Here is a 121,896-nt window from a genome sequence, read left to right as displayed (position 1 = left end):
TGGCCCTTAGACCCAAAAAGAACAATCTTACTCTCATGAGTCCACAAAATATTACGCCATTTCTTTTTAGGCCAGTCAATGTGTTCTTTGGCAAATTGTAACCACTTCAACACATTCCTTTAACAATGGGACTTTCTTGCTGGTAGCTTGGCTTCACATAGATGTCGTCTGATTGTTACAGTACTCACAGGCAATCTTAGATCTTCTTTGATCCTCCTGGAGCTGATCATTGGCTGAGCCTTTGTCATTTTGGTTATTCTCCGATCCATTTGAATAGTCGTTTTTCTTTTTCTTCCTCGCCTTTCTGGTTTTAGCTGCCATTTTAAAGCGTTTGATATCATTTTAGCTGAACAGCCTATCATTTTCTGCACTTCTTTATAGGTTTTCCCCTCTTTTATTAATTTCTTAATCAAAGAACACTCTTCTTCTGAACAGTGTCTTGAACGACCCATTTTACTCTGTTTTTCAAGGACAAATGCACAGCCAGGATATGCAGCGTCAGTTGCCTTGATCCTTAAATAAGGGCCACCTGTTTAACACCTATTTTTTTCACATAATCAATGACCTCACTAATTGAACTCGGCACTGCTATTTTTTTTAACACGCCCCTTTCAGTAAATGATTCAGTTTCACAGAATCAGCAGCATGCACGTCATGCCTGTTGGGTCTGTTGGTTTTCTATACCTTTACTAAACCTTCTAGAAACTTACTTGCAGTGTAGAAGTTGAAATTCTAACAAAAACAGTGATTTATTTTGCTAGTGATGTGGGACTGCTATTATTTTGAACACAACTGTATTTATAAGTGTGCATCACCTCAATGTCATTCAAATGTTGGCTGGCTGAATGGTGGGCCTAGACCTCCAAAAGTCGATGACCATCTCCTTGGTCTTGGAGGTGTTCAGAAAGAGGCAGTTCTTGTCGCTCCATTCACTGAAGGCCATCGTCACATCCCTGTACTCCTCTTCCTGCTCGTTCCTGAAATGCGCCACAATAGTTGTGCCATCCGCGTATTTCTGGATGTGGCAGGACTCAGAGTTGCCTTTCCAGGAATAAGTAATTAATTATTTAGATGTTTCTCTAACATTTTTATCCTTAAATTATGATCCCTAAATATTGACTTCATTCTCTACTGGGATATTATATATGTTAATTAGAGGGTGGTCATGAATAGCCAATAACTCACATTTTTTCCTATTTAAATGTAAACCAGAAGCTTTCGAGAACAGGGAGATCTCATTTAATACAGCTGGAATTTGTGCTGTGTTGTTTAAGAATAATGTGGTGTCATCTGCTAGCTGACTAATTACCAATAAACTTCCGCTGCTAAAAGCTCAGCCACAATAATAAATAATAAAGGTGAAGTTGGGGAACCTTCACGAATACCTCGCTTTATGTGAAAATGTTTTGATGTTCCAAACGGCCGAGAATCTGAACTGTTGATATTATAATTTAACAACTCAATTGTCTTGATAAACTTTCTGCCAAAACCAAAATATTCTAACACTTTTAAAATAGATGGATGTTCAACCACATCAAAGGCCTTGTAAAAGTCCAAAAATAAAATAACTCTTAACTAACTATAATCCAACAGATCTATTACCAATCTTAAATTATTATATATGGACCTGTCTCTAAGGAAACCAGATTGGGTGTCGTTTATAACCTGTGTCAGACCATCTCTTAACCTGTCAGCAATCACATGTGTAAACAGGTTTTAGTCAGTATTCAATAGAGTAATTGGGCGAAGACTATCAACATATCTCTTATCTTTACCTGGTTTAGGTATAAGAGCAATCAATCCCTGTTTCATTGTAGGTGCTAGCGTTTTATTCCTTATAATGTCAATTATAGCATCAAATAAAATCCTCCCAGAAGAATTCGTAAAAAATTGAAGTCAGTCCATCTTGTCCAGGAGCCTTGTTTGTCGCTGTTCTCTTTACCGCCTCATCTAATTCTGCCATTCTGATCTCAGTTTCACAATTTTCTTTGAATGCTAAATGTATCTTGGGAATATGTAACTTCACATTTTCTGTGAAGTTTAGTTTAGAGTATAGTTTAGAATAAAATCTAAAAAAAATTTCAGATATAATTTTATGATCTGTGCATTCAACATCATTGATTGCTTATGTGTTAATTGTCTTTCTTTCCTGTCTCCTTTTTTCTAATCCACTAAAATAGGATGTGTTTTTTTCCCCTTCCTCAATCCATTTAGCCCGAGATCTGATATAAGCACCTTGTGCTTTTTTGCGATACAGGTTATCTAACTTGGCCTGTAGGGTAATGAAATTACTTTTACCAATATCCAACATTAAAGTCTTATTACAGCAATCGTTTATGTCTTGAACAAATTGGATCTCATATTCCTTCTGTTGTCTACATTTACTATACGTTATTGATTACTCCCTCACCTTAAATTTAAAATACTCCCATCTACTGCTGCAACTAGTTATACTCATTTTGAACTTTTTGTATTAAATCCTTGACAGTCTTAACATAATTCTCATCTTTTAACAGGTCTGCATTAAATTTCCAATAATCTTTATTATATCTTGTCTTATTTTCAGGATTCATAATATGATGTATTACACAGTGATCTGTTAACGGGGCACTAGAGATGTGAAACATACTTTACAATATCAGGCATTGCTAACCACAAATCTATTCTGGATTTGCTACCACCATTTGGCTTGATCCATTAAAAAATTGACTAAGATCTGGATTCCTGTCCCTCCAAATATCAATGAAAGCGTTGGAGTTAATAAAATCAAATAAAATTAGATTCCACTGGTTGGTATTATATCTAAAAGGACATCTGTCCTGCTCTTCATTGGGCGTCAAATTTAGGTCCCCACCAATCAAAATAAATTCAGTATGACATACTTCTTTGTATTCAGAAATAACATCTGTCACTTTCAACAACAATTTGTTTTGGCTACTGTTACTATAACCATAGACACTGATTAATATAACATAATTTCCTTCAACATTTTAACACAACTGCCAGCCAATGACCAAGCTCATCAGCTTTGAAACTAACTACCTTCCCAGGACATCTATTAAAACATATGGCTACAGCACCAGAACGATTGGAGCCATGGCTGAATAATATTTTTTCTCCCCATGGTTTGACCAGAAAGTTGCATCAGCATCACATGATTGTATCTCTTGTATATAAAAAAAAAAAAAAAAAAAAAAAAAAAAAGTGCAGTGAGCTTTTTGCCCCTTGCAAAATCGCTTTCCTCTTCACATTGTCCCTGAGACCTCTTGCATTTAAAGAAATAAAAGATATACTCATTTTTAACATTACAAGTTACTGCTGATAAAAGCAAAACAATTCAGCAGCAACAACCATGGAAATATAAACAGTAGAAAAAGCTTTCTTAACTCTCCTTTAGAAGTAGAAATTAGAAATCCTCTTACATCAAAACCAAAAATAAATACCCCACTATTAAATTGCAGTTCCAGATTTATTTCCATATCTATACCTGTTGATCTCTCATTCTTCAGCATAAATTCGGCGACCATTTATGAAGCCGGAGGATCCGCGGTAATATGCTTTTTCACCAGCTTTCCTTGCTTGCTGAATCTGCGGCCAAAGTTTGTCCCTTTCCTTTTTGGTTAACCTCCATATGCCATTTCTGTGCTGCCATTTGGTAAAATGTACAATCACCTCACAGGTCCTGTTCTCCTCCTTCCTCCCAAGGCAATGCATTATCAACATACTCGTCCATCTTTTCTTACCATTCTGGAGTGATGTCCCCAAGTAACTGAACTACATCTTGCCTGATGTTTTCATCCATCATCTCCTTCATTACTCTAATCCTCAAATTCCACTGCTGTTTGTACCGATCCTGTTCTCTTGATCTCAACTTCTTTTTGTAAGATGGACACCTGAGCTTCCAGAACGGAGATCTTGTTCTTACACTCTTTCAACCCTGCAACGTTGTACTCAATGGACTTTTACATGGTTGAATTGTCCATTTTACTTATTTGGTAGGGGTAAAGAGATCAGAAAACCTAATTTGAGGATCTTCACGTGCTCTAACTATACACAGCTGCTCAGTCCGCCATCTTGCCGGAATGTCCTCATGACTATAGGTATTTGAAGTGGTTTTCTGTCGTGTAGTGGGTGTGTCTGAGCGTGTTACCCAATCAGCAGACGTGTGTATAAACCCACCGTATTAAAAAAGACAGTGCGCATGCGTAACACAACAGGGTGTTGAACGCACCATCGTGTGTCTAATTGAACGTTTTTCCACGTTTTACCGGAGCTGACCGAGCCTCCACTGTCACTAGCACACCGTCTGTCTGAGCTGCCTCCATGAGCCGCGCTGTTCATCGTGAACCGGTTGTTTAGGTGATTTTCACACGTACGTTTGATAATTTACGACACATTGTGTCTCCGCAGGGCATTACTGCCACTGTTAGACCAGCCAATGAGCGAGCGTTCACGGACGGTCTTCCAGGCCTTCCATTGGCTGAAGGCTACGTCAGTCTGCGCGGCTGACGGTAGGTTGTAGAGCAGGTGAAATGTTGACTGTGGTTCATAGGGCAACAAACAGCACCGTACGCAGCCCGGGGACACCAATGGTGGAGAGGGAGAGGTCTGAGAGACCGTGACTGGGGCTGGATGGAGAGCTGAAAGTGAATATGAGGCTTACGTCCTTAATGATGTTCATGTCTCCGCTGCTCTTACTTATTTTCTCTGTATGTGTCGGATTTTCTCAAGCTGCTCCTCGCATCAGCTCCTACGATGCGTCGCCAATTTCCAGGAAGCCCGGCTCAGCCTCCGACACCTGGGGGAGCCTCCACACCGACATGCCTCGTTCTTCAGGCGAGAGGAGCGTTTATCCTGGGCCTCTAACCGGTCTCACACCGCGGCCTGGCATTGTTTCTGCCGGCTCGACCGCCACCACAAGCCCCGTTTCTAAAACTGCGTCCACCTTCCAGCCTCCTACAACGGACCCGGCCGCCTCCACTGCTGTCGATACTGGAATAATTTCAGCCACTAAAGAACTAATAACGGCGCCCATCTTTAGCCTAACTGGCGCCCGCAAAAGATCCACCGATGCCCAGACATCCTTCTTCGCTCCGGAGAAAATGCAGCAGACACTGGTGTCCATGGTTTCACAGCGCTCCACCAACGACGCCTGGGCTGCAGATAATATCGGCTCATCTTTCACCTCAGTAGAGAACAGTCAAGGTGAGTAACCACCATCCAGCCTGTGGTTAAATGTTTAAACGGTAAATAATGCTCTACAGCTTACATCATGGGGTGGGGGTATACTGTTTGTTTAGCACATTCATGTTCATAGGAAAATAATAGACCTCGGTGTCTCTCAGGCTGCTGGATGGTCGCTATGAGCTTTTGACGCAGAATGCAACAATGGGCAGACCTTCCGTTTTCAATGTGTTTCTCACATCAAGGGGAATCACTGTATCTTTAAAATATGTTTAACAATAAGACTCTGAGATGATGTGGATGTAGGTGTGCGGCCTGCATCATGCTCGAGAGGCCTTTTATAATAGGATGAGTGTCAGAGAGGGTGGGGGTGGGGGGGGGGGGGCTGGAGAAGGGGGGTGTGAGGGTGAAGGTTGATCCTGTTGTTGTTCAGTGAATTTCTCCTTAATCCAGTCTGGATCCACTCAGATCCACGATGCTGGGGGCTCAGACCAGACTGTGTGTGATTGTTGGCAGGAAAATGCAAAGCAGCTGCTTAAACAGCAGCTCCGGCCTCTCTGTTGTTGTTGTTAGCATTGCATCAACTGAACAAGGCCGTCCAACCAAGATGGCCAGGCTGAGCCATGAATGAGCCATGACAGCGGAGCCCCTCCCCTCACACCTCACTGAGCCAGCATCCATGTGGATGTGCTGTTCTCCAGCCAGAAGCTCAGGCTCCTGTCCAAAATGGTTCTTTAGTGTGTGTGTGTGTGTGTGTGTGTGTGTGTGTGTGTGTGTGTGTGTGTGTGTGTGTGTGTGTGTTAGTACATTCATCCTGTTAAAGAGCATGAAGAAATGGCCTCACATGTTGTTTGTCTATTAAAAACCTCCTTATTGATCCCTGAACCAGAACCTGAACCCAGTCTGTTTTACTTCCTGTTCTGACTGATCTGGCCCCTCTCATCAGGGTCCAGTCCGGTCATGTTCTTTGTATTGACCCTTTTCCTCCACACTGTGTCCAACCCCCTGTTATACATTAATCTGAGTGGAGGATTAGGAAAGACAATGATGGTTGTAAACAGCTGATTGTAGTATCGCTGTGTCTCTGCATACTTTGACGACAGAAGCAGGAACCGGGTTCTGTTTTTTCCGATCACATAGACATACTAAGTTTAAACATCCATCGAGCGGTGCGTTAAAGATGTAACCCTGGACTGGTCATGAGTGACGGGGGTAGGCCACGACTTTTCTCATTGACCGTCAGTTATTTAAAAACTTTATTTAAAGAACATTGTATTACTTCTAATTATAGAGTACTGCATATTCATTCTGTGCATATAAAATAATCTATATATGTTGGTATGTATGTATGTGTGTGTGTGTGTGTGTGTGTGTATATATATATATATATATATATATATATATATATATATATATATATATAGAAAAGGAAGCATAAATACATAAACAAAACAAAGTATAGACATATTTTTCAGTTGATTTTACAGTTTGTATTTTTTGGAATTCAATGATGAAAACAACAACTGAAGATGTCTTCTTAATCCTCTTATTCACATTTGTTACTGAGGTTAGTAAATCTGATGTAAGAGTTTGAAAGATGACTGTTGTGAACATCTTCTGTTGTCTTTCTTTTGTTATTTGTAAATACAAAGAAGCCACACATCAGTGTAATGAGTTTTGTGTTTACATTAAAGTCATTCATTATTTATTCTGACTGTTAAAATGTACTCCATTGACAGAGTGATGGTGTTGTCAATAGTCCTAATAATCCTCCATTAACATCCACTTGATTTTCTTTATATGAAACTTTTTTCTTCATAGCTGAGAATTGAAGAATATTTGAACTGGCTCCAGACAAAAGAAAAACCCAATTAACAAGAGAGGGAACAAAGTTGGACCATGTCTCTGTCCACAGAGCACGATGGGTCACTGAGGGTCTGATCAGGATGAGAATGATTCAGGCCATTTCTGTGGCTGTTGCATCACAATCACTTGATAGCATGACACATTGTCTTAGACATATTTAGTGGTGTGAATGTCCACAGTGATTCTCTCAGGACCCCTTTCATCTGCTTTAATTTAATGGTAAAATTCAGATCCATCAAGTCCAGTATTTTCTGACCTTCACTGAAGACTTCCTGTTTCAGGTTTTACATTTACTTTTCAAAATAAAGTTAGTGTTATTGATAGGTTGTTCACTTTTTCTCATATTTTCAATATTGTCATTGATAAAAATGTTGAATGTTTTATACTTTCTAAACAGCCCTTTGATTCGATCCATTAAGGCTGAAAATGTCACATTTCTTTTTATTTAGATTTAAATGAGAAAAGGTTTGTATCATGAAATGCTCTCTATATGGGATCAGTGTTTGAAGAAACAGGACTGTGTTGTCACTCAGCTGGTGTCTGTTCTCTGATGCTATGTAGTGTGTACTAACAGCAGCTCTACAGGTGGGACACACTGATGTGTGCAGTGTGAGACTCGCAGGGGAAAAGAATGACAGCTACTTATTCTGAGACACAAGTGTTTAGGTCCAGGATAATTCTGACTTGCTGGTTCATGAATCCAGTTTGAGTCTCATTAATAATCTCACTTAAACCTTAAATCTTAATCACTTGATGATGATTAGCAGCATTGGCTTATTGTGCTAGCTCTGACATTCGGCCAACAAGCCCAGAGTTTCCTTCAGAGTTTTACTCACAGCTGCAACTGTCACTGTCAATCATCATCGGGGCTTGGTGACTGCTTGTTGTGACATCACAAAGTTGAAGAAGTCCTGACGTCTGGTTTTAAGGCTCAGTTTCTGAATACAGGCTGAGGACATTCCTCTGTGGACTGAGTGCTTTGTTACTTTCACGGTATTAATATAGAACCTAGACCTGCTTTACAGATAGATAGGTACTTTATTTATCACCTAGGGGAAATTTATGAATCAATTATTATCAAACAACACATGGACATCAATCTTTAGACTGTATGGATCTTTAATAAACCTTCCATAAAGGACTTCAGGTACTTGGCGACTGTTGCCGAGCGTATCGTGATGCGGCTTCTTGCTCTTTTACAATGATTTAGATCTGATATGATTTGAATCTGCAACTTTTCTGATAATTGATTAATCACCAAAGTTGTTTTGTGTTGTTAAACATTCATTGTCTTCAGCTTCTCTGTCTCATGTGATGGTGAAAGTGGTTGGGTTTCTCACTCTGTCACATTAAATATCACCTGGTGCTTCAGTCACTTTTTCTTACATGAACCCAAACAATTAATAGACAGTGAAAATAACTGATAGTTTACAGCCCTGTTCTCAGGCTCTGTGACAGTGTTGGAGATGAGGTGTGTGTGTGTGTGTGTGTGTGTTGTGTTCAGTTGATCAGATCTGTTATCTTTGTCTGGCTATGAGCTCAGAGATGCCACACCTAACCTGAGATCGCATGAATAATAGATCAGCTCTCTTTGCTCCACAGGGTCATCCTCATGCCTGTCATTACATCCTCTGCTTTCTGGCATCAGTCTGAACACACCTCTGTCATGCCTCTGAAAATTACAATGAACACTGTTGATACATGACAGAGGAGGGTTTAAAGGAGGCATGTTTCCACTTCCTGGTTTGGTGGAGAAACCTGAAAGTGTGAGAGCAGCTCTTGCTCCATTAGCTTCCAGAGGAGGACAAGGAGGCGTTATTTGAGTGATGTGGAGGGCTGATCGTAATGGATCGCTCCCAGTGTTACTATTTGTTGCTACGGTTACGTTAGCCCTGAAAAAGAAAGTGATGTCACAGCTGCAGCCTACAGTCTGTTAGATTAATGTTTTATTGATGGATAATGATATAACTAGAAAATTCCTGGAGAAATTTTTTATGTGCCTGCTGCTTGGTGCGTGTATTTCACTTTTTATGTTTCAATTTGTACAAAGGATGTTATTTTCAGTTTCTTTCATTTTGTAGAGACTTATCCTACACTGACCTCAGTTGCTCCAGGTGTCCCTCAAAAAGCCCTTTGAAGCTGTTACAACGGGCCAAAATTACCTCACACTGATGGTTTCAAACACAAGTTTGTCCACACAACAATGGCATGTATAGACACATGTACATGCCCTAATAGAAGTTGATCCGCAATAAAGCTATACCACTCTACGCCCATATAGAAGATAGCTTCTGAGATTGAACTTTTATCTAATATCTTACCTCTTACCTTTTTGAGACTCTTATTTTGAAAGTGTCTGTGCTTCTGTGTTTGGCGGTATAAATTGCATAAGGTTTTGTACAACAGAGCCAATAATTTGCTCTTACCATGTTGAGACACTTATTTTGAAGGTTAATCAAAATTGTGTTTGTGTTTTGTCTATATATATATATACACACACACACACACACACACACACACACACACACACACACACACACACACACACACAGTGTGTGTGTTTTTGAGTGTAGCTGTAGAGCTGCCCAACAGAACCTCCAGTAAGTTCTTTTTACCTGGTTGAAACTCTTATTTTGAAGGTGAATATCAAAAAAGTAAGATGGTGTTTGTGTGTGTCTGTCAATGTGCGTGTGTGTATTGTTGTGTGTGGCAGTGGAGCTGTCTACCATAGAGCCTCCAAAAAGCTTGTGTTACCAGGTTGAGACACATCCAGTTAACATCCATATAGTGGTGATGGTGTTTGTGTGTCTTTCAATGAATGTGTGTCTGTGCGTGGTGTTAGGAACTGCTTAAGCTTAACCTCCAAACAGCCCTTTCAAGTTGTCAGGAGGGCCAAAATGAACTCACAATAATGATTTTTGATGAAAATTGTCCTCACAATTATAGAGAGACATGTACACACGCAAAGAACGCCACATCAAGCACACGTAAGTACACCATGTTGATTTACCTTAGAGTTGCTCTCAAACATGAGTTAAAAGGCTAAGAAGTAATGAGCTATTAGCCTATCAGAATCAGCTTTGCCCATTTCTGCCCGGTAATACCTGCTGAGACACTGGCAACTACTAGTGACTGTGGCCACCAGGGGGAGGAGGGAAACACCATAGACTGTATATAGAAATGGGCATATGCTGCGGGGCTGAGAAGTGAAGCCAATGCAGAAGTGACTTAAAGTGCAACACCACTGAAGGTTGCTAGGGACTGGCTCCAAAAAACTGACTCCAATACACACCCATTCAAAAAACACCAGCTTCTCTAATGAAATACTCAGTCAATAAATTGTTTCCACAACTCATTGCTATGTCCTCGCTCATTCACACCTCTTGTTCAGTGTTCTTGTGGTCCATCTGAAAATAATTCTCAAATTAATTCGATTTTAGCCCTTAAAATAGGTATTTTTGGTGTGCGATTTATAAGCTGACGAGTCAGGCCGGGAGGTCGGAAACCGGAGGATCAGTCACTGGAGGAGATCTTGTGTCGTATGCACGCTGTTTAGAATCAGTTGTGTTAAATTTCCGTTATGTTCTCCATATTTGTCAGGGGAGGAGGAATTTTTCACTGACAGTTTTGCTCTTAGCTATTTAGTTTTAATGATTTTTCTGTTCACTGGAATTATGGCCCGTTCTTCGGCACTAACAGACTGGAAGGATGCTGATATACAGTTTTGTTTTTCGGTAAGTAAATGTTTATTTCTGAACGTCCTACATTTTAATGTGTATGATGCTCCCTAAAAGCTAGTGTGTTTTTTCCTACATGTTCGGACCGGAGAACGGGAGACAGTTAACATCCAAATTAATATTAGAGTTAATGTGAATTATGGATGCTCTGTACTAACCTCGTTAGCTAGCTGATAACTTAGTGTTCGCAATGCTAACTGTACCTGCTCCCAAACATGACAAGGGCAGGAATGAATATAGTTTAACAATTAACTCAGTATGTTATTGAGTGTTATTAGAAAGAATCAGTCACCGATAGAATTTTCCTACAAGCAGAAAAATATTCAGGTTTATCTCAACCTATTTTCTGTCTCCTCATCTCACTGGTTTCGTATTGTATCGAGTACAATACACAATGTATAGAAGAACATGTCAGGGTTTGTCATTTAATACTGTAAATTCATACACAGCAGTGTTCAACTGAAGCAGACATTCATGCACCTATCCTAAGTGCTGGTAAAAGTATGTGATTAACTGTGATCTACCATGTCTTAACTAAAGTGTTTGTTTTTTACTGTCATTCAAAGGTATCCACACAGAAAACTGAATGACTGGTGCCTACAGAATGAGGGACTCGTGTATGGACGAAGGAAACTGCATGGACATCCTTAGTTCTGAAATGGGCTGTGATGAGAAGACAGACGAGCTGTTTAGACATTTGTTTTATTTATTGTTCTCTGTCCTCAGTATTCACAGGTTCAGTTTCTTGCCTTTTACCTAATTTCTGCTGTTGTTGATAGACGATAATCATTACATTTTTAAAAACAGAATTTATTAATATTAACTTGGAATTAGTAACAGTCATCTACTTCACAGGTGAACAACATCAAGACGGTGTTCAGTAGGAAACGGCTAGAATGGACCAACCAGAAGTGCAACCTGGATCAAAACGAGATGATTAATAGTGTGCTGCTGTTACCTCATAGACATATGTACGTTACACTCATTAGTGTGAACTGAAAATTAACAGTTAAGATTTTGAAGCAGTTGTCAGTATATAACAGCTCATGTAGATTAGTTTAATTCATAACTTTGTTATTGCCATTGAAAGGGTTTTTAAGAAAATAAACCTACTGTGTTTTCAAAATTTACCATATGCGTGATTATGAATCTAACAGGTCACTTTGGTGAATTAATGTTATTAAAATTGGTAAGTACAAAAGACATCTCAGAAAAGCATAAACTCTAATATTTATCTCTAGATCCGTTATTGTCAGTGTAGCGTTAAGCCATATTTTAGGATTTACTCTCATTGAAATGGGGCACCAGTCCTCTAGGAGGACAACAATGAATTACTTCATTGCCAAATTTATCAATCTCATATCGGAAGCCATGACTTCTCGATTCAATGGATCTCCAGTCTCTCTGTCAAAAGAATACAACAGGACAACAACTGGGTGTAAATAAAGGAGTTTATTTAACTAAACTACTATGTACAGAGTAAATGCAAGGTGTAATAATCATAAAGATGAAAATAATAATGAAATGAGCAGTGTGATGAGTTGGCAATGGCGGGAGAGAATATGTTATGGCTATACACTATGGCTATACAGCTAATGACACTACATCTACGAATTAGGTTTGATGATTAAATATTGCTATATTTCGACATCAACCCAGTCATGAGCAGAGTGTTAAGACCGGCCTACTGTGAGTTGCGCTGTAGCTGGAGATCTTCGGCTGGAACCCAGGTGGCTGTGGTTGCCGTGGTAACCCTGGAGACGCGGGATCTAGGTGGATTCTCTTGGAGGCCGTGTCCCGTTATCACGATGAGGGATTCTGCTGGTGTCTCAGCGGTTCAGCTCTGGTTTGCCAGGAAACTTTCTGTCTCGGGCTCTCTTGATTCCTGCTCGGCTTCTCTGCAGGCGGTCGTTCAGAGGTGTTATCTGTTGGTGTCTCTTGTGGGTTGATGCGAAATAAACTCTAATGCTCTTCACTTTGGTTGGATAACTTTAGAGGAGACTGGCGTTGACCAGATGACTCTAAAGTTGTCAGAGGCAAAGTTTGCACCCAGGCTCATCTCTCTCTCCTGCACCTTCACCCAGCTCTCTGCTCTGCTCTCCTCCACTTTGTTTAACAACTCCTCCCTGTCTAATGTTACTTGTCTAACAAGATTACATTAAAAGTGTGAGTAACGCTAACAGCGTTATATAATTTACACTCGCATCACATCTGATTACAAGTGTGAACATTAAAATACTATTTTTTACCTAACCATCATCATTTACGAGTCAGTAAAAGGCTTATGATGCTACCTGACTAGCGTCTTCTTCATCTGTTGTCTTTCTGTTCTTAGAGAAGTATCTTAACAAGCTCATCTGAAAATGCAGTCAGCAGTTCATACATAATGACGTGTAGATATTAGCTTAATGCTATCAATTAGTTTACCCAAGTTAGCGTCACTGAGTTGGATAATAAATCTACCTTTTCTCCGGTAATTCGCTGCCTTATTCCTCACGACTTCACTTCTCTGACTCTCACCTGGTGCCTGACGTGACGTCACTTTCAAGGCCGCGCTCTCGCGAGTAATTAACTCCCTCCCTCCCCTCTCCTCCCCTCCACCCGCTGTTGCGCTCATCATCACACAGGCTGTGAAGGTGGAGAGATGTGGCGGTGGTGCATTTGCGACAATAAAAAAAAAAAAAAAAAAAGAAATTTGAAGGCGTGGCGGCTATGATTTAGCAGTGGCGGGCCGCCAATGCTAAATGAATGTAGAGGAAACACTGATGGATTACACAGCAGTTCTTCGACTGTAATAATAATATTATGGACATTCTGGATGTCATGTGGTGTGTGTTACCTTGTGTAAAGGATACTGACAGTATGGTCACATGAAGGACATTGTCTTAAAATCTACATGTTACATTTCAAACATTCTATGGGATAGAAGTTTGGGGTTAAACTATTGCATGGGAAAATCTCATGAGTTAGGGAACAGTTACATATTTAATTTTACATTCTTCCTCAGATCTGTGTCTGTGAAGAGTGTTCTGCTGGTCACTACCCAGGATTGGAATGTGGGTTGTAGTTCATGACTCTTATCTAGAGAGGGACAGAGGAAGAGAGGTTGGTGTGTGTGTTCATGCATGGCACACACAGGACAGGATTCACACCTTAGTGTTAATCAGTCCTTTTGTTGTTACTAGTCCTATACAAGAAACAATCAAATATCAATAGACAAAGTCTTATTGTTACAAACTGGAGATCTTGCCTATATTCTCCAGTTGTTTGGTGTCCATTGGTTGATCCTCTGGAGCTGACCCTTTGACCTTTGGTCTGGTTCTGTGTCGTTCGGACATGCTGAAAGCATGGTCTGTTTGTGAGATAAGGGTCTCTGTTTCCTATCAATTTGATAGTTTGATGGTGGGAAGAGTCGCAAAGTGTCAATTGTGGGTCCGTAACTCTGCATGTCCTTATAATGAACTTCCTTAATGGCTTGTGACTGATGCCAGGCCACGTATGTACGCTACATCAGGACATCATTATATCATAACATTTTTATTATTTATGTCATTGATTAAATCAAACTTAGAAATAGTCTTCAGGGGGAAACTTTCATCAATGTGTTATTGAAGCAGGTTATTCCCAGAGCATGGCGTAGGGCAGGAGGTGTTTTTATTCCAAAGGAGAAGGAATCCTCAGACCTGAGTCAGTTTCGAATGATCTCTCTCCTAAGTGTAGAGGGGAAGATCTTCTTTAGCATAATCGCACGGAGATTAGCTAGTTATTTAGAAAGGAATAGCTTAATAGATACTGCAGTACAGAAGGCAGGAATACCAGGTTTCGCAGGATGTTTAGAGCACACTAGCATGATTTGGCATCAAATTCAGGCAGCCAAGACAAAGAAAAGAGACTTGCAAGTCATATTTTTGGATTTAGCAAATGCGTTTGGTTCAGTGCCACATAGCCTTATTTGGGAGGCATTTGATTATTTTAGAGTGCCTGGAGTAGTGGTTAATTTAGTAAGGTCGTATTTCCAAGACATTAGACTATGCTTAAGTACAGCAGGCTTTACAAAAGGGTGGCAGAGGCTAGAAATAGGCATTATGGCAGGGTGTACGATTTCTCCATTGGCATTCACAATGGCGATGGAGGTAATCATTAGAGCTTCTAAGTGGGTTGTAGGTGGAGAGAGGCGGCAGGATGGGATGCGCCTTACACCAATTAGGGCCTACATGGATGACATGACGTTGATAACTACAACGGTGCCATGTATGAAAAGAGTACTTGAGAGACTTAATAAAAACTTAAAGTGGGCTAGTATGAAACTCAAGCCTAGTAAGTCTAGAATAACTCAATAAGTAGAGGGAAGGTAAGTGATAGGAAGTTTGTAATGGACGAAGAGGAAATTCCAATAATTAGGGAAAAATCAGTTAAGAGTCTAGGTAGGTGGTACAAGGCAGACTTGAATGACGGAGAACAGGTAGTGCAGTTTCAGAAAGATGTTGCTGAGGGACTGGATAGAATACATAAGTCAGGGCTTCCAGGAAAGTTGAAGTTGTGGTGTCTGCAGTTCGGGTTATTTCCCAGGTTGATGTGGCCACTGTCTGTATATGAGATTCCATTATCTGCTGCAGAAAAAATGGAAAGATTAGTTAGCTTTTACATTAGGAAGTGGCTAGGTGTTCCTAGATGTTTAAGTACGGTGGCACTGTATGGGAAAGGCATACTTCAGCTCCCAGTAACTAGTCTAGTGGACGAGTTTAAATGTACCAAGGTTAGGACAGAGCTCCTGTTATCTGGGAGCAAAGATGCGGTAGTTATTAAGTTGGTTCCAAAACCCAATCAAGGGGAGAAAATGGAATCCAAGAATGGCGGTGCAGGAGGCGGAAGCAACGCTCAGGCATACAGAGATTGTGGGTAATGTCCAAATAGGCCGGGGAGGCTTGGGGCTTGTGATTGATTGTGCTCCACCACATCTTAACCCAAGGGTTTGTCTTTTATTGTCATTTGAAAGGTTTCCATACTGTGAAAAACTTAGTTACCGGTGCCAACAGAAGGAGGACCTCATGTATGAGGCAGCACTTGTTTCCATTCATCTGGTCGTGGAGAAGGGAGACTGCATGGACATCCTTAGTTCTCTAATGTGCTGTGATGATGATGCTAGAAAACCACTCCCAGATGAAATGACAGACTAGCTGTTGATTAGTTTGTTTATTATTCTCTGTCTTTAGTATTCACAGGTTCAGTTTCTTACCTGCAACTTAATTTCTGCTGTTGTTGACAAGTGATGGTAACAAAATTCATAAATATTAAACTGTGATTAAGTGATGGATCAATTCTAGCACTGTCACCACCTCCATAGGTGGAAGTATTTACCAAATGACATCAGCATGTTTTTTGATCCTTCATTGTCAGTGTTGTTGGACAGCAACATTTAAACATTTCTAGTATTTATGTTGTTCATTAAAGCTAACATAGAAATACCTACACAACTCTTTATGTGTTACTATTGTGAAAATTCAGACCAGATGTGTTGTATAAAAACCATCAAAAAAGTTAAAGCAAGAGCTTCATCAATAACTTTATTGGACATTATAAATTACATTAATTTAAACAATTTACAATACTGGAAACGTATAAAATAATGTAATAAATGGATCAATTAAATACTGTAGTGTACAATTTAGTCAATTGTAACTATTTAAAATAAAAAAATACAGTTGTGGATGAAGTTAAAGCTGAATTTCACTGTCATATGTAAGTTTGCATAGTAAAAAGAGGTAGTTGAATCAACAGTGCAACAGAATTTTTAGTAACCTGTATAATCATTATTCATCATGAGTGCTAATGTGTGAGACAGTTAATATTTATTTTCTCCTGTAACAATCTCCTAAATAAGTGATGCTGTTGGAACAGCACACTGATATTAGTCCAAAAGTCATCTGATTTATGTCTGACATTGGGCAGAGTGTAATAAGACAGTGAGGGTGTAGGGAACAAGTAAGAGCATAGCTGATAAGACTGAACAATGTTATGGCCACAAGTGTTACATTAAAAAATTACTATATTTACACATAAGGCTGTGTCTTTGTTTGGGAAGAGAAGATCTCCATGTGTGGACACTGCAGGGGGAGGTGGTGCAGGGCCTCCATCATTGTTGCAAGAGGTTGGAGATGTCCCCAAAGATCCAGAAAAAAACATTATAATAGAGAGAAATCATATCAATATCATATTGTAGAGTATAGAGATGGTAAGGTAGACACATCATATGAAATAGAAAAATTTGTCTACTAATGAGGAAGCTATGATGTGTGAAGACTGAAATATGTGGCCATGAGGACAAGTTTAACACAATTTCTACGCTTCTCCCACTCTAGTGAGGATGTCATCCACTCTAGACATCATTGCATAGAGAGTGAATGGGGAGACGTCTTCAAAACTACCAACTTTGGAGCTCTACTGCTGCGTCATACTTCAACATAGGAAGCTCACACACACACACCACCTTCACCACACCTAACACCCCATTTTTTTAGGCTAAGTAAGAGAATCACCTCTGCATAATGTAATATACAATATATCCTCCACAGTGATCAATTGAATAAACAACTGTCTAAAACTGTTTTAATAATTAATTGCCAACTGAGTATATTAGTAATTATCAGGTGTATCAGGCTCCAAAGTGCGTAACTGCAATTAATTGGTTGAAGTCTTTGCTGTTTTCACCTTGGAAATGATATATGTAGTAACCTAAAGATGTTATTTAATTTTATAGTTTAATCATATAGTATTATTATCAACTTATAACATGTTTTACCCCTCCCTCTCCATTTTCAAATGTAACGCAGTAACACATTTACTCAGAAACATTTTAACTGACTGACTTTGTTCTTTTATGTGAGAACATTTTTAAACAGTGATTTACTTCTACTAATTTCACTAATAGTAGTGACGCCATTCACGTGTTGATGTGCTGACGGCTATGTGGTGTCCCATCTCCAGTCAGTTTCTGTTACTGTTTCTGTTATAGTTTATTGCTGCTCTGTCTGAACGCAGTTAATGTTGCTGTTTTCTTCCTCACAGTGTATAACTACCAGTTGTACATTTAAACTTAAACTAGTTATGCTGCAGCACTCAGAGCTCTCTGCTCTTTTTAGCGACTTTCACTAACTCAGAAATTGTTTACATGCTGTTCAGATCTGCTAGTTACTTTAGCTTTAGCAGTTAGCACTAGTGTCTCTCTCTCTTCCTCTCTCTCGCTCAGTTGTTGTGGTGTTGTAACTTCATTGTAGAGGATTGTGATGTTGATAACATATTCATCAATGTCTGCTCTTACTTTTGGCACAGCTCCACTCGCTAACCAGAGCTAACTGTGCACTCTAACTGCCATCCCTGAAAATATCCTCAAAAATAATCAGACAATATCTTTCAAATACCACAATTTCCAACCTTCAATTTTTTCTATCAAAATTGTAGAGATTTTTGTCATCTATCACCCAGTTTTGATATTTTCAGATATCTTTTACTGTTCTTGAGGAAATCACCCCAAAGTGCAGAGAGGGCTATCCAAAGCTCTCATCGACGCCCTTGTTAAACTGAGTTCTGAAGCTCTTGCTCTCAAAAGAGTTAAGGGGAGTTCAAAACTGCAATAAAACCTCAACCATAAACTGTAGATACACATAAGATATCAATCTATTTATTGAAGACTTGGGGTAGCTGTGGTAAGGTGATCTTTTCAGTAGGACGTGTTGTTTTCCCTCTGTTCTAATTTGTGTTAACTTCTGTGTTGATGTGGGGTTCTTTGTAGGGCTGCTGCAATTAGTCGCTATAATCGACATAGATGATGAATATGCGCCAACATCAACGTTTTACGTCGAGGAATCGTTTTTCATACATACATTGATTTATTTCTGGAGGCAAGTCAGTATTAACCGCCATATACAGTTGAAACCAGAAGTTTCGAAACACTGTATAAAAAGACACAACTTTTTTTTCTCACAGTCTGACATTAAATCAAACTAAACATTTCCTGTTTTAGGTCAGTTAGGATTACCAAAATTATTTATATTTGCTAAATGCCAGAATAATGAGAGAGAGAATTTTTTAGAAAATGTTTTATTACTTTCTTCAAAGTCAGAAGTTTACATACATTTCATTAGTATTTGATAGCATTGCCTTTAAACTGTATGAATTGGGTCAAACGTTTTGGTTATCCTTCCACAAGCTTCTTACAATAGTTTGCTGGAATTTTGGCCCATTCCTCCTGACAACTGGTGTAACTGAGTCAGGTTTGTAGGCCGCCTTGCTCGATCAGGGCTTTGTGATGGCCACTCCAAAACATTGACTGTGTTGTCCTTAAGCCACTGTGTAACTAATTTGGCGGTATGCTTAAGGGCATTGTCCATTTGGAAGACCCATTTGCACCTAAGCTTTAACTTCCTGGCTGATGTCTTGAGATGTTGCTTCAATATTTCTACATAATGTTCTTTCCTCATGATGCCATCTATTTTGTGAAGTGCACCAGTCCCTCCTGCAGCAAAACACCCCCACAACATGAAGCTGCCACCTCCTTACTTCACAGTTGGGATGGTGTTCTCAGGCTTGCAAGCTTCCCCCTTTTTCATCCAAATGTAACGATTGTCATTATGGCCAAACAGTTAAATTTTAGTTTCATCAGACCACAGAACATGTCTCCAAAAATCAAGGTATTTGTCCCTGTGTGCATTTGCAAACTGTAATCTGGCTTTTTTATGTTGCTTTTGGAGTAATGGCTTCCTCCTCGCTGAGTGGCCTTTCAGCCCATGTCGGTACAGGACTTGTTTCACTGTGGATAATGACACTCCCCTGCCAGCTTCAGCCAGCATCTTCACAAGGGCCCTCATTTATCAAACGAACGTACGGCAGAAAACCATGCGTACGACCATTTCCACGCAAGCTTCGACATTTATCAATTTGGACGTGAGCGGGAGCTACGATCAGATCTCACGTCAGGTCTGAGCTCGCGTACGCAAATCTGAGTCTGGATTTGCGGTGCAGCAGCAAAATCTGTCTGAGTCTGAAAATAATTATTAAACAAACCTCAGCTGTCATTAGCATAAACAGTCACATATTTAGAACAGATCAAAACGGATTCTTAAAACGAATGAAACAAGATTAAAAAAAAATTTGAATTATAAAAAAGCACACATTTTTCACTGATACCACTTTTTTGTACAATAAAACAATATAATAGGCTAAATAGCCTAACATGACATCTAATTATTAGTGCCACGGGTGCTCAGCTCCGAGGCACTCCTCTACAGCTAGAATAGCTGAGAGGAATGCTGCTTACTGCTTCCTTCGTTGCTTTTTTTTGTTTTGTTAAAAGAGTGAATGAAGTTGTGACGGTCTCCGCTGAGACAGAGGAGAGGAGAAGCTACTAGCCCTCTCTCGCTGTCACTTCTAGTCGCGTTGCTCTCCTCCCCAGTAATGTTAAATTTAGCACAGAAAAAAACATAATAGTGGTAATTTAAATAGCGGTTCATGGGATTTATTAACCCTCAGGGGTCCCTCTGTCCTTTTTTGGACATTTTCTTCACTTTTCTTTTTTGATTTGCTGATCATTTTGGCTGTGTTACAGCTGAAGGTTTGGATTTCTGCAAGAAAGTGTCTTTTTTGACATATTTTTTAAATCTAATGTCAGTTACTGTTACAGGTCTATTATACACTGGTAACACATTTTGTACCCTCTGGGGTTCCTCGCGTCCAAAAAAGGACACACAAAGAAAATGCTATAAAATTATCATATATCAATATTTTTTTCTGCTTTTTTTGCATAAATCTCTTAAACCACTGCTCAACTTTTAAATATCATAAAATATGACCTAAAAGCTGCTGCATACATGTTGGGATAAAACAGAACGTTTGGGAAAAAATAAAATGGTTTCTATGAAGACAGCACAATGGAATGCATTCCAACCAAATGTTTATTAGTTTTCAGGATTTTAACCCTTTAAATGCCAGTTTGAAGACATGTTGCCTCTTGTTTTATTAAAAAGACCAACACAGAATATGAGATATTTCCCACATAATACATGATGGAGGGATGTGACATTGTTTTATATCAGAGTCTTTTATATCAAGACATTTCTCAAAACCAGAATATGATCAGGGTGACTTTTGAACACTGGAAATAAATCATGTACTCATCCCGGCAGTAGCCCCCGTGGCACTCAAAATTTCCCTGGAATTTTCTAGTTGCACATTAAAATTTGAAATAATAATAAATACAAGCAGAAATGTGTGTTTGCAAATTAACTCATGGCAAAATTGTGTAATTGTTTTTTGTTTTTTCCGATGGGTATGACACAACTGGAACAACAATTAAAAGCATCTGGTGAGATTATCATTGTTGCACTGTGGTTGGTCAGATGTTAACTCACTCCCCTATTTAAACAGATGCTTTGACAGTTATCAAATCATAACGATGGCAGATTTACTCGTTTTGGAGGAACAATACGCGCGTGTCAGACGTGAGAGCGTTTTCAGAGACCGCAGGGATCTCCAGATTGCTGGGTTTCCAAATTTGGTTGGAGCAATTGATTTCACTCGTGCGTCTGAAGGCACCATCCATGAATGATTACGCATTCATCAATCGCAAAAACTACCACTCTATAAATGTACAGGTGATTTGTGATGCCAAGCTATCACTTTTAAACGTGGTGGCCAGGTGACCAGGACACACACGATTCTTTTATTTTTCAAAACAGCTGTGTTGGCGCGCGGCTGCAGGAGGCGGTACTGCAGAGCCAAACTCATCTCCGTCACCCTCTTCCACACACCGGTTTTATGAGCTCCTGTGATCCCACTCTTCAGACTGACAAAAAGCACATCCTTATTTTGCGCCACCTCGGATGTCAGGATGTCGATCTCCATCTCTGAAAAGTTTCGTTTTTTGCCAGTAACTCTTCTCTCCATGTTTGACCTTAGTGGGCGAGGCCTCCGAACCAGGAATATTTAAGGGCGTAACATGTAAATGACGATCGAATTCAGACGCCGCATTTATCAAGACCCGATCATTCGTACGCTGGGATTGCTCAGATACGAATGTTTCATGAATCACACGTGGATCTTATCGTACGACCAATTCTGCGCTCAGATCTGCGCCTGTTTTCACGCAAGATTGATAAATGAGGGCCCTGGTCTTTTGCTTTCGTTCTTGGGTTGATAGGCACATTTCGCGCCAAAGCATGTTCATCTCTAGGACACAGAACCCGTCTCCTTCCTGAGCGATATGATGGCTGGGCATTCCCATGGTGTTTATACTTGCGTATAATTGTTTGAACAGATGAACGTGGCACCTTCAGGCATCTGGAAATTGTACCACAGGATGAACCAGACTTGTGGAAGTCCACAATTCTCTTCCTGATATCTTGGCTGATCTCTTTTGATTTTCCCATGATGTCACACAAGGAAGCAGTGTGTTTGAGGTGTGCCTTAAAATACATCCACAAGTGTGCCTGTAATTAACTCAAATGTTGTCAGTTAACCTATCAGAAGCTTCCAAAGCCATGACATCATCATCTGGGTTTTCCCAAATTGTTTAAAGGCATAGTAATCTTAGTGTAAACTTCTGACTGTGAAGAAAGTAATGAAAAATTGTCTAAAAAAATTCTCTCTCTCATTATTCTGGCATTTAGCAAATATAAATGATTTTGGTAATCCTAACTGACCTAAACAGGAAAAGTTGAGAAAAAGGGAGAAAAAAAAGGTTATGTGTCTTTTTATACAGTGTATGTAAACTTCTGGTTTCAGCTGTATTTATTCTCTATTTGTCTTTTATGGTCACACTGTTTCTCTGTCCTCTGGCCTGCTCTCTCTGCTCTCCAGGAGAGACGGGCCTGCAGATGTGTATCTGCAGGTGTGCATACACAGACACAGAGTGCAGAGCTGGACACAAAGCCAGATGTAAAGATAATTGAAGATTACTGGAGTTGTTCAACTATCATTGAACTTTAATGCAAGTGCAATAAAACGTAAAAGGCCAAAAAGAACTTTATCCAACCACCTGTTCAACCAACAACATACAGAAAAGAGATATTTTCATCTATCTGTGCCGACTCCCGGTGTCTTTTACACAACAGCATTGCGCTGGTTAAGCTAATAACGAACAGTTAGGAAACACTATCGCAAAAGCTGTCTGTAACGGATTATCATACTTCATCATGAATCTAAAACCGTGGCAGATTGTTGTAAAATGAGCGACTGGCTGAAACAAACCAGAACAATCAATTCAAATCCTGTTCAGAATTTATTCTTTAATAAAAAACCCCCCAAAAAACAGTCATAGTCTGAGCTAAATCAATTAGGATATGGATAAGATAAAGATACAATCCTAACTATACCATCCCTACAGCTGGTTAATGTCTGACTTTGGGAGGATGAGCACATCACAGTTCAAATCACTTCACACTAAGTCTTGTTTAACCACTGTTATTTTGTGATTATTATTTTTTATGGCGCGTAGTGAGATCAGTCACAAACATGAAGAATTACTTCATGTAAGTGTTGTCTGTTCATTAGTAGACAGAGCTTTTGTCCTTGTAGCTGATAAATGCTCTCATAAAGTCGTCTACTGCTGCCTGAAAATTTACACTGAATAAGTGTTTGAGAAAATGTTTAGGCCTGAATCTGGGATTATTGGTCATGCCAGCATGTCATTTAGATTTTCTGGAGAAAAATTCATTTTTTTGATAAATAGACTATTCGACTAAATAATCGATAGATTAATTGTTAGAAAAATAGTCGTTAGTGGCAGTCCTAGTTCTTTACATGTGTGTATATGTCTTTCTATAATTGTGAGGACAAATTTAGATAAAAATTATTATTGTGAGGTAATTTCGGCCGGTCCTGACAACTTCAAAGTGCTTTTTTAATGTTAAGCTCAGGGAGTTTCTAGCAACACACAGACACATACATTGACAGACACAAAAACCATCTCCACCTTTGTATATTAACTGTAAAAGTGTCTCAACGTAGTAACACAAGCTTTTTGGCGGCTCTTTGTAGACACCCCTACTGCCACACACAACAATACAAACACACAGATTGACAGACACACACAAGTGCACAAGTGCAGTTGCTGCCCAAACCTTCACACAACTGACTGTAATTGGCTAATTTGACTGATTAACTCAAGGTACTTTTTTACTGTTGTCCATGTTGTTTTATTCTAGCAGGAGAAATCTAACTTTATTGCAGATCAACTTCTGTTAGGGCATGTGTGTGTACATGTGTGTATACATGTGTTGCTATGGTTGTGGGGACAAATTTAGTTTAAAAACCATCATTGTGTTTGGCCAGTCCTTGCAATTTCAAAGAGCCTTTTGGGGGATACCTGCAGTGACTGAGGTCAGAGTTAGGCACCTTGGTTACACACCAAGCAGCAGGCAACATTCTAAACTTCTTCAGGAATTTTCTAGTTGTAATTAATGTCACAATAATGTAATGTAATATTCACACATGTAGGTCTACAGTTGTATCACTGTCAGTGCGTCTCATGCAGTATGTCTTCCTGTCTTTCTTCCCCCCCCCCCCCCCCCCAACCTCAGAGAGCTTTTGTAACTGCAGCAGTGGCGGCGAGGGGATTATGGATCCAGACGAGTGTGACAAGGTCACCGGCCAGTGCTCGTGTGTGTCGGGTTACGCAGGTCTGCAGTGCGAGGACTGTGAAGAGGGACACTTCACCAACGGCACAAGCGGCTGCCTGCCCTGCGCTTGTGACTCCTTCGGCGCAGTTAACCACCTCTGTGACAGGTGAGGCTGCTTCCTCTTCCTCTTCCTCTGGCCTATGGCTAACCATATTATATTTGTATTCAGAGGTTCCAGAGGACATTATTATATTTACACTGGATCAGGTGACTTTGTGGATTGTACATTGTTTTGTTTGTATGGCTGTAAATGAGTTTGCCCTACCTGCCCAGCTCCACATCTCACACAGAGCCTGTCAGAGAGCAGCTGGTGAACATGTGTCAGGGGAGTTGGTGGAGACCAAACACCTCTTATGATACATATATAATATATATAATATGTAGATGGTGTATTTACAGCCAGTTCTGCTGCTGCGACGTAGCTTAAACAATCACTTTTAATTTTTCTGGACCAGCATCAGAAACTGGTGAAACCAGATCATCTGATCATCTAGTTGCCATTGGATATGGCCCCGCCACTCAGCTGTCTGCTCTTTGACTCAAAGGTGCAAATGGCTTCCATACAGATTCACTCAGAAACCATGTGATGAGATGAATATCACCAAGCTGTTGCCATGGCAGCCACACTGTGGGTTCACTCAGTAACACACCTGACACAATCCTTCTTAGACAGTCTGATCCTGACTGCTGCTGACCCTGTTAGCCTAGCTCCTCCCCAGGAGCTTATCACTGTAAACTGCACAGATTTTTACTGTCTTAGTCTAGCATGCTAACGTATAGTGCAAATTAGCACAAAATGCAGTTGAAGCTGACGGAAAGATCTTTAGTTCATCAGCTATTTGGTCATAAACCTACTGTATGTACCAAAGACCTGATGGTTGAAAGGTCAGGGTCAATAAAGTGATTATTGTTAAACTTTCTCTCCAGACATGTTTTAAACTCTGTAAAAATCCTCTGCTGTGATTCATATTTAGTTGAACATGTTTTCACACATTAAACTTGGTCTGCAGCTCATCTCCTCTTACTTCCTGTTTGAGAAATGTGGATCAGGCCTTGTGCCCTGCTGACTACCTGCTGACTACCTGCTGACTACCTGCTGACTACCTGCTTCCTCCAGGTTGACAGCTGAAAGAGCAGAGAGTATCAAGATGGTCAGAGGAGGAAACATCAGAGAGCCTCAGTCAGACCCATACTCAAATGAGGAGTCTGTTGAGACCAGAACTGGAGACTAGCGGACAGATCAGAACGGTTAGCGTAGTTAGCATAGTTTATTTGTTTATATTGTTTGTTAGCTTGTAACTGGCAATGGCTGACACAGTGTTAGCGGTTGTGCTAATGCTAATGCTCGCCCTCTGTACTGACAAGGTTTAAGGTTTATTTAGCTCCCTCCCCCATCCCCACAAGTTGACAGGATGGTTCCTTAGGTTTGTGATGTATGAAACCCTGGCTCTCTGAATCTGCTTTTATGAGACTTTGGTTCACTGCAGTTCAAGGTGGAAACACTCAGTCATGATGTTGATGATTATTTCACTCATCATATGTCTTTTATAAAAACATCATATGGACGTTAACAAGGTTTAACACTTGATTTTCATCAGAGGATCTTTAATGCTGAGAGGTGTGTGTGTGTGTGTGTGTGTGTGTGTGCATATTTGTCAAGATGCTTCTTTAAAAGCCACAAATGAACCTTGTGGTACGAGGAGAGACGGCAGATTCATCCTCTGACGACTATGAACGATCCATCTGTTAGTTGCTGACATGTTTGAGACCAAAGTGGTGAACTGAGGGCTACAAACAGATGCATGCTGGGTAGAGAAGGCCATCTGTTGGCCTCAGGTATCGAATCATAACATCTCATCACACCTGGCAAAATTTCCATGTGATTTAATTTGTCCATTACCTCAATAATAAACTGTAGCAAGAACTAATGAAGTCAGGTCATGACGCACCTGCAACTGTGCACATGGACGCATGGACATTTCACCTGTATGTGTTGAAGTGGTTGAATAAAACTATTGGACTGAATCTTGTCTACTCCTGTGGTTTCAGGCGTCAGGAGCATAAAGGCTCAAAAACAAACCAGTTCATATGACGTGTTGTTGACCTCAGCAGAAACAGAGTTTCAGAGTCTCAGAACCTGCTGATGTGTTCACCTCAACCTGGCTGCAGTCAGGTGGTCCTGTTCTGTCAGAGCATACTGAAACCTGTAGTACAGTCGGCCTTTTACCTGTGGTGAGGTCTGGCTCAGGGTATGTCTTTCATCTCATCCTAAAGGCGTTGGATGGGATTGAGGTCTGGACTCTGGACTCCTCCACAACAAACCATTTTATCATAGACATGACTTTGCACACAGTTGAAAAACAAAAAACTGTTGACACAAGGATGGAGAAACATTATAGTCTAAAGAGTTCTTGTAAGATTCTCCTACATTGGAACGAGCCCCAGAACAAAAGTAGAGTGTGCAACAGGGAGCCACACAGTGTATGATGAATGTAGGTCAACAGGAGGAGCATTAAAGTGGTATTTGTGGTTATTAGACACTGGGTTGTGTGAGGTAGTCATGTACAGTCAGTGTGTTACCTGCAGTAGAGGAGCAGCAGGAGCACCGGTACACTATCAGAGTGAGGAGCTGCTGTGGGTAGTCCAGCAGAAAAAAAACGCCCACTGAAACAATCCAGTATCTGTTTCAATGTAGCTTTATGTAGAATATTTTCAGCTCTTTATCTTCCTGTCAGACCAGCACTTTCAGGTCAGCTGAGTGAATCAGAAAGAGCTCAATTTCACTGTGTTCTGACAGGAAGATAAATAGATGGAAATATACTACATGTAGCTACATTTAAGCAGATGGGACTGTTTTCTGCGGGCGTCTTTTAAAGTGCCTAACAGGTTTTTTTCTGTTGGCTGTTGGTGTGAAGACCCAACATGTGGATCTATGCCTAGCTTCATGTTGTGACGTGATGATGACTCTGAGAGCGTCCCCTGCATGTTTGAGTCACTGTTTGTGTGAAGAGCTAAATCCACACCATCCAAGTATAGCTGACATGATATCCCAGAGATATTTCAGCCTGGAGGACTGACTCTAATAGAAGACCTATTTTCAGCTGTTGAAACATCAATATAAACCAGAACTCTGCTGCACTTCCTTCTGATGTCATGAACAATCAGTTCAGTTTGATCAGTTTTACTTTTCCCTCCTCAGTGTTGAACCTGCTCTTTAACATGAGTCCATCATCAGTAACTCAGCTCTTTATCAGGCCTCAGGTTTTTGATTTACTCACCTTCCACAGGAATCACTGATAATGACGCGGCCTGTGTTCACTTAGTGGTTCAAAGTTCTCCTTATATCTGTGTGTGTGTGTGTGTGTGTGTGTGTGTGTGTGTGTGTGTGTGTGTGTGTGTGTGTGTTTGTGTGAACATGTACAGGGGACATATAAAGATTTTACTGATAAACAGCCTTATCTCTGGGACTGTTCTCAGGCTTGAAGATTCTTTTTTGTCAGTGCAGTCATGTTTATTTGTTGATGAACGTAGTTGAGCTTACATTTGTTTGATACTGGAATGTGCCAATGACCATGAACTGTGCTCTTTTACATTGGGTTTAGTGGATGTGGGACATGAAGGTATCGAACCGGGGTTTGGGAAGATAAATGATAAAGAGTGAGACACACAACAATCTGAATGGCTACAATGTTAGGATGGAGACGAAATGTCCATGGACAGGCAGTCTCTGCTAGGGGGTATGAAACGGACACATGTCCTCACCTCTGCACGACCGGTCAATCACAGCTTTCAGTGGGAATGTGGGTGTCTGACGGTGTATACTGGTTATACTGGCGTGCTGTACAGTCATGCTAGCAGCTGTTTGAGGCTACACTAAGGCACAGAGATGGTATGCTAACCTATTTTGCTAACAATGACAGTGTTAACATGCTGATGTTTCAGGTGATGTTCTTTAGTAGAAGTTGACTGAGGGGGAGGGCTTATTGTATAATGTTGTTTTAATCTATACAATATAACATAACATATATTTAATTCAAAGCAGTAACGGCTTTAGTTCAGATTTGCTGTCAGCATGTGAGAACCATGTTCATATCAGGGTGCATGAGAGTTAGTTTTCACTAATCTGAAGCATATTTATTTATATTTTAAGCATATTATTTTTGATTTGATCTTTATTTATTTGTACATAAAAACATAATAAAAACAATTCATGAGCAGAGAATCCAAAAACAATTTACAATACAATTTAAATAACAAACATAATAAAAACAAAAAAATTCCTGGAGAAATTTTGAATGTGCCTGTTGTTTGGTGTGTGTACTTCACTCCTCATGTGTCAATCTGTACAAAGGACGTTAATTTCAGTTTCATTCATGCTAGACACTTATCCTGACACTGACCTGGCCAAAATGACCTCACAATAATGGTTTTTAGCCAAAGTTGTCTTCACAATTATAGAAAGACATGTACACAAACGCAAAGAACCACACATCAACACACACACAAGTACACCGCGTTGATTTACCTTAGTGTTGCGCTCATAAACTTAAAAGGCTAAGAATTAATGAGTTTAATTAGCCAATCAGAACAGCTTCACCCATTTCTGCCCAGTAACACCTGCTCCTGAACTTGTATTGTAGTCAGTGGGAGAGGTGGAGGGTACTCCCATCATTTCCTCAAAATTACAGTAAAAGATATCAGAATGAGACCAAAACTGGGTGATACAGGACAAAATCTCTGTGAAGGTTGGAAATTGTGGGATTTAAGAATAGTTTGTCTAACCTTTTGTCTGACTGAAATGATCAGAGATGGCAGTTAGAGTTCGCAATTAGTGAGTAGAGCTGTGCCTAAAGTAACACGGCAGACATTGCTGAAGATGTAATAAACATCACAGTCCTATACACTTAAGTTACAACAACACCGCACTGAGCGAGAGAAAGGAGAAATGGAGAGAAAGAGACGCTAGTGCTAACTGCTAAGCTAAAGTAACTAGCTGTAGATCTGAACAGCATGTAAACAACTTCTGAGTTAGTGAAAGTTGCTAAAAGGAGCAGAGAGCTCTAAGTTCTGGAGCAGAACTAGTGTAAGTTTAAATGTACAGTAGGTAGTTAGAGACTGTGATGTAAAAAACAGCAACATTAACTGTGTTCAGACAGAGCAGCAATAAACTCTACCAGTAACAGAAACTGACTGGCGATGGGACACCACACTGACGTCAGCACGTCACCACGTCACCATGTGAACGGCTCCACTGGTATTAGTGAAAAGACATCAGTAGAAGTAAATCACTGTGTAAAAATGTTACTGCATTACATTTGAAAATGGGGAGAGAGGAGTAAAACATGCTATAGGTTGATGATGATAATATTTGATAAAACTATAAAATGAAAGAACATCTTTAGGTTACCAGATATATCAGTTTTATGGTGAGAAAAGCAACGAAATCAACCGATTAATTGGTAATGAGTCTAAGTAGCCAATAAGAATCAGCTTTGTCTATTTCTCCCCAGGTACTCCGTTAGTAGCGTGTGGGTGGGTGGGTGGGTGGTAACTCTAACAGTAACAGAAAAATGAATGGAGATGGGACACCACACTGACGTCAGCACATCAACACGTGAACAGTGTCACTACTATTACTGAAAACACATCAGTAGAAGTAAATCACTTTTGTAAAGGTGTTTCTGTGTTACACTTGAAAATGGGGAGAAAGGGGTAAAAAGTGTTATAGGGTGATAAGATTAATATATGATTATAGCCGCAAGCCTTAATTCGCGGGTTCTAACTGCTTTGCACTCCACCGAGAGAAACAGCTGAATTTTAGCTGCCTAATGCTTTTGTTGACCTACCTGCCATAACAACCTGAAGATATCCAACACGTTTTATGATGATTGGACAAATGGTTAATGAGTTATGGCCAATATTAGCTAAGCAAGATCTTCTTTTTTAACATGGCACATATTGATGAAAAGGCCCACTTTCATCAATCAAGATGGCACTTAAGATTTTCTTTAATAGTCCAGAACATGTCTTAATTTTGGTGAAAATTTGTTCACCAGATTTTGAGGTGCGTATTTTTGGCATGAGAGTGCATTTTTCACCGATCTTGCTCATTTGTAATTGTAATTGTAATTTGTAAATTTGTATATTTGTATATTCATCTCTCAAGGCGGTCTACCAAATTTGGTACTGATAAAGTAAAAATTCTAAGTTCTATTCATTTTACTGTTTTTAATGTTATGCTTATTAGCTCAAAATCCATGATGGTAGTCACTATTATCACAGAGCATTTTTGTAGAGAATATTAAGCTGTAGGTGTGAAGTAAATTTGAACATGATTTTACCCTTGTTGTGGCGGGGGCAGCATTTCAAATTTTTCACAATTTTGACTGTAAATTATAGCACCACCATATGGCCGAATGGGATCAAATTTTTTGTTAAACATTCACACACCATTTTGAGTTATGATACCAATTTTCGTTTGTCTGGCTTGTTCCAGCTCACTGCAAATTGAGCAAAGGTTTAACATGGCACGCCCACTTTCATCAATCAATATGGCACTGAAGATTTACTTTTTTACTCCAGAACATGTGTCCTAATTTTGGTGAAAATCTGTTCACAATATTTTGAGCAACGTATTTTCTGTATTTATGGCGCCCCTTAGAGGTCAGGCTCAAAATTCTTTGGTAGGCCTACTCCCTGTCCCGTCCCGAAGATATTGACCACTTTTTATGATGATCGGACCAATATTTAATTAGTAGTGGCCACCGCCTTTTGTGAAGATATTTTTGTTGACAGCGGCCATGTTTTTTCAACTGATCAAATATATATAGTATACCAAATTTGATGTTTCTTATCTCAAAATTCATAAAGTTCTATTCATTTTACTGTTTTTCAAATTATGCAAATTAGCAAAAAATCTATCCAGATGGACTTTTATAGTTCAATTGGCTGTTTTGTAGAGCAAATTGAGCTGGACGTGTGTAAAAATTTCAAGTCCATTAGACAAATGGTGTGAGGGGCGTGGTCTTTCCAAAATTTAATATTTAATCATTGATTAAAGAGCCGATAGCGCTCATACTTCTTGGGCCTGTAGCGCACATCATTTCCAGTTATTTGGCCAAGTTTTGAATTTGTATTGTAGTCAATGGGAGAGACGGAGGGTACTCCCATCACTTTGAGGTTAAAGTTCAAATTCTGTAAGTCTTTGTGCTAACATAGACACATTCTATGAAATAAGACAAATTTCTCTACTATCAAGGAAGCCGTGATGTGTGAAGACTAAAATATGTGGCCTGAACATTCTGTGCAATGCACATCCACTATAAAATCTGAAACGGACTCAAAATGACACAAAACATAAACTGCAATTTTGTGTAAACCGTAATAGTTTTCAAAATACCGATTTAACCCAAAACAGTCTAAAGTCTTGTGACCTGTTTGACATCACAACCATTTTTCTATGTTGAAGTATGACACAGCAGTAGAGCTCCAAAGTTTGTTGTTTTGAAGACATCTCCCCATTCTTTGTCAATGGGAATTTTTTCACCTTTTATCACCATTTACGTCACCATGGTTACTCATTCCCGATCGAGCTGCACGCATTGATATATATATTGTCTGGGTTTTCAATGCTATTGCATTGCAGGCACATAATAACTCACAAGGAAAATTTTAAACATATAAGATCAGCCGTCCCAAAACCGTCTCACACCTGTCCCATGACCATCCCTGATGAACCTCCTTCAGGTTAATGAGCTGACTTCTCTAATTGTATCATTATTCGGTGTTAATGAGATTTTCTCCTGTCGCTCCAAAGATCATGTGATGTAACTTGGATACACATATCAGTTATAACTGCTGTGTTTGCTCCACTGGGCATCGTCTGTGCGATTTTTTTTTTTACTGTATACAATGTAGCGTTAACGCCATAATTTAGAATTTGCTCTAGATGAAAAGGGGGCATCAGTCCTCTGGGAGGACAACAATGAATTATTTCATTGATTAAAGTTATCAATCTCATATCAGAAGCAATGACTTCTCAATTCAACGTATCTCCAGTCTCTACATTAAAGGAACCCAACAGGACAACAACTGGGTGTAAATGAATACATTTATTATCTAAACTACTATCTACAGTGTAAATGCAACATGTAATAATCATAAAGATGAAAATAATAATGAAATGAGCTGTGTGATGAGTTGGCAATGGTGGGAGAGAATATGTTATGGCTATATACTATAGCTATACAGCTAATGATCACTACATTTACGAATGAGATTTGATGATTCAATATTGTTATGTTTCGACAACAACCCAGTCATGAGCAGAAGGTAAGACTGACCTACTGTGAGTTGTAGCTGGAGTTTGCCAGGAGACTTTCTGTCTTGGGCACCCCAAATTTCTGGTAGGCCTTTCTGAAGGCGGTTGTGGGCAGATGTGTTATCTGCTGGCGTCTCTTGCAGGTTGATGCGAAATAAACTCTCATGCACTTCGCTTTGGCTAGATAACTTTAGAGGAAACTGGCATTGACCAGATAACTCTAAATTGTCCAAAATTTTCAAAAAGGAAAACTTGATAATAATTGAAAGTTACTGGCTCATGTTTCAGGGGCGTTACTCGTCTTCTCCTGTGTTTCAACTTTCAACAAAGAAGAGAGTAATTTCCCACAGAGCTTTTGAATAGTTTAATTCTAGAGTTTACCTATAAACTCGCACATCCGTCTTCCACCATGACCATAAAACATTAAATGAAATAATAAAAGACATTGTCTTAAAGGTACATGTTACAGTTCAAACATTGTATAGGATAGAAGTTTGGGATTGAACTGTTACATAGAAACATCCCATTAGTTACAGAACAGATATTAAATTATACATTCGTCATTAGATCTGTGTCTGTGAAGAGTGTTCTACTGGTTGCTTCTCAGAATTGGAATGTGGGATGGTTTATGACTCATATCTAGAGAGGGACAGAGGAAGGGAGCTGTGTGTGTGTGTGTGTGTGTGTGTGTGTGTGTGTGTGTGTGTGTGTGTGTGTGTGTGTGTGTGTGTGTGTGTGTGTGTGTGTGTGTGTGTGTGTTCATGCATGGCACAGAGAGGCCAGGATTCACACCTTAGTGATAATCACTCCTTTTGGTGTGAGACAATCAAATATCAATAGACAGTCCCTTTGTTACAAACTGGAGATTTTGCCTATGTTCTCCAGTTGCCTGGTGTCCATTCGTTGATCCTCTGGAGCTGTTTCATAGTTTGATTGTGGGAAGAGTAACAAAGTGTCAATTTTGGGTCTGCTTGTTCTTACAGTGAACTTCTTTAATGGCTTGTGACTGATGCTAGGCCACTAGTCCGCTACAGCAATATGAAAGGCGCTTCAGTCTAATGAAATATTGATTCTGGATGCAGATTCTTCTGCCTCTGCATCATGTGCCACTCTGAATCAGTTGCAGTGGCTGTTTGATATGATTTTATTTAAAGAACAGTGATACTAAGTGAAATGAAAGTTAAAATGTTTTCATATGTCAAAGACTAGGTTTATGGCTTTAAAACAAACACCTACCGCCACTGAAGCATTTGATTGAAAATGTGCTGCTGCCTAATCAAGTGGAAACAGTGAGCTGAATGTCATGTGCACTGCAGGATCAGCAGCATCGTGTACCAGTAAAACCAATGAAGCGGTGGTGGCTCCCTACCTTTGAGGAGATGTAGTCCTATTATCTGTCCATTCCTCCATTAGGGTTCTAACCCTGAAAGTCAAATTGTAAAAAATTTGAAAGGCTGCATCCACCACACAGAGAGTCCCATGATCTTCAAATTTACTTCTCGGCTACAGGTCAATATTCTCTACAAGAAGCCTATGTGATAATAGCCACTACCAATATGGATTTTGAGCAGATTAGCATAACATTAAAAACAGTAAAATGAATAGAACTTTCTGAATTTTTACTTTATCATTACCAAATTTGATATACACTTGGGTAACTGAGAGGCACATTTCTATTACAGATGAGCGAGATCGGTCCAAAAACATTGCCGCCATTGACTGAAATGTCTTTGCAAAGGGCGGGGCTTAGCTAATATTGGCCATAACTCACTTACCATTTGTCCGATCATCATAAAACTTGGTAGATATATTGAGGTTGTTATGGGTAGTAGGTCTGCCAAAGCATTAATTAGCTAAAATTGTCTGCTTCTCTTGGTTGAGCGCAAAACGTTTAGAACCCGCGCATTGCCACTTGCGACTATAATTATTATTATTATTTGTCTTCTGCTATGACTCAAATTACTGTAAGCTGGAGTGAGTGAGAAACATGAAACTTGGCTAAATAACTGGAAATGATGTGCGCTACTGGCCCAAGAAGTATGAGCGTAATTGGCCTCATGGTTGCAGTGTAATTAAGGCTCAAAAAAGTATTTTTCATAGGGCCACGCCCCTTACACCATTTGTCTGATTGACTTGAAATTTGACACACAATGCTCAATGTGCTCTAAAAAAAGGCCTCTGGAACAATAATACCAAGTGTGCCTGGGTCGATTTTTTGCTAATTTGCATTATTTGAAAAACAGTAAAATTAAAAGAACTTTATTGATTTTTGAGATTTGAAATACCAAATTTGGTATACAGCCTTGGGAGATGAATATACAAATTGTCTATTATAAATGAGCAAGAGCTGTCGAAAAATATGGCCACCATCAACAAAAATATCTTAGGGTGTGGTTCAGCTAATATTGGCCACAACTTTTTTTAACCATTGGTCAGATCACCATTAAACTTGGTCCATATCTTTGGGCCGTGACAGGGAGTAAGCTAACCAAAGCATTTTTGAGCCTGCTCTCTAGGGGTTCCATAAATACCTAAAATACCTACCTCAAAATCTGGTGAACAGATTTTCACCAAAATTGTGTACACATTGTACACATATTCATCAATAAAATGAATAGAACTTTTCGACTTTTTATTTCATCAATACCTAATTTGGTATACAGTCTTGTGTGACTGAGAGGCACATTTCTACTGTAATTGTGCAAGATCAGTTGAAAAACATGGACATCGACCAAAATGTCTTTGCCAAAGGCGGGTCTTAGCTAATATTGGCCATAAGTCATTATCGTCTGTCTGATCATCATAACACTTAGTAGATATCTTCAGGTTATTATAGCAAATAGGTCAACCAAAGAATTAGGAAGCTAAAATTCGGCTGCTTCTGTCAGTGCAAAACGGTTAGAATACTTGAATTGCCGCTTGCGGCTATAATTTATTGTCATGAACTCCCCAGAGCACAGAAAAGGTGGACACAAATGCACAACACAGAGGGTTCTGACGTAAAGGCAGGTTTAATTCCAGACAGGGTTCGGTACACAGGCAGGCAGTCAGACAGGCAGAGGTATCCAAAAATCGAGAGGCAAAAAGGCAGGTCGAAAAGGCAAACAAGGTCGTACACAAAACAGGCTATGTATATGTTACAACCCGGCTCATAGGGGAAAGGGAAGCAACACAAAACCCAGTTGGTAATAGGTATAAAGTTGTTTATTGTATCGTAAATAGTAGAAATAATGGTTTGTATGAAGAAAAAAACACAAACCAAGGAATGGGGACGATGGGTGCTGTCCAAATCAAAAACAGAATATAACAAAAGGAGGACTCTTTATGAGCTAATCAGTACAAGGAATTATCCACTTGAAAGTAAAAGGAAAAACAAAACTGGCTACCAAGGCCGACTAAAGAACCAATATACACCGGAAACAGCACCCCTGCACCTAGTGTTTTTAACAATACAAATGGCTACCAGCAGATAAACCAGCAAAATCGGTGGCAGTATTAGATCTAAACCTGACCCCACTTCCAGGCTTTTAAGATTAATAGCAGTAGGTCACAAAACAAAACTGTCGCACAACAAACGACCACTCTGTGCTATCACAAGGTTCACACTCTACAAATGTTCTTACAACAAAGAGGCGAGCTGCCACTAACAGTCAGCTGCCTCGACTGACAGACGGGCCGGAGCTTTATAGCTGGGGGTTCCTGATTGGGCGGCAGGGATTGGCCAGCTGCACAACAAAAGAGGCCAGAGTAGCGGCCGTAACAGTATATTACTTTGACAAGAGCTGGGACGAGGACCGCGAAGTGCAACAAACTGTGAGACACACAAGGTAATATACAAAAGGTAATCAGGGAGGATGGGAAACAGGTGTGACGGGATGGGGGAAGGGCGTACAGGAAGGTAAATCTTGAACAGAGACAAAGGGTTAGTGATTTCAAAATAAAACAGGAAAGACAAGACATAATGTGAAATGTGCGAAATCAAAACAGTAACTTGACAGACATGACATTTATATTCCTTTCAGATCACACATCAAAAGAGTTTTTTCATCAAAGTATTTAATCATGAATATCATACTGCAGACTATTTAGCGACTTTATTTGCAGCACTTCTCTCCGCATTTCATAACCTTTTCTCCTTCCTGCTGCATCAGTGGCTGTGTCAGCGAGTGTGATTGTGTTTGTTAGCTATCTGACTACACAATGGAGGTCTCAGAGCGAAAAAACGAGAATTCTTTCAGTTGGAGTAAGCCCTGCAATTGGTTAGTGTCTCTGTCAATCATTTTAGCTTGAAGACGGGCGTCTGCCGTGACCAATGAGACCAAAGAAGGAAGGATGGGCACTTCTGGGCCGATGCTGATTGGCTGTGAGAGGTCTGAGAACAGCTGAGAGGCTGCAGCAGGAAGTGTATGAGACAGAGAAAGTATGTTTTCTATCGTTTTACCTGGAAAAAAAAATATTAAAAATATTAAAAAATAAAATAGAATTATGTCTATTTAAACTACCCACAATAATATTGTATATTGTGATATTTCTGCTGGACTGTATCAAGATATTACATTTTGGACATTGCCCAAGCCTACTACCAACAACTCCCAAGCTTCATATTTGCACGTTGTATTCTTTATAGTCATTTTGCATTGACCGTATGTATTGATTATGTATATAAATTGATTTGTGGAGACGTGCGGTAGCCTAATGGTTAAGGCACATACCACAATAGAGATGTTCCAATTACACTGGATCTATTTGTTGACGACCAACTGATATCTTTATCAGTGTCACATGACCTGTTTACATGACCTGTGTTGTTCTTCCTCTTTCTTCACTCTTAAAAAAACTCATACTGAGAAACCATAGATTTCATCTCTCTTCCTTGCTCATTTACTGTCATAAATACTTGGACATGTCCACAATTGTGTGGAGCCCGGCATACTCTGCCATGACTCAGGGCCAGCAGAGGAGAGATCAGAAGTCCTGCTGCTCGGCTGCCGAACAGACCCTGTCAAGATTAGTCAGCTATGCAACCAAACCTGCTTAGTGTAGTACCGGGTTTATTTCACCTCTCAATAATTAAACTGGCAATCACTTCCCTGAGAGCGTTTCTACCACAGCCCCAATCTGACACTGTTGCCACGGCAGCTGCAAAATGGGGTTAAGCTTCATCGCCCATGAAACACTGACCTACTTGACGCACAGCACCGGGCAAAACAATAACAAACCTTCTCCCTAGTCGAGAGGGGACGAATTAACACTCAGATTACTGAATCTACTGAATTCACCATCTCATTCGCCTCGTTTACATCCCTCTGTTTCCCCTCCGCTGCTGCAGCGTGAACCTGGGGTGTATGGAGTCATAGGAGTGCTGTTACAATAATAAGTCTGTAAATGAATGAGAAAATAATGTGGAAATATAAAGAGGAATAAATTAGTAAATTGAAAAATGTGGAAATATAATGTGAAAAATGCTTTTTCCCTATTGCTTCTTCTATTCCTTGAAGGGCCAAGCTGTTAATCAACTGGCTTTGGCCGGGCTTTCCTGCACAGGCTGAGGGTGGATTCCTGCACACATGAATTCAGCTTTGACAGGTCAGGACATCCTGTCTGTGTGTGTTTGAGACATCCACAGACTAAAATGGTTAGAAAATATACGTTTTTATAATTTGTTCATAAAGCCTTGGCAGGGAAGCCGGCCCACCACCAGTTGATGGACAGCTTCAAGGAATAGCAAAGGCAATAGGGGAAAAGCATTTTTTCCACATTGATTGTATTCTTTCCCAGATTTATTCTTTTTAGGGCTCTCTTGTGACTCCAAACTTCAGCCTCATGTCTTAGCTGCTCAGTAGACTCAGATGACAGATTGACCTGCAGGTCACTGACTGACTGATATGGAGTGATTTTTCAGTCTTTATTATTATGAGATATTTGTTAATGTACAGAAAACTTAGCCAACATCAGTCCTGATTTTTGTTATGGTGACAGGACTGATGTGAAATGTAGGAGCTTTTCCCTCTTCCCTCTCTGTTAGTGTTTTTCAGAGATGACTGGATCATTAGCTGCAGTTCAGAGGTTTTATTTCCTACAGGCTGCAGTCCATCTGGCCTTATGCTGCATGTGGCATAGGATCCAAAGCAGGAAGCAGCTTTTACTGAACCCTGAAACAAATGACCAGTTACTAGTCTTCAGTCAGTTATGATCATCCACCCTGGACATTGTTCCTCCTCAAAAAACTAAATTTAAATCCACTGTCAAAATCACCCCATGGATAAATGAGGAAATTCGTAGCCTCAAGAGAACATGTAGAAGAAGTCGATTATTCGCTCCTCAAAGGACTATTAACTTCATACAATTGTAAGGTAAAGGAAGTCAGGGACCAATATTTTTCACAACTAATCTCTCCCAACCAGCACACCCCTGTGCTGATTTAACACAGTGGGGGTAAAGGGTGGGGGTGGTGATGGTGATAGTGGTGGTGTGTGATGGCTGAACAGTTCCTGTAGCTCAAAGCTCAAACAAAATTCGGTATGTCTGCTGCTGTACTTACTGTTGCTCTGTCCAGTCTGAAATGTCATCTCGCTCTATGAGCACTAATTTGTAAACAGATTTGTGTGTGTGTGTGTGTGTGTGTGTGTGTGTGTGTGTGTGTGTGTTGTGTGTGTGTGTGTGTGTGTGTGTGTGTGTGTGTGTGTGTGTGTGTCTGTCTGTATTTATGTGTTAGAATGACAAACTGAAATTAACTGCTGAATGCTGCCTGGTTACAACTGGACTGAAACATATTTCCAGTAAAAACAGGAGCAGTCTGTAGCAGGATTTTGATAGAAATGTCAGTAAAGTGGTTGATAAACACCACAGACATCAGAGGAGTCTCTAATCGGGTAATTTGTCCTAGCTGTGTATCCCTTCCATTCACTCAGAGGTTGCCATGGTGACAATGCTGTCCATCTGTCTGGCTGCCCACCTGTCTTTCTCTTTTAAAAGGTAGCACCTTGAAAACACTGGTTAAAGGTAATCCACCTATCAGAATGAGCTCCAAAGGTAATAGACCAATCACAATGAGCTCCGAAAGTAATCCACCAATTAGACATGTAATCTGGAGTCAGTTGTAATTCAAACTTAAATTAACAGCCAAATGTTTCCTGAATCCAAGTGTGTCTATCTACATTACTGTCTGTCCGTCTGTCTGTCTACCTTGCTATGTGTCCGTTTCTGTGTGTGTCTGTGTGTGTGTTTTGTGTGTAAGAGAGAGACTCTGGCTGTTGAATGTCCTGAATTTGTATTGAAGTCTATGGGAGAGTTTGAGGGTGCTCCCATCACTTGGAGGGTCACATTTCAAATTCTGTTAGTCTCTGTGCTAAGGTAGATACTTAACTGAAACAGGGAAAATTGTGTATTAACGAGGAAGGAATTATTTGTGAATACTGAAATATGTGGCCGTAAGGACGAGTTACACAGATTTTTTTCAGAAATATTTTAGAGCTTCTCCCACCCTAGCGATGATGTCATCCACTCTAGCCTTGAACATTCTATGCAATGCACATCCATTATAAAGACAAAAATGTAATGAAAAAAGCATGAAACCGTGATAATTCAAAAACTGTTGAACAGTTTAAAGTTTGAATGAAGTCTGTATCTGAAAGTATGCTGATGTAGTTTGAAACTCAAAGAAGCTGAAGTTTTCAAGGATTTGAACATCGTCTCCATTCATTTGAATGGCACAAAAAGCAGAAGTGTAAATAGAAAAAACTTCAACACAAGCAGGAAAGCCCTGAACGAGCTGAACGTTTTGATATATGAACGGTATTTGTAGCACAAAGTATGAAGGAGTAGTTAGCTGCCACGGAAGAAAAAGAATAATAATAAAGATGCTGCAGCATTCACACTAATAATAAAGATTTGGATAACAATAGTGTGAATGCCGAGAGCTGAATGAGACAGTTGAAAGCCAAATTATTTACTGCCAAAGGTGGAAGTAGGAGTAAAATGCCTTAAAAATTTGAAGAAGTAACCTTTTTATTGTAACTGTAGGAGCCTAAAAGCATTTTTGTTGATGTTTAAGTGGTTAAATAACACAGTTCATTGATTGTTGAATAATTTAAATATTTACAGTAATCAAAAGGTAAATATATGATTCTTTAGATTAAAAATGTGTGGTTATAATTTAAAATATGTAACATTTCATTTCTAATTGATTGGACTGTGTAGAACTTGGTTAGACCTTTAATGATCCCACGCAAAGGGAGTTTAGGGGCGTTACCGAGAGGTAATTAAGGCATTCGGACAAGCAGAGCGAGTACAGCCACACAGCTTTTTGACCTCTCTCTCACTCTATTTCTCTATCTCTCTTTTTTTTTGTATATTGACTTTTATTATTTGAAAGTGGAAAAGATTTTGTTTTGTATCACCTTTTGATGTAAAGTAAAGAATTTAACTTTACAAGTGGTCTCCTGGAATTTTGTGGATTTCGAAGCGGACGAGAGGGATGATAGAGCGTCAAGCTAAGGCTTTAGGCAGAAAGATGAACAGCATCCTAAATAGTAGAAACTTTAATTGAAGATATCAGTATGCTGAATAATCTTGTGAACAGTTTGAGTTTGAATGAAGTCTGCTTAAGTAGTTGAATTTCAAAGATGTTGAAGTTTTGAAGGAGCTGAACATCATCTCCATTCACTTACATTGTAAAAAAAATGCTTTATTATTTTAAAAATTATGAATAGTATTAAAATGTTGAGGGAAAGCATACATCTCCTGAAGACGCTGAACGTTTGGATAATTTAACAGTTTATGTAGCACAAAGTATGCAGGAGTAGTTAACAACTGAAGGAAAGTAAAAAGAGAATCTATAACACCGTTTGAGCAGGTGAAATTCAATATTCTGCTGTATTTACTGTTGTTCCAGTGACTTATCAACAGCCTTCTGTCTATGTCTGTGTGTGTGTGTGTGTGTGTGTGTGTGTGTGTGTGTGTGTGTGCCTGTGTGTGTCTGTCTGCCTGCCTCTTTGTCTACCTGTGTGTGTCTGTCTGCCTGTGTGTTTCTGTGTCAGGTAGAATAACAAACTGAAATTAACTGCCAAATGCTTCCAGACCAAAACTGGACTGACACTCATATCCAGCTTAAGCTCAAGAATCAAGTCATTTATTAGTAATGCTTTACTGGACAGTGATCTAATGTTCAGGAAACCAGATTTGAGGGTCCTGTTAAGGCTGGAGTTGTCAGCAAAAGGCTGGTCAGTAAAGCCTCTGGCAGACGAAGCCTTAATAGGAATAAGACATATTTTTATCTTATTTCTAAGGAAAAATTTACAACAAACATGTCAGTGGAGAAACAATGTCTGCATTAATACGTTTTTTTCCATCCATCTGAGAGTTTTAGCTCTGCATCAGAAATAATCTCTGTCCATACAAATACACCTGAAGCACATATCACATGACCACTCACCTACACTGTGTGCGTGCCTCAAATGAGGAATGAGGGAAGGATATATGAGTGATGAGACCTGGTGGTGTGGAGGCCAGGTGTTTTAATACTAAGACACTGTATGAGTGGTCTGGACGACTCTGAACTGGAGCAGGTGCTTCCCACATGCTTCATACCTGGAGCAGAGCTGTAGAAGCAGATGGAGGGATGGAGAACATGCAGGAAGTCAAGTGTGAAATCAGCACCAGAGTCTGGACGTCATCTCACGACTGCTCCTAACACACACAGCTCCACTGACGCTCTCTTGCATTAAAAGGGACCTGATACGCTTCAAGGAAAAATATCTGGTTTCATCCAGACCAGGTTTCTAGATGTTGCAATCAGAAGAAAGTGGGCTTTTAATGTTGCCTGTTTGAGGCTGAGGCTGTACAGCAGGCAGGTATGAGATGAAAACGCTCTTTTATTGAACTTTTGTATTGAGTTTGTCTTTTTTCTGCCTCTTCCAGCTCAGGGATTTGTGTGTGCAAGACGGGAGTGTATGGACCCAAGTGTGATGAGTGCCATCCGGGGTTCTTCCACTTCAGCAGTACTGGCTGCCGACCCTGCCAGTGTTACAACCACACCAGCTACTGCCACCCGCAGTCCGGTAACCACTCTGATCATTTACAGGCTGTCTGCTCTTACCAAAGGACGCTCACTGTATAGTTATTTTTATTATTAATCTTTATTAATCTTTAATCTTCACATAAAAGTAAAATGCCACAGTGAGTTTTACCTCTTACCAGATCTGTCTCCTCAGTGTAGCTTCACAGTCGACCAAACCACACTTTCATTTTTTTAGTGTGTGTATCAATAAAGTAGATTCTTAGGCGTCTCAATGGCTCTTCTGATAGAAAGCACAGACCTAACATTCAGACTCCTCCCGGGATAGAATCCTACTCAGGCCCTTTGCTGCATGTCAAGCCCACTCTGTCTTCCCTGACGTTCCTGTTTCCCTCTCACTGTCCCCATCATAATAAAACCAAAAAAAAACTTAAAAAAAAAAGATTTTGGTTAATTATATATTATTAAAAAAGTCCCTCTAACATATATCAACACAATAATATAATAATATATTACAAGAAATACCTGAAACATAAAATACAATAATCGAATACTATATTATAAATACCTGAAATATAAAATACAGTGATATAATTATATAATATAAAAGAATACTTGAAACATAAAATACGATTATATGATTATATATTATAAAAATACCTGAAACGTAAAATATAATAACATAATTATATATTATAAAAACACCTGAAACATAAATTACAATACTGGACTGTAAGGACATTCATTAATGAATATGTATTGTCAGTCACTTTTGGCCAAAGCAGTTGTATCATTTCATTTTATTATGTCGTCTCTTTTCAAATGGAATTTGAATAAGAAAGCTGAAGCTTAGAGGTTCAGTGTCTGCCAATGAAATGCTCATTAAGTGCAGTTTAACACCTTGGTGCTAAACCCTGACAATTACACACTGTGTTTAATTAAAGACCCTGGCAGTACACAAACCTCTGGTGTTTGAAGTAAATATATACTGAGGAACAACTGAAGAGTCCTGTTCAGTTGGTAAGAAGGAAACTGTAAAATAAAACAGATCCAGTCTCTAGTCTGGCTGGTGAGATGTGAGGTGGATTTCTGCTCCTCTGAGTCCTGGATCACATTTCATTCCCCAGCACTTAAAGACTCAAAAACCTCCAGTGACAGGCTTGAGAAGGAAGGAAGGTCCTCCGGCCTCTCCTCACTGTGCAAATGCAAATTATCCAACAGGATACAAGCACACTGTCCCTGCTCTGACTCACTGTATCCAACTGGAACAATAAAGACTGAAGAACAGAGTCCAAAGATTTAATGTTTACCTGTGAACCTGCTCTACAATGTGGGGATGTTGGGGGGGCATTGCATCAATTTTGGATAGTAAGTACTGCATAGGCTTTAATTTAGCCTCATTCACCCAGAGTAGTTTCTCATCACAGTTTGATGTTGCAACTTTGACTCACTCACAGGCTCAACCACCAACAGCACCATGGTGGAAACACCTGCACCGATATTTACAATAATTACAACTAGTGGGAATGATTAATCGATGATTGATAATCAATTGTTAAGAATTTTGTCGATCACGTGGAATCCTTGTTATTTGGGAAGAGGTTTGGCTCAGAGCCTCAGCGTTCTCTGCCATTGGGAGCGCTGCATATCTTTTTTGTTCTGTTTAATAGTTAAACAATTAAACTTTAACTGCCTTGTTTAAGAGGATTGTTGTTGGACCATAATTTCTTCTTGGAATAAAGATTTAACTGAGGAAAAAGACGCTTTCTTAAGTATTTTCTGCCATAGGCATTTTTAAAATAAAAAATTACTAACAAAACAAAACTCATAACTTATTATTACTATTCATGAAAGTGGAGAGATATTAAAAATATTACAACAGACAAGATCATCACTAAACAAGGCAGAGACTATGGTAACTTTATGTGATGGAACTTACTGTGGCTCCTGAATCTCAAATGTCCCAGGGTCCTCAAACGCACCAACACTGAGTTTCAGAAAGAGTGTTTGCAGACAGTAATTAGTTCAGAGTTTCACCTCAGTCAACACAGTCTGTCTCAAACAGCCGAGAGGGAGACCTGCAGGCAAGACTCGGGGCTAAAACATATGTAATTACATAATCTATATCTTAATTTATAGGTAATATTCTGTTTATATATTTATAGTTTATACATATCATAGAAAATCTAGATTGAACACCAGTCATTGATTCATTTACTATTAATTTACTAATTATCTTTAATTCATTAGTGGAAGAGCAATTGAATTCGTATTTCTGATTCTGCATTATTTGTTAGATGATGTTATCAATGGAATTGTCATTCCCATTATTTCTTTTATATATTTATTCATTTAAGTCTCTTTCTAGACATGATTTAAACTAAAATCATCTTCTGTGATTCATATGTAGTTTAACATGTTTTCAAACACTAAACTGGGTCTGAAGCTCATCTCTTCCTACTTCCTGATTGAGGAATGTGGATCAGGCCCATCACCTGCTTGCTCCAGATTGACAGGTGAAAGAGCTGAAAGTATCAAGATGGTTAGAGAAGGAAACATCAGAGAGACTCAGCCACATGTTTGAGCCTCAGTCAGACCCAGACTCAGATGAGGAGTCTGTTGAGACCAGAATCAGCGACTAGCAGACGGATCAGAAAGGTCTGACTGTTGTGATCATTTCACACATTGCTCTAAGCTCTTAGTTAGAGCTCTTATCTCCCAGCTCTTAGTCACCGGCTCTAACTCATCGGCTTTTAGCCATTTTGCACTTTATCGTTTTGTCCGCGTTCTTTATTCTTTCTTTATCCCATGGTCCATGTAAAGTTAGGTGCATTAGAGTTTCTTTCTTTGTCACACGGTCCAAGTAAAGTTAAATGCATGTTGCACTTACACTGTAGATAGTAGTTTAATTAATAAAGTTATTCATTTACACCCAGTTGTTGTCCTGTTTTGTTCTCTTGAAGTAGAGACTGGAGAGCCATTGAAGCGAGAGGTCACAGCTTCTGAAATGAGATTGATCACATTAATCAATGAAGTAATTCAATGTTGTCCTCCCTAAGGACTGGTACACCCTTTCAACGAGAGCAAATTTTAAATTGTGGTGTTCATGCTACACTGTCACTGGTTCACTGCAGTTCGAGGTATAAAATCACTCAGTCATGGTGTTGATGATTATTTTACTCACTTTAAAAGTAGTTGAAGAACCTCTGACTTCACACCCCTCCCATTGCTGGGAGAAGAGTGTGCATGTGTGCGTGCGTTGTTCTGAAGATTCTCTGCTAAAAGAAACTAAAGGTTCCTTCATTAAATAAATGTTATAATACTAAAAATCCAGAGTTTCAGAGGTTGATACAGGAAATGATGATCTGCTACACTCAGAATAATCTTCCTCTGACATCATGGATATAAAGTGGTTTCATTGGTCACATGTTTCCTGGTGCTGCTGTATCAACATGTTATATGTCTAATCATGTGATCTCTGACATGTGACCTCTGCTCTGACCTCCAGGAGTGTGTCTGAACTGTGAGGGAAACACCCAGGGATCCAACTGTGAGGAGTGTAAACCCAGTTTCTTCCGCGACACCCGAACCCCCCCAACTGAACCCTGTGCTCCATGTCCCTGCTCCAACTCCACCTCCACCAGCACCTGTCACACTGGTCAGTCCCAGACACACACACACACACACACACACACACAGTTTGTGTCAGATTTATTTATTTATTATTTATTCAGTTAGATCGTCATCTGTCACTCATGTAACAGCGGCTCCTTTTCCTGGAGTCTACTTAAATTCATAAACTATTCTTCAATAACAACAGATACATCAATACACATCCATATCAGTCATACTCACAATGAGACTCATGACACACAACAATTCAAACCCTTTTCTAACACATATAATAGCTCTATTTAATAATTTTATTTCTAAATAACTGAGAAAAGAAAAACGTTTCACATTCAATCCACTGAGTCACAACAAAAAATAAATAAATAGGTGGGATGAAATAGCTCCTGTCTCCATTTCCATTTCAGAAAACTAACAAATATTTATTTCTTATAAACCATAAAGTCATAATGTTCTATACTATTCCTTGTGTAAACATATACAATCTAAACTTATGAAACATATTGATCTATTTTCTGATAGTAGTAGTTCAACCTGCTTCTAACACTTAAGACAAATGATGATTCATTGATTCATAGTTGTGACTCTTGTTGGGCTGTGGAGAGAAATTCATGCTGCTTTATTCTGTTTTTGTCAGATGTTTAACAGGGATACTGATTCAGTTACTATCTTCGCTGTTTCCCATACACTGATTTATTTATCCACATCGAATGCCAGATATTGATTGTCTAGATTTTGCATTACATTTGATTTAGCATATTATTGTATAATCATTAATCAATCAGTCAATGTTTCTAATTTTCTGTAGTGCTTTGGCAACATAGGGTTCTGATCTGTCATGCCAATAAAGCTTATTTGAATTTGAATATTGATTTTCTGTTTTTTCACTATTTCAAGTGAATTAAACCTCATTTCACTGCTGAGCTGATCACAGAGCATTGATTCACCGAACTCTCTCTCTGTGTCTGTCTGTCTCTCTCTCTCTCTCCATGTCTCTCTCTCTCTCTATCTCTGTCAAATTCAAAATTCTAATTCAAAATAGCTCTTAGCATTGCCAAAGCAGTTTACAAATGATAAAAATATATATACAATAATTATTAAATGTGTTGGATATTGATACAGATTTTGATTTTTAAAAATACATTTATATACATTTATATTATATACATTAAATATCATACAGATGTGTTTTTATGGGGATGTTATTGTGAGTCCCTCAGGCCGTGGCAGGCAGAGACGTACACTGTGTGCACAATTATTAGGCAAGTGAGTATTTTGACCATATCATCATTTTTATGCATATTTTCCAACTCCAAGCTGTATAACTTGAATGATTATTGGATTTAAGCATATCAGGTGAAGTATATTTGTGTAATGAGGGAGGGTGTGGCCTAAAGAGATCAACACCCTATATCAAGGTGTGCATAATTATTAGGCAGGTTCTTTTCCTCAGACAAAATGGAGAAAAAAGGAAAAAGGAAACACCAAAGTTAGCAGGAATCCTCAGCTGGGGAAAACAGGGCATGAAAATTCCGGGTGTTTTTCTGGGAACTGATGAGTTTCAGAGGAGGAACTGGGAGGGTGTTATGGAGAGAGTGTGTGCCAGACTGTCTAAAAGGAAATGGCTGCTACCTCAGCTTTACAACAGGGGAAGAGTCTTGATTGTCAATAACTCAACCCTTTGGCACAGTCTGAAAGTATTACCTCCACCACTGGGCCTGATTGAAGCGATTGAGAGGAAAATTGTGGATTTTTTCTGGCCATGGTATCACTGGCTGAGATCAGCGGTGCTGTACCTGCCGGTACAGGAAGGAGGACAGGGTCTGGTGGACATCGCATCACGTATCACAGCCTTCAGGCTGCAGACAGCTCAGAGACTGATTTACAGTTTTGGCCTGTCATGGATGGGCACTGCTTGTTTGTTGCTGAGGAGGGCTGGACGCTTAGGATATGACAAACACTTGATCCTGCTTCTAGCGTTTCATTGGATGGCTGTGACGACACCAGGGATGTGGCTGTTTGAGGAGCCTCTGTTCGGCAACAGTTTGATCACCTCTGAAGTTCTGTCCTCTGTCAGCCAGAGATCCAGACTGAGAGAGGCTGGCTGTGTTAAACTGGGTCAACTCATCAAGACCTCCATCCCTTGCTTAACTGAAGTGCTCAACATCAGATCCAACAGACTGCTGCTGCTGCTGAGTGTGATTATGTTTTTCCTTCACTGGTTGTCTCAACTGCTGTGGAACAGTTGCAGGGTGAGGAAGACATCCTGCTGTCTCTAAAGACCCCAGATTTGGGAGACTCTGGGAAAGAAAGCAGCCTATCAGATGAGCATGAAGGAGTCAATCTTGCGCTGTCTGGCAGGGGTGAAGGTGTTGAGGTGGACAAAGGTTTTTGGCATGGGGTCATCCCCGGGGGGCTGTTGGAATCCCCTGTACAAAGCCCCCATTGGTAAATGGACAGGTGACCTCCAGTGGAGGATTGTACATGGGGCCATAGCTATAAACATGTATCTGGTGCACCTGAATCCTGGCACAAGGGACAACTGTCTCTCTTTCTGCTCACAGACAGAGACATTACAGCATCTGTTTGCCCAGTGTCCCAGACTGGATGGACTCTTCAGACACCTGCAGGACTGGTTTCAGGGCTTAGGGGAAAAGCTTTCTTTCTGTCTGTTTATCTGTGGTCCACACTACTCTGCAAAGAAGAAATCTGTACACACACAATTTCATTTCAGGACTGTCCAAATTAGCTATTTGGAAAGGTGCTGTATGGTGCTGTGTCAGGGGTCAAGAGTCAGAGGATGTGGCTCTGATGCTGACTGGACTGCTGGCAGTTTGGCTTAGGGTGGAGTTTTAGTTTTACAGTCTGACAAAAAAGACAAAGGTGTTTGTGAACATTTGAGGAATGCAGGATGTGCTGTGCTGACTTATACAAATCATTGGTTCTGAATTTTTGATTATTTTTTTATTTAATTTTGTTATTTTTATTTGTTTAGTTTTTGGTAGTTCCGTTTTTGCATGATTTTTTCTTTGTTGTAATTTTTGATAACAGCAGAACTTACTGTATGTTAACAGAATTAACTAGAAATCTGATTTAAATATCAAAAATCTGTCTCTCTCTCTCTCTGTCTCTCTCTCTTTTTCTCTCACTCTCTATCCCTCTCTTTCTCAGTGTGTGTCCGTGATTTCATGTACACACAATCACAATATTATATGAATATAGTTAAATGAAATGAATAAAATTTTAAATGACCAAGTGTAATATCCAAATCACAGGAGCTGCAGCTGTTTTCTGATGAAGGTACACCGTGTTATTTTAGAATTAATTCAACAAAGTGCCTGTGTTTTCAAAAAGCCCCCCCACGTTCATTATTTATTAAAGTGCTTCTGCAGAATAGAGTTTTGGTTGTGGTGAGAAATAATCGAAATATTCCAGAGCTGTAAAGCAGAGAGCTTTTCGACCCAGACCCAGTGATTTACAGTGACCTTCCAATGTCACCTCACCCCCCTCCAGGCTGCTGCTGCCCCACTTCCACAGCTCTCCCCCAGGTCTCTGCTGAGATCTGGGCTAAGCTACAGTTGCTGTCAGATTCCTGAAAACACCACCACCATTTATCAACAGTTGAACAAAGCATGAGTGGATTCACCTGCTCAACAGCAACACTGCAGAGACATCAGTCCACCTCATGTTACCGCCTCCCACTGACAGGTCAGAACAGACACTAGAAGAGATGAGAGGTGACTTGTTTTAAACCCCATACGCTTTTTACACCTTGGTGGTTTTCAACTCTATATTTGAAACAGATGAAGGATTTTAGTCATTGGACATCTGGATCTGAAGTTATCAGAAAAACAAGCTGAGTAAATGTTAGACAGCTCAGCTCCCAGCCACTGGAGACATCCTGTCCTGTCTCCACTGAAGAGCGTTGGTGAGTCTCTGATTTTTAAAGGTTAACAGCTTTATTGCTGTTTCTTCTGGTTTTAATCCCCTAATGTGTTTGTTATGGAGAGGAGGACACCTCTGTGGATAATTCAGCTGCTGGTTTTGAATGTCTGGTTCATAAGTTATCAGAGAAACAATCAGAACAAAGGTTAGCATCAATCTCAGCTCCGACTCTTCCCTTACGTCTCTGTCCTCCGTACAGCGTCGGTCAAACACTGACTTTTAATGTGAAAATGGAACAAACAGACTGGGGGGGGGTCAACAGCAGCTGGCAACAGTGAGAAATGAGGAGATGCCACAGTGCAGCATCGGAGGAGAGATGGTTTGTAAATGTGCTGATGAGCTGATGAGAGAGAGAGAGAGTCCTCCACACTGACACACAGAGAGGGAGAGAGAGAGACCCCCACACTGACACAGAGGGAGAATCTGGGTCACATGATACTGTGCACAGTTTTGTTTCATCACGTGATATAAAGATATAAATATATCGCTGCTAACCAGTGCATCACAGGCCAGTGTGGAGCTTTCAGAATCAACATGTGGCTGTGTTCTCTCAATCTGGACAGAGTCAGGGGAGGGACCGTATAGGAGATCGTGCGGCCAGCCGTGTGCTAGTGCGTGTATGCCTAGGGGAGCATCCGCACTGTGCAGGGAGAAATACATCGCGCACTGCACGTTTTCTCCTGAGGCCAACAGATCCTCTATGGCCCGGCCTCAACAAGCCCAAATCTGCGCCACGATATCCAGGTGCAGAGTCCATTCCCCATATACCGGGGCGCCCCTGGACAACAGGTCTGCACCTATGTTCAGAACTCCCGGGACGTGTGTCGCTCTCAGGGAAAGGAGGCGCTTGCTGCTCCAGAGAATCAGCATGTGTAACTGACGGGAGCGCAAACCCCCCAGAAGGTTGATATAAGCCACTGTCGTCGTATTGTCCGGCCTCACAAAGACATGACGACCCATGAGTGACGGAAGAAAATGTTTCAGGGAGAGTAACACTGCCGAGGGCTCTAGAAAGTTTATGTGAGATCGTTGGAGACCCTTGCTCAAGGCGGCCTCTCACAGACCGGCCGTCGTGCGTACCGCCCCCGCCTGACAGACTTGCATCTGTAGTGACTACTTTCCTGGACAGGACGGAGCCAATGGGCATGCCTTGGGTCAGGAAATATGGGGCTCCCCAGTGACGCAGCGCCATAACGCACTCCTAAGTGACCAACACTCGCTGCGCGCCATGATGCACAGGATCTAGTCTGTGCGAAGCCACCAAACGATGACAAGGATGGCAGAAGCCATCAGACCAAGTGGTCGAAGAAATTATCTGAATTGAACTGATTTGTGTAGATGAAAGAGCGTAAGACACGCTCGCATGTCTGTATTCGCTCCACCGAGAGGCGAGCTGCGTCCAGAGACAATCCCAGAAAGATTACCCTCTGTGCCTGTGCATGCTCTTTTCCGCGTTTATCACAAAACCTAAATTGAGTAGGTGACGTGTGAGAATACGCGTGTGCGCTCTGGCTTCCTGCTCCGATTGTGCCAACAGGAGCCAGTCGTCCAGATACGTTGCTAAGCGGATGCCCTGGCGTCTCAGTGGGGCGGCTGCCACTTCTGTGCACCGTATGAACACCCTCAGACTGAGACAGGCCAAAGGGAAGAACGAGGTACTCATAACAAATCCCCTGGAAAGTGAACCCTAGATGGGATATCATGGTAATATGGAAATACGAGTCTTTCAGGTCGATGGAGTTGAACCAATCGTTTCGCCATACTAGATGCAGCAGAGATGCATGCCTGAGCATCCTGAGAATTTTATATATAAATATTTATTTATGGCCCTGTTCAGGCCTGTATTTCATCCTGTGGAGGGATTCAGGGTACACCCCAAGACCAGATCTACAACATGTCCCGTCTGGTCTGGGGACAGCTCGAGGTCTCCCAAGAGCTAGTATTGACAGCTGCTAATGAGCTGATGTTTAGCAGGTGTAATATTTACTTACTTTGCAACATTTGCACTAAATATCAAGGACAATGAAGGTTATTATGGAATTTTAAATTAAGATTAAATGTTCTTCATTGTTACATTTTCATTATTTTATTTCTCTATATATATGAGGCTCAGACTGCTCAAGCTACTCCTGTTGTGTCTCATTGACACTGATCACTGATGTCATCACAATATGCTGCCACTTTTTATAAGTAAAAGTAGTATTAATATTAGTAGTAGTGGTGGTAGTTGTACTAATAGCAATATTAGTAGTGGTAAAAGGCCAGTGTATGACATGACCCCAGCAGTGTCTGTCCTGACAGGGAGAACACTGCCCCCCTTTCTCTCTCTGATCAATACACTGTGATTGTAAACCACCTGGTGTTGTAGCTGATCATGTGGTTTCCTCTAAAACACAAACTTAATGGCATCATTGAACATTATAAGTATCTTTTACAAAATAGCAAACACATTAAAATAATAATGAATCATTAAAACGGAGCTCCAGGTCAGGTTGGTGTCCTGAGGTAAAAGGCCTATGGTTTCATATGTGCCTGTTATTATTAAATCATTTATGTAAACAGGTAGAGTGTCATTGAGATTAGACCTGTGTACAAAAATAAACATATACTGTTTATACATCACCCGACACATAAATTCACAGGAATTAAAATGGACACAGATAATTCACAGACAGACATTTTACATTTAAAATTTTAAAAAAAGCCCAGGCACAGGCTGTTTTTAAAATGTGTGATTGTAGATACATGAGTACAGTCTTTTAAAATGTTCAGTGTATGGGGCGCCTCGGTGGCTCACCTGGTAGAGCGCATACCATTAAAGCTGTGTTTTCTGCATGTCATCCCCTCTCTTCACCTCCCTGAATTTCTGGTCTATCTCTCACTGTACTGAATAAAGGCAAAAATGCCCCAAAAAAAACCCATAAAAATTAAAAATAAGATAAAGTGTTCAGTGTAACTTCATATTATTGGAGCTCATCCCCTCTGTCTGCAGTATGGTATGTCACAGTTCAGTGTGAACCAGAGGACCAGCTAAAGTTACCAGCTGACCTGACGTGTTTAAATGTGAACAGGGAGAACTGGACAGTTTTTATGGCAGTGTCTTTGTATAAACAACATACAGAGCTGCTCCTTCAGTTTGTGAAGGACCCCCCACCTTTTATATAGGATGTGATGATGAGTGAGAAAAGTGTCACCTGTGACACAGAGTCAAGAGGCTTCATTGTGCAGAGAGAAACATTCATATAAACACCATCACATTATCAACAGCAGACACAACTGTACACAGATCTATGTTTTACCTTCTGTACCTGCAGCACAGGTGAGGAGCTGAGCTGTCTTTCTGTCTGTTCCTGTGCAGATCCCAGTGGCCCCCCAGTGTGTGACAGGTGCCTTCCCCAGTACAGCGGCCCACGGTGTGATAGGTGCACTGCCGGCTTCTACAAAACCTCTGGGGCCTGTGTTCCCTGTGACTGCAGCGGGAACGCAGACCCCCAGGGCCCTGCCCAGCTTTGTCACCCCGATACTGGCCGCTGCCTCCACTGCACCAACAACACCACCGGCTCCCAGTGCCAGCTCTGTGCTCCTGGATTCACAGGGGACGCCCGAGCACACAACTGCACCCGTCCATGTAAGACTGAACCACAACGCAGCCTTTGATTTGTTTTCATGACGTGACTATAGAGCGCTGCTTCACTCTCAGTAACAGATGTGTTCCCAGCAGACACTCTGTCACAGTTGAGCTGAGAACAGTTACCGCTCCATTCAGGTTTCCTGCTCAGCTGAGGCATAAAATATAATATAGAGACCGGATCTGACAGAACACAGACACAGACAGGTAGATATAGCTTAAAGGTTAATGTGATCTACTCATTTATTTTTATGTTATAATAAGATTCTGCCGGTGTCTCAGCGGTTCAGCTCTGGTGAGACAGATTTTCTGTCTTGGGCACTCTTGATTTCTGGTAGGCAAGAAAAAGGAAAAGGAAAACTTGATAATAATTAAAAGTTACAATTTACTCTGAGGCACTTCTGTTGTTTTGGTTCAGTTGGTCTTGAATGAATAATAAAAGAATGTTACTTGGAGCACGTGGCAAAGACGGAATAAAGGACGCAGACAAAACAATCAAGTGCAAAAGTGTGGAACTACATAGCCGCAGAGCTACAAAAAGCCATTGATTTGGGCTTTGAGCCTGGGCTTTCAGCTTTGAGCAAAGTTTTCAGCCAAGTGTGAATTGATCACAACTGTTTTATTTTATGAGAAGAAAGTAATTTTCCATTCTACAATTTGCCTATAAACTCAAACATCTCTGCAGGTGGCTAGGAAAAAACGAAACACCCTCTGGAAATTCAATTCATACATATTCAATGACCCTGCCATAGTTTCTAATATAAAGGAAGAAATAAAAGGATTTTTAGAAATTAATGATACGGGTGAGATATCAGCAATTATTATTTGGGACACACTTAAAGTGGTAATGAGAGGCAAATTAATTTCTATTACTTCTCACCTGAAAAGAACCAAAGGACAGAAATTAACAGATCTTCAGACAAAGCTGAAGCTGAAACAACAGGAAGATATTAACAACCCAAACCCTACCGTAAAGCAGGAAATTAGGAAACTACAGGGAGAAATCAATGATGTCTACACACAGGAGGTCCAGAAGAATCTAACTTTCCTGAGACAGAAATATTATGAGATAGGAGGAAAATCAGTAAAATACCTGGCATACAAATTACGGAAGCAACAGGAGGAAAGCACTATATATAAAATTAAGAACCCTAAAACGAATATACTGGAAACCAAATTGGAAAGGATCCAGGAATGTTTCGAGATCTTTTACAGGGACCTTTACACCCACCCCGATGCCCCTGGGGAAGACTGTTGTGATACCTTTCTCAGCTATTTGAACCTACCTTTACTATCAGACTCTGAATATGATAATTTAATAAAACCAATCTCGACAGAGGAAATTAACGCAGCTATCACCAGACTAAAACCAGGTAAAGCAGTGGGGCCAGACGGGTACGGTTCCCAATGGTATCGCATCCTGAGGTCAGAACTAGTCCCACTATTGGTGAAGACATTTAATTATGTTTTACAGAAGGGAGAAATCCCTCCTTCTTGGAGGGAGGCCACTATCTCAGTTATCCCAAAAGAGGGGAAAGATAAACGAGAATGCGGGAATTATCAACCAATTAGTGTCCTCAATTTAGATTACAAATTATTCACCTCTATTCTTGCCCGCAGATTGGGACACCTGCTGCCTCACCTCATTAATTTAGACCAGACTGGTTTTATACACCATAGACAAACAACCGATAACATCAGGAGAGTATTACATATCCTTGGACAGATACAAACTGACAAAACTCAAGTGATTATAGGGAGTCTAGATGCTGAGAAGGCTTTCGATTCCGTCAGATGGGCTTTTCTCTACAAGGTGCTGGGGAAGTTTGGGTTTCCAGATAGGTTTATCAAAGTAATCCAGGCGTTGTATGACAGACCCTCAGCCCGCATCAAGGTCAATGGTGATCTATCGGAGGCCTTTACTTTAAAAAGAGGGTGTAGACAGGGCTGTGCAATCTCGCCCCTCCTTTTCAATTTATTTATAGAAGTACTAGGCCAATTAATTAGACAAAACCATAATATTAAGGGTATCATATTATCAGAAGTTGAACATAAGGTAGCAATGTTCGCTGATGACGTGCTGGCCTGCCTGGGGGAACCAGAGAGGTCATTTAGTGAATTGATGTCTACTTTGAATGATTTTGGTAAGCTATCTGGGTACAAAGTCAACATTTCAAAAACCCAGGTGATGACCCTAAACTATACAACCCCTGTGACTCTACGCAAGAAATTCAAGCTAAATTGGGAAAATGAAAATATCAAATACTTAGGGATACATCTGACTAAAGACCTCGCGGGGCTCTTTCGAGCAAACTATGAGCCAATATCTTCAAGTATAAAAGCAGATCTACATAGATGGAACCTGGTCCCCTTTTTGAGTGCGAGGATAAGTACAAGATGAATGTGTTACCACGTCTACTTTACCTTTTTAGGAATTTGCCTATAGAGGTGGGTGAAAATCAATTTAGGGAGTGGGACAAGTGGATCTCCAGATTTATCTGGCGGGGCCGGAAGCCAAGGATTAAATATGCCACCCTTCAACTTGCTAAGGAAAGGGGAGGGTTGGGTCTCCCCTGCCTAAGGAACTACTACAATGCTGCCCAGATAACCCCTCTATTATACTGGTGTAATGAAACATATAAAGCTAAATGGAAGGAGCTGGAGACCAATCTATCAACTCAGTTCCCCATCCAAGCTGTAATAGCGGATAAAGGCTTAATGTGTCATTTGGAAAAGTTGGGGAACCCCTGGTTGAGCCACACTCCTCGAGTCTGGCAGAAGGCTATTAACACTTGTGGGATACATAGAATGTTGAGAATATTCAGATGGTTTGCTTTTGACTCTGATTTTACTCCCAATAGACATGACTCCGGTTTAAAATCATGGACAATGTATGGTCTCACAACATTCATTTCACTTACTCAGAAAACCATTGTGTGCAGCTTCAATACCTTGCGGGACAAGCATGGCTTAGCACGGATCGAATTCCACAGATACCTTCAACTATGCTCCTATATTGACCATGAATGTAAATTAACTAACTTCTCAAATGTTGAATTAGAATTTTACCACATTCTGAAAAGGGCTATGACCATGATCCCTTCTAAATCAATTTCAAAGTTATACATAGCTCTCTCCAACGCCAACAATAATAACACTCAATACATTAAAGATAAATGGGAAGTGGAATCTGGGATTGAGATTTCTGAGGAGGCTTGGGGTAATATCTGGTCCTTCCAGTGGACAACAACCAGTTCTATGGACTGGAGAGAACATTGCTGGAAGAATATTATTAGATTTTTCAGAACACCGTATCAGGAGAGGTACAAAGGTACAGCTATGCCGTGCTGGAGGCAATGTGGCTCGGCTGCTGCTAGCCACTACCATATCTTCTGGGACTGTCCCAAGTTAAAAGCTTTCTGGAGGGATATCAAGGTTTCTTTAAGCAAAATCTTTAATACTCAAATACCTCTGAGTTTTGATGTCCTGTACCTGGGTTATGTCCCCTCTTTTCAATGTAAGAGAGAGATAAAACTGCTGCAAATTCTTTTGGTGGCAAGTAAGAAATCAGTTACAAGAAGATGGTTAAGCCCGGTTCCGCCTACTCTAGATGACTGGATTGGAATTATTCTGGAGATATATAGGATGGAAAAATTGACCTATCAAATAAGACTTCAAAAGGACAAATTTTACCAAATCAGTCTATACATGTAGATTACACAGCAGTTCTTTAACTGTAATAATAATAATTTGGACATTCTGGATGTCATGCAGAGTGTTACCTTGTGTGAAGGATGCTGACAGTATGGTCATATGAAGGACATTGTCTTAAAGTCTATATGTTACATTTCAAACATTCTATAGGATGTAGAAGTTTGGGATTGAACTATTACATTGAAACATCTCATGAGTTACAGAACAGTTAGATAATTTAGATATTCTTCCTCAGATCTGTGTCTGTGAAGAGAGTTCTGCTGGTCACTACCCAGGATTGGAATGTGGGTTGTAGTTTATGACTCTTATCTAGAGAGAGACAGAGGAAGGGAGGTTGATGTGTGTGTGTGTATGTGTGTGTGATAGTGATGGTGATAATCAGTCCTTTTGGTGTTACTTGTCCTATATAAGAAACAATCAAATATCATTAGACAGAGTCCTATTGTTACAAACTGGAGATTTTGCCTATGTTTTCCAGTTTGTCTGGTGTCCATTCTGGTTTTCCTTCAGCCTTCCTACAAACCCTGTCTATCAAGGCAGGCTACAACCACTCGCTTATTCAGGCACTGAACCCTGGAGGACAGTGAGTCTCTAAAGTACTGTTTTGAGTGCACAGATTTGAATGTACTTTTGGAGTCAAAGGAAAATGATAACAGCAAGGACACTGACCTTGATAGAATGGTTGAATGTACCACATACTACATTAACTTCTGTATGGACACTGTAATACCAGCAAGGACTGTACACTGCTTTCCAAACAAACACTTGATCACCAGTAACATCAAGACCCTTCTCAACCAGAAAAAAGCAGGCCTTCAGGGATGGAGACAGGGAGAAGCTCAGGTGTGTGCAACATGAGCTGAAGAGGAGATTAAAGCAGGCAAAGGAGGACTACAAAAGGAAAGCAGAGAGGAAGCTGCAGCACAACAATACCAGAGAGAAGTGGAAGGGGATGAGGACCATCGCTGGCTATAAAGAGAAGAGCAATCAGGCAACATCAGGTGATGATGTGCCAATGAGTTTAACCTGTTCCACCACAGGTTTGACACAGCCTCACCTGTTCTCTCTCCACTGCTTCAGCTGCAGCTTCTCCTACAGCATCTCCTTCACAACCTGACACTGCAGCTACAACTCTCTCCACGCTGGGGTCAAGTCTCCTGTCCTTTACAGCAGAGGAGGTGCGGGCTGAATTCAAGAGGCTACGTCCTGGAAAAGCAGCAAGCCTGGATGGTGTGTGTCCGGGGGTTATAAAAGGACTGTGCAGCCCAGCTGGCTGAGTCTCTGCAGAGGATCTTCAACTTAAGTCTACAAACAGGGAGGGTCCTGGTTCTGTGGAAAACATCATGTCTTGTCCTGGTACCTAAAGTACAACGGCCGGCTGAGATGAATGACTACAGACCAGTGGCCCTCCCATCACACATCATGAAGACCCTAGAGTGGATGCTTCTCTACCTTCTGAGGCCACAGGTTAAACATGCACTAGAGCCCCTACAGTTCGCCCACAAGGAACATATTGAGTGAATGATGCTGTCCTTTACATGCTCCCCTGGGCCCATTCTTACTTGGATGAGCCAGATGGTTACATGAAGATTATGTTATTGGATTTCTTAAGTGCATTTAACACCATCCAACCCGCCATTCTTAAAGACAAGCTGCAAGGGATGGGGGTGGATCCCTGCTTCACGTCCTGAATTGTGGATTACATGACAAGTCAACCACAGTACGTCAATCTGGGTAACTGTGTCTCAGGGAGCAGCACTGGGGATCCACAGGAGACTGTTCTGGCTCTGTTCCTGTTCACCCTGTATACGGCGGACTTTAAATACAACTCTGAGTCTTGCCACATCCAGAAATACTCAGATGACACAGCTATTGTGGCGTGTATCAGGAAGGAAGAGGGGTACAAGGATCTGACAATGGCCTTCAGTGAATGTCATGGACTTTCGGACACATCTACTGGAAGGGGTAGAGCCAGCTCTTTTTCCTCAGTAAGGCTCAGGTACTTTGATGTCTGCAGTGAAATGCTGCACGTTTTATCAGTCAGTGGTGGACAGTGTACTTTTTTATGCTGCAGTGTGCTGGAGCAGCAGCACTTCCAACATGAACAGAAAGAGACTGGACAAGTTGGTAAAAAAGGCTGGGTCTGTGCTTGGCAGGAGTCTGGACTCACTCAGGACTGTTGTGGAGAGATGCATGCAATGAAAGATGGAGGCCATCTTGGACAATAACAATCACCCTCTCCACAACATTCTGGCAGAACAGAGAAGCAGCTAAGGGTGCAGCAAACATCTCATCTCACTGCGCTGCAGAACAGAGAGGTTCAGGAGATCCTTTGTTCCCACTGCCATCAGGCTACACAGCAATTCAGCCAAAAGAAGTGGACTAATTTAATTATAATTGTCTATTTATTATTAACTGTTATTATTATTATTATCAACAATGAGCTAAGGGACACAATAAAGTATCTATCTGTTGATCTATTGATCTATCAAATTATGGCAGATGACATGATCATGACCAGATTCATCGTCTGAGGCCTTGGCAGTATTGTTTATCTTGACATGTGCTCAGCAGCCGTCCTCATTATTATCAGAGCTGTTGATCAGATATAAACATAGAGATGCTTTTTGTTGGTTGGTCTCTTCTTCAGGACTTTAACATTCAGGTAGAACACCTTTTACCTGGTGAACTGCTCAGCCTTTGTCTCACTGTTCATCTCTGTTAATCTCCCTCCATCATCTTCATGTTTCTTCTCATTTTACAACCATTTATATGTCAGTAACTAACATTAATACTGGTAACATTAATAAATGATCAATGTTTTTCACACTTTACTATAAGGCTCCTTTTACCAAAAATTAGTCAGATTAATGAGTAGTGAGCATTAACTTGATCTTGAAATAGTGAGTCTGCATCAATGTATGAAAACTGTGTTGTAACTTGTTTATAATTGTTTATTTATGTCTCAAAGTGTCAAAAACTGAATTAATTAAGCTATTTATAAATCTAGTCTTATTGTAAAGTGGAACCACAACAAAGAAATGACCTGCACCAAGTCCTCACATGAACATGTTAAATATAAATAATAATAATTAAATAACACAGAATTAAAAAAATAGAAATAAATAAGTTAAAAGTGCATTGAATGCATAAAATCAAATAAGAAACTTTTTCTTTAAAGGAAAAACTTTTCTTTGTGCACAGCTCTGAGTCATACAGATCTACAGAACCTAAATGCACCACAGGTTTTGATCATGACAGCAGCAGAGGACAGTCTTTGAAAATCTTTATTACAAATTTATAATGCAGAAATGCAGCAGGTGTGCTAACAGTCACATGTAGTTTTGTCTATTTGCCACTAGGTGTCACAACTTACTTTGGTTTCATATCCACAACATGGAATCTGTAAAAATCTCATGTTTTCATGTGTTTTCTCTCCTCAGCACCGCGGCTCATTCCCACACCAGCAGGTACAACCACGACAGAGGCCCCCACATTCATCACACCCTCCCCCTCCACGTCTACCACCAGCACCACTTTGACCTCCTCCTCAACAGCCAGAGGCATCCCGGCCTTCACTTCCAGCAGCAACACGAGCGCCGTGCTGACCACCACCACCACCATCCAGGCTCTGCTGACCAGCCTGAGCAGCCCCACTGACAACACCACGGCTGCCCTGACTGAAGTCTCCTGGACGCAGTTCAACATCATCATCCTGGCTGTCATCATCCTGGTGGTGCTGCTGCTACTGGGATTTGTTGGAGGCGTGTATACCTACCGGGAGTACCAGAACCGCAAGCTAAACGCCCCCTTCTGGACCATAGAGCTGAAAGAGGACAACATCAGCTTCAGCAGCTACCATGACAGCATCCCCAACGCTGACGTGTCGGGCCTGCTGGAGGATGAGGCCAACGAGGTGGCACCCAACGGCCAGCTGGCGCTCACAACGCAGGGCAATTGCTACAAGGCTTAGCACACCATCCACCCCTAAGCTGGACACCTAGATTTACAGATGACACAAAGCTGCTGGAAAGTACCAAATCCAAAGCTCCTTCATGTATGACTGCTTGTTGTTATCTTGCTCGGCTACGATTCTTCACAACTCTGCAAAGTGACAGCACTGGTCAAGCAGATCTGATCAAAGAAATGAAAGAGTTTTTTTCCATTTTTGATTATGATTTTGTTTGGAATTAGTGAAATGGATCCAAAGAAAAGTGTTTGTCTGAGTTGTGCCTGGAGAGGGCACTGTTGTGCACATTAGTTGGGTAATTGGCATTGCATAAAACATGTGCAGAGCGTCCACCTGTGTGATCCTGACACCAGGGAGAGAGGCTACAAGACAGCCTAGCATTTCAGATGTTTTTAAAAAGGACTTTTGACTGTTTAAGTTATAAGTGGATCACCTGGAGCAGTGATCTGAAACTGAGACAATGATTGTTATTTAATGAATTTTTATTCAGTTCTTATTTATTGGTTGACGTTTCATCCTTGGGAGAAATGCTGCACATGTATGATGTGTTTATTCATGGTGTTTTATCTTAACGTGCTGTCGAATGGTAATTTGAATTGGCCAATATGTTCTCATGTATAGTTTGTGTGTTTTGGAGAGAGTCGTAAGGGGAGATGAAGGCTGCTGGCACAAGCATTATAACAACCACACCTTTTGTTTATATTCCTTTCTGTTAAAGCGTGCCAGCTCACCTGAAGTCTAAGAGGAGTGTTCCTTTTAAAGATGCATCCACCATTTATAAACTCTCACATTTGACACTACTGCAGGGCTAAACCGCCATAATCTGCTTGTGATCTAATCAGCTCTTTGCTGTCTACCTCAGCAAAAGTTGGATAAACCATTAAAACAATGTTTCACATACGTTAGAGGCCAGGTTCAGGACGTGTGATGTCTACAACATGAACAGTATTCTAGTATTGATACTTTTGCTATGGAGTGAAAACTACCCAGAGAGCGCAAAAACACTTGCAAACAGACAAAAAAAAAAAGGCCGAAATCATCATCAGTTTAATAACACGAACTACAGATACTCACAACATAACCAAATACACAAACACGCTGCACAGACAACAATAGTGTTTCCAGGGGACATTAAAACTGATGCACCTGGCTGGAACACACTTAAATACATAATATAAAAATATATAAAACTTGTATAATAAAAACATCTATGTTCACTTGTTGGTCAATGCTTTTAACTTCAAAAGTCACAAAGCATTGAAAAACACTTGCAGTTTTCTGTTGGTTTTTTTTGTTTGTGTATTTGACTGTGAGTATCTGCAGCTCATGTGTTGTCATACTGATGATTTTCTCAGGTTTTCTGTGTGTTGTGTTGAGCTCTCTGGGCCACCGTAGAAACAACCTGCACATAGTGAAAGCCTTGTTGTTCTCACGTACAGTTGCATCAGTGAGCTGCTATAAAATCAATGCACTTCAAAGCTTCACACCTGATCCTGGACGTGGATCATGTGTTTTCTGTGTTGTTTCGGTTACCATTGGTTGGGTGCGCTTCTTTTTACCATGGTGAATGAGTAAAGCTAATTATGGAACTAACTCCTCAGGTACTGGCTCTTTCCCTAATGTGATCACTGTAAATATGATTACTGTACAGATGAATGTGAATAGTAACGCTATTAATGTACAGGTAGGATACTGTGTGTACACTGTCACTCTAAAGCTCCAACCTTTTACTCTGGAGGGTGATGTCGCTGTCAGCCCACGGCTTTTTCTATTTTTATTTTTATTTCTTATTATCAGTGGGCTTTGCCATATTCACAACTGCAGGACTAAGAACCATAACCCAGAACTTTGAACAAAGAATGAAATGATGTAAATAATACCCCAACATTGGAGCTCAACTCTCAAATAAAAATGGGATTAACTGTTGTCTTTGTTTCTCACACATCTTTAATTTCAGTCCCTGCCATATGTTACAGAGCCAGATATACACAGATGTTCTGCTCAGATATGTTTGTTTTCACAAAAAAGTTAAATTAATTAGTTAAAATTGCATCTACTTCTTCTCACTCATTCAAAAATCCAGAATGTATGAATATGTAAATGTTGACTTCAAATATCGAACAGCTGGACACAAGATGTCTGCTCAACTGTGAAGTCTGTTAACTGGAGGTTTAAAAGGACTGTGGCTGGCTTCCACACTAGTTGTAATGTCACAAAATCTTGCTTGTGCATAAACTGCACACCGTAAATAAAGGTGGAAGTAGCCTCTGTGACCTCACCCACTGGTTTCTGAAACTCAAAGAGCTGCGCCACTGTCACAATCTTGGCAGTGCCTGACTCCGCCCCTAACTCCCAGCTGATCCAAGTGCCAAGACTTCGGTGAAGGTGTTTCGTGGCAAGCACACGTTCACCCATCTGTCACTCAGAGGCCATGCCCTCAATTCTCCATAACTTTAAGCCTTAATAAAATGTAAACAGGTGAGTTGAAACAGTTGTCATGAAAGAGTAAATTAGCTATCGAAACCAAAACTGTTTTTGTACCAGGCTTTAAACATGTTTATTTCTACTGTAAAGTTGATAAAGTGGACATTTTAAAATGGGGATTTATGGGGATTGTTGGAACCAGACTCAAGTGGTCATTAGAGGAACTGCGGGTTTTGGTTCTTCACTGTTGATACTTCATGTTGCAGTCTGGAGACTGATGGTTGTACACATTAACCTGAAATATGAGGTAATCACAGATGAATGTGAAAACAAAATCTACATCTGTGAAGTCACTATAAGAAAGAGACATTTTTGTGCAGTGGGTGGTTTTAATTAACAATGTGTTAATTATTCTGTCTCACTTACATTCTCCTGTTAACATCTTATTTCTTCAGAACAAGGTTTGCAGCTGACCACTGCTAACATCATCTCCCTCTCAGTCACAGCTACAGGCTGATAACCCCACCTTTACATCTGACATCTGTTGGAAGCCCACACCTCTTGTTTAAAATGGCTGACAGAAGGAATCTCGTTTACGTTTCATGTTAATATTACAGCACTTTCTGTTTCCAAAGTCGTCATTTTATGCCAAATATACTAAACAAATAGAGATCGGGGGGTGGTTTGATAGAATATGTTAGTCTGCAAGTTAACTTCCAATACAGTTATAGGATAGGTACAGTTAAATCTGCTGTGTGGGAGTTTCACTTCTGTCTCTTATTGTGGCCATCGGGTCACCTGCTGCTGCACGGTGTCATTTAATTCCATTTGACCTCAATATTGCATAATGAATGAATATTAGTCATGAGAAAGTGCATTGTGGTTTCAGTTAAAGTAACATTGACAGTAATGTTTTTATTTAATGCCTTGCAGACAGTTGGTCTCAACAGGAAGTGGCTCTATGGGTAGGGGCTGATGTTTGATGTCATATTAGGCTGATTTCAGTCATTAACCCTGTGTTTCTGTGTCAGTGGCAATGGTGTGGCTCTCTCCCCTCTCAGTCTATACCGGGGTTGATCCTAGCAGCAGGGCTCAGACAGTGGGGCCATGCTGTGATATGGGGCAGTCAAAACTGGACTGGGAGAACAGCAGCTCTGTCGCGGGACATATTGCGTCTTATGCTGATGAACCGCTTTGCAGTCCTTGGACCTACTAACCTCAGAAAGAAGAAGTTGGCGTTAGAGTCTCGAAACGCGGTGTTAAATCGTGACAAACCTCAGACCTGCGGTTTTCAACGTGGGCGAACCCGCGCTGATAAATGGAAACGGTGATCCTCGAGTGAGAAAACAGCGGTATGGACGACGACGGCTACTCCGTGGGGGAGGCAGGACTCTATCTGCACAACACCTCGATCCAACTCATCCGCAGAAAAGAGACGCGGTTACTGCGAATGGTTCAGCTTTTAACCGTGGTGGTCCTGCTACTGAGTTCAGCAGCTGTGGCTTTACTTGTTGTACTGGGAGGGCGAGGTCCCGAGTCACTGCACGACCAGGTAACATTTATACACCAAATACTGTCCTTCAGCTAACAGCCGCTGGTGTTGCTGCTGGTTGAACAAAGCTATCATTGTTTTGAACTTTGTGTTACTTAAAGGTGTCGAATTATTAATGTATAGTCTTTTTTTTCTTTTTATAACTGAGCAACTTGTGGAAACGTCGCTAAACGTGCTGCTATGAAGTTTAGAGTTTTTTACGCTCACTGAGCAGGTCGAAGTTTATTTCCGGTTGCTGAAGTTAGCTAACAAACTGATTTATCAACCATGTTTTCCGCAGCAGGTGCTCACCTCGGGGTGTCCTGCTGTTCGCCAGCACACAAAGTGCACTTTTTTTTTTATTAATTATGAATCGGCAGTACAAAGAAAGCACCATTACCCTAGACAGACACGTTCAGGTGTCCTCAAAGGAATGATGCGACTTTGTTTTCCCTAAACGCTTTAACGAAGTTCTAAAATAATTTTGAGGAGTGACAGGGCGGAGCCATCTTGTCTTTTTGTTGGTTCGTTGCTTAGTAACAAGATACGTCCCCATTTCTTCTTCGCCTGATAAATCTTAGGGAGGTTCGCCGCCTAGCGTGGTGCTGCCCTTCAGATTTAACAACGAGCTGTTTTTGCTGGTTTTAAACATATAAAGATATTGGTGGAAAATAACTAATAAAAATCTTTAAAATGAAAAATACCCTCCCTCATATGGCTGTTGCTTTTCTGTGTTATATTAGCCTTGCTCATTAGCATGGGCTGTCAGATTTACATTTAGCTTGCCTTGTCCTATTAGTCAATGACTCAGTTTCCTTTTAAACTGTGTTTGTGTAATGCGTCATTTAATTCTTTAGTACCATATATGACCAGGCAAAGCTGAAGTAGCATTAGCTTGTGCTAAATATTCTACAAATTACTGTAGATTTAAATCCTTAGTTACTATAATAGATATTTTTATATTCTATAATATTCATAATAATAATGATATGAATATTGTTCTGCTACTGGTTATACAGAACATTGTGGTAGTAGTCTTTATATTTAAACGCGCTGATATTAGGTTGTATGTGTTAAAATATAATGTTCATTATAAAAATTAATTACATAAGCTGGGGTCAGTTTATATTTTAGAATTATTCAAGTGACGCATTACATTATTTAGCGAAGTTGCTGATGCATTCATTGTAATATGTACAGTGCATTCAGAAAGTACTGACTCCCTCTCTTTTTTCACATTTTGTTATGTTGCAGTTTTATGCTAAAAGCAGTTAAATTCATTTCTCCCTCATAACTCCACAGTCATTACCCACCACTAATGGACAGACATGTTCAGGTATCCAGATGTTTGATGTAACCAGGTCAGTTTTGGATTTGGTTTTAGCCAGGTAGATACATTGCCACTGATAGATATTATATATCTATAATATATAATATGCACTGGCTGCAAAGTGCCTGACTGGAATTTATTGGTAACTTTTGGTGCTGCTCTCACCTGGAAACAACGTATATGTAGATGCATGTAGTTAGCATAGCAGATATTTTTCTGTATCTCTCCCAAGATGTGAGCCTTGACACAATCCTGTCTCTGAGCTCTGCAGCTGCTCCTTCCTCCTCATGGTTTCTGCTCTGATCTGCAATGTCAGCTGTGACACCCAATAGACAGTAGGTGTCCAATCAGCTCAAATGGAGGAAACTGAGCTAAACTAACAGTCATAGTAAAGTGTCTGAATACATTATGTCAGTTTTTCCTTTTTTAATAAATTTGCATACATTTCTAAAATTGTTTTCACGTCATTATGGGGGACTGAGTCTAGATTGATGAGGGGAAAATTAATTTAAAACAATTTCAGCATAAGACTGCAACATGACAAAATGTGAAAAAAGTGACAGGGTCTGACGACTTTCTAAATTAACTTGTGTCTGTGTTATGCAAATTTCTTTTTATAACAAATGTTGCTAAAAAAGTGTTTGTTTCCTTTCAGCTCATGAAGCAGCCGGACAGCCAATCATCAGGTAAATATCTTGTTTTGTCATCTAGTGAGATCACAGCTAATCTTGGCTTCTTATAAAATCAGTCATTCATCAAAGTTTAAAACACTTTTTAAATCTCTCTTGTAGGAATCAGCGACAAACAGCAGCAACTTTCAGGCTTGGAGAATCCAAGCGCATTGCTAACAGGTAAAACTAAGTGCTTCAGTGCAAAGTCACTGTTTGAATAAGGTTTTCTGTGTTTGGTCGCTTAACATAACATGTAAACTGAATGAACCTATAAATTATAATATACTGTATTTTAACTATATAATCAGCCACCACACAATGGTTATATTATTCTATTAACATACATTTTACAATATCATATCAGCATATTCTTTTCATTAGATTTATTATTATTCTTTTTTTCCTCTTTTTTGATATCATATAAAACATCATCATTATTATATATTGTTTTGTTTTTATTTTTTGTTTATCTATATTTATATTACATCATTATTGTCCATTATACTTTCCCTCCCACAGATAAATACGACTACATCACATATAAACCGTGAGAAATCACTCACACACGCAAACACACATCATTGACACATGGTATCATACACATCATATCCTTTTCATTTCTATATCTGTTTACATTATACGTTCCCTTCGTGTCTTCGTTTTTTGTGATGCAAAGTGACTAATACATAAACAACTATATAATCAGACTATACAGACTATTATTTTGTGTATGAAGCAAACATTGACTTTAATAGTGACTTTTTCTTTTGACTTGAAAATGGGAAAATGCTCTGGACCAAGCGTAAGAGCTGTGAATCATCACACTGGATTTTCAGTAATGTCCATTATGAGTCAGAGCTGGTCACAGTTGAAAGCTGCAGCTACTCTCAGTAACACGTGATGAACAGAGTCAAAAACCAGAACCACTTTACAAGATTCATTAAAGAAAGATCAATTAATCATGAACACATGAAACAGAACAACCAGCCCTTTCAACTGTATCTGTTTTTACCTTCCTCTGTATGTTTGAATTCAGACTGGACAGTAAATACAACACCAGACATTTTTCATTGAAATGATTGTAGATCTGAGCTGAGGACTTTAATCAAATTATTAGAATTTCTGATGAAACCAGAGCAGAAAATGAAGCTACACAAGATCGTCCTGATAAATAAACACTGACTAGATTCCTGTTCTGCTTATTGTGTAAAACTGGGATCATTGGGCTGTTCTGGGAACTGACTGGGAGCTGGGCCACAGCTCCTTATATACAGTTATCTACAGTTATGTACAGATATATGTGTTTATATATAAATATATACATATATATTATACACACACATATATATATATATATATATATATATATAAAAATATATAAATTATCAGCTTACAACGAACCCCATGGTTATACATATATAAAACATTCCTAAGTTTTATGTTTGCCTCTCTGCTCTCACCCTCAGCTCCATTTGAGAAAAACACTGATGGGAAATACCTTCTATGGGAAAGTAAGATAGGAAACGCCCACTGTCACGGAGGCTTCAACTACTCAAGTGGGAACCTTGTGGTGCCCAGGAACGGCGTCTACAGAGTCTTCCTGCAGATCACCTACGAGGGTGAGCGTGGCCCTGAGTGCTCGGGTGAAGAGGTACTCAGTAACATCGTGTACTGGATCAGAGACAGTTACGGTGGGGAAAGGCCTCTGCTGTCAGCAGTGGACACAGTGAGCTGCAGGATGAAGCACTGGAGTAAATCCCTATACACAGCCGGCTCCTTTCTCCTGGAGGCTAACAGCAGACTACGTGTGAATTCAACACACCCTCAGCTGATCGCTAACAATGAATACCAGGTGTTCTTCGGTGCTGAACTCCTGCCTCAGTGACCAGGTCAGACAGTCACAAACACCTGAGTCCACCCTGAGGTTGATGCTCCCTCCACTCCATGAAAACCTCAGGGAAGAAACCAGTGTAAGCTGCTGGTATCTGCTTGACTGCAGATTTGATTGATGTCACTGATGTTATCACGCTATCCACAAGAGAACATCCCTAACATGAGAAAGAAGCATTTTGTCAGAAACAATCAGTCGTTTGAATGAAGCATCTATTTTTGAAAAAAGTTGTTGTTTAATCAAGAAAAAAATTATTCTTCTGTTTTATATCGTCAAATGAATAGGATTCTAATTTACAACTGAGTGTGATTTGGACAATTTGGAGATACGAGCTTGTGCTCTGGCTGGAGGATAGATAAACAGCTATTAGATTTTAATATACCTTGTTTACAAGTGAAAAGTTCATAGGTCACCTTAAAGTATTAAGATTGATTCCACAGGAAAACCAGTGTCAGTTTGGTCTTGCTCCAAAATGCTGGAAACTTTGACATATGGATTGAGTGTGGTTTTTTTCTGCTGTGCTGGAGCAAGCATTTCTTCATAGGAAAGAGAATAAATGACTCCAAATGCAGTCATTAAAACATGTTGCGTTCCTGACACATGCATGTAAGCACACATCGTCTCAACCCTAAATATCCATCTGACTTCAGAAGCTTTCAGCAGCAACAAGACATTTTAGTTTGTTGTTTCATCTTTGAAAGGATTAATAATTTAATGATTAATCATTTGTAAGGCATTTTCCACTGTTGTAACCACTTGTTGAGACAGAGACAGTGTTGGACCGACTTCAAAGCCAGAGGATAGAGTTAGAGGGTCTAGAGTAATGAGCAGACAGATAATTGGTCAGATGTGATGACGAAGTTTTGAAGTGGAAAAGCAGAAGTGAGAGGGAGGACTAAAGTCAGACTGGGTAGGCCTAGAGCTGTAGAATCTAAAGGGTCGCAGACATTGGTGTAACACTTAGTATTATTATTACTATTTATTATTATTATTGTTAAGAGAAGTCAAGTAATTGGATGTTTTTATTTTTTCCCACAAGCATCTGAATGTGATCAGCACTGTACTGTGATTTATCATCATCATCATCATCATCATTATTGGAATTTGAATGAATGGTCCAGAGGAAGTGTGTTGGCCTCTTCAAGCCATAAAAGGCTGAATAACTCTGTTGTTTGTACATTCTTCATTGTGTTGCTATAGTGAGCTCAGTGTGTTTGATAAGGGAAATTTGACAAGTAGTAAACATTGAGTATTTACGGGCAGACTGTAAACCACACCCACACAGTCCTGCTGCCATGGCCACAATTTTGTGGTGTGTCTAATCAAGTAGTAAATGTGAAAAATGACTTTCACCAACGCACCAAACCAAATGCCTCCAACAAGAGAGTTAGATTTCTACTGTCAGTGTGAATGACACTCATATCTGTTGTGAAACTTACCTGTTAAAATAGAAGATGCTGGAAAGTGTGGGGAGCTGTCAATGTCTCAGAGCTGGTGTCATGTCTGACTCAGGGTGCTACAGAAATCAATGTGATGAGGGATTGTGCTCAGTTTGTGTGTGAATGAATTTGACTTTTTTCACAATGGGGTTTGTTTGTAAGCTGATAAAAAATATATGGAAAAGGGTTTTTCTCTCTTTTTGTAACATGAATGTGCTGCTGTATGTACGCTCATATAAAGCTATTTATCAAGACTAACAATTTGTTTTCTTCCTGTTGTTTTGTCTTAATTAAATTATTCAATTCATTGCTTGGGCACTTTGTACTTTGAGTTGGTGCTATGTTCATTTTTCCAACTTTACTTTAACGAAATGATCATAACATTTATGAACACTAAAGGTCAGCAAGGTCACAGCAATTAGCATGGAGTTCAGTGTGTGGGTGATTCCAAGTACAGCTACTACATTAACAGGTTTAGTGTGGCTGGAGGAAGGTGAATTTAGATCAAACACTGAGGTGATTGATAGATAAACTGACATCACTGGTCTGAATGCTCTGAAGCAGCTGGACTGTCACACTTACACATGACCACAAAAACACATGGACAGAGGCTTCTTCAGAAAATTTAACTTTTGTGTGTGGACTGATTAGTACAATTATGATATAAATGAAAAAAAAAAAAGCTTGGTGAAGCAGCTTCATACAAAATGCTTTATTTATTGTGAGTTATCGTTAATAAATTACTTGCTTAAAGTTAAACAGTTACTGCTGACCTAGTCTCTTTGTTATAACATACAGTTTTATGTCTACTGGACACATCATGGTCACATCATCAAGTGTTTTTGCAGAACATTATGATGTCACAGTGAAGTTGACCTAATTTTGACCTTTTGGATATAAAATGTCATCACTCCATCATTTTATCCTATTAGAAAAAACCTGCAGTTTCTCTGAGCGGCTCCAACAGTGAGTCAATCCCCATAAACTCCCATGTTAAAATGTCCAACTTTACAGCAGAAATAAACATGTTTACAGCCTTGTACAAAACCAGTTTTGGGCTCTATAGCTAATTTCCTCCATCAGGATTGTTTATATAACTCACCTGTTTAGACTTTTTAAGGCTTAAAGTTGAGAACTGAGGGCGTGACCTCTTTGAGTGACAGGTGGGTGTGAGTCTCAGCTCTTTGATTAGCTGGGAGTTAGGGATGGAATCAGGCACTGCCAAGATGGAGACGGTGGCGCAGAAACCTGTGGGTGACGTCACAGAGGTGATGTCCTTCTTTATTTAGTCTGTGGATGAATTCCAGATTAATGGCCAAAAATGTCAGAGGTGGCATTTGACCACCAAAATCTAATCAGTTCATCCTTGAGTCCAAGTGAAATCTTGTGCCAAATCTGAAGAAGTTCCCTCAAGACGTTACTGAGATATCGTGTCCACATGAGCCATAACCTGTCTTCTTTTGTGCATTGCATTGTGGGAGAATAGAATCCATTCTGCACACTGTCTGGGTTGAGTGTACCAAATTCTGTCATTTTTCTTTGGGAACATGTGTATGCAATAATACAGACTTGCTTCAAGTAGTATGAATCTAGGACATGACATGACACAGAAACTGAAAACAACGTTCTGGCAACTCAAAGAGGGAAAGACAAGGCCACAAATAAACACAGAGTGATTGGCTCAAACAGAAACAGGTGAACACAAAGGCAGGAACTCAAACAACAGACACACTGGCTGGTCCAATTTCAATCTGGTCCCTATACACTCCCACTCAGAGACAGAGTGTAACTCAATCTGGAGTCACACTCGCTGCTGTGGAGGGTCTCTTCATTAAGTACATTATTACAACGGCAAGCTTTGGGATGCCCTCACCTTTCCCAAAATATTTCAGAAAGATATTGTGATTAAATCAATATTTATCGAAAGATAATCCTATACACAGCATTAACAAAGTTGTAGGTGTGTGGGCAATGACATGGCCCTCATCACATTCATGGCATAGTGAGCTTGCGAAAGGAAAATTATTAATTGAATAAATAAAAATTCACTCCCATGCCTCTTTTGCCGCATTTCTTTTTGCTGAACATGTTTTCGTTTGCCATCTTAATGTAATTATATCCTAATTTTTTCAACAGTTTTAAAAACAATTTTAAAAAGTCAAATAAAAAAAAAAACACACGTCATGTTTTTTGGGTAGACAGAGGCATGTTCATTCCAAAATACAATGTAACCTCTAATTTCGTCATATGTGCGTGAAAATAGTCAAGTGTCTGTTTGAAGTAATTTAAGACTTGTGTTTTGTGAGGTCACACTTACCTTGACCTTTGACCACCAAAGTCTAATCAGTTCATCCTTGAAGAGCATGAGACGGACAGATGACCTGAAAACAAAATGGCTGCTGCTCTGACTGTCGCTGGAGCAGAGGAATAAAAAGTGAAGGGGTCTGAAAATGTTCTAAATGCTCTGTAGCTGCAGAATCCAAGCAGACTGACATTAGAATCTGTGAATGTACAAAAGTTCATGGACGTTCATCTAAAAGGTGTTGAAATATTTCAGTTTTGACCAAAGTGGTGAACCAATCCCTAAATACATACCGCAGGCATGGCTAACATCTGCAAGGGTTCAGTACTTGGACCAGCGCCATTCATAGTATTTCACAATTCAGCCATGACAGAGTCATAGATTAAGATTGAATGGAAGAGTTTGATTTTACTGCCTGTGGTAGTAGCCTTTGAGCCTGGATAAAGTACAGACAACATCCTGGGCAGAGGGAGGGACGATTGCCTCCTTGATGAAACAATGACTCAATCACATTATTGAGCAACAGAGTCTGTGATTTTCATGTGGTGAGAGATATAGATTTTTTCCACTTGTAGTTGCATTTTACAGCTATTTACAGGAACTGCACCCTCAGACGCTCCTGCACTGGGTTCAGCTTTCAATCACCGTGGTTTTCAGATGGTTTGACAAGTACATGGTAGTACACTGAATTCAAATAAATCAGACTTTTTTATTAAATTCTATACAGTTTGTTCATTCAGGATACTTAAGGAACAGGCAATACATATTTTGACAAAATAATATTAATACAAGATGAGGTATTACAGAATCACAACGGCAGTAGAAAAGAAAACATTTTTTAAACAGAAAACCCTCTAAAATTTGTGAAATGAGCAAAAGATTAGAGGAGAGGACACGTGCTTTTTCAAACATTGTGCTCATTTCACAAAAACTCCTGAGGCCTGGCTGGTAAAGAAAAAGCATGTAAGAGAACATACTAGTTGTATACAAACATCCTGGCATTCCACATCTCACGTTAACAGACTGAGCAAAATCATATTGTTGTTTACACACATACATGTCCAGCAGGACAGGCTACAGCTGTAGCACATGCAGCACAAAGACTGAAGACACTTTAGTTTTAACAGACAAAACATTGGAAATCCAGGAACCTAAATCACACAAACACACGCACCTTATTAGAAGGAGTTAAAAGTCTTGCATGCCATATGTGGTGACACTGTGTTGTAAAGAGCACATTCTCTGGTTTGCAGCAGACGGCCAGAGCAGTGCCTTCCCATCGTCTTAAGGCAGTTTGGATGGGAGTGTTCACATTTATTTGCTGCACAGTGTCCACACTTTTCAGCACTGTGGGAGGTGCAGGAAGCAAAAACAAACACAAAACGTGCGGGACAAGTCTGATCAAGACAAATGAACGACATGACTCAGTCAAGACAAACTGTTAGTAGGGTTTCCCCTTCCACATCATGTTATATCACTTAAAACAACACAGGAATTACATTCATTTCAATAAGCAGAAGACAAACCTGCCTCCCATCAGAGAAAACTTTATTTGCTGTTTCATAGGTATTGTTTTTCAGTGTGAGTGAGAAATGTGAATGTGTTCATGTCATATTGGAGGAAAGAGGATGAACAGACACATCTCTGAAGCATGTTTTCTCGTGGGTTTAAATAAACCATCAAGTGGAATGAATGGTTTTCCTCTCTGTGTCTGCTGATTACAGGAAGTGATGTGTGACATCATGACCTGTCTGTGATCATGTGGTCAAAATGATCCGCTGCCTGTTTAGTCCTTCACTGAGGAGTGTCTGTCACACAGAGATGGACTGTCCTTAACATGACAGTTCAGGTTATTTACATGGGGTTGTGTGAGATACTGATCTACAGTCTGTGTTAGCTGCAGTAGATTCAGATCCCAGTTTAGAGAAGCTGAGTGATGAGCTGCTGTGGATGGGGTCATTCGCCAAAAACATGTTTTAGCCACTTTAAAAAATACCCACAGAAAAACGCTAATAGCAGACTAAAGCTCATTTTCCTGTGGTCTGAAAACCTGCTGAGACCTGTTAACATCAGGTTGTTGTCAGCAATGGAAAAGGATCAGCCTTCATTCACACCTGGGTCACATGACTCTGCAGTGGACGTCTCTATACCTTTTGTTCAAGCTGGAGACGCAATGATTAGTAATCATTGCTGATTACTAATCAGCAATGATGTAAACTCAACACCAGGTGAACTCATTAACTTTCTCCCCTTCTCATGCTGTGATGTCTTTCAGACACAGACACTGTAACACACCTGTCACCTGTCCACCTTATAAACCAGAAACATGGCTGCTACACTGAGCTCCAGAATTAAAGAGTGAAGCTGCAGCTCTGAAATAAGTTTTAAAAACACCATCTCTGATGGAAGCGTCTCAAATAAAGACTCTGACAGTTGTGTTTGTCCTCGGTCTGAACAGATAGACAAACTGGACTGACAGTGGAAAAGAGTCAATCAGCTTTTATTAGAGGGTTTAACTGCGTTTAAAAAATCTGATGATGTTGGTGGAAAAACGGTGTCGCTTTATATTGAATATTTTCAGCTCTTTATCTGCTGTAAAACAGACCTTTACTTTGGAACTACATTTTCTCAACCGTTGAACTACCATATTACTACACACAAGCGAACCTACACTTAGCTCTGTCTGACTCAAACAGCTGATCTGTGCAGTAATATAGAGCCACAGGTGAGCTTGTGAGTAGTAACACGTCAAATAACCTGAACCATCACTTTAACTGAAGGACTCATCATCGCCACAGGCACCAGGATTTGTTGTTATTGCGTAAAAACTCCTCAGTCAAACAGAGACAGATCAGTGCGACCTCACATCTCAAACCTCTAAACAGAATCAAACAGAAATAACAGAGTATTTCTGTCCTCTTAAACGTGTTCCCGATGAACAAAGGCAGCTCTATCAGACAGTAAAGACACTTCTTTTAAAAAACAAATCAACAATATGATTTGGTTGAAAATCTGATGACAGTGAGTCACAGTTTGGTCGAACTGAACCTTTGGGATTAACAACAATAAATGAAAAATAAATAGGAAAAAAATCACAAAACAAATCTAAAAAGGACGTTCCCAATCCTGTATTCACTGTAACAGTATCTCCATTATCACTGATGACTCCATGATTCTGCGTTATTATGGACAAGTGTGTGTGAGGAGTGAAGGAGGTTACAGGTTAGTGTAAGAAATCAATGTAAGTAAATGTCCTCATGGCTTTAGTAGTACCTCTGTGTGTGTGTGTGTGTGTGTGTGTGTGTGTGTGTGTGTGTGTGTATGTGTGACTATTTTTGCGGGGTCTGAAAACCAGGGGCGTACTATACGTGCGGAGTCTGTGGTGCTTTGTGCTGGATCCCGCAAATATGAAGGGTTGTTTGAGGGTGAGGTTATGCATTAAATTGTGATGGTTAAGGGAATACAAAATGTCAATTAAAGGTCCCCACAAAGATAGCTGTACAGATGTGTGTGTATGTTCCTTAGCTGAGGAGCTCCAGATATGTGACCGGCACTTTTCCTTTCTGGTTCCCTCTCTCTCCAATCAGCCAATCAGAGTCCATCCCAGGCAGCGTGTAGACTGTGATCAGCTGCAACACACGCACACAGACACTGATTCAACAACCACACCAAAGGTCAACACAGGAGTCAGAGCCAATCAAATGTGACATGATACAAGCTGCTCCAGTTTCAGGGTGGTGATGTGCGGACAGAGCAATCTCTGAAAGTATTGGGAGTATTTGTTAGTGGGTGAGTCTGGAGTCAAATGATGCAACATGATTATTTCCTGTTCACCCTCCTACAGCCACAACAGAGCTGCTAATGTTAACATAGGAGTCTCTGCTAGTTTCAGACCGACACAGATCTTTACACAGCAGATAGACTACACGCCCATCTGAGTTCCCATAAACCCATCAACACGAGGTGTGGTCAGTAGCACTGTTGGTGTACTGTTATCCTGAGGCAGCAAAAAGTGACTGACCAACAAACACCTGGTCTGAAGTCAGTGGTTCAGTACTTCACTGTTATTTCAAGGACGAGTTATCAAGAGAGAAATCTGAGCCAACATCGATGGATGAACAACACACTCACCCTGTAACACACCGTAGAGTGAGCCACAGTGTTTCCTGTTCATCAACTACACAACAGTTCTCCACAGATCCATAATGAACCCAAAGTTTATTCACACAGAGCTGAGAGCAGAGCACTGGTCAGGAATGGACTGGGCTCATTGGTCAGGACTGAACTCAAATAGACTGTAACTCAGTATGAGTCACTGCATTGTCATAACAGCGACACACCAAGGTGCAGCTCACCTGTCTTTTAAAGGGAATGAAAAAATGCACTGTGATTGGTTTATTGGAATAAATCAGTCAGAACAATAGTAAGGAGCAGCTTCAGGCGACACACACCTCCCTCTCCAAACTAAACCCTTTAACTGTTGTGTGGAAAACTACTGATGAAGTAATCCAGCAGTCCTTCTTGAAGGTTCTGGTTTGGGCCGCTGTGACTCAGGAGGTACAGCAGGTCATCCACTAATGAGGAGGTCGGTGGTTCGATCCCTGAACCCTGAACTGCCTGTGATGGCTGTTCCCTCAGTGTATGAGTGTATGAGTCAGTGTGGCATGTATTGTAAAGTCTTGTCAGGGTTCAAGGTTTTTTTCCTGGGGCTGCTGCTACAGGAAATCATGGTCAGTCATTAAAAAGCGGGTTCATCCTGTTGGCACGATGAAGCGAAGACATTCCTGCTGCCCACAGTAAACAATAGAGATTATAACTTCCTAAACAAACTCTGGTTCCATTTCCTTTGAGTGGGCGGTGACCCGTCAGTGACTTAAAACAAAACAACATCCTCTAATAGAGATATAAACAGAGAAGTGACTCAACAGAAACATCAGATAAACAGATCACATATCACCTTATTAAAACAAGTGGAGCAGGGGGGTGGGGCTACTTTAGCCCCAGTGTGGACTTCCCATCCCACTGATACACAACTTTCTCCCTCTTTTCACTTTTTCACTTTCACTTTTTTTCATTTGTTTCTGGTGATTTAAAAATCTGAGTTAATCCCCTGGGATTAAACTTTAAAACAACAAAATATGAAAAAGTCTGAGGGTTGAAGTCCAAATGTTGAATTTTTTATAGGCACTGGATGCATTTACTACTCATTTACATGTAGTTTTTGACCGCTAGTGGTGATTTGCCAAGAAAACTCAGCACCCCATCAAAGGCAGTGAAGAAGACTAAGGTGAGCAAACTAAATTATTTTTAAATTTACGTTTTACAACAAAGGAAACACACTCGACGAATTTCTTAAGCTTCAAATATACTCAGTGTTTTGTTGAGGAACTGTAAATATAAATACACTGCTCAAAAAAATTAAAGGAACACTTAAATCACACTTTGGATCTTGATGAACGAATTACTCAAGTTGAAAATCTTTACTGATGTACATTGTATAATTTGTTGAGAACAAAATGACATAATACCAGTCAATGGAAACCAAAATCATCAACCCATTGAGGGCTGGATTCACAATCACACCGAAAAGTAAAAACTGAAATCACAGGCTGATCCAACTTACGTGAATTTCAACAGGTAACACGCAACTCATAATGTGACTTGGTAGTGTATATGGCCCCTGTGTGCTTGTATGCACTCCCGACAACGTCTGGGCATGCTCCTGAGTTGGCGAATGGTGTACTGGGGGATCTCCTAAGAGACCTGGATCTGGGCATCAGTGAGCTCCTGGACAGTCTGTGGCGCTACTTGGCGGCGTCAGATGCACCGATACATAACGTCCCATAGGTGCTCAATTGGATTTAGGTCAGGGGAAGATGAGGGCCAGTCAATGGCATCAATGCCTTTGTTATCCAACTGCCTACACACTCTGGCCACATGTGGCCAGCCTGTGATTTCAGTTTTCCTTCTTGCGTTCTGCACATATGGATGTGCCATCCTGGAGGAGCTTGACTACCTGTGCAACCTGATTAGGCTGCAGGTACCGCCTCATGCTACCAGTAGTGACAAGGACACTAGCAAAACACAAAACTAGAGAAAAATCAGTCAGGAAGGATCAGGAGAGAGCAATTGTCCTTTTTGGGGGTTGTCTTGCTTTTGCCTCTCTATTGCACCTGTTGTCACTTTCATTTGCACCAAAGCAGGTGAAATTGATTCAAATTCACTTGTGCTTCCTAAATGGACAGATTGATATCCCTGAAGTTTAACTGACTTGGTGTTATACTGTGATGATAATTGTTCCCTTAATTTTTTTGAGCAGTGTATTATCTATGTTGAGGCTAAAGAAGGACGTACGCCTGACCTGCAACCTTTTCACCTCTGTTACTCTTTCACTTGCGTCTTAATTCACTGGGAGAACCCAACAGGATGTGAGTGAGAGGACAAGAGGGAACCAAAACCTGGTGAAACACATCTACAGGACTAAATGGACACACATGAAAACCCCTCCCACTGAGGAAAGAACTCCTCCTTTTGCAGAACAACCACAAGTGCTTTAATAGACGGCAGTCTGCTGACTGTGAAACTGACGTGAGTCACATCCTACAGGAGAGATTCATCATCATCAAAACACCAAATGAGGAAATAAGATGTGAAAGAGTGGTGTTCATCCCTCCAGTAGATTTCCGAGAGATGACTGCATTATCTCTGAGAGTGTTCAATTCAATCAGTGAATCTTTATCTGTACAGCTCTGTTCATATACAGCAGGGAAAATAAGTATTGAACACGTCAACATTTTCCTCAGTAAATATATTTTTTAATGGGGCTATTGACATGAAATTGACACCAGATGTCGGTAACAACCCAAGTAACCCACACATACAAAGAAATCAAAACATATATGTCCATAAATTAAGTTATGTGTAATAAAGTGGAATGACACAGGGAAAAGTATTGAACACGCTTGCTGAAATTTATTTAATACTTAGTAGAAAAGCCTTTGTTGGTAATGACAGTTTCAAGATGCCTCCTGTATGGAGAAACTAGTCGCATGCATTGCTCAGGTGTGATTTTGGCCCAGTCTTCCACACAAACTGTCTTTAAATCTTAAAGGTTCCGGGGGCCTCTTCTATGAACTCTGATCTTCAGTTCTTTCCAATTTTCCGATTTTCAATTGGATTCAAGTCGGGTGATTGACTGGGCCATTCTAGCAGCTTTATTTTCTTTCTCTGAAACCAATTGAGAGTTTCCTTGGCTGTGTGTTTGGGATCATTGTTTTGCTGAAATGTCCACCCTCGTTTCATCTTCAGCATCCTGGTAGATGGCAGCAGATTCTTATCGAGAATGTCTTGGTACATTTCTCCATTCATCCTTCCTTCAATTATATGAAGACTGCAAGTACCATATGTTGAAAAGCAGCCCCACACCATGATGTTCCCACCTCCAAACTTCACTGTTGGTATAATGTTTTTGGGGTGATGTGCAGTGCCATTTCTCCTCCAAACATGGTGTGTGCTATGACATCCAAAGAGTTCAATTTTGGTCTCATCTGAGCAGACTATATTCCCCCAGTATTTCATAGGCTTGTCCAAATGTTGTACATCAAACTTTAAACGAGCTTCAACATGCTTTTTCTTCAACAATGGAGTCTTGCACGGTGAGCATGCAGAGAGGCCATGGCAGTTGAGTGCATTACTTATTGTTTTCTTTGAAACAAATGTACCTGCTAACCCCAACAGTGCTCACTAGAACATTCAGAAGTTTAGAAATATGTCTGTAACCAATGCCATCAGTATGTTTTGCAACAATAAGGTTGCGAAAGTCTTGAGAGAGCTCTTTGCTTTTACCCATCATGAGATGCCCATTGTGCGACACCTTGGTAATGAGAAACCTTTTTATAGGCCATCAATTAGGACTAAACCAGCTGGTGTTAATTTGCACTGATAGGGGGCAGGATTGCTTTCTAAATACTAACAGATTTCAGCTGGTTTCTTGGCTTTCCATACCTTTTTGCACCTCCTTTTCTTCATGTGTCCAATATTTATTCCCTGTGTCATTTTACTTTATTACACATAACTTAATTTATGGACATATATGTTTTGATTTCCTTGTATGTGTGGATTACTTTGGTTGTTACCAACATCTGGTGACAATTTCATGTCAATAGCCCCATCAGAAATATATTTACTGAGAAAAAATTGTACGCGTTCAATACTTATTTTCCCCGCTGTAGGTCAGTGCAGTTCAAAGAGCTTAACAGTCATTAAAGAGTGAGATCTGTAGTTTATTGTTTACTTCAGTACTTCAGTGACATGAGACACAGAACTTAACTGCTGTTGCCCTAGCAATCAAAACAGAAACAGAAAACAGAAACACCAGCGGCACCACCAAATACCATTACAACCTCCCCGATCTCCCTCTTTCTCCTCCGCCATCACCCTCTCTCATCCCCCATCCCTCTCTCTCATCCCCCATCTCCCTCTCTCTCCTCCCCCATCTCTCTCCCACCACCTCTCTCTCTCGTCCCCCACCTCTCTCTCTGCTCCCGTCTCTCTCTCTTGCCCCCATCTCTCTCATCCCCACCTGTCTCTGTCATCCCAGCATTAATTAGCTGTAACTGTCTGCTTCTCTCAGCTGAGTGCAAAACGGTTAGAATCCGCAAATTGCCGCTTGCAGCTATTGTTAGGGTTCAAACCCCAAATTTACCTCTCAGCTATGGGACAATATTTTCTATAAAAAGCCTCTGTGATAATAGCGACTTCCATTATAGCTTTTGAGCTAATAAGTCTGATCAGCCTTTGTTGGCTGAGAAGTGTGGAAGTGTGATGTTCACAACCTGTAGCTACAACCTTAAAATGAGAAGAGCTTTTTGTTCATTAAATGTACAACCACTTTCCCATCAAGTGGTCTCCCCACTGAACCTGAAGCATTCATTGAACAGCTGTGGCCTTCTGTCCTTCCTCAGCTACTGATGGACGGTGAAGGTTCTCATGGTCATTTCTCTACAGAAGAGTCACCACTCTGTTTGTCAATGGTGGAATTCCAAACACACATAGGCAATCGTACAGTGGTGTCTTTTCACCACAAACAATCTTTGTCAGGATACAGACACCAGCTGCAGAGACCACACTAAGAGAACACACAAACCTGAGAACACACTAACCTGAGAACACACTAACCTGAGAACACACTCACCCGAGAACACACCAACCTGTCATTTTAGTTGTTACTGAATTAAAGTCAGACTATGTCATTTTTGCTGAACAGTGGCAGCAGCACCTGAAGCCACATGAGCGTGGAAAGGAAGCAGGGTGAACAGCTCACATAGAGAAAGCAAAGCCTGTCGATAACTCGTGAAACAAACATAAAATCATCTCAATACAAACCAGCAATTGCACAGTCCACATATGACCAGTCAGCATACAGCTACGAAGGATGAAAAATGACAAGTATAAAATTATAAATAATTAAATAAATAAATGCTGAAATAAATACATTTCTGCATTTATTTATTTCTGTATTTCTACATTTATCTATGCATATGCACAATGAAATTAGACTGGAAACATGATGCAGATGGGGCGGCTGTGGCTCAAGAGGTAAAGCCGGTCGTCCACTAATTAGAAGGTCGGTGGTTTGATCCCGGCTTCTCCAGGCCGGCTCCAAGATACTGAACCCCACATTGCCCCTGATGGCTGTTTTATCAGTGTGTGAGTGTGGTGAGTGAATGGGTGAATTTGGCAAGTACTATAAAGCGCTTTGAAACGTGCTAAATAAGTGCAAGTCTATTTACCATCTGGATCATGGTTCAGAGAGTGGGTTTCTATTCTAAGCAAAGAGATTGTCACATGATCTTTTTGCCTGATCACCGTCCTCTAGTCTGTACCATTACCAAGCTGCTGTTAAAATCCAGATTTTATAACCACAACGTTGTCTGATCACTCAGAGAGAAAGTTAGAGGCTCATTCACGTCTGTGTCAACTCCTGTGTGGACTGAGTACTTCTATGGCTCTCACTCACAACAGTAGAGGCAGAGGGGCCTCTCTTTGATAGAAAGTGGCCAAGGTTGTTCAAAAGTCACTATAGATTTGTTGCTTTATGAAAAAAATGAGTCTGAGAAGAAACTACATCTAGTGTCAAAGTCACTGAGTTGGCAAGACTGGAAAGGCAAAGCTCCTGTGTATCAGTCAAGGCAGGAGTAGCAAATCCATCCAATTGATCACACCGCTATAAGCAATCCAGCTTTAGACTAAGGAAAGACCGCCTGTCTAATTAATATAGGGACACATAAATAAATGTAGAAATACAGATAAGATTTTTTGTTACCAAAATGTTTTTACATTGTTACATTGTTTTTTGCATTTATTTATATATTTAATTATATATTTCAGCATTTATTAATCTATTTATTTATACTTTTTTGTAATTTTTCGTCCTTCATATAAGGCTGAATCTGACCACCATGACTAAAAACATATTACACCAGAGCAGCTGTGTGTTAAAATGTAGCTGCTGGGAGCTAGCTTTACACTGACTCATTGACTAGCAAGCACTGTAGTCAGAAAAAATTGTCTACACCCAGGAAATAAAACATTAACCTTCAGGGAAAAGGGCAGACACATTAGTTGAATCAGCAAATACCACCAGTGAAACAACAGGTTGACAATGAAAACTCACCTCATCAGCAAGAAGGGAGAGCTCACTGGAGTCAGCAGCATCGTAGTCGTACAGGACTTTGGCCTTGCGGGTTCCTGTAGCTGGCGCCTGAACTTCCTCAATCTTCAGCGTGTCTGTCTCCACAGGGCTGCTGACGCCTTCTGCTGAAGAGCCAGCAGCAGCCATGGAGTGAGTGGAATTCAGAGCAAAAGCATTGGGAAGCCTGAGGGAAGGCAGGCAGGTGTGACTGTCAGAACATACAGAACATACAGACACAAAAAAATAATAGATGACAGGAAGCTGACTATACCATGAGAAACACTTCTTCATTGGAAAGACAGAACTAGGGACTGTGTACAGTCTGTGTGACTGCCTCCAAGCACACCTGCTGTTTTAGTTCACTGTTGTGTAGCATTGCAAATTGTCAAAGGGCTGGACTAATAGACCAGAGGGAGTGGTGATTAATAAACACACTCTCACAATTCATTTCAAAAGTAGAAAATAAAACATGGAAAAAAAATTATTATATGTTAATAATAATAATAAAAATAATAATAAAATCATTGGGAAGGAGGTTGTTATGCAAAGCCATCTGCCACCACAAACAGTTATCACCAAGTGATCATCGAGTTATCACCTGCCTGTCTGATGTGTGTGGGCTTATGCTGCAGCAGCCTGGCATCATTCCACAGGCAACCACACCGTGCGGCTACAGATTTATCATCACATCTGTCCTTCTGCCTTCACACGGCTGCTTTAAATGATGATGATGATTTAAATGATTTTTTTTTTACAGCTGATTTAAATGATGGGTTCACTGTTTTTCAGTCTGTCTTGAAACAAGGTGTCCACAGTGATTAACTGGATTATTAAAAGGGTTGCCAGTGGAGTGACGCTGGGCCAGAAACAGACATGGTTCTAACACTTCTTTTCTAAGGTGCAACATTTAAGACACAATTTCCACCAAAATACCAATAACTGGTTTGCATGCCTTAACTGAATGAACTTTGTGCAAATGTCTGTGCACCATGACCTTTCCGCTGGGTACCATGACAACACCCTGAAAGGCAAAGGTCAGGAAAACACCACAAAAAGACCTTTAGGTAGAAAAGCCAAGTTGGAGCACAGTCCAATTCACAAATTTACATTTGTATGCAAAGAAGGTAGACATTTTGTAAATGAGTTCCCCTTCAAGTCTTACTGCCACAGTATCCTGTATACGTTGCTGCAAAGCTGATTGAACCACTGTTTGAGCCTAATAATATGTGATCGTTATGATACCTGCTGCAGTGATTTACAGCATTAAAAAGCAAAAGTGTAGGTCAGAGCAGACACACAGAGGGAAAGAAAAACATTAAAAATAAAAGGAAGTATTTGTTGTTACCCAAAATTCCAACGATTATAAAATAAAGATTCATAAATGATACAGTAAAGTCAGTAAATTCTGTGCAACTTTAAATTGAAATGTTCTTAGGTGTGCTTAAACAAACAAGACTCATAAAATACTATTCATTCTAGTATGAACAAAAAGAGCTGGAGCCTAAAACTGCTGATCTCAGGCAGTAACAGAACAGATCATTGTGTGTGCAGTGAGTCAGTTCACTGTGACGTCTTGTTGAGATATGTTGGACAGACCAGGTTTGCGAAATAGGACGTTGCAGTGAGGAATGAGAAGCAGCCACAGTGGCGTGTTAGCTGAAGAGCTGCAGACAGCGGGCACCTACATGTGTATTGTGACGCTGAAAAAAAAGTTCCTGGAATACACAAACTGTTCTGCCAACTGTCCGCACTTGATCAAATCTTTTACAGTGATGAATCACCTAGGCTTGCACGCTTAGAAAACCTAGAACTAGAATTAAAGTAGAGTCAGTATGAAGATGACTGGCAGCCCATGTGACCTCTTGCCTGGTTCTCACCTGCCCAAATCTTTCTGAAGTTCTTGCATATGGAGGTGACACTGCTTATAAAAGGCTGCCTGGGCTTCCACAAACTCGTGCAGACAGCGCAGGTGATTCACCTGATGAAAACAATACAACAGGACTGATTATTTATTTAAACTCATCTCACTCAAGTCAGACTCTGCAGTCTTGAGTGAGATAAGATGAGTAGTCTGTGGAGTTTAAGTACTCATTATGCAATAAGTGGCTCGTTTGATGGTGTTGAATTATACATACATATACTGTATATATGGTGTATTTAGTGTGCAGTATAAAATAGGTGTACAACATAAAAGTGAATAAAGTTGTTGATGAGGTTAGAAACATGATGTCCCTGCCTGTATGAGCTGAAAGTAAGCATGTTGTGGCTTACATACATGTGTACTGCTGATGCCCTCCAGAAGTAGCCGTGTGACTTCTGCTTGGCGATCAAACTCTGTTTGTGCCACTCGCAGCTCATGTTCAGCCTGAAACAGGAAGAACAATGAGACACACAGCATTTCTAAATGATATGATACGACAGACTGATAATTGTAAAAATAATCTGATAGGTCAGGTGATGTAATCGTTATGTCACTGAGGAAGTTTCACATGTTTTCAAAGGACACATTTCATCAGAGAAGACTTGAGATGTTTTTTATTACTGAATTATTTATAGACTGCATTGTGTTCGTTGCAGAACAGTGATGAGAGTAAAACCTGAGAGGTCTGGAGTTATAGCTCCATAGAGAATAAAGGTATAAGTACACCTAAAGATTGTCTAACAAATTCTACATGTCTGCTGTTAACTCACTTCATTGTGTTATGACTTACTTTTGTGCGCACCACACTGACACCGGCACAAACACTGTAGTTATTAGAAGTGGTCAGAAAACAGATGGTGAAAGAAGTTCACAAGCACATCACTGGTGTACTCACTTTTTCCACTTCCTCACTCCACAGCTGAGAGGACGCAGCAAAAAGAGGAGAAACAAGTTACAAGAAGGATTTCTCATATTGACAACCAGAGCCGAGGATTATTACAACATTATAAAATCTATTGTTTACAATATCCAGCCCTGAGTATTAAAATGTAATGTTTGAGATGCTGTTAATTTAGGATCATAATATTCAGAGCTGGATGTTCTTGAAGAGGTTAAATACATGAAGCAGTGCAGAGTGTCCCTGTTAAAGAAAGAAATACAACAACAAAGACAACATGAGAACAGGAGAACAGGAGAATATGAGTATAGGAGAATATGAAAACAGGAGAACATGAGAACATGAGAACATGAGATGTTAAATAAAGCAGTGAAGCAGTTAAATACAAGCAGTGAAGAGTGTCCCTGTTAAAGAAAGACAAACAACAGCAAAGACAGAATATGAGAGCATGAGAAGAAGAGAACATGAGAGGTTACATACAAGAAGCAGTGAAGAGTGTCCCTGTTAAACAAAGACAAACAGAAGAAGTACTGAAATGGACTGTGTTTTAGGGCTGGTGTGAAGGTTTCTATTTCTTTCTAATGACCACAAAGGAGCAGAGGAAGCACATGACCACAGCCAGAGAACATTTCATCTGACCGAAACCAACTCCCAAATACATCCTGGTACTATACTCATGTTTCAACTACAGTAAAAACACTGTGTGTTTTTGTCTTTAGCTCTGTCACTGTTTAAAATGTGACTCAATCACTCTCTGTGGCAATCCAACCTCTGCCTCCTGGTTTAATGAGACACATCCATTTGGGCATCAGACGCTTCTTATCAATGGTATGCGAACTTTCATCATTGCAGCACAATATCAGCCTTGACACAGAGGTCTGGTATGTACCTCTGAGCTCATTATCACCAGTTACAGAAGGAAACACCTCCCAACTAAACAAAACTGAAGTCCAGATTCATAAATACTTACAAACAGCAACTTCTAAACGTTTAAGTTTTCCCACCCACCCCCATCAACCTCTATTTCTGATTGAACTGTATGTGGATACAACCTGATCATTATCATTACTCCATTTTTTATATATTTATGTCCAGGATTGTCTCCTTACCGCAGAGGCACTGGCAGACAGCACGTAGTTGCGGGGTCTGGTTTCCTGAAAATCTGGAGCCATCTACAGAGACAGTAGAGTTATTTAACAATGATGCACTCAGTGTCTGGCAACCATGCAAACACTGTGTGAGAAACGCAGATAAAATGACCGGAGAACAGAGAAGAAATTAAATCATGATATTGATGAGTTACACACAGAAAACAGAGAGCTGTTTTTTAGTATCAGTGACTGATAATTCACTTGTTCTACATATATCTATTTACAGGTGGTTCACCCTGCCAGTACACCTGTGTCAGGTGTGTCATGCCTGGGGAAGGTGATGCAATACGGCTGTGTGTAACCATCCTCTCAAACACCAGTGAAACTCGTGACTTGTTTGTATAGTTCACTGACCTGACTAATCCTCTGTAAGTGGGACAGTCATTGATATTACTAGTCTTAAGGCTAGTCAGCAGTAGTTCACCATGCACATGCTAACATGCATCATGGCTGTCAACATCATACTGAAATAGTCAGACTTTATTCTGTCCAGCAGTGAAACAAAAATAAGCCTCAAGAAAAGCAGTAGGACTTCAATCATTCATATATCATGGTGAAAGGTTCAATTACGACTTTCTGTGCCAGGGAATCGAACCTGATTAGTGGACGGGCTGCTTTACTGTCTGAGCCACAGCCCGTAATGATGTGAAAAGGATGTCAGATTTAAGTACAAATTTTTTGCTGCTCCCCGTAAAATAATATCATATTATTTTCTAAGGCATTGACGGCAACAGATTAAAAGAAACTGTGGTTTTTCTCAACAGATCTTTGGATTTTGGATTCTTTGTGGATTTATCTTCACTTTCCAGAAATGAAATGGTTGAAGTGAAGGTGAAATGGAAAAATGGTTTTGATTACATTTGATCATATTGTTCTGCTAGCCAGCTGAAGTCCTCATGCATGGAGACCAATGACCTGTCAGCCTGTCAGTCTGTGTTTCACCACATAGACATGCGCTTGACAAGCGAAGTATTAAACTGATTTTGGTATCGGGTTGCATCGAACACATAAGGAGAAACTTAATATACTGTCTTCTGTCTATTCTCAACCATGCTCACACTACAACATTTGAAAAAAACTGAGCATCATACATATTACAGGATGTTAAGATTATCCTGCCAGTGGGAGTAATAAGAGAGCGATGCACCAGCTCGTGTGATCTCATCTAATGGGGAAGCAAATGTAAATAAAACGGGGCCTATGGTGCAACAACTTGATGCAATAAGAAAAAACAAAAGCAGAAGGATCAGACAATGAGACACTGGTCAGCTGTTCTTCAGAGAGAACTGGAGGTGAGATTTTAACTTTTTATTTCTAATATCTGTCAACAGTAATACATTAGCTAACATTAGCCTCAAGCACTAGACTGTTTACCATTGCTTGGAAACACTGTCAGCTGCTCCTGGACTGACGTAAACACAAATAATAAAATAAATAATCCTGATTTTAAATCCTTATCTGGCCCCCCTACAAGCCTACGAGCAGTTGAGGAGGTTTAAGTAGTCACATTACCAGATAATCTGGACCGAATATTGGTCCAAGACCAGATTTGTCCTCTGATTGTAAGAAGGGTGAAACCCCAGTAGTTTGAGCCTGGCTTTCCAGCAGCAATCTATAAAACTATTTAGTGAACCCGTTTTTATTACAGGTACACTTATATATACACAGGTTAACCGTGCCAGGCTGTGTGGTATACCACAGTTACAGAGACTGTTAGTGAATTATTGCTGATTCATAATTCAAATCTATTGTACTTAAATCTCCATTCACAGAAAATAAAGTGAATCTTTTCACCATGTAGCAAATATAAGCATGAAGTCAATGCTCATTGTCAAATAAAGACATTCATGAATAAATTAATCATCACAAACAAAAAACAGAACAATTTGAAGACACAGATGCTTTCAGCAGAGAGTTCATCAAATTGAATTTATAGTTTGTTTTATTATTTGTATTTCAATGGACCATCAGGTCCTGGTACAGTTGTTCTCACACTGCTAAATAAACCCTGGTTACCAGTTGGTGGAATAAGCTACCACCACCAGACGCAGCCCAAAGTTTTGCTGAATTTCGTCAGTGACTGGCGTTAATTTCCCATCATGATCTTTGATATGCTACAAGTTTCAGGCTCTCTCTGCACAGATTCAGCTTCAGGTCAAAGATGTTTTTTCAGTCATTAACAGTTTCTTGTCGCCAGGAAATCAATAGCACAGAAAATAAATTCATAGCAAATGTGACGGTAGAAAAACTCAACATGTGAATCAAACTCAAAGTCTTTAAAAATGTCTTTAATACTCACTTCACCCTCGCACTGAAAAGGTTGTGGATACAAACACACTTAGTCAGCACCACCAAAGGTTTTATCACATTATTATGGGAACGTGTTCAGGGAGGGGGTTAAGGGGTTGGAAGGCAATAAAGGACTCACCGCAGCTTTTGCCTCAGCCAACTTGGCCTTCTTCAGACGTGTTTTACAAGCGTCCAGGTCCAGGCGAAGATTCTCCAGCAGACGTCGCTCTTTCTGAAGTACACGAAAATGACACAGTCAGGGAGGTATGGGTACGGCACAATTCACAGCATGATGCCATTAAATAAGGTGATACCAAGCCCATGACAAACAGCAATGGGCTTCCTACGACTAGTAGAAGAACTTGTAAACATCAGTATTTTAAAAGGTTCTGTAAATGAGATTTTAAACAATCACATAGCAGCAAACAACTCTTTGGAGTAATGCCACTCTGAGCAGAGAACTAAGTGACACCCGCCCCAATTTTTGTCGTCTGGTGGGCCGTCACAACATCCATAAAGTCTTTAAAGTTTTTACCGGCTCTGTCAGTGTCAGTAGCGCAGCCAGTCCCAGTGGATCAGTCCAAAACTGAATTTCTGTCTCAGTCTGACCGTGGAGCTGATACTAGTCTGAATTTACTGAGAGGAGAGCCCTACAAGCTGCTAAAGGGTCCAGCTTGACTCAGAACTGTTTTTTCTTCCTTTATTATTCCTCCATGTGTCAGTAACTTGATGGTGCATAATGTTAAATGTTTGTTTTCATTAGTGACATCTACGGTAGCATGCCAGCGTTAGCTGTACTATACTGTACATGTACTTGCTGTTACGCATATTATAAATGTGTTCAGGAAATTTTGTTATCGGTAGCTGGATAACTGCTAGCACTGCTGTGGAGCATTTCATGACAATGCTAGTGTGGGCTAATGGTTGAGTCTTGATTGTTCTGTTGGCTCTCTTGTTCATGGAACATTATTCAGTCAAGCTTCTTGTTGTATGTTTAGTGTCCACTTTCACTGAGCTTCATAATACCTTGCTGACTGAGAAAATGAAGGCAGTGGGGAAGTGGAGGGCGTTGTGGCCGCCGGGAGGCCACAGTGTGGCTGACGAAGCTAGACGAATCTAGTTGCAGCGAGGATGGTTTACGGAACCTTTAACATAATATGGGTTCTGTTATACAGTGGGGCAAAAAAGTATTTAGTCAGCCACCAATTGTGCAAGTTCTACCACTTAAAAAGATGAGAGAGGCCTGTAATTTTCATCATAGGTACACTTCAACTATGAGAGACAGAATGGGGGGAAAGAATCCAGGAAATCACATTGTAGGATTTTTAATGAATTAATTGGTAAATTCCTCTGTAAAATAAGTATTTGGTCACCTACAAACAAGCAAGATTTCTGGCTCTCACAGACCTGTAATTTCTTCTTTAAGAGGCTCCTCTGTCCTCCACTCGTTACCTGTTTTAATGGCACCTCAAATCCTGCAGTGCCAGATGTGCCCCCCTGCTTAAGCCAGTACATGTCCAGGCCCGTCTGAAGTTTGCTAGAGAGCATTTGGATGATCCAGAAGAGGATTGGGAGAATGTCAGATGAAACCAAAATAGAACTTTTTGGTAAAAACTCAACTTGTCGTGTTTGGAGGAGAAAAAATGCTGAGTTGCATCCAAAGAACACCATACCTACTGTGAAGCATGGGGGTGGAAACATCATGCTTTGGGGCTGTTTTTCTGCAAAGGGACCAGGACGACTGATCCGTGTAAAGGAAAGAATGAATGGGGCCATGTATTGTGAGATTTTGAGTGAAAACCTCCTTCCATCAGCAAGGGCATTGAAGATAAAACGTGGCTGGGTCTTTCAGCATGACAATGATCCCAAACACACCGCCCGGGCAACGAAGGAGTGGCTTCGTAAGAAGCATTTCAAGGTCCTGGAGAGGCCTAGTCAGTCTCCAGATCTCAATCCCCTAGAAAATCTTTGGAGGGAGTTGAAAGTCCGTGATCTGCATGGAGGAATGGGCCAAAATACCAGCAACAGTGTGTGAAAACCTTCTGAAGACTTGAAAACGTTTGACCTCTGTCATTGCCAACAAAGGGTATATAACAAAGTATTGAGATGAACTTTTGTTATTGACCAAATACTTATTTTCCACCATAATTTGCAAATAAATTCTTAAAAAATCAGACAATGTGATTTTCTGGATTTTTTTTTTTTTTTCCCTCATTTTGTCTCTCATAGTTGTGGTATACCTATGATGAAAATTACAGCCCTCTCATATTTTTAAGTGGGAGAACTTGCACAATTGGTGGCTGACTAAATACTTTTTTGCCCCACTGTATATAAGAAACCACCCCAGCTCATCACATTGACTTTTCTTAGCAATTTGAGTAGTCATGGCGATTTAAATGGCAATTAAAGGCGAAAATAGAGAATGAATGGGGAGACGTGCTCAAAACGACCAAACCCAGCCCTCTTTGGAGCTCTACTGCTGCGTCATACTTCAACATAGAAAAATAGTTGAAACGTTAAACGGGTCACAAGACTTGAGACTCTTATAGGTTAAATCGGTATTTCGTAAACTATTACGGTTTTCACAAAATTGCAGTTTACATTTTGTTTAATTTTTTGACCGTTTCAGATTTTATAATGGGTGTGTATTGCACAGAATGTTCAGAGCTAGAGTGGATGACATCATGGGCACTCTAAATGCCATCCCTGAAAATGTTCCTCCCAAAAAAAATCTGACAATTTTTTAAAATCCTACAAGGTCAGTGTCAGGATAAGTCTCTACGACATTAATGAAACTGAAAGTTAAGGTCCTTTGTACAGATTGAAACGTGAGGAGTGACGTACACGCACCAAGCAACTTCAAAGGGCTGTGTGAAGGTCAAGCTTTCGCAGTTCCCAACACCACGCACACATGTAACAGATGTCAGCTCTAGCGTATTACAGTAGACACTGGGTATTACACGTGCGTTTATCCCTACACTTATAAATCAGCAACCACAGGGACGAGCACACCAGAGGATGTAGACTCGCCCACAGGATAAATGAGTATTAATCACTAATCATTGAGTAGCAAGAGCAAAGAAAACCATAGACCGACAGGTACATTTTAGAAGCGTATTTAGATATTGTTGGCACAAAGAGAATAAAACATATAACAACAATAACCAATGTGTTGCTCCCTGGTTCTGAGAAGAGTCACTCATTATACATCTCATACTACACATATAGACACTGACTAGTGCTCACCTGGTTATAGGTCGATTTAGAGTCTAAGTCCTAAGAGACAGACCTCTTTGTGTGTAAGCGACACCCTTTTAACCTAGGTGTAAAGCACCCTTCCCTTTTTTAACCTCTTGTCAAAAAAAAAGTAAATTTGGCAAAATATCTGCATCAACCAACAGATCGATGATAACAATTTAAACATAAGTGTACAATTACTCAAATACAAACAGTCTCTCTTTTCTTTCCTTTCTCAGTCCAGTGAAAGGCTGAAAATCTGCAGTCTATGAATTGTATCCTTCAATGCTCTGGCAATGATCAGTCCTACCAGGATTTCTTTTGGAAGCAACAGTTCAACTCTTTCAGGAACATCTGTCCAGTTAGCTTGGCTCGCCACAACCACTGCACTCTACCACCACTATTGTAGCGCAGAACAGCAGCAGAAGAAATCCACTCTCTTCCAAAGATGTCACATCCAACTCAAACAGGGAGACAACAGGGGGGGACCCGGCCTGAGTAGGCCAAAAAGAGGGTTAAATATACATCCTCTAGACACTTCACATTGTGGACAGGAACTTTTCCACTTATCCAGCTAGTATCAAAGATATCCACCACATTCTCCAGTGTAGTCTATCATGAGCGACACAACATGCATCTGACTCTGATCTCAATAGCGACAGAAGAGCGAGAGAGAGAGAAAAAAAACTAGGCGACACACCAACTGTTATTAATTAATTTCTATTTGCTATTTTTTCAACCATAAACCATTGTTTGTTTGTATTTTTGTTTCTATTCCTAGTTCTAATCCTTCCAATATAGAATATATATGAATTCAGCCATAATAATTCATTGCACAGTTAAGGCCTCGTAACATGGGTTACACACACATACATTGAAAGACACACAAAAACCATCACCACCTTATGGATATAAACTGTACAAGTGTCTCAACCTGGTAACACAAGTTTTTTGGAGGCTCTATGGTAGACAGCTCCACTGCCACACACAACAATACACGCATGCACATTATCAGACACACCCAAACACCATCTTACTTTTTGGATATTCACCTTCAAAATAAGAGTCTCAACCAGGTACATAGAACTTACTTTCTGGGGGGCAGCTCTACCGCCACACACACACACACACACACACACACACACACACACACACACACAAGCTATTGTCTATATGGGGATATAGTTCTATAGCTTTACTGCAGATCAACTTCTGTTAGGGAATGTATATGTATACGTACATGTCTTGCTATGGTTGTGGGAACAAATTAGGGTTTGAAACCATCAGTGTGAGGTTATTTTGGCCAGTCTTGACAGCTTCAAATGGCTTTTGAGGGACACCTGCATTGACTGAGGTCAGTATCAGGATATGTCTCTACGACATGAATGAAAGTGAAAGTAACATCCTTTGTACAGATTGAAATGTGAGGAGTGAAATACACGCACCAAGAACCAGGCACATTCAAAATTTCTCCAGGAATTTTCTAGTTGTATTTATTGTAGTGTAACTATTGGAAGTCTCAACATTTCCAAAGATAGACACTTTGGTAAAGGTGTGATGATAGATTTATGTCCTAGATCATACAAAGTCAGGTCATAGTGCAAAATGTGATTTTTCTATTATACTATAAAACAGAGATTAATCATCTTTATGTTAATTTTCATTAATTAGGCGACATGAGTTTTTCCATTACTATTAATGATCATGATGAAAAAAACAGCAATGAGTCATGTTCAGATGTCGACAATTAAAAGTATGACATCACTTTCATGTTTTCTATGGATAAACTACAATCTGAGCCTTCTGCTGCCACAGGTCTGTCCCTGACCCAGTGTTGTATACTGAATAAAACCATGAGAGATTATTTCCTTCAACACCATCCAGAATATGTGAAGTCAAGGGGGAAGTTTTTATGTCTTCTGATGGAATGTGACATCCCTCCTCCCTAAAATACTACTGCACCAGTAGAACTCACTGAAATGGTCTTCCAGTCTCCTTCCAGGAAGTTCCTCAGGGGGGTCAGGAAGCTGATGGCTGATGTCTGGAGGAACTCCCTCTCTGCTGCTCCTAATCTCCTCTCACATTCCCCCACCTTGATCAGAGTGCTCCCTGAAAAACATTCACCACAGAGGCTTCATTTCAAATAACACATCCCTCCTAGACTTCAACATGTCCTCTGAAGTTACAGGATAGTTTAAGACACTGTAGTCGACAAGCCCTTGAATCTGCACCTGGCAACTGTACCTCAACTACTTCTTTCTGTGTGATGCATCAGATGTGTTACAACCGTCAACCGACACAAACTACGTGCTGCACTCCAGACGAAAATTTCTAGGTTAAAATCCATAAAAATAAAAACCACGAAGGCTGTTATTACTACTGCTGTTATGCACATTGTTGTACTAACACAGAAACCATTTGTGAAATCATAACATAAAACCACATTTTCTGGCTGAAGAAAGCCTGATCACTGATTTCAATAGTCATGCATTTGTTTCTCAAAAACAGTTTCCTTAGTTTACTGCTATCTCCTTCTTTTCATCCATATTTTTATCTTTGATTTGTATCATCACATGATTTCAAGTCAGTTATTTGGCAATGTGTATGATGGAGACACAATGTGGACTTTTAACATTGCCTGTGTCTCTACTCAAAGCTAAATATAGATCCAATAAAAGTGCCCAAGGGAAAGGAGCCATGGGGCCATGCTCCAGTTGCTCTTTGTAATCTACACCACATGAATAATATATAGTCTGCAGCCATGTTACTGTGGCTACAACACACAGAGCACAGTGTTGTCACCTGGCTAAAGGTTGACAAGACTCTGAAATAAGAAACAAAAAGTAATTTATTTAACCAAAATACTTCAACATTACCATGTGGTGTGTAAATGGGGCAGAAGTCAGTGGTGTGTGTGATGTGTGGTGGAGCCAATCATAGACGAAGAAGGGAGGCTTGGGAGCAAGTTAAGCTGAGTCACATTACTTCAGTTAGAGAATATACAAAGGTTAGCTAATAAGGCAACACTGGGGATACATGACTGATACGGCTGCTGCTCTCACTAACTCACAAACTACTGTTCATAGGACTTTTTCACAGGCAAAGTGTTAATATGCAGTGAATAATAAAAATGCTGAATTCCAGCCATGACGCACTGTTGTTGAAGAAATAACCTTAGTTAAAATACCAGTTCACTGGTGCATCACTGCATTTCACTACAGAGCCAACAATCTGTACCTGGATACCTCCTCATCATACAAATGAGTGAAGAAGAGCTGGCAGACTTGTATCTAGCAGTCAGGTGACCTTTCAACTTATTGGGTAGATTATTTCTGATGTAAAGAGAGGTCAAGTTTACATACAGGCTGTAAAAAGAGTCATGTTGTGTTTAAGACTTACCATATGGAGAACCAAATTCCTTTGCTGCATCCTGCATATATTGACCCAGCAGCTCTCCATTGGTAATTCTGGACGGTGCCTTCCTGTCCAACTTCTCATAGAGAAACTCCTCAATTCTGGCACCTGCATACAAAGTCAAGAAGAGTTTAATCTATGGCTCTGGTGTGTCTGCTGAATGCAAAAGAAGGCAACTGTTACTGCTAACATTGTTAGCCTTAATGATGTTATAAACTGGTGATATGTGGTGGAAGTGTAACAAACTTCTGATACTTTTCAACTTCTTTGTGGTCCATTGATGTTTATTAATGGACGAAGCAGAAGTGGCTCTAATACAGTGTAAATTATCACATTATAAAACCACTATAGCTCAATTTGCAGAATTACAGTGGCTGCAGAAAGTCATCAGACTCCATCACCTTTTGTACACTTTATTGTGTTGTAATTTATTTGTAAAATAAATTGTAAAATATTTAATTTTAAATGGATAAAATTGCTATTTTTGTACATCAGTCTACACAAACCATTAGGACCTTCTATTGCGGCTCCAACCTGTGGTCAGCTGCTTCCTGTTTGCTGTAATTATCCTTGAGATGAGTCTACAACTTGACTGGAGTCGACCTATGGCAAACTAAATTGATTGAGCAAAGAAAGGCTCACACCTGTTTATATAAGGTCCCACGAAGCCATGAAGTCCAAGGAACTCTCTGTAGACCTCCATAGTAAAATTCCAGCAAGGCATAGACAACAGCAAGAGTATGAATCCCTTTCTAAAGCTCTTTGTGTTCCCAGGAGAACAGTAGGAACAATAACTGAAATTGAAGAAGTCTGGAACCAGGACTGTTCTAGAGTTTGCCGTCCAGACAAACTGAGTAACCAGGAAAGGATGTTGGTCAGGGAGGAGGTGACTGTAACAAAGATTCAGAAGTCCTTTGCAGAGATGGAGAAGCCCCTGGAAGGACGGCCATCTCAGCAGTTCTCCATCAATCAGGTCTTTATGGTAGAGAGTCAAGACATAATGCCTGAGTCTGACTAAGAGCATTTAAAGACTCTGAGAGCAGGAGGAACAAGACTCTCTGGTCTGGTCAGAACTCCAAACACCATGTCCGACAGACACCAGGCACTGCTCATCACCTGGATGTTACCATCCCTATGATGAAGCATGGTGCTGTTAGGAGGGGCTTCTCAGCTGCAGGGAGAAGGAGACTGGTCAGAACTGAGAGAAGGATGAATGCAGGTCCATGAAGAAAACCTACTCCAGAGCTTCAGAGGATCTGTTAGCAAGAATGGGATAATCCATCCAAATCCAGGTGTTCAGAGCTCATAGAGACTCAGCGAAGAAGACTGGAGTTCTAACTGTTGCCAAAGAGGTCTCTAGAAAGGACAGGATTAAGGGTCTGAAGACTTCAGTATTTCAGTTTTTGATTTTAAATACATTTGTAAAACTTTCTAGAAATATGTTTTCACTTTGTCATTATGGGTTATCGAGTGTAGACTGATGGGCAACAATGGCAATTTCATCCATTTACCATTAAATCTTCAACACAATGAAGCGAAGCGGTCTGAACACTTTTTGAAGACACTGTATCACCTCACAGTGTTCACAGTGTTGCATTTACCTGAAAGATGCTGTGTCTAATTATGCTACTACTATACTGCTGTCGGGTTGTTTGTTTATTGTGTGAAATCTTTGTCTGCAGAGAAACTTGTGAAGGAAATTCAATATTTCCCTTTGGATTTTAATTGAGTAAAAGTAATGTTGCCCAAAACTGAGTTCTTTACATATCAAGGCAAACAGACATCCAAAGATCAAATGATCATGTTCTTTTAAAGAGCAGAAAAACAACTAAATGGCTTCTCACAGCATTGGTACAGAATTATCCATTTAATAATTATATGGGAAAACGTTGACATTCAGCCACTGAAGACTATGATAAGATACTGAAAGTCATTTTTGGGTGTAGTATTTATTTAATCAGGACATGAGAGGCATCTTCATCCAGCTGCAGTATCTGTAAATAATAACGCCACACACAATAATCTCAAATCTCATAGATTAATCAAAACCTCTGACTCACCCCAATATTATAAAGAGGTGCTCTTTTGATATTAAAACCTTTTGATATTATTGATGTGACTCACACATGAATGTGACATCTGTTAGACTTGGGTGGTATCTTTGTTTTCGTACCAAAACAGCCCCAAACATGTACAGGACTGTGCTACAGTTTTAATTTAGGTGTCTGATTGGTCCAGACTCATTCTGCAGCAGGACAATGAGTCCAAATTCAAAGCCAGAGTCATGAGGAACTGTCTTCAGACACCAGAAGAACAAGGAGTCCTGAAAGCAGATGGTCTGGTCCCCACAGAGACCTGATCTCAGCATCATGGAGTCAGTCTGGGACCACATGAAGGGACAGAAGACACTGAGAGAGACTAAATCCACAGAAGAGCCAAGGAAGGTTCTCCAAGATGCTGTAACAACCTTCCTGCTGAGTACCTGAAGAACTGTGTCTGGTGAACTGAGGAGAGCTGGAGCTGGTTTAAAAGCAAAGGGGGGTCACAGCAAATACTGATTTGATTTAGGTTTAACTGCACTTGAATGAAGTAAAAAGCTATTCATCATTATTTTTTAAAAACTCCTCACTTTACTTTTAGTGCATGTATGTTGAAGTCTGATTCCCGACCTGCAAGAACCAATCAGCCAACAGTTATTTAGTTCATCAAAGTGTATTAATCACAGTGGATTAATTATCCATATATTTTTCTCAGAAGTCTGAAACCGAGCTAAAAGACAGACAAATATTGGACTTATCTATATTCTCCAGACCCAGTGTATATATTATTATATAATCAGCATATACCAACCTTTATCAATAGACAAAAAAATATGCTGACGCAGATATAAATCAAAACTAAAATCTGCATGTGTGGCAGCAGTGAGCAGTCTCTCATTGCCAATCTACAGAAAAAATTCACACTTGTCACCTGAGAAGATTCAAGTTGAGTGTTCAAAACCAGAACCAGATATCATATGGAGACAGATCGTGGTCCAGCTTACTCTCTACGGTTTGTTTAGAAAAGCTGCCACTGATCTGTGGTGCAGACCTCCCAGAATGTTGCTGAGAAATTAAACGCAATGGATCCTCATAGCCTAAATAGTTTATTCACCTTTAAAACTAAAGTATCTGTCAGCCCGTAACGACACCTCACTGCCCCTGACTGTTGTTGTCAATGCAGAACTTCTGGTTGTGAGTGTTGCTTCCTGTGGGTGGAGGTGCAGGACTATTGTCTTTACATTGGTGATCACATGATGTGTCTTTTGCAAAGAAAGAGCTCACTACTGTCACATGCTTTTTGCGGTATCAAATCAGCTGATTTGATAACCCTCTGATTCTGAATAAAGTTGTCTGAGACTTCTTCACATAAGGTTTTGTCTATTGTTTGCTGTGTGCTGCCTGTTTCCTGCACCTGACTGAACCTCAGTGTGGGAGAAGCTTGCCTACTTTTTCTTATGAAATATTGGACTTTTAATCGTCAGGTGGTCAGAAAAATGAAGCTTCAGTTCCAACAGATTTCCTGCCCCCTAGTGGACACAAGTAAATTAAAGCTGCTTAAAACAGCAACAACTGTCATTTTAAACTGGTGTAGTACTTGTGAGGATTTTAAAACTCCTTATTACCAAAACAGTACCCAAGTCTAACGTCTGTCACACAGGATAAATTAATACCATGGAATAGCATCACCTATATTTACAAAGCTATAATTAAAGTAAACATTTTTCACAAGTACATTTTGGAGATGATGTGTGAGTTTTAATCCAACAAGTTTAGTGATCCTAGAGGAAAACAAAGCAGGGGGTATCTCTGAAAATAATTAATAATTAATGATCCCCCTTCACATGTCCACAACATCTAAAAATATTTATACACAATGTTAAAAAGCCTCATGTCGAGGTAGAGACATTTGATCAGAGCATGTTTCTTTATTGCTCACATACTTGTTATTGATCAACTCTACAAAATCAATTCTGCTGTTAATCGTGCTCTAATGACACTAAGGGTCACGACTTGTTTTGGTCAAACTGATGCAGGAAATTCACTGAGGTTTTAAGAGATGCCTCAGTAATCAGCTGACTGACAGGTCCAACTGTACTTGTGGAAAACTGTATGTGGCGGTAGAAACCGTAGTTACCGTCTGTAACTATGGTTCATATACTCAAACACAGACACACTACACACAACCAGGCTGGAGCAATGAGGAGAGCCTGTTCAACAAGGAGATGATGTGAGGAAATATAGACAGGCTGGGAGGGAAGTATGTGAAACAAGGGCAGCCCTGCCCTGATTCTGGATCAGCTTCTGCTCTTCTATCTTTGTTTCTATCATTTCATTTTCTCTCTGATGAGGTTAAATATGATAATATTGTTTTCTGTCCACATTCTGCACTAAAACGTAAAAAACTTAATATTAGCATCTAACTCCTTCCTTGAACTTCAATGAGGTGTTGGTGGCACATTTGTGGCCAAGGCTCATGTTGTTATGTTGACTGTTGTCAGACTCACTTCTGATCCCAGCTTCCATAAAGAGCTACTAGATTCAGAACAGTAAACTAGTTTAGAAGAGAGCACAGCCTATATAAACAAATGTATTAGGGGAAATGTAGGATCCAGTGTTTCTGGAGAAGTTACTGGATCAAAAAATTATCTTCAGGAACTCTTTGGCAAGGAAAACGTGATTAAGTGGAGAATATATATATATATATATGTGTGTGTAAGTTTGGTTATTGCTACATAGCTAACGTTAGCATTAACATATTTACTTACCAGTTGAGCTTCAGCCTCATTGTGTTTACAATACAAGAGGTTATTTTATACGTTCTCTGAGCAGCTACTTCTTCAGGGCAGACTGGACAATAAAGTGACTTGGTATCAGAAAGTGATGAGATAGTCAAACTCGGGCTAGCCAGTTAGCATGCTAACTTCAGTAGAAGAAAAGACATGACAGAAACTAGAGTTTCACCTCTGGAGACAGCTGTTGGTGAGTAAAGGAATGAAGTCTGATGCTGAACTCACACAGTTCTTCTAGACTGAAAAGTAAACAGCTGTTAATGCGTTAGCTATGTAACAATAACAAAAACTTACATATAGCTCCTTTAATTGCATCACATCTGGATATGATTTGTATGGTTTCTATTCTATTTTCTGTACTGGGTACAGTCAATGTTTTTAACTGTTTCCACCCTGATGAAGATGTTGTGATCTCTGAGGTCTGCTTCTCTAACTAATACACCCTTCTGTTATTGTCCTGTTTCTCTTTGCTTTGCCTAAGAACCTGAAGAACATGACCAGTTTTTATCTTTAAAAGCATCAAAAAGTTCTCCTCCATTTCTTTTCTGTGTATTTTGAACTAAGGGAAAAATTTTCTTTGTAGGTTTGGCACTGAGTTTGAAGTTTGGCCTAAGCCAGACATGAGGATTTCTCAAATCCGACAAATCAAACTATGAGTTGTTTCTCTTATTTTGAACATGGACAAAATAGCCAGTTGTCATGCTTCAGCTTTATAGCAAGATGAAGATGAGAAAGACAAGATAAAGACTAAATTAAACCGTGTGGTAAGAGCCAGTGATACAGAGGTTTAATTAAAAAGGAGTTTGGCATAAACTATCTTTAACCCACATAAATGGTGTGCTGACACAATCAGCTGTGAGCCAGAATAGACTGGTTATGTCGTGCTGGAAGTGATCAGCCCTGAAGTCACATTGATGCTCTGAGTCTCAGAGCATTAAAAATGTATTTCACAGCCAGCTTTGATCTCAGCACCATATTTAGTCCTGTTAATGTTCATCAATGACTTCTCTTCTAACTCTAATTCAAAGGCATGAAAGATTTACACAGCGGGGGACCAGAGTCGGGGGGCAGGATACTCACCAGTGTGATCAACTGTAGCATGTTGAATCAAAAAGTCACACATTAGAGCTCCCACTCTCCAGTATGTCATCTCATATAAACCTAGAAATAATGCTAATACGCTGCATTAGAACCGTACCAGTGGTATTGGGTATTGTATGTTTCAGCTATGAATTTCCTTTGGCTTTATCATTTTGTCAAAGCTGCATTTGCAAGCTGTAGCCTTTCTGTGGATCCCTATAATATTTGGTGGCAGCAGTGCACAGACAAGCCAACAAAAGCAGTGAAGAAAAATCTAGTAAACATGGATGTGAAAATTTTTAAATATTCAAAAAAATGGCTTTGCAAACTTTTATATGGAAGGACAAACAGTGGCTTCAGGGAGTTTACAGATGCTTTATTGTGTCATAGATTTAACAGTAAATGGGTGATACTTTTGTGTTTTCTGATTAAGACGTGGGATGATATGTTGATATTATTCAGGTGCAAGCAGCTCATTCAAAATATGCGTCTCAGTTGGGGTTTTTACAGCAGGTTGTGTCACTCTTGCCCCTCTTGCCCTTTTACAATAAGCACAAACCGACTAGACTTGTGAGACTGGAATGGAGATACATGCCAAAAAGAAAAACCCACATTCCTGGACAGAAGAGGAAACACACCTATTTTTAAACATAATGACAGAATATTCCTCTTCATTAGGCATGTAAACAGCTTAATAAGAATACTGTCTTTTTCAGAATAAGAGCGAAAACTGGAAAAGCTTGTGCATGTTAAAATAGTGACTGTAATGTTTGTCACAGGCCTGACAGGATAATCACGTTTTCCTGACCTCGATATTTCCCTTTGAGTTTCCATGTGTGTTTGTTTACATAAGCATGTCACCACCATGATTCCAGTACACAGCAGGGTTTGACTACCATTATACTGTATTCCAGATGGTTTCAGAACTGCACTCCACAGATCATGTGTGGGAACACTTTGGGTTTAAGCTGGATGAGAGTTTCTCATACACCGGCTCTATCGTCAACAGGTAGATAACATCACTGTTTCAACACCTTACCTCACTCTTTTTTCTGAGTTGCTGCACTGCAGTAACTGAGTGGAGACTAGACGATTCTGTGTGCAGCTGACTGTGAGGCATTTAGGGGACATCTGTAAATTGCAGCTACAGAAAATAACCTGGGTTACACTCTCAGCATGAGTCTATGCATCATTCACACACCACCATAGGTAAATTCTCAACTATTGCTATTTATAATATTTAATATTTTTACACATCCCAATTCCAATGTCTCAATTAAAAGTTTATTGTTCTTTAAAAATGTCTCCTCACATTATTATGCTATTATCATTATATCAGAGGCATAAAATGGTCTTGACAATAATATTGTTTATCAGAATTATTTCTGTGACAATATGTTGTTTAATAAAAGAAGTTATCATGACAGACCCTGATGCGCCTGATCAGAGTGAAGAATCTGAATACTTTTGTGAATGAGAGATTACAGTTTTTAATTGAAAAAATGGTAGGTGTAATAAGCTAAGGCTTCAGCCTAAACCTTTTCAGTCCTGTTTTGTTTCTTGTTTAAAAAAGAATTAACTTGATGTTTATTTATTGTCTATCTACCAGTGTATTTGAGTTTTATAAATTGGAAAATGACCAAAAAATTTAAATGAAATAAAAGAAATTGTAAAAATAATTAAAACTATGTTTTCACTTGGTTATTATGATTATTGAGTGCAGACTGCAAACTTTAAAATGAAATCTACAACATAATAAAGTGTGTAAAAAGTGAAGGGGTCTGAATACTCTCTGAAGCCACTGAACATTCAATACATTTGATAGATTCATGTTGAGCATTTTGGTCAGAAACACCAAATGTAAACATGTTCATAAAAAAAAACTCTACAGGACACATTTAACACCTTCTGTCAGTGCCATTGACTGAGGTCCCAGCTGTGTGCAGCTGTGTGTAGCTGTGTGTAGCTGTGTGTAGCTCTGTGTGTAGCTCTGTATGTAGCTCTGTATGTGTATTTGTAGCTCTGTATTTGTACACCCAACTGTAATCATAAAACTTGACCAGACCAACAGGGAGAAAGTCAATATTATACCTGCAACTTATTTATCATGTGACAGGACTCCACTTTGACACAAAAATAAAGTTCTGACTTTAAGGTTTGCGTCCCAACATGGTCAGAAGTAATAGAGCATACGTTATTTCTGGTTAATGTGTGAAAGCATGCAATGCCACCAGTGTGGACCTGTCAGGATCATATGATTAGGTTTAAGTATTAAACTACATATTAACTAGTGCTACTACTATTGTATTGTCTTATTGTCAATTGTCTAATTAATGACACTGATGGCAACAAAAAATACAAACTTCACTGGGTTAGACTGTTTGTCACAGTCATTATAATAATGTTCTGTGACTGTTTTTTGATCAATCCAGAATACATTGCTTCATTTTTCCATCAGTGTAAACAAGTCCAGCTTTACTCTGTTGGACTTTATTGATTTATTGCTAATTATCCCATTATGCTGCATTTTACAGCAGTCATTTATCTTCTATAGCAAAAAACACCAGTACAGCAGTAGCTATGCTTGAAGGCAACATGTACTTCAGAATAATGATAGGTCTGGTGTAACTGTGTCATACTTGGGTTGGGCTGCAGTAGGACCTCCGTTTGTCTGTAGATTTTCTCAGTCCAGTTTTTGGTGCAGTCTGCACGGCTCATCAGGTTCTCAAAGTGAGCGTCCAGCTCAGTCTTCTCCGCCTGTCCCAACTTCTCTTCTGTGAACTGAGCAGACACACAACAACACACTCTCACAGGTGAACACAACTGGATGGCTTCTCATCTGTTATTATTAAAAGCTTAAGGAATCCGGAGACATCAGACCGGGTCCAGTTCACGACCCGTTCCTGCTCAGCTGACATCCTCTTCCGTTCTCTCACACTTGTCCCCATCAAACTCAACCAAATGAATAAAAGATGATAAAACAGGTGATTACACCTATTACAGTTTACTTTAGTTTTTTTTTTTAACCGACTCCGTGGTTGTTTTTGTTTTAGCAACCGTTACGTTAGCTAAACTTAACATTAAAGTGGCTAACAACACTGTCAGTAACAGCATTTAATTATAATGTCGGCCTTCTATCGTTATCGGGACGTAACTGAATATTAAGTAACAGTGTGTTTTTCTATGTTAACATGTACCCCAGCGTTAGCTCAGACACTGTACCGTAACGTTAGCTCAGACACTGTAACATAACGTTAGCTCAGATACTGTTGTAACGTTAGCTCAGACATTCTACAGTAACGCTAGCTCAGGTCAGCGTTTCGTTACCTGGACGGCTCGTGTGAAAAACAGTCCGGCACCGGAGGCTAATTTCTTCACGTTAAAATCCATTTTTTTTTTTTTGGACCAGCTAGCTACTGATGTGACACTGGAAGCAGACTACTGGATACCAACTGTTGTGGCATACGTCAGAAATCACGTGACCACCGCAGGAAAGGGGTCTTAATGTGTATCACTGACAAAATATTTGAAATGCAATGTAGTGGTTAAGTATCTTTAAACGCAGAACATCTCTGTATTTTGACAACTTACTAATGATAACAATGCTGTTTCATTATGAGTATGTATTAAAGGGGACATATTATGCTCCTTTTCAACAAGTTTGAATAAGTCTCAGAGGTCCCCAAAACATGTCCTTGAAGCTTCTTGCTAAAAAATCCACTCCGATCCTATATTTCAGCATGTCTGTAAACCCCTCTTTTTCAGCCCTGTTCAGAACAGACTGTTTCTGTGTCTGTAGCTTTAAATGCAAATGAGCTGTGCCTGAATACGCCTCTCTTCGGAAGGGGATGCCGTTTGGGCTTCTGGCACCATGCTCTAATGTTTACGGTGACCAGCGACCTGGCGTCGGTAGCGATTTGGTTCAACCACACGACTTTTATCCAGAATCTGATCCAGAGGGAGAGGCTGCTGAAGAAGTTCAAACTCTACAACTGCAGCAGGACGTTTCTGAATGGTTGGTAACCAATTTTTTGTATTTTGACATTACATTTTCAGTTTGTTGATGTTTGCTGGCACACAGTTACTAACATGTAGCTAGGTAGCTAATGCTAACTGTTACTGTCTCGTCATTACTGGGAGCTCTTTTGGTAAATAAGCACTATTGTGAATTGTGTAATGTAGTTATCTGTCATGCCTCCTTAGACATACTTTTACAGTCTGAAAATGTTTGTTGTATGTGGACTGCTACAGGTGTTCAATGTCAGTACTAGTCAAATATTTTAATAGATGCTGACAAAGTAAATCATTTTTCTCCATGTTTTGAGCAGAGGTGCTCATCATGACATATTCCTTTATGTAGTAAATTTATTTTGTGTATTACAATGATAGCTGTAAATCAGCATAAACATGTCTGACAGCAACAGTAATCTTTAGTCAAAGACTAAACTGTGTATACACAGTTTAGTCTTTGACTAAAGATTACTGCATATTTCAAAACAGCCCTTCTAGAAAGAAGTAAAATATTCTTAAATTCAATCAAATTATCTTGTATCAAGCAAAAAAATCTGCCAATGGGGTATGCTTTTTTTGCTTGACAAGAATTCTTAAAATAAGCCCGAATTTCTTAGCTCCAAAAGACTAAAATGAGACTTTAAACTAGACAGAAAATCTTAAATTAATCCAAGTTCTTCTAAAACAAGCAATGAAAAAACACAAATTTAAGATTAAATTACTCAAAATTTGAATTTAAGTCTTCACTAAATTAAATTTAAGAAATTACACCATAATTTCTTAAAACAGCATAACAAATATAAGTGATGTCTTAAATCAAGATACCAAAACTTTCTCATTTAATTTTTTTTTATTAACTTTGCAATACAAATGTTCACAATCAACATCCAAAAAAGGAGCACTTACATGTTCCAGATCCATCATAATCAAACAGATTGAAAAGTCAGTTTTGATTTGAACCTCACTATCAAAATAATAATACATCAGCTATTGTAGCAGCATACCATAGCAACTAAACATGTTGCATCTGCTTTGCAGCATAATATCCCACAGGAAAGGTTTTCAATCTCACCAACAATGTATCTAACTGTGATGAACATTTTTTTAAACAGAACATCAACTTTCTTTGAAATTGTTACATCAGAGTGGGGCAGAGGGACAAACAAAGGGACTCACTCAATGAATGACTTCCACTCACCAATCGCTTTTTTGTAATGGGGGGTCAAATCCTGCTCATGAATTGAATCTTGAAGTACCTCTGTCTGCAGTACTGACAGTAGTGTAGAAATGCACTTTGGGTAGGTCATGTGCAGGGCATAGTAATATGCCATGAGGTAGAGAAGTCCCTCATTAAGTCTGTCCATGGCGAAGGTGGTCACTGGTGTGTTTCCAATGGCGATCATGCAGTTGTCCTCAGAAACTAGCAGAACCGGAGAAGACAGGGGTCGCTGCCGCATGAAACCATCAGGATCCTCAGAAGTCTAGATGACACAAATCAATGAAGAAGATTAGAAAAACATTACAAATAACATAAACTTTGACCTGGACAAGAACATTAGTGAAATCACATTGCACTTTAAAACACTTAGTCACAGTAATCTCTCAGCATTCAGCACTGCAAAGGCTGAATGCACCACAGCTAGTTCCAATAAAGTTAGTATTAAATTAAGTAGGCTACACACTTCCCCTTTAGACCTTTTGAAATGATAAAAGTTTATCTAAAAGTTACTAAACCTAGTATAAAATTTATGCCTGAAAAACTGGAACATATATTATGAAATGTTTCAGTAAGTCTGTAAATCTCACCGCAAGGATATGGAAAAGAGCCTCGCTGCTTGAGCCCAGTTTCTTCGGTGGCATAGTGCTGGATGGAAAGAGAAGTGGCAGGGCCCTGAAGACAGCTGTGATATGCTCCACTGGTTTAATGAAAAAAGCACAAAACAAGGTGATACCATAAATAACTGTAACATAACATTCAGTGTTTCCTCTACATTCATTTATCAGTGGCGGGCCACCACGCCTTCAAATTTCTTTTAGTTTTATTTTTTTTTATTGTCGCAAATGCACCACCGCCACATCTCTCCACCTTCACAGCACAGCCTGTGTGATGATGAGCGCAACAGCGGGGGGAGGGGAGGAGAGGGGAGGGAGGGAGTTAATTACTCGCGAGAGCGCGGCCTTGAAAGTGACTTCACGTCAGGCACCAGGTGAGAGTCAGAGAAGTGAAGTCGTGAGGAATAAGGCAGCGAATTACCGGAGAAAAAAGGTAGACTTATTAGCCAACTCAGTGACGCTAACTTGGGTAAACTAACTGATAGCATTAAGCTAATATCTACACGTCATTATGTATTAACTGCTGACGGCATTTTCAGATGAGCTTGTTCAGATACTTCTCTAAGAAGAGAAAGACAACAGATGAAGAAGACGCTAGTCAGGTAGCATCATAAGCCTTTTACTGACTCGTAAATGATGATGGTTAGGTAAAAAATAGTATTTTAATGTTCACACTTGTAATCAGATGTGATGTGAGTGTAAATTATATAACGCTGTTAGCGTTACGTTACTCACACTTTTAATGTAATCTTATTAGACAAGTAATATTAGACAGGGAGGAGTTGTTAAACAAAGTGGAGGAGAGCAGAGCAGAGAGCTGGGTGAAGGTGCAGGGGAGAGAGATGAGCCTGGGTGCAAACTTTGCCACTGACACTCCCCCCCAGTAGCATGCCCCCACTGCTGAAAAAAATCCTAGAGGAAACACTGACATTACATAAATGATTACAAGACATTATTATATAAAATTAACAAGTCAATGTTTTGTGACTTCACCTCCCTTCAAAGTTTTAGGAGGCTTCATGGCCTTCTTCATCATTCCATAAAATTGGACCTTGGAATAGAAAGTTTTCCATCTGTTCTGCACCTCTGAGATGTACTGGGAGTTGGTTGGTTGGAGGATTCGCTACAGCTCATCCAGCACCTGAAAAATAGTAAAATTCAGATAAAGAAAGAAAAATTACTGAAAAATAAGTTCTTGTCATACATTCTGATGACTAATGTTTTTCAAAAAAAATCTATAATGTGTAAGATACATGAACATGTATCTTACACAGCTGAGCATGAATATGTTAATTATGTCATGCTAAACTGAGTCCTTGGAAGGGCTGAAATTGTGAGGGACCAACATTACTTACATGATCCGGTTCTCTGAAACAAGGGTAAGCTTCTAGAATCTTTGCTGCTCTGTCTTGCTCCTTTAAAACATCAGAGGTGATGAAGCGTCTTCGAGAGTCAAATTCCAGGTTCAGCAAATGAGTCACCGCAGCTTTGTTTGACTTTTTGACGTACATTTCTTGGAGGGTCTTGTAGTGTCTTGCTTGGATTTTCTGGCTGTCCATGACATCAACTGAAAAAGCTGAAGACATTACACGTTATGGTGGAAAGGGGACATGAGATTTCCAAACTAACAAGTAAAACTTACAAATTATATTTAACACAATACATACATTCTTCATTACTGCTGTCCCGGTTCTGTGCTGGGGTGCTGGTTCTGGGTGACAGATCTACTGACATGCCCATGGGACTAACAGCTGACTGTTCCAGAATAATGGTGGGTGCACTGGAATCTCCATCATAGTCAGTAGTTGAAACATCTGAACTGACTTCTTGTAGTGGTTTCTTTGAAGGAGGACCTTTGGCCTTCCTTGGACTTCTGACATTTGAGAGTCTCTTCCTGAGCTTTTTGGCAACATGCTCCTGCAAGGCATACATAGCAAACATTCAAAAAAGATGTTAGGGGCTCAAGCTTTCTTATTGTAATTATAGCTTTCAGCAATGTCTAGCTCCATTTGAACTTTCTGTCTGATTTAGCACTGTATGAATAGAAATGATCTAAATCTCAGTATTAACATAATGCAAAAGTGACAAAAATCTACTCACCCACTCACTGTTTGATGACCTGTCTTTTATCATTGGATAGTACTCCACCAATCGCTTTGCCATGGCATTCACCTCATGTGTGGTGGGGTATCTGGAGTCCTCTGTGGCTCTTGCGATGGAGATCAGATTAGTCATAGTGTTTCTTATGAGTCGGCAGAAGAGCTCCTTGGATAAGGTCACATTGTGCTCAGTCCCCAGCCATTTCTGCTCAAAGTAGGAGCGTCGCTGGACCTGGTCAAGCTCACTGTCTGTGAAGACTATGTATTCTGGGTTGGACATAGCCACAAATTTAGAAGTATTGGCCTCCTCTTTTGAAAGGTCACTGCCTCCAGTGGGGGGTGATTGCTGAATTTCAGGAGCAGTATCCACCTTAAACACATTAACACAAACATTTATTGAATAACTTTGTCAGAGTATGTTCCTACTTGTTAGTTTAATAAACATGCATTATCATTTTGGGAACTGACCTTTTCATCTTTTTCACAAGAAACCATACAGCCCGGCGCCTCAAGAAATTTTCAGGACCAGGAAAGAGGTCTTTGATGTCTTCTCGGGAAAGTGAGAAGAATAAGTCTTCTCCAATATTAGCAGCTGGAATATAGAAAAGTGACAGTCAGGGCCAAGAAACAGAGGTTATCATTGAATTCCTTCATATTTGCACATAGTAGGTAAGGATATTTTGCCAACACCCCTTGTACAATAAGTACTGTTTGGACATTTTACTAATTCTTGCTACTTTTACTTCAAGAGCCGTGAGTGAATTTCACAGCATTTATAAATGAGATATACTGAAACCATGCAGTGCCACTACAGAGTGAGAACAGAGCATTGCTAGATAAAATGCATTCACATTTCATGTCAGTTTTGTAAAGCTTGATAGATGGGGGGCCTACAATGAACGCCTCCGGCTCCTGCCTGGGCATGTGCAAACTACCAGGTGTTTTTGTATTTTCAGCATTTACAGCCCTTGATATAAAAAAAAAATACTGGTCCCAAAGCTTAATTCGGCTAAACCTATTTCTAGATGGGAATCATAATGCAACACCAGCCTGTTTTTTTAAATGTAGTTTAGCGGCTAAACTTTAGCCCATTAGCCGCGAATCCACAACTCGTTTAGCTAGGTTAACTAACTAAATTAAGCGCGAAAGGGTGGATTGTACCATCTTCCAAGAGCGAGCGGGGGTGGACGCTCAGGCTTAATACATTTATTTTGCATTTATACAAACTATATTTATCTAAATAAGTTCATATGACTTTGTAATTATTAAAACCGAGTCACATTTATGGGATAATTGATAAATGGCAAGTCGTTTCTGCCGTTATAAGACACGGAATTATACGTACCTTTATCACGTGATGTATCACCAGGTCATCTTCGTTCAGATGCAAAGGCGGTCGGACTCGGTAGCTAGCTAATGCAGGCAAAAACCGGAAAGATGATTTGGCGCTGTGTTATTTGCTTTGTGTTTGTGGCTCTCACTCTCAAGTCTTTATTGAGTCATATTAATACTGCTCACAATCGCAGTCCAGATTTTCGCGTTGTTTGTGGAATTGATGGATGCACCAAAGAGTATCGAGTCTACAACTCACTATGGTATCACATTCGAAGAAACCATCACGAACACCTGGAAAGTGGCGGCAGCAACTCGCAGAGAGAGGGGACAACAGCGACCTCAAGCCGGGAAGCCTCACCAGTAGTGGACCGAAATGTGTGGGCATACAGGCCAGCTGATGCGACGGTGGAAAACAGAGAGCATCCAACGGACGAAGCAGTGGTGGAAAACAGGGTGCAAGATGTAATGACTGTTGTGTCATGTCCTGCTGTAGACTCTTCTGCATGTCAGTCAGAGGTAAGTTTGTTGTTTTCTTCAGTACACAACTACAACCAGCTAAGTCCTATCATCATCCTTATGTCTCACCATTCCAAAATAAATCTCAACTAGATTGTCATAAAATGCTATTTTTTATGACAGCATATCAGTGTTTGTGGCAAAACAATGTGTTTTATTATACGTTAAATTTTCTTTTCTTTTTTTTAAAAGGATGACATGAGGTGTAACACTCTGAGGAGACAAGCTACTGCTATTATGTTGACTGCAAGAGAAAAACACCTTTCTTCTTTCACAGGTTTGTCTACATACAACATTATTACATTTATTACATCTGTGGCTCTGTTGATTATCTGTATTTCAAGTCCAAATGAGGTCAAAGGTGGTAATGTTGAGTGCTCTTGTTGTGAACTGTACTATGCATAGGCCAACCTCTCACTCACTGAATATTGCACATCTGGACTGGTGCCTGCAGTTTAAAATATTGTGTGATATTTATAATGGAAAAAAAAAATCAAGTCAGTTTACAGTTACCTTATTAGTCTCCCTTAGCTTCAACTTAACTTATATCTATCCATGAGATTTGATATTTAATAATGCCTTGCTCTCTGCTATCTAGTTAGTTTAACTTCATATTTTGAATTTACTTGTCTCATAAATTAATTGAAAAGCATCATTGTGTTGATGTTTAATATTCGTATTCTTTATAAAAGAGATTGTATGCTAATAATTTTAAAACTAGACTGTTTGGATTTAATTTCTCTTCTTTCTTGCCTGTTTTTCAGAGAGGTGTGAATGATGTCTTGGCAGCAATGCAGCAATACCAAGCTCTGTTGGTGACTAATCTGAGGAAACACAAACATACAAACTGTATTCCAGCAACATCAAGGAAGTGAACTTGAAAAGGAAGCGATGGCAGTATTTGACCGAATTGAGGATCCATTTTCCTCTGTTGCAACAACATACAGGCAGGACAATGTGATAAAGGAAAATTTCAATTTTGTGGAGTCAGAGGAGGTTTCTGTTGGGTATACGGCCTGCTTGCGGAAAAAAGGGACAAAAAGGGTCCTCTCCACATTAACCAAATGTTTTCATTATATACCTCTGATTAAAAGTTTTAGAACAGTTATTGTCCCATCCAAAAGTTTTAGAAATGATAGATCAGCCGCAAAAATACAGAAGTGGTTATCTGTATGACATTATAGATGGAGAGCTCATGAAATCACACCCTTTATTTTCAGCCCGGCCCTCTGCTTTACAGATAATCATTTACTCTGATGAAATTGAAATCTGCAACCCACTTGGTTCTCATGCCTCCAAGAATAAGTTGCTAATGTTTTACTATACATTAGGAAACATTAATCCAAAATATAGATCAAAACTCGCTGCAATCCGTCTACTTGCTATTGCAAAGAAGAGGGAGTTGTCTGAATGTGGAGTGGATGGAATTTTGGGCAGATTGTATGAGGACTTGGAAATGCTATATGATGGTGTTAATATTCAAACTGCGAATGGTGAACGTAAAATATTTGGAGCATTAGTTTCGATATGTGGAGACACCTTAGCACAACATGAGCTTTGTGGATTTAAAGAGGGTGTTGGTTTCGCCTATAGTAAGTGCCGGCAGTGTGAATGTTCGTTTGAGGACATGCAAATGTATTTTGACGAAGAAAACTTTGAGCTAATGACACTAGAAAGACATGTTCGACACTGTAATGACATTGAGAGGGCAAATACTGAGTATCTTAGAAACAGTTCAAAGACTACATTTGGCATTAACAGAAGGAGCAAGCTGGTAGAATTTCCAGCCTTTAACTTGATCGAACAAACACCTCAGGATATGATGCATATAATTCTTGAAGGCATTGCTCCATTAGAAATAAAGTGTGTGTTAAAACAGTTGGTTCTTTTAGGTCAGCTAGATTTGGATGTTGTCAATAGTGCATTAACTGGATTTCCCTACTCTCCACTTGATGTCAGAGACAAACCAAGCCCTATAGCTTACTGCACATTAGCTTCAAGTGATAGTAAATTGAAGCAATCCTCAGGCCAAATGATTGTTCTACTTAAAATATTGCCATTTCTTATTGATACAGCTAAAGATACTGAATACTACAAAATAATTCTTGAACTCATAGAAATTGTTAAAATTTTGCTTGCTCCTGTCATTGGTCTACAGACAATTAACAAGTTGAAAAGACTAATTGAACAGCATTTAAAACATATGAAAAGTGTTTTCCCTGATAACATTACCCCTAAACAACATTATTTGATTCATGTTTCATCGCAGATAAAACTCCTGGGACCAATGGTCCGTCACATGTGCATGAGATTTGAATCAAAACATTGTTTTTTCAAACAGTGGGCCTCAAAACTAAATTTTCGAAACGTTTGCAAGTCTTTAATAAGGCATAATCAAATGTATGAATGTTGTCAAAATGTAAATCAATCTGAACACCCAATTTTTCTAACGAGTGTGCATTGGGACCAACTTCCGAAATACGCAACATGTCGTATTTGAAAGAAAAAACCAGGGCTTTCCTTGGGAATGATGACATAAACAATGCAGTGTCTGTTAAATGGATAAATGTAAATGGTAATAAATATATACGGGAGAAGACATTACTTGTAACTGCTGTTAATTCCAATGATTTACCTGAGTTTGGACTTGTGAGCAATATCTATGTAATTAACTCATCGTTATATTGTTTTGAGTTGCAGCAACATACGACTGTTTGCTATGATAGAAATTACATGGCATACACAATAGAGATTCCAAACATGGCACAAGCAGCTGACCTCATAACATCTGATAATCTGGTAGATTTCACTCCATATTACAGTTGTACTCACAAGGATGTGACATATGTCCCTACAAAATATTATCTGGGAGATGTGCTTGGGCTACACAGAGCCTCGTCTGATAGACTGTAAAAGGCACACTTGATATGTTGGCCTTTCATAGACAAACAGTGCTTCTTGACCATTGTTTTTGTTGTTTCATGATTCTTTCTTCTTCAAAAGAACAATTAATTAGCAGTCAAATGCTGATGCTGCATAAGCATGCTCTTTGCTATCATTGTGATGCAGGATACAGTTGAGTCAAGGGTCATTTCATTTTGACCGTTTTTGGTCATTTTGTTTTGTTTTGTTTGCCATGCAGTTTTCATCCAGCTTGGTTATTTTGTATTATGTTGTAGGTTGTGTGTTGTATAGACCAGTCTTCTGTCATTTTAATATGTTAGATATGAAGCAGCAGGTTCTGTCCTGCGATGAAAATAATAATAATAAAAAACCTTTATTTGTCCTTGTTTCATGGCATTCTTGAGACGTTGTGCAAATGGTCTTACTCTTAAAATAAGGCAAATAACCTTGTTGCCCCACTGGGTCTTATTGTAAAACATTTTTATACTCTGTTTCTGGTTCATTCTAGCTCAAAATTAGCTGGAATATCTTAACAAGAAAAAGTAAGGCATACTTTCTTAAAATGAGATATTTTTTCTAGTGCAAAACATGCTTGACAAGATTAATATTCTTTTTGGACAAAAAATAAGACTTATTTTCTTGATACAAGGCTTTTTTTACTTTCTTGAAATTCCTTTTTTGCAGTGTAGTTTTCCACACTACACTGTTGTCAAGCTCTACATTATATGCAATAAGTGACATGTTATAAATTACCTCTGTTATATGCGCTTGATATGTAGCCAAGCTTACTTCTTCTCCACTGTCTGTCAGTTTTTGAATTTCATAAGCTTTATGTTCTGGTGAATGTTACCATTTTTCTCTATATTTTGGATAGGTGCTCCTGTTGAAACTGTGCAACCATGTCCACAGAAACTGAGAATATCTGCTGCTAGGAGATACCACAGGTAGCATTCTCACTGGACAAAGTAATCAGTAATTTGTTTTGATTACATTACATTTATAATAAACCATAGCATTTACCATTTGCAATTCACTGTAGGTTACCAGACGGCTACGGGAGATGGAGGAAGATTTACCATGTATAGTAGGCCGTCCTGGGTTGGAGCCGCTCTGCCTCAATGTGTACTCCCTCCAGAATGCCTGAAACATGTACCGCACTGACTATGGTCCTTTACGGTTGAGAGGAATATACCAGTACATTTTGCTTCTTTGTAAAAACATAGTTTCAATCTGAATAAAAGATGTTAGGCAGTCTTGTTTTACTTCAGTGCACATAATTTTACAATGGTAATAACACACCACAAATGGAGTAACACACCTTCAAATAAATTACTTTAGCTGCTCTTTGATTTGTAAAGTTCTTCTATCAGCAGATAGTGTGCATATAATATATGAATTCAGAGGAGTCATTTCTTTAGTAACAATCAAGCATTTATTTACATCAAATGAGGGCCTTATAATCAGTGATAATAAAAATAACTGTAGGACTCACTGGATCCATAAAAAAAATTGTCAGACACATCATAGATATATGTTTGCAAGACTAAATGCCCTGTCCAGTTGTTTTAGTCAGTACAGGTATCTAGCCTATAGGAGCTTTGTGATCTGGTGCTGGGGCTTCCTTGGTCGCAGAATCTGGGTTCTCATTCCAGCCTGCCTGGTCCTACACATCCATGCCGAGTTTCCTGACACCACAGGCCCCAGTACGGGGGTTTTAGACTGGCCCATGATAGAACCGGGACACATAGCTGGATATGACCTCCTCCTTCTCAGGCCGCTCGAACTGTGCAGTGAGGTCCACTTAGGGTTGCAAAGGGGCGGTAAATTTCCGGTAAATTTCCATGGGAAGTTAAGCTTAGGAATTTTGGAAATATTACATATTGGAAACTTTCCATGAGAATTACTGGGAATTTAGGGGAAATAACTGGGAATATATTATATCCAAGCATAAATATAAACAGAAGTCATAAGAAAAAATCCATACAAAATGTTTTCAACAGATTTATTTGTAAGTAGAACAGAACACATTTTAATTACTTGTTTCATAGATGAACGAAAACAGGAATGTTGGGTTCAATATTACCCATCTCCCAACCCCACTCATTCAAAAATGCATCCCCCCCATCCAAAAATCTCCACAAAGTCCCATTCAAAATGTTAAATGAAAAAAGCCACTCTCCCTCCAAAACGCACTTTGCAATGTGCTGCTGCATTTTTGTGGCATTTTTCACGTATGACTCATCACAATACTTACACATATATACAGACTTCCCTTGTACATTAGCTGGTGTAAAATGTCTCCACACATCGGATGGCGCACGTGGCATTTTTCTGTAAAATAAGACAAGAGCTTGTAAGAATACTAATGCAATGTGATGAACAGATATAAATAGTAAGGCTAGCTAAACAACTGGAATGATCTTCAAAACATATTGCAGGAGGCAGAAAAAAAACAGCCATATGTGGTAGCTAGCATCTGCCTTATGTTATGCTAGCTATGGCTTATTTAGCATCTAACTTATCAGATTGCTAGCTACTAGATGAATACATTTGTATGTTATATTTGCTATTTAAACATTTAATAAATATATTTCCCCATAATATCATCAAAACTTACTTCACTTTGTTTAGTCCACAGGCTCAAATGTGTGCCTTCAATAGTCTTTGTGCTTCAGGCTCAAAAGTGTGGTCCAGTCTTCTAGAAATCTTCTGTACATGTGATGGAGGCATGCACGGTGCCAGTAGTGGGTGTGGTCTCGTTAGCCATGCAGTAAGCAGTGTGCTCTGTGCATGTGATTGAGGAATGGCATGGATATTCAAGTGTATTTGAATGGCATCTGTTTGTTTTAGTCAAAATTATGCTAAAATATACGTTCCTCAACTATATTTAAGTTCCCTATGAAGAGCTAACCTTCAATGTTGAAAATTCCCAGTTTATTCCCGTTTATACCCATAAATCAATTACCATGGCAACAAGAGTGAACGCTGGCGCAACTTGCTGCCGCTGCTCGCCGGTAACCTAACTTTTTAACTTTTAATATTTTTTTTTCAACTTTTCAGAAGTTCTGACTTATTTTATAGTTTCTATAAACCTAATCGGACCTTGTAATTGCCTTCATTTGGAATATTTCTACGATCTACTGGCACTACGTCCGTGTGAGTCTTAACTAGCCTACCGTTAGCTCATCTGTTCTGTTCCGGCTTGAGCCTCACTTGACGTTTATCTGGTGAACACTGCCTGAGTTCTCGTCCACAATGTGGACGGTAGGACATACATCTTGTCCGTATGTGTCTGGCTCTTTCTACTGCCCGTCCACCTGCCAGTGCTGGTGATGCTTCAGTGCTCGGCCTGCTCCGGCTGCGCTGTCGCCTGCCTGGACCTGCGCCTGGGGCACTCCACCTTCACCCGGACGTCGCCTTCCGGCCCCGCCGGAGATGCATTCGCCGAGGGTCCCGCCGGAATTTCCACTGTGACATCTCAGCAGCGGTGGGGTCAATCTGGTCCAGCTCTCGGCGCCCTCCGCGCTCCACCGGCCGGGTTGTCGACCGCGGTGTGTTGACCCGCCTGGCCTCATCGGCTGGCACCACCGCCGGCTGCGACGGCACCTCACTCGGCTTCGCTCTGCTGGACATCCGCTCGCTGACGGGCGGGGGACATCTCGTCCAGGACATCATCGCAGACCGTGGGCTAGACTTTCTTTGTTTGGCCGAGACATGGCAACAGCCCAGCGACTTCTCCCGGCTGGTTGAATCCACTCCTAGTGGATTTGTTTACGTCTGTCAACCCCGTGGCTCCGGTCGGGGAGGAGGTCTCGCAATAATTTACCGCGACAAGTGGAAAGTCTGTGCCGGTGTCTGTGCCCGTCTCCAGCTCATTTGAATCCACTGTCTGCGAGCTGTTTGGTCCCACTCCAACCATCATTGCTACTGTCTACTGTCACTTTTGTATTGTTTTTATTTTTATATTTCATTTTTATTGTTGTTAATTAATTCTTAATATGTTTTTAATCTCAATTTGTGAAACTGTGTACGGTGTCCTTGAGTGCCAAGAAAGGCGCCTTTAAATAAAATGTATTATTATTATTATTAAATTCCCTTAAATTCCCATGGAAAGTTCCCGGAATTTTGCAACCCTAGGTCCACCACATTCCCTGTAAGATTTTGTTTACATTTTTCACTTTTTTGTTGTTGTTTTTTTTTTTTTACAAAACAATGACTGAAAGTCTGTTTCTAACTATCTCCTGACATTTTCTTTACTGTATTTTGCTGTTGATGGAACTGTCATAACATTATACGTGCAATACTTAATACAATGTGTACAAAACATTTTTTGATTGAAAAATAAAATAATATAATAATAATAATAATAATACATTTTATTTAAAGGCGCCTTTCTTGGCACTCAAGGACACCGTACACAGTTAAACAAATTGAGATTAAAAACACATTAAGAATTAATTAACAACAATAAAAATAAAAACAATACAAAAGTGACAGTGCAATTGGCATCAGATGGAAAAGGCAGTTTTAAACAGATGTGTTTTGAGTTGTGATTTGAAATGGGGGAATGAATCGATATTTCTGAGTTGGGGTGGTAGTAGATTCCAGAGACGGGGAGCAGAGCAGCTGAATGCTCTACTCCCCATGGTGGTGAGACGGGTGGAGGGGACAGACAGGTGTGTGGAGGAAGAGGATCTGAGGGAGCGGGAGGGAGTGGGAACATGGAGGAGGTCGGACAGATATGGGGGGGCGAGGTTGTGGATGGCCTTAAATGTTAATAGAAGGACTTTGAAATGAATACGGAACTGAACCGGTAGCCAGTAGAGCTGTTGGAGGACAGGAGTGATGTGGTGGATGGAGGGGGTACGAGTAATGATATGGGCAGCTGTGTTCTGGACCAATTGAAGTTTATGGAGGGATTTAAGAGGGAGGCCAAAGAGGAGAGAGTTACAGTAATCCAGACGGGAGGTGACGAGGCTGTGGACAAGGATGGCGGCAGTGTGGGGGGTAAGGAAGGGGCGGAGGCGATTAATGTTTCGTAGGTGGAAGTAGGCAAACTGGGTAATGTTACTGATGTGGGATTGAAAGGATAGTGTGCTGTCAAGGATGACACCCAGACTCTTAACCTGGGGGGAGGGTGAAACGGAGGAGTTATCAATAGTGAGAGAAAAACTGTTGGTTTTAGATAACGTAGATTTGGTGCCAATGAGGAGAACCTCGGTTTTGTTACTGTTTAATTTAAGGAAGTTTAGAGTGAACCAGGTTTTTATTTCAGTGATGCAATCAGTTAGGGAGGTGGGCGGGAGAGTGGATGAGGGTTTAGTGGAGAGGTATAGCTGGGTGTCATCAGCGTAACAGTGGAAGTCAATGTTAAATTTGCGGAAGATATTGCCGAGGGGAAGGAGGTAGATGATGAAGAGGAAGGGCCCCAGGACAGAGCCCTGGGGCACACCGGAAGTGACGGGGGAGGGGATGGATTTAAAGGACTTGAGTTGAATGAACTGAGTGCGGCCAGAGAGGTAAGATGTGAACCAGTCTAATGGAGTGTGGGTGATGTCAATGGAAGACAGCCTGTTGAGGAGAGTGGTGTGACAGATGGTATCAAAGGCTGCGCTCAGGTCGAGGAGGATGAGGATGGTGAGGAGTCCAGAATCAGCTGCCATCAGGAGGTCGTTGGTGATTTTGATGAGTGCTGTTTCAGTGCTGTGGAGTGGACGGAAACCGGACTGGAACTGTTCATACAGGTTATTGTGGGATAGGTGAGAATGGAGTTGGGAAGCAACTGTTTTTTCGAGGATTTTGGAGATGAAGGGTAGATTGGAGATAGGACGGAAGTTGTTGAAGTTGGCGGGGTCGGCGCCAGGTTTTTTCAGAATTGGAGTAATGGCAGCAGTTTTGAAAGATGTAGGAACAGTTCCATTGATGAGAGAGGAGTGGATGATGGCAGAAATGAGGGGGACCAGAGAGGGAAGGCAGGCTTTAACAAGTTGTGTGGGGAGGGGGTCCAGTTGACAAGTGGATGGCTTGGATTTCTGATTGAGTTCTTTGATTTCTGAGAGAGTGGGGAGCAGGAAGGATGAGAATGAGTGTGTGGATGGGTGAAAGTTGGCTGAGATGCTGAGGTGAGGATTTGGACCTAGGTGCTGGTGGATACTCTTGATTTTTGCAGTGAAAAAAGACATAATGGAGTTGCAGAAGGAGGTTGTGTATAAGTGAGGGGGGGGGGGTCCTTGGGTTGGGTGATATTGTTGAGCAGGGAGAACAGTTGCTTGGAGTTTCCTTTATTTGCATCGATGATACTGGAGTAGTAGTGGGTTTTGGTGGTGGCAATGGAGTCCTTATAATGTAAAATATGGTTATTGTACATTTCTTTGAGGATAGTGAGACCAGTTTTTCTATGGAGTCATTCAAGTTGCC

General features: G+C 40.1%; 4 protein-coding genes and 1 long non-coding RNA gene across 10 annotated transcripts; 3 read left to right on the top strand and 2 right to left on the bottom strand.

Annotated features, from left to right (window-relative positions):
* Nucleotides 1-3,246: 3,246 nt before the first annotated feature.
* On the top strand, nt 3,247-63,605 carry LOC130169473 (multiple epidermal growth factor-like domains protein 9). 2 transcript variants are annotated; one of them, XM_056376263.1, is made up of 6 exons: nt 4,188-5,205; nt 24,359-24,563; nt 42,696-42,835; nt 46,301-46,450; nt 53,726-53,995; nt 61,153-63,605. In XM_056376263.1, the coding sequence occupies exons 1-6, from the start codon at nt 4,653-4,655 to the stop codon at nt 61,680-61,682; spliced, it is 1,848 nt and encodes a 615-aa protein (XP_056232238.1). In that variant the 5' UTR covers nt 4,188-4,652; the 3' UTR covers nt 61,683-63,605. The 2 variants fall into 2 exon arrangements, with proteins under 2 accessions (XP_056232239.1, XP_056232238.1); XM_056376264.1 differs by lacking the exon at nt 53,726-53,995 and having other exon boundaries at nt 3,247-5,205.
* Nucleotides 63,606-65,099: 1,494 nt separating this feature from the next.
* On the top strand, nt 65,100-71,272 carry LOC130169478 (lymphotoxin-alpha-like). The gene is made up of 4 exons (XM_056376274.1): nt 65,100-65,655; nt 67,620-67,650; nt 67,756-67,815; nt 69,102-71,272. Exons 1-4 carry the CDS (start codon nt 65,458-65,460, stop codon nt 69,518-69,520), a joined length of 708 nt encoding a protein of 235 aa, XP_056232249.1. The 5' UTR covers nt 65,100-65,457; the 3' UTR covers nt 69,521-71,272.
* A 2,684-nt stretch (nt 71,273-73,956) lies between these two features.
* Nucleotides 73,957-106,280, bottom strand: LOC130169475 (endophilin-B2-like). Of its 4 annotated transcripts, XM_056376266.1 has the most exons (13): nt 106,109-106,280; nt 105,421-105,562; nt 102,782-102,793; nt 96,856-96,978; nt 95,432-95,565; nt 90,359-90,451; nt 90,230-90,241; nt 87,889-87,951; nt 86,777-86,800; nt 86,236-86,325; nt 85,838-85,938; nt 83,943-84,144; nt 73,957-76,896 (listed from the first exon to the last, which is right to left on the bottom strand). In XM_056376266.1, exons 1-13 carry the CDS (start codon nt 106,169-106,171, stop codon nt 76,789-76,791), a joined length of 1,167 nt encoding a protein of 388 aa, XP_056232241.1. In that variant the 5' UTR covers nt 106,172-106,280; the 3' UTR covers nt 73,957-76,788. The 4 variants fall into 4 exon arrangements, with proteins under 4 accessions (XP_056232241.1, XP_056232242.1, XP_056232244.1 ...); XM_056376267.1 differs by lacking the exon at nt 90,230-90,241 and having other exon boundaries at nt 106,109-106,274; XM_056376269.1 differs by lacking the exon at nt 102,782-102,793 and having other exon boundaries at nt 106,109-106,273.
* A 305-nt stretch (nt 106,281-106,585) lies between these two features.
* LOC130169479 (uncharacterized) lies at nt 106,586-116,813 on the top strand. The gene is made up of 3 exons (XR_008827841.1): nt 106,586-106,796; nt 116,354-116,423; nt 116,519-116,813. It is a non-coding gene; the product is annotated as an uncharacterized LOC130169479 (long non-coding RNA).
* LOC130169477 (uncharacterized) lies at nt 107,633-111,912 on the bottom strand. Of its 2 annotated transcripts, XM_056376272.1 has the most exons (6): nt 111,193-111,912; nt 110,726-111,094; nt 110,293-110,542; nt 109,981-110,201; nt 108,599-109,766; nt 107,633-108,273 (listed from the first exon to the last, which is right to left on the bottom strand). In XM_056376272.1, the coding sequence occupies exons 1-5, from the start codon at nt 111,217-111,219 to the stop codon at nt 109,749-109,751; spliced, it is 885 nt and encodes a 294-aa protein (XP_056232247.1). In that variant the 5' UTR covers nt 111,220-111,912; the 3' UTR covers nt 107,633-108,273; nt 108,599-109,748. The 2 variants fall into 2 exon arrangements, with proteins under 2 accessions (XP_056232247.1, XP_056232246.1); XM_056376271.1 differs by lacking the exons at nt 107,633-108,273; nt 108,599-109,766 and having other exon boundaries at nt 109,813-110,201.
* Nucleotides 116,814-121,896: the final 5,083 nt, after the last annotated feature.

Source organism: Seriola aureovittata, chromosome 5, assembly GCF_021018895.1.
Source record: "Seriola aureovittata isolate HTS-2021-v1 ecotype China chromosome 5, ASM2101889v1, whole genome shotgun sequence".
NCBI classification, from domain to species: Eukaryota; Metazoa; Chordata; class Actinopteri; order Carangiformes; family Carangidae; genus Seriola; species Seriola aureovittata.
Note: the sequence above shows the minus strand (reverse complement) of the source record. Positions and strands in the feature narration are given on the sequence as shown.

Coding starts and splice junctions, on each gene's coding strand:
- LOC130169475 (XM_056376266.1), bottom strand. CDS start 106,171: ATGGATTTTAACGTGAAGAAATTAGCCTCCGGTGCCGGACTGTTTTTC. Junction 86,801..87,888: donor TGTCTGCCAGTGCCTCTGCG/GTAAGGAGACAA, acceptor GCGTCCTCTCAG/CTGTGGAGTGAGGAAGTGGA. Junction 85,939..86,235: donor AGGGCATCAGCAGTACACAT/GTATGTAAGCCA, acceptor TGTTTTCATCAG/GTGAATCACCTGCGCTGTCT.
- LOC130169473 (XM_056376263.1), top strand. CDS start 4,653: ATGAGGCTTACGTCCTTAATGATGTTCATGTCTCCGCTGCTCTTACTT. Junction 42,836..46,300: donor CTACTGCCACCCGCAGTCCG/GTAACCACTCTG, acceptor TCTGACCTCCAG/GAGTGTGTCTGAACTGTGAG. Junction 46,451..53,725: donor CACCAGCACCTGTCACACTG/GTCAGTCCCAGA, acceptor GTTCCTGTGCAG/ATCCCAGTGGCCCCCCAGTG.
- LOC130169477 (XM_056376271.1), bottom strand. CDS start 111,219: ATGGTTTCTTGTGAAAAAGATGAAAAG. Junction 111,095..111,192: donor CTTGTGAAAAAGATGAAAAG/GTCAGTTCCCAA, acceptor AATGTGTTTAAG/GTGGATACTGCTCCTGAAAT. Junction 110,202..110,292: donor GGACAGCAGTAATGAAGAAT/GTATGTATTGTG, acceptor TAATGTCTTCAG/CTTTTTCAGTTGATGTCATG.
- LOC130169478 (XM_056376274.1), top strand. CDS start 65,458: ATGGACGACGACGGCTACTCCGTGGGGGAGGCAGGACTCTATCTGCAC. Junction 67,651..67,755: donor GCCGGACAGCCAATCATCAG/GTAAATATCTTG, acceptor TCTCTCTTGTAG/GAATCAGCGACAAACAGCAG. Junction 67,816..69,101: donor TCCAAGCGCATTGCTAACAG/GTAAAACTAAGT, acceptor TCTCACCCTCAG/CTCCATTTGAGAAAAACACT.